We start from the raw sequence: 115960 nt of genomic DNA, 5'->3' as shown, positions 1-115960 counted from the left end.
GTGCATATGCAGTGCTGTGCAGAGCATACATACTGTACACACACACAATAGCATACAAAACAGAAAGCAGCATATACATCCAACTCACACATACATAGCATACAGGACATAAACACACACACATATAGCATGCAGGACATACTGTAAACACACATATAGCATAAAAATACACAGCATATACACACATGGCATTCATAGACTGACATAGCATACACACTGACCAGTGGCGTAGCTACAGGGGTCGCAGCGGTCGCACCTGCGACCGGGCCCCTGAGCCAGGGGGCCCCAGCCCCCGCCACTGTCCGGCGCCTGGAGCAGGGACATTGTATGCTGGGTTGCTAGGCAACCGCAGCACCAGAGGAAACCCCGATGCAGCACCTAAGGGGTTAATGATAGAGGCAGCGGAGCGCGCGAAAAAGAACCCCCGTTTCTGATAACAGAAGCGGGGGACCCAATGGGGAGAAGGCGGGGAGGCGGAGCTAGAGGTCAGAGGTGCCGGAGGAGAAGAGGCACCCAGGGGCGGATTGGCCTGCCGGGAAACCGGGCCACTTCCCGGTGGGCCGGCACATAACTCACCAAATTTGGCCGCTCTCCCCTCCAGCCGGGCCGTGGACTGCGCGACCTAACAGTATATATACAATACAGTAAGCAAAATAGCCGCGGGAGGCGCGCAGCCACAAGCAGCAGCTCCTCACGCGGTACTTTGATGTGTGAGCACTGTGAGTGTGCTCCGGGAGTCCTGTCTCCTGCAACTGTCCAAGGCAGCTGCTGACTGCGCACAGATGTCAGTGCAGAGTGCATATTGCAGAGCAGGCTGTCTCAGGACTCCGGAGGTATAGGTATAGTGCACAGGAAGTGGAGGGGAGAGGAGAAAGCTGCACGGACTGTCCTCCTGCTGCTACCAGGCATGTAAGTAGGGTTGTGCTGTGCTGTGATGTGAGGGAAGGGTTTACATGTGTGAGTGAGTGTAGGGGAGTGTACATGTATGATTAGGCTGTGATGGGAGTGAGTCCAGGGGAATGTACATGTACATGTGTAAGTAGGCTGTGATAGAAGTGCAGGGGTGGGCTGTACATGTGTGAGTAGGCTGTACATGTGTGAGTAGGCTGTGATGGGAGTGAGTGCAGGGGAATAAACATTTGTAAGTAGGTTGTGATAGGAGTGCAGGGTTGGGGTGTACATGTGTGAGTAGGCTGTACATGTGTAAGTAGGTTGTGATAGGAGTGCAGGGGTGGGGTGTACATGTGTCAGTGAGTGCAGGGAAATGTACATGTGTGAGTAGGCTGTGATAGGAGTGCTTGGGTGGGGTGTACATGTGTGAGTAGGCTGTGATAGGAGTGCTTGGGTGGGGTGTGCATGTGTGAGTAGGCTGTGATAGGAGTGCTTGGGTGGGGTGTACATGTGTGAGTAGGCTGTGATAGGAGTGCTTGGGTGGGGTGTACATGTGTGAGTAGGCTGTGATAGGAGTGCTTGGGTGGGGTGTACATGTGTGAGTAGGCTGTGATAGAAGTGCAGGGGTGGGCTGTACATGTGTGAGTAGGCTGTACATGTGTGAGTAGGCTGTACATGTGCGAGTAGGCTGTGATGGGAGTACAGGGGAATGTACATGTGTAAGTAGGTTGTGATAGGAGTGCAGGGGTGGGGTGTACATGTGTGAGTAGGCTGTGGTGGGATTGAGTGCAGGGGGTGGGGTGTACATGTACAGGGGGTGGGGTGTACATGTGTACATGTGTCAGTGAGTGCAGGGAAATGTACATGTGTGAGTAGGCTGTGATAGGAGTGCTTGGGTGGGGTGTACATGTGTGAGTAGGCTGTGATAGGAGTGCAGGGGTGGGGTTTACATGTGTGAGTAGGCTGTGATAGGAGTGCAGGGGTGGGGTGTACATGTGTGAGTGAGTGTAGGGGAGTGTACATGTATAATTAGGCTGTGATGGGGGTACAGGGGAATGTACATGTGTAAGTAGGCTGTGATAGGAGTGCAGGGAGCGGCGAGAGTCACGGAGGAGAGCCCAGCAGAGCGGGAGCGCGCGGCTGAGTGTGGCAACGCTGCAGTAGCAGCGCCCACACTAGCAGCCCTCCTGCAAGAAGAGGACCGGCGCCAGTCGACTCATATACAAGGGGACCCGATCGCGATGGGCAGGAGCCTGCACCTTGCTCCTGACGCCAGGTACCCCCGTGCTGATTACCCCCTGGCCTGTCTCCCTGTGTCCACTCCCTGCCCCCAATGTAGGGGGGCCCCAAGCTGACCTTTCGCACCAGGGCCCATGAACCCTTAGCTACGCCCCTGACACTGACACACAAATAGCATACACACACATACATACTGTAGCATATACAGTAGCATGTATACAGACACATAGACATCATGTACACACTGACACACATAGCATGAACACACCTTCCCTTCTCTATCAAACATCACTAGAACAAGTACCACACATCCAAAATAATAACTAAAACCTGAGGCATATAACGCCTACCTCCTAGGCTTTTGAACATTCCTGCCTCTGCCTGCATCACCCGGCACATGGAGCACAGCCTTGGAGGAGCTCAGCTGCACGCTGCCTCTGCAGCTAGCTCCCCCTGCTGTAAGTCAGCCAGCACAGCAGCAGCAGCCAGCTGTCGGGAGACACACACACGCAGCCTGTCGGAGGCTGCCGGCTGTGTGCATTTTACAAATAAATAAAAATCGGTCATGTGTTTCTGCACTGCAGTCTGCAGTGCACCCCCAGGCCCAGACTAGTTGCTGCTGCTTCTGGAGACTGTCTCAGGCCTGGTATCGGCAGTCTCCTCTACACAGGAGCAGCAGCTGCTTTGTACGGGGATCTCTTCCACCCCTTCTCTTCTGCAGCAGCGGAAGAACTAGCGTGGCCGGGCAGTAAGTATACTGCCTGCCGGCCGTCTGTCTCCCGGCAGCCAGGTACTGTACACAAAGACAGACCCAGGACAGTGAAATATATACCAGCCCGGGGCATGTGGCACCCTGCCCCCCCCGGCCTAGCCCGCCACTGGGTCTACAGTGTCTAGGTCAGCAGTCAATAGGTTGACTCCAAATTGACAAAAGGTCGCCACATTATCTTTGAAAAGGTCAACACAAGTTTTTCACTTTTTTTTCGGTACTTGTTTCCTAGCACGGCACCCAATTTCAGTATGTACAGTACCGTACTGAAATCGCATCGCATGTCACGTTATAGTGGCATGCGATGCAATTTCAGTACCGCTCCCATTCCCGCTCCCTGTCATTCCTGCCCCCTGTCAGATCCTCTCAGAATCATTCTGAGGTGATTTTCTGACAGGAGTGGAAGCATCCCTCAGAGCTGCTGGTGAGGTATCGCAAATATCGCAAATGGCTGTATCTATGGATATGTCCAGCTTGCCTCAGGTGGAGGAGGAGGCTATCCACTTCTTCCAGCAGCATGATCTCCTTCCACTGACGCAGAATTGCGCTAATGGGCATGATATGCGGCTCTCAGTAAAGGAGTGTATGTGCCGGTGCCATGTGAAAGCATGCCGTCTCAAGGTGAGCCTCTGATTTCCAGGGTGCCGCTTATCCTTTGTCACCTTGGTGCGCTTCATATATTCCTGAACCCAGGAGCTCACATCCATCGACTACTGTGATCGACAGCTGGAGATATCAAAGAAGACAGCGGTCCTGTATAACAGATGGATGCATGAGGCTTACACCATGGACCTCATGGCGCAGCCGCAGCGGCGTATCGGCGGTCCAGGGCAGATCGTGAGAGCTTGTTTGTCAAGCGTAAGAGTAATTTCGGCCGTATGTTACCACAGCAGTGGAAGTTTTTTGGGGGAATTTGTCGCCAAACTGGACAGTGTTTCCTCACCATGGTGCCCAGACATGATGCCACCACTTTGATAGCGGCTATAATTGAAAATATTGAGCCAGGCACCACTATTTATACGCAGGGCCGGATTAACAATGGGCCTGAAGGAGCTACAGCTCCAGGCCCACTCTCCAAATAGGCCCATTTTGTAGCTTTCCAACAAGCCCAGTCCCGCGTTGCTAGCCCCCCGGGAACTGGAGATACAGATGGCGCCGGCCTTATTATTGCTGGCGGAGCGCCAGGACCGTGTCCCTGGCGATCCGCCAGCAATCTGGCGCTCTGGCTGAATGAGACGCTCGTGCGTTTCCCACGCACGAGCGTCTCAATAGCCGGGCGGCGAGGCGGCGCGGCGGGTGCAGTCCTGCCCGTCTCCAGCTTCAGGGAGACGGGCAGGGCTGCGGGGGGCTGCGGGGGGCTGCGGGGGGGCGGTGTGGACCGGCGGGGACCCGGGGAAGCCGGCGGGGACCCGGGGAAAAGCACCGTCGGTGCACGCGCGTCCCCTTCCGACATACAGATGGCGCGGGGCGGGGGATGGCGGGTGGCGAGTCCTCCGCCATCCCCAGCAAAGACAAGCCCGGCGCCATCTGTACCGCCAGGCAAAGCGGGAACATTTTCCCCATAGGATAACATGAGACCCGCTAATTCCGACCCCCACCTGGTTCCAACAGCATCACAGAAGCTCAAGGTTGATCTCAGTCTAACCCAAATTGCTGAACCTTCAATCTGATACCAGGTTGGTCCATATGGGTTCATTGGTTCCAGAGATATTGCGGGTAAACCGATTTTTTAGTTTCTGAAATGTAATTTCATGGCTGTTCATGTTGTTTGAGGACATATTTCTCTGGTACCAAATGGCCCAGTTTCACAGGACCAAAATCATTTGAAAATCATTCGAAGCCCACATGTAAATGGATCAGTTGGTTCTGAAGATATAGCTGGTTGTTTAAGGGGTGGGGGGGTAGTTTTCTCTTGTCACACCAGAAAATGCAGGAACTAGGCTGGTGTAATAGGGGCCAGTCCGGGTAAATCCCTGCATTTTCTGGTGTGAAAGAGGTATTATTTCAAATAGCCGGGAACTGCATTGCTCTGAAAACAGCCGGGCAGCCCCCTGCTCTCTGTCCAGCTGTCAATGGCTGTCATTTCTGCCCGGCAGTAGCTGGCCTCCAGTTACCGCAAGCAAGTATTCCCCCTTGGCAATGAGCATGCAATCCTACATGGCAATGAGCATGGAACCCCTGGCAATGAGCATATAGGTAAGCAGCACGTATGTAGCATAATTTTTAATATGCATTATGGTGTTTGGCTTAATACATAATGGACATTATGCTGTGTGGCTTAACATGCAATGGGCATTATGGTGTAAATTTTGAATGCGCGCCTTTGGCGTGCAATGCTCCTGTTTATGAAGCATATTGTGCATTATTGCTCAATCTGTTTGGTATAGTGCAGGGGCGTAACCAGAACCTCATGGGCCCCATAGCAAAGTACTCTCGTGGGCCCCCCCCCAGCGATGGGGTGAGAAGGTGACAGTGATTGGGGGAGAGATTGAGGGACGGTAGATAGACTGAGTGATAGCGATGGGGAGAAAAGTGTTTTTTACAATATCACTGCTGCAGCAGCATGGATGGGACCCCAGCGCTCAGCATTAGAGGTCCCATCCACTAACAGCAGGTCAGTGAACGGCGCTTCTAACGCTGAGTGCTGGGGTCCCGTCCGCGCTGCTGCCCCAACATTTAAAATTACCGGCACTGCCACTTCCACCTTTCTCTCCTCCAGCTCCCCCGCCCCGTCCATCTTCTGAGAGCTGGCTCCCTCCAGTCCTGTTGGCGGGGCCGCTGCTACTTCGCCGCAAAGTCCTCCTCCTCCAATAACACTTCCCCCTCCAGTGCCGACTGCCGACTCTGAGCCTGCCGCCGAGATAATTAATTATTCTGTGCACTGCAGCAGGAGGGCGGGCTTGTCCCTCCATGACGGACACCTCCCCGACACGCTCCTGCGCTCTTCTCTGCATAGTGCACACTCGCTGGTGACTGGTCTGGTGTGACAGGGTCCAGGGGATGCAGCGGGCCCCTGGGACAGTCCGGGCCCCATAGCAGCTGCACCCCCTGCACCCACGGTAGTTACGCCACTGGTATAGTGTGTATTTTGGCTAAATCCATGTGGCAAAATGTGAATTTTGCCTTAATCTGTGTGGCATAATGTGAATTTTGACTCAATCTGTGTGCCATAGTGTAAATTTTGGCTCAGTCGGTGTGAATTTTTGCTCATTCCATGTGGCATAATGTGTAAGAGGCAAGTACAGTATAAAGGGGTTACTATTTTGTTGCATGATTTGTATAAGGAGTATAAGAGGTCTGGTATGATATGCCGGTGGTCGGAATCTAGGCGGTCGAAATACCGACGCTGGAATCACGACCGCCGCAATGCCGACAAGGGGGGCTGTGGATCGCTTCCCCTTGCAGGCACACTGCGCTGGCCACGCAGCAAGCCCGGTGCCTCGCTACGCTCGACACACTATTTTATTCTCCCTCTATGGGTGTCGTGGACACCCAAAGAGCGACAAAGTGCTGGCATTGCAGCGGTCGGGATTCCGGCATCGGTATTTCGGCCGTCAGGATTCCGACCGCCGACATATTGACCGCATCCCGGTAAATGGTGTGGTAAACTTAGGTGACCACATAAAAGGTGCTGAAATGTTGTCTACCAAGTTTTGGCTTTCAGTATTTTTTATGACTGAAGTGCCGCCTTACCCCACAAGTATCTTAGGATCTTAGGACATCAGCATCCTGTGGGTGCACCTTTGGAGGGCACCCGCCAATATATCTCCCTGCATTTTTCAGAACAGCTGGAAGTGGCTGGTTATCAGCATTTTCAAGTCAACCATAGGTTTAATTTCATTGACCCGGCCAAAGGGGTTCATACCCAGAATGTGGAGAGACTTTGGGGCATATGCAAATGGCGCAATACGCGCCAAAGAGGCACAGCACGCCACCAGCTCCAATCCTATTTGCAGGAGTTTATGTGGCGAAAGACATTGGGTGGTGATAACCCATTTCAACGTATACTTTTACACTCCTCCTTACATGTTGTAATGTTTTAGGTTGATTCATTGTTATTATTATTATCATTATTTATTGCAATGGGCATCACGGATGGTGTAATGGTTAGCACTACTGCCTCACAGTGCTGAGGTCATGGGTTCAATACCCTGACTGTGCAGAGTTTGTATATTCTCCCCGTGTTTGCGTGGGTTTACTCCGGGTACATTGGTTTCCTCTGACAATCCCCCCCAAAAATATACTGGTAGGTCAATTGGCTTCCAACAAAATTAACCCTAGAATGTCTGTGTGTGTTTGTATACATGTGGTAGGGAATATAGATTGTAAGCTCCACTGGGGCAGGGACTGATGTGAATGTTCAACTATACTCTGTAAAGCGCTGCAGAATATGTATGCGCTATATAGGAAACTGTTAATAAATAAACATGTGATTAATTCATTATGCTTTTTCATTCTAATTATTTAAGTAAATTACAGGTATTCGTTAATACATGTCGTCATTACTGTGTCAGCTGTATGATATTGCAGGTGTGAATGTGTTCCTAAAACACCACCATTATCCATGCTACCCCGAAGCGTGGAACGTGTCCTCTGACCTTTTCATACCCCCACTATCCACGTCGGCGTGGAGTTGATTCTATAAAGTGTGGCAAGCGCATCGAGCCACCGAGCCAAAAGCATGGGAGCTCAGGGAGCCCCGTGAGGGGACACGTAATATAAAAATTTTGTGCTTTAACAGCACTTTTTCACGAAAAAGTGCTGTTATAGCACGAAACGTGTTGAAGAGGCTGTCTCCATGGGCAATCTGCCCTGCGTGCTCCCTGCACCCGCTCTCATCCAGCACAGAAGCCGGAGCCGTGATCGCTGTTGCCGGGTGACATCACCAACACAGAGCTGGACAGCGCAGAAGACTAGCGGCTTTTCTGCAAGCTGCTTCTACAGCCTTCAGCCACGGTTAACTCTGGCAGCTTGTGTTAAGAGGTAGGGAAGGCACAGCCCCATGGACTTCTCACTTCTAGCTCAGAAGAGCTGTATACATTATATTAAGAAAAAACAGGGGGGTTGAGCAGCGCTTGAGAAAGATGGTTTGGAATGATTGTATAATTTCTATGAAAAAATGAAGGATTGGTTGATCTAGTACAAATAAATTTATTAATCTAAAAGGAAATGCATGTAGCCAGAATGCATATATGCTATTTAAAATACAACAGTGGTTAAAATTGCATATCTCACCATACCAAACTGGAGGGTGTAAAGGCCCCGAAGAGTCCCATGAGTCCTGTGTGGGTCAGTGGTAGGGAGCCCACTATGATAGTAGGGAGGGAGGACCAGATGGACTGTTCAGGAGCGGCTCAGGATGTTCCTTCTCAATTGCATAACTTTTATTTTAGAACATAATTACTTTATATTTCAAGACACTTACTACTTACAGGTGATGGGTACCGCCATGGGGACCAGATTCACGCCCAGCTATGCCAACCTTTACATGGGAGAGGTCGAAGACCACCATGTGTGGGGCGGCGGCTGTGGCGCGGGCCTGGTCCTCTATGGACGGTACATTGATGATCTTTTTATGATTTGGGATGGGGATGCACAAACAGCACTTGATTTTGTTCAATCACTTAATAATAATTCATACAATTTACAATTCACCCACACTTTTCACCCTACGGAGGTCTCCTTCCTGGATGTGGCCCTCTCCATAAAAGACAATAAAATTGTAACTAAAAACTATATAAAAGAGGTGGGGAGCCAAGCTTATCTCCACTTTCAAAGTGGACACCACCAATCTTGGAAAAAAAGCATCCACAAAGGACAACTAATCCGTATTAGGAGGAATTGTTCCTCGCTCTCAGATTTAAGAATCCAAGCAGAGAAAATGATGACCTCCTTTAGAAGCCGAGGATACCCCGCCCCTCTAGTTAAGAAAGCATTTGAAGAGGTAGTTAACATGGACCGAGATTTACTTCTCAGCCGCAGGAAAAAAACAAGGGACAAAAACCCAGATACAAATACCACCAATAAGGGTATGGCATATATAAGCACATTTACCAGTCACCATACTGAAGTAAAAAAGATTATCTGCAAAAATTATAATATATTACACCAAGATCCATTTCTGACAGGAACATTACCCAAAAAACCCGATTTCATTTTTAAGAAGAATCGCTCCCTTAAAAATATTTTAGCTCCTAGCTTCTTACCCTCTACTACCACCCCCTCACCTCTCACGTCCTGGCTCCCCTCCCAATTGGCAGGGTTTTACAGATGTGGTAGTTCAAGGTGCATTACATGCTCACACATAAAAAATACAAAGACCACACAAATAATGGTGGACAACAAAATGCACCCTATTAGGAATTTCATTAATTGTAATACCACTTACACTATTTATGTTTTGACCTGTGAATGCGGCCTCAAATATGTTGGCTGCACCACCAGAAAACTTCGTATTAGGTTTTTAGAACATCGCCGTAATATCAAGAAAGGCTTGGCATCTCATAGTGTTTCCAGGCACTTTTTTGAGAAACACAATGCCAACCCTCAGAGCCTGGAACTAATAGGGGTAGAGCATATTAAAAATACCAACAGAGGGGGGGATAGGTTCAGCAGGTTGTGCAAACAAGAGGTTTTTTGGATGCACCTGCTGAACTCCATCCACCCAGAGGGCCTCAACGAAATGGTGGAACTTAACTCAGTCATCTAAAATATATGTTTTACTAATTTTACCCCATTTCAATCAAGTGTCTTCCTACAGAATTAAGAAACCCCCTGTTCATATAATAAATCCAAATGTCATGATTACATACCCTCTGTCTCACAGGTTAATTGGACCTATGGTTACTTGCTACTCATATCATGCATTATGTATAACATGCAATTGAACATCTAGCCACTAGGGGCTAGCTCCTCTATACGTATCTGCATCTAAAATACATAGCCAAGGGTTGCGCAGCAACCATGATATAATAAAGGGGACTACAGAATATTAATGCGTACTGCCTAAATAAATTGAACATACATGTATCGACTAACCGTATTACCCACACTTGATGAAAGCCTGTTACCGCTGTACATTATGATTACTATGACAACCGGGCTGACGTGTTTACAAAGGGCGGCTCACGTCCACCAGAATGACGCCCACCTAGAAGTACACGCCCCCGACATGTTGACGTGAGTGGGTTACACTGTTACACCACGTTACCGGAAGTTCTGGTGACGCGGCGGGGAATCACCATTTCCGCCCTCACAGCTCACTCGTAAGGGTGACCAGACAACCCGGAAGCCCCGATGACGCGGCAGGGAATGACCACTTCCGCCCTCTCAGCCCACACGTAAGGGTGACCAGATAACCCGGAAACGAAACGGGCGCTCTCCCAATCAGAGCAGCAGCTAGATCGGGTCAATCTGGTCACCATGACTACCGAGTAAACATAGAAAACACCACATGCCGGTGTATTTACTCTATATACCCTACACCTGTATCTCCTTTGTGAACCTAATGTAATATTGTACTTTGCAATAGCCTACTATACTGTATATCAATACACCATTATTTGCCTCCTACTTTAGCGTGAATTTTTTTTTTTTTTTTTAAATCTGTAGATTGGTTGTTCTAACTAAATTGGTCACATGACCCATGTTACAGGAAATAAATAGCCAGCCATATTCTAAGCCTGATACCCTTTGACAAAGCTGCCTGGAGCAGCGAAACCGGTCAGGACTCAGGACTCTATCTGCACCTAAAACCAAACTGGTGAAATATCCAAGATCCAGGAACTGCGAACTTGAGTTTCCATCCAACATCCCCATCCAGTTGGGATTACCAAGTCCCGACAGCAAGGTTAAGGTTAAGGACTGCATCCCGCTCCATTACATCCAGCGGAGGGAGACGGTAATTTGTGCCAACTTGGGCCGCTCCCTAATAACATCACTGGTCCTCCCTACCTATTGCCTCACAGGGGACACCCCTCCAGTCCCATCAGGACGTGTGGGATTTTCTTGGCTACAATTACCCTGCAATTTGGTGCCACTACCATCCAAGTGCACACCCAATTTGGATTACAAAATTCCTTAGTAAGGTAGAGGTTGAGGACCCCATCCCGCTTTACACTTCCAGCGGAGGGAGTCGGTTAATCGTGTCAACCTGAGCCGCTCCTGAACAGTCCATCTGGTCCTCCCTCCCTACTATCATAGTGGGCTCCCTACCACTGACCCACACAGGACTCATGGGACTCTTCGGGGCCTTTACACCCTCCAGTTTGGTATGGTGAGATATGTAATTTTAACCACTGTTGTATTTTAAATAGCATATATGCATTCTGGCTACATGCATTTCCTTTTAGATTAATAAATTTATTTGTACTAGATCAACCAATCCTTCATTTTTTCATAGAAATTATACAATCATTCCAAACCATCTTTCTCAAGCGCTGCTCAACCCCCCTGTTTTTTCTTGTGTACCTATTACAGGACTAACTACCCTGTCACCGAGCAGCAGCTAGGGATCAACTTCTCGAGCCAGGCGCACCTTAACCCAGACCCACCCAGTGTGGTCTGGGCCACCCCCATTTTTTTCTTATACATTATATTAACCCCTTTTTTTCAGGTGCTTTTTCTTCTATCTTTGTCTTCTCTTTTCTTTTTAAATAGCGCTCATCCTCTCATCATTTGGTTGAATAATTATGTTAATGGTATTACCAGAATACCATTAAGCTCTTTTAGTATCCTTGGATGAGTAGGCGCAGATTCTGTGGATGCTCAAGGGCTTGAGCACCCATGGAAATTCATGAGCACCCACTGGCCGCCCCCCGAGTCCCGCTGGACGGCTTAGTACTACTACTGCAGCTGCTGAATCTGATCAATGAATCATCGTACCCGCCGCGGCCACTATAACAGTACTTCCACCCTGCCTGCAGACTAGTGTCACGCTCACTTTGACCTGCCGGGTGCCATCGCCAACCTCCCCCTCCCTCTCCTCTGAACGCAATCACACAGCGCATTGGGGCACGTGCTGCAGCAGGCAGCTTACCCTGTCCCCGTGAGCCATGACCCCGTCCCCAATAGAGACTAGTAGCCTGGCAGGAGCGGAACCGCCCAGCCTCTAATTACAGTTAAGTCCAGGCTTGTGGCTTTTGTCAGTTTTAAATATATGCTCACTGAGCAGTACGGTCCAAAAATGTGTTAGTAGTTATTATTCCTGACTATTCTGGCTTTATGACTAATAAGTCATAAAGCCAGATTCCATAGTACACAAATATCTTTAGCAACAACTATCTGTGCAATATTTCTCATCCTGAGCCTCAGGATGAGAAATGATGCACAGATAACTGTTGCTAAAGATATTTTTGTTCTATGGAATCTGGCTTTATGACTAATAACCATTAAGCCACTCCCCTATAGTTTTGGCTTGAGCACCCACCAGCAAAAACATAAATCAGCACATATGCTTGGATGTATCCCATCTATCCCATTAGTTTATCTACTTTAAGTTTTGAGAGTTCTACTAGGACTTTTGTAAACGTACTTGTATCTTCCTAACTGTCGAGCGTTATATTCTTTTTTAGTAGTTAATATTTAGTGAAAATAATCAGTTAGATGATCTGCTAGGACACTGTCTCCCTCAGAGCCGACCCTAACCAACTTGGTGCCCTAGGCAAGATGTTGGCCAGTGAATGTGTATTTGAATGTTTAAGGACTGAGACAACCACTTTGAGTGTCTTAAGACACTCAAATAAAACGGTGCATCTGTAGATGCAACCAACATTTGCACCATCAAAAATTGTAAAAGCCCCATACTAAGTGCAGATTTCCATCTAAGTATGGCCTCCAATGTAAGAAATTAAGCTTGCAACACTATCAGAACACACCCATTAGATCAGGGGTGGGCAATTATTTCAGCTGGGGGGCCACTTCATACTTCCAGCAGATATTCGAGGGCCGCACTCCAGAAATAGGTGTGGTCACTCAAAAGGGAGGGTGTATTTAAATGTATTGTAGCACACCATCTACCCCTTTTACACATCATGCAACACAATAGAACTGTAGGCCCCTTATACTTGCCCCTTACATACAATATTATGCCGCACAGATTGAGCCAAAAGTCACATTATGCCACACGGAATGAGTGAAATTTCACACTGAAGTAGTAAAAATTCACATTATTCCATGTCTCTCATATTTCCACAAACCATCTCCCACCTAGTTATTACACACACACCTGCCCCTCTTTATATACTCCAAACACCTGCGTGTCAGCCTTGAAAAATGGGACAGATTGCAGCCGCATGCAGTCATGGTGACTCACCCATCCTTGGTGGCAGCATTGCAACTGTAGTGACATGCGGGGGGCAGGCAGCTCGGCACTGCTGTATGTTTGTCCAATGGTGGCTGTGTGCACACATGGCATAGTTCTGCGGCCTTACATGCATGCGCCGGGCCGCACCTGGTGCTTGCTATGTGCAGGCTGAGCGTCAGCTACACAGGACTGCACTGCACTGCACGCACACACAGCCACCATCGGACACACATACAGCAGCGGCGGGCCAGTCTGGAGCTGTTTGCATTAGATGGATCTCCATGTGTGAAAATCTATATAGAAATTCTCTACAGAAAAAATGGGGACTGTAGTATCCTGTGTTTCTTATCTTTGCACCAGGCTTGGTGATAGGGGGGACAAAGGGGACACATGTGGAGCTGGAGGCTGGGAGTTCAGGTGGCTGGCAATCTGTTGCTGGCACAATAAAATTAGTTTTCTGCTGAGTCAATGAAATATGTGTTATGTCATGATGCCACACTACTGGACAGCTGAGGAGCCTACCCGCCTGGGAAGATGGAGCAGCAGATTCAGCAATGAATGCAGCAGGAGGTAACTGTGGACTGGAAAGACATGGGGCAGATAATGGAGACAAAGGATGACTGAAAGACACAGAAAGGCTGAGTCCTAGGGGAAAAGGAGACTGTAAAGGGCCCTACATACGCAGAGATGTGTGCTAGAGATACATAACGGGAGATTCAGCACAAGAGATTTCACTCTTTCAGATAATGAGCCACATTTATTTATTTATTTATTAACAGTTTCTTATATAGCGCAGCATATTCCGTTGCGCTTTACAATAGCAGACAGTGATACAACAAAACAGGGTATTTACAGACAGTCAAAATGTAGGAGGGCCCTGCTCGCAAGCTTACAATCTATAGGGAAATAGGCATTGATACATAAGGATAGATACTGTATTCTTTATACAGAGAGATTTGTGTCAGAGATTCATAATGGGAGATTCAGCAGATTTCAAATCCACACAGCCGCACATGCCATCAAACTGCACTGTGTATATATATATATTTATATATATATATTATATATACATATATATATATATATATAGTATAAGATCACACTCCATATAATAGATATGCAGCTGCTGGGGTGACGTCCAGAACTTTCTTAACAAAAAAAGTCCATGTATATAAAGAAAAGAAAGACTCACTCTCCAGACAATTTTCATGCAAATAAAAAAGCTGTGTATTTGTATTTTCACATAAGCAGCAATATAAATTTGGTACACAACGTTAGCGTTTCAGTTGTAGCTGTAGGAACCTGCTGTGTGGTCCACGCTGTGCTTCACCTTAAATGGATGCCCTTGATGCCTAACTCCTGAAGACGGTCCTGCTAGGACTGAAACGCTAACGTTGAGTACCAAATTTATATTGCTGCTTATGTGAAAATACAAATACACAGCTTTTTTATTTGCATGAAAATTGTCTGGAGAGTGAGTCTTTCTTTTCTCTCTCTCTCTCTCTCTCTCTCTCTCTATATATATATAGGTGAGACGGAGTTCGGCACTCTAGAAGACCAATTCACTGCCCCGGTGCCTTCCCAGATTTAGATATATTTCCAACCCGTGGTTGCTGCTGGGCTTCCCACGGGAGATAGAGGTGGCACTCAACGGTCTTTAGGAAAACTTTATGAAGATATTAGTGCATATATACAGGACGTTTCAAGGCCGACATTGGCCTTTTCCTCAGGTCATATACAGTGCATTTAGGTGTAATGGATGAATCTGTGAACAAGAAGCTTACCTGAAAGCAGCTTAATATAGTGTGTACCGTATAATTTAGGACCGGCGTTCAGTGGCTAGGACTTCCGGGTGTGCGAGCCTTCCGTGCACCGCCCCTTGGGAGGGCGCATTGGCTGTCAATCACCGCCGCGATGTGCCACACACTGGACACAGGAGAAACACTGTGTAAAACAAAATCGTGATAAAAAAAACTTGTAACCAAGGTGATAGGTGAAAACAATCAATATAACGGACTACATAAAACATAGGAGTAAGCTTAGGGGGCTTGCGTGAATACATTTTGATATATAACTAGAGGCCAATCAGGAGCCGACTTTCTTGGCTTCTTATTGGCCACTAGGCGGCCAAAAGAAATCATTCTGAGAAGAGGCGCAGAGTATGAAATATCTCTGCGTGTCTTCTCAGTCCGATGCGGAGAGTGCGGGGCGTGCCGGCAGCTTGAAGAATACCTGGACTACGGCGGACCAAGAGAAGACATCTTCACCACAGGACCAGGTGAGTAGGATTTCCTTCCACAGCTCCACCATGGATTACTTCGGACCCAGACACCGCCATGGACCTGGAGGACGACACGGACCGCTGACATGGACATGGAGGACGACACAGAACACCGGACACCAGGACCGAGGGCTACCTACGGGCTCAAGATAGGTAAGTATAAGTATGTGTGTAATGGATGTATTAAAGTTTTATTTTCATCGTGTCTGTGTGTATTTATTGTACTATTTTTATTACTGTGGAACTACAAGTGCCAGCAGGCCCTTTAATGCCCCGCAGGCTGGGACTTGTGGTTCTCCAAGTCCCAGCTTGTGGGGGAGGCTTGCTGGGACTCATAGTTCCACAGTTTTAAACAATAGTTTTTCATCTATATTTTTACACTGAAATCAGCCTGGTGGACACCGCACAGGGCCACCGGGGACAGCACCAGGCTTCAGCCTGGTCAGGTAAGTCCTGGAGGGGGGTGACCCCTTTATTGGGGGGGTCCCCACTCCCCCAGGGCCCCTGGCCAGGCTGACTGGTCAGTAGGGTGATGTTTTGGCCGCGGGACCTTATATAATAAGTGTCCCCCGGCTGTGGCATTACCCTGCTGGCTGGTTTGGCCTGGGGCTGGTTCTTAAAATACGGGGGACCCCTAGTCATTTTGTCCCCCCGTATTTTGGGAACCAGCCCCGGACCTGGAGCCTGGGGCTGGTTGTAAAAAATCGGGGAACCCCTATTTGTCGGGTTCCGTGATTTTTTAATACCAGCCCCGGCTCCTTCAGCCTGGTGCTGGTTATGGCTGTGGGGGGGACCCCACGCCGTTTTTTTAAAATATTTTTTTATTTTTTACACTAAAGCCTTCACGGATCTGACTGATCCCTGCAGGCTTAAAGCAAATACGACAGGGAAATCAAGGTGTATTTTCCTGCCGTATTTTCGTGGCTGTTTCACGCCAATTAGCAGCCGTATTATCAATACGGCTGCTTAGTAAATCAGAAACCACCATTCTTTTGAATGGTGATTCCTGTCGTATTCTATCGATGGTGTAGACATTCGTATTTGTAAATACAAATACGAATGTCCCATCTTTAGGAATACGAATTGCTGTATTTTTGGGATAGTAAATCCCGAAAATACAAATGTGTAAAAAATAGTTGTATTTCTGCCTCCGAATACACCTATTTTTTACGAATTCATATTAGTAAATTTCCCCCTATGTGTGCATGTGAAAGCTCTGCCGGGCCCCAATAAAATGAGGTGGTGTGGCCATGACCCTGTAAAAAATAAAATAAAGCAGGGGTGGCGGGCGGCATGCGGCAAGTTCGGGTGTGATCAGCACACCCGCTCAGGGAGATAGAGGACAGGCTGCCGCTGCCTCTCTCCCCAGCTCAGCATACAACACTGGACAACCTGTGCTGGGCTGGGGAGAGAAGCCGTGCTGCACCACTGACTGGCTCTCTTCAATGTGGGGGGGGGGGAGCGGAGCCCAGGTCCCTCCATCAGACCCCGGCATGGGCAAAAAGTACCCCTCCCCTCTCGGCGCCACTGGATATGCCATCTGCCCCTTGCTTTTCCATCTTCAGACACAACTGTCACCATTAGTATTTGGATATACAGTTATCCACACTGTGGTGGTACAGAAGATCCAAAACGGACATCCCATCTCTGTCCACATGCTACTAAACAGAACAGTTTCATATGCTTACTGCCCAGGTAATGCATACATATATATTTCGCATAAGAGTGCCCTGATCAATCTGTTGCACTGGCAATCTCTGTCTGTGTGTATGTCAGATTTGGCACAAGTGCAGTCACTAATTTGTTTGTACTGTGCATACATAGTATACTCAGATTTGCAAGAGTAGCCCACAAATCCACTTACATTCCACTCAATAACAGGCTCTAAGTGACCACCTTTGGAAAGCTGTGGACCGAACAGGCAAACATGTAATTGTATGAGCTTTGTGGGTAAATTGTTCTAAATAATATTATTACAAAAAAAATCTGAAATCTCAAAAATGAGTTTAACTGCTATGCTGTTTTCACAAAACTGCGGATTAATTTAATTACAGTTACACCCCATCTTCTCATGTTTTCTTCATTCTGAGAGCACCATCTTGTGGATAACGTTTAAACTGCTTTGAAAAAAGTTCTGCTTTTACGTTAAATTAATCTACACATGTACACATGGCATAATCATACAAAAAAGAATTTAATTTTAACCTTGAGTTAGCATCAGAGTGCAGAAAAATCAGTCTTTCTTCTTTTTAGATTCTAAAAATGTTCAGTAAAGACTGAAGGTGCATACACACTGGGAGTTTTTTTGCATACACACTGAGCGATTTCCCCCCTGCCCAGCAATTTTTGCCACTGTGAATGGCTTTCAGTAATGGTGGCTGCCAGCCACTGCTCATAGCCTACCAATACACAGTGGGCGGCTTTTGAGCTGAAAGGTGAAACTGAGCTGCTTTCAGCTCAAAATTGCCCAGTGTGAGAAAGCATGTACAAAATGCAATGTTTAAATGAACCTGTGACAAGATGGCGATTTCAGGGCATTGAAAATAGGGAGTTAACATGCTTAAAATCTCTATTCTTTCAAATTGTGTTTAAAATTACTTTTAATTTTTAGTGCTAACCATATACAGTAATATGTATGTAATTTATGCCCAATGTACAATTCTTAAACGGTAATGATATTCAGAGTAGATTATAAATAGAGATGAGTGCAGGTTTCGGTTCTAAATCACTGTTGTGTTTTGGTTTTATTTAAAAATGTATAAAAGCAGCTAAAAGCCATGTAATTTGGACCTGTTTTGTTACTACATTATTAGTAACATGAATACCATCAATTTCTAGTCAATTTTGATCACCTTATACATGTAGTTCACAATATTATTTTAGCAATATTGGGCCTGAATCAGTAACGGAGGTTGGGTGATCAAGTCCTTGTTATAAGAATTTGGTACTGCATGTTACTATAGTAATACCCTCTTATTTGTATATTGGGATGGTGCTCCCTGTCTATTGATATATATTGAAAACTTATATATATATATATATATATATATATAATATATATATATATATATATATATACATTAGGGCGGAGTGAAAAATCTGAAATTGAGAAATTCTAAATCGGCTAGTGTGGAAAAGTTGTGACTTGACTTGAATAAGAAACGTGCAAAAGCATTTTGATCTGAGTCAACATCTTCTGTTCTGGCAAGAGGCCTGAAGTTTCACTTTTTTGGTGAAAATGACGAAAACTATGAAGATGCTCCGATCTAGTTAAAATTATGTCAGGATATCTTAGAGTGGTTCATTAATATACTTTAGCTTAGTAAAAGAGAGTACGAGCTTGTCCTAGTGCAAAGTGAATGACTTTGGTGGGAGAAAAAATCCCTAATAATTGACCCATTTTCATGGTCACAATTGTGAATATTGTGTGTTTTCTCCTGAACGTGTTTATAATAGAAGAAGCACAAATACTCTAAATGGAATTTCGGTGACACTGTGTGAAATATAACACTGCATAATAGCCCTTAATCAGAGCTGATCCCAGTACAAATTTGTTGTCAAAATGGGCAAAACAAATGCTGCATTGCAGGTGGGGCAGATGTAACGTGCTGAGAGAGTTAAATTTGGGTGGGGTGTGTTGAAACTGAAATCTAAATTACAGTGTAAAAATAATGCAGCCGGTATTTACCTTGCACAGAAACAAAATAACTCACACAAATCTAAAGGTGGCCATACATCTACAGATCGATTGTCAGATTGAGCCGGTTGGAACAAACAGCTGGTAATATCTGAATGACAGTTTTTCAGCATTTCAAAGCAAATGGTCAACTGTCATTTGCTCTCATCTTTTACCAGGATTTTGTTCCAACCAGACAGATCGGACAATAAATCTGTTAATGTATGGCCACCTTAAATCTCTCTGCACATGTTACATCTGCCCCACCTGCAGTCCAGCATTTTTTTGCCCATTTTGAGAACAAATTTGTACTGCGATCAGGTCTGATTAAGGGCCATTATGCAGTGTTATATTTCACACAGTGTCACTGAAATACATGAAATTGGATTTATGCTGCTCTCTTTGCAGTGCATATACAAAGATAGACAATCCTGTGTATATAAATAAGAAATAACTGTTGCAGTCTGTTATTGAAAAACAGTAACTGTTACAATAAGTATTACAAGTAAGTGTAAACTGTCTAATGTATCATTTTACATATCACTTCTGTTTATTGACAGAAAAACAGTGTTGCATCCCCTATACTGGGAACATGATTGGGCTGCATTACAGCATATAATTATGCCAAAGATAAGCCAATATATTAACTGTTAAATACGTTGAAGTGTATTATGATGTAATAAATTGTAAGCTTGCAGCAGGGCCCTCTAACCCCCAAGTCTGTCTGTAATTACCCAGTTTGTTTTATCACTGTCTACTATTGTAAAGCGCTTCGGAATCTGCTGAGCTATATAAGAAACTGTAAATAAATAAATAAACAAATACATCTAATGTTTAGGGGGAAAAAAAAACAAGAACATTGATTCAAAAAATAACAGGTTAATCATTCTATGAGTGGTGTCCAGCAGTACATATATGCCAATCACTGTGTTCATTTCTAGGCAGCAGGGCCGTCTTAACAGCAGTGTGGGCACCTGGGCAAAGCAATGCACTGGGGCCCTTACCCATTCTCCCCTCCTAGGGGTGGGGGGTGGTATCAGCAGCAGCTTTGATGTCCCACAGGTAGGAGGGGGTGCTCTATCTTCCATTTAACATGTAGAACCTGGAGCAGTAACTTCTGCTAATTACTCCTTTACTGCACAGGTGGTGGGAGGGTGAACACTAACGTGTGGAAGGGGGCACTGAGCTGTATGAAGGGTCCCTTGTAAATTACTTCCAGGGAGGTAGGGGGTGTTTTATACACAGGGGACGGTTGGATAATTGAGTGGGCTTAATATTCGTCATTTTCCGGTGGAAGGGCAGCTTGTTTGACTGCAGATATCGCCATTATCTGGAAAGAGATTTCTTAGCCTAGTATAAAAACCTAGAGTCCCAACTTTCAGGAAGTGCTGGGAACTTGGGTATCAGAGATCAGGAGCCAGAGCAATTCATTGACAAAAATATAAAACTACACCAGACGTTTGGAGCTGGAGCAGGGACCGGCTGCTGGAAGGCTGATATCTCTGGTTCTGGGCATGATAGAGACAAGCCGCTAGTGTCAGAGAGAACCTGAGAAATATGACTGGAAATTGTAATTAACAGGTCGGATGTGGACTGCTGCTTTGAAGTTGGATATCTGCAGTTCCCCAGGGCCGATTTTCAAAATTTTGGTATCCCTGGAAAAAGAGGACCCTCAGCTATCAACATACAGCCCTTATACGCCGAGGGCCCCTGGGCAAGTGCCCATTAAGCCCATACAAAAAGACAGCCCTGCTAGGCAGGATTGATCAGCAATACTTATTACAGCATAATGCACTTTAATGTATTTAACTGTTAATATATTGGCTTATCTTTGGCATAATTATATGCTGTAATGCAGCTGCAGGTGGGGCAGATGTAACATGTGCAGAGGGAGTTAATGTGGCCATACATCTACAGATTTATTGTCCGATCTGTCTGTTTGGAACAAAATACTGGTAATGGATGAGAGCACTTTGCTTTGAAATGCTGGAAAACTGCCAAAAACTGTCATTCAGATATTACCAGGTATTTGTTCCAACCAGCCAGATCTGACAATCGATCTGTAGATGTATGGCCACCTTTAGATTTGTGTTGAGTTATTTTGTTTCTGTGCAGGGTAAATACCTGCTGCAATTTAGATTTCAGTTTAAACACACCCCACCCAAATTTAACTCTCTCAGCACGTTACATCTGCCCCACCTGCAATGCAGCATTTGTTTTGCCCATTTTGAGAACAAATTTGTACTGGGATCAGGTCTGATTAAGGGCTATAATGCAGTGTTATATTTCACACAGTGTCAATGAAATTCCATTTAGAGTATTTGTGCTTCTTCTATTATAAACACGTTCAGGAGAAAACACACAATATTCACAATTGTGACCATGAAAATGGGTCAATTATTAGGGATTTTTTCTCCCGCCAAAGTTAATCACTTTGCACTAGGACAAGCTTGTACTGTTTTTTACTTTGCTACAGTATATTAATGAACCACTCTAAGACATCCTGACATAATTACAACTAGATTGGAGCATCTTCATAGGTTTCGTCATTTTCACCTAAAAAGTGAAACTTTAGGCCTCTTGCCAGAACAGAAGATGTTGACTCAGATCAAAATGCTTTTGCACGTTTCTTATTCAGGTCAAGTTACAACTTTTCCACACTAGCCGATTTTGAATTTCTCAATTTCAGTTTTTTCACTCCGCCCTAATATACATATACATATACATATATATAGTACAGTTTTTCAAAGGCGAAGCACTCCAAGTGATGATGTGAGTATAGCCGGTGCCAGGCACATAGAAAATGAACAAAAGCACTTACCCCTTCAGGTAAAAGAAATTGGAGCCAGCAGTTGGTAAAAGAAACATAGTGTTTTAATGCATGGTGCATGGTGCCAGCTGTTATCCTGAGGATAACAGCTGTCACCATTGCAACTGTGTCTATGCATTAAAACACTATTTTTCTTTCACCAACTGCTGAGTGCTGGCTCCACTCTATATATATATATATATATATATATATATATATATATATATATATATATATATATATATATATATATATATATATATATATATATATATATATATATAAGAAAAGATTAAAAGTCTTGTTTGGTTTGATTCCCTCATAAGGCTCCACTAATTAATATTATATTGCCTTTAAAAGTTAAAATATAACTTTTAACTTCCCATTAAAAAAATGTAACTATAAAAATGATTTATTAATCAATTATTCTAATATTTTATATTGCATTTTAAATAAATAGTAACATCATGAAAGTGAGAAACAAATTAAAGATAAGTGATTAAAAACAGTTGATTCTTGTTGTAATTCTTATAATGTGGCTGATCTTGCCATTAGTACATTTGTGTCATACTTGGGAGTTACTGGTTATTTGAAATCAAAGAATCCGGACGCCGGAATCCCGACCGCCGAAATACCGACATATTCTCCCTCCGTGGGTGTCCACGACACCCCTGGAGGGAGAATAAATTAGTGTGCCGAGCGTAGCGAGGCACCGGGCCCGCTGTGTGGCGAGCGCAGCGAGCCCGCAAGGGGGGGCGATCCACGTCCCCCCCTTGTCGGCATTTCGGCTGTCGGGATTCCGGCGTCGGGATTCTGAACGCCGGGATCCCGACCGCTGGGATTCAGTACTGAATCCAACAGTATGATACTGCTTTCACATTGCAGAAATGGGTAATGACACGGTATTCTTAAATGGGACTTTAAAACGGGTCTGAGCCTTGAGAACTTTCACATTGCAGGTGAAAACCGTTTTAAAAATCATTTAATACCATTCAAAAATTCAACCCGTTTAACCCCCAAGGGACACGTTTCAAACCATTGAAATAGAGCTGTTCAAACTGCCAAAAAAACAGCTTTAAAACGTGTAGGACTATGCTTTTTAACCGTGTTGAAATACCGGTTAACTTTAACCGGTAAATCAACTTTGGCACTTTCACATTGCAGCCTTAAACGTTTTAAAATGGAAAAAAAACGGCAATATACCGTTTTAAAAGTGCGATGTGAAAGGGGTATAAGATAAATAAAGAGCTGTGTTTTGCTCATGTTTCATTTTCAGTTCTAGTGCTGTATTGTATATTCAGTATTTAAGCAATAGATAGTTTAATGTGTGTCAGTTGTTGGGGTAATTGGTAGCTTCTGTCAGCAATGCATTTATAATTAAGTCAGATTTGTGTGGGCATCCGTTTTTCTTAAGTGGTATAACAATTAATTCTATAGCTGTCCATGTGTGCATCCAGATACTGTATATTGGCTTTTATTGAAGAGATTACCTCTACCAGTCTATGGCTGCTGGACTGCTATTGTGTGACTAAATAAGATAGATGACTATTATCTGATTTTTAATCACAGAATTATTGGTAATTATCATTGTTCTGGTAACTTTGGTTCTTACAGAGTCTACACACATAGCTATACTTGGCTATTTTCTAAGTGATCTGACTTAATTGACTAGATCACTTATACCCCTTTCACATTGCAGCTGTAACACGGCATATTGCCGTTTTTTTAGTGCTTTAAAACGTTTCCAGCAGCAATGTGAAAGCTACATTGTCAATTTACCGGTTACAGAAAACCGGCATTTTGACACGTGTTAAAAGGAGGATCCTACACGGTTCGGAGCCGTTTCACCTGCAGTGTGAACAGCTCAGAAACGGTATTTGCTATAAATGATAACCACACTTGATCCCCGCCCACAAGCAGGAAAAAAAACATTTAAAATGACATTGTATGGCTTTCTATGGGTGAAACGGGTTGAATCTGAAAGGTACAAAACGGTATTTAAACTGCAATATACCTTTACATCATGCAATATGAAAGGGGTTTAACTGGCTTTTGACCAGTTTTAAGACACGTTTAGAAAAACGGGTTGAAAGCAGGTTTTTGCAATGTGAAAAGGGTATTAGAAAATAAACATAGGGCCCAATGAGATAACACTGTGTGGCCCTCCACGTTGCTGTCGCCAAGAGATGTATAACAAGCCTGCTGGGTAAATTTAGTGAGATCGCTTAGCAAGAGACTGCACATCGACTGGTGTTTTGTGTAGAAAGCATTAGCGATCAGTGATCTGCGTTAACTTGCTTTTCATAACTGTACCATGCTTAATTAAAGGGGCCTACACACGTGGCAATTTGAGGGCATTATCAAACCGATCTTCCTAGATATTATCTAAGTGATCTTACTAGATCGCTTAGAAAATGTCAATACATCGCTTTGTGAGTAGGGGGCAAGAGCGATAGCGATGCGTGGCCCCGCACATCACTATCACATGGCGATTAATATCCAGCATGCTAGGTACTGTAAATCTATAATCACCAGTGTCAGTGCCAGTGTTTTCACTAATAGCAAGACCTAATAGCAAATCATTTGTGTCTGCTAGTACAGGTAATTACTTCTGGAGTAATGTCTAGTATAAAACTAGATCTCCATTAAACCTACTCCAAAACTCAAATCACAGGCCTGAGGCCAGTACATGTGATTGGAGGTAAAAGGTAAAGTATTACTATAAGAAAAAGTAAATCTGAAACATGGAACAAATGGTTAAAAACCAAGCTTCAAAATGTGAGTTTTCAAATGCAAACTGAATATAAACAGCAAACCACAGGCCTCAGGCCAATACAGGTAATTCAAGCCCAGAATCAGCATAGTATAAAAGAAAATAATAACAAACTTCTCCAACAAGCAAATAAAAGACCTCAGGCCAATACAGGTAAATGGAGAGTAACATACTAGTATACATCAATGCAGGAAAGAGGGGAAAAGTCCACAATGAAAAGTGGTGCACAATAGAATTGTCTTTATGTTGTATATTAAAAATAAATGAAAGGATTAAAAATGAAAGCACTTCATTGATAGGTACTTTCCCTTTTGTTGCTGATGTGCATGGTTGGTTTGGGTCCATGCAAAAGTAAAAAAAAAGTGGTGACTTGTTTAAAGCAAGATACAAGTAGGCATAATGCTTAACAGTGTTATAAGAAAGCGTAAGGTCTTTGGAGCTGCATGTATCTATCATTAAAACAGTGTTGTGCATTTTTTATGAAATCACCCACAATACATAGGATAGGGACTTTTAGTGTTGACTATTTAAGATATTTAGTTAAGTATATACTGATGTGCAATGAAAAAAAATATATATAGAAAACTTCTTAAGACAGTTCTATATACACCTCAGTAAAATGTGATAGTTGAAAGAACAAACCTTGGCTAAAACATTAATTTATTAACAGTTTCTTTTATAGCACAGCAAATTCCAATCCCAGATTTTCTGAAAACAACTAGGGCAAAGCAGAAATGACTTGCAAAACAGATTATTTTGCAGAACAGTGGCAAGAATGCCATATAAAAATAATGCTATCGTGAGATAGAATAATCACAGAGCTCACTGCTATATGTCTACCACTTCACAGCTTTCTATGGCCATGTGCAGAGACAGCTCTGCAGGCATCTGGTCAGAGTGATCAGCTATGTGTGTCTGATGGACACTGGAGTTGATACGAACGAACCCAGGGACCGGTGATCGGTGTTCCAGAGATGGCTGCTGGTCATCTGGGATCTGCGCTGCTGCTGTGACCCCCAGTGCAGTGATACTGGAAAGTGACAGATCACTTTACAGCTCTAGGGGTCACAGCAGAAACACAGGATCTGATGACTGACAGCCCTCCAAGGGGACTTATCACTGATTCCTAATCATCAGTGAGGGAATACAGTGTGGTGGTAATCATAATGGTGGTGGTCGTGGACGGGTGGTGTACCAACAGTGGCAGCAGTAGCTGAACTAATGTTGGCAGTGGCAGCGCATGTACAGCACATACTTAGGGTATTGTACATGATAAAATACCCCATTAAGGCTACGGAGAGCATTCATTGGAGCTTTCTTGCAAGCTCTGCGTCTGCATGCAATAATTGACACATCCATTTCATTATTTACTGCAATGCAGATTGGGACAATTATATCACATCACATCCTCAGATGCGGATTGTAATAAATCTGCACAACCTAGGCCACAGGCAAGGTCACTATGAGCTATGGTGGGGCTTTGGTTGAATACCAAAGGCATAGTGCAATGGCCTCACTAGTCTTAGGTATAGGTGTTATAGAGCAGGGGTAACCAACCCAGTCCTTAACAGCTACTAACAGTTCATGTTTTCCAGGACACTAGCTGTTGCACAGGTGTAGACATTAGTAACTATTACATTTGCAAACATGTGGTGCCATCATTCCAAAGGCTGGGGCCACACATAGCGTTTTAGCGGGATCCACTTGGCCCGGAAGGAGACTGTGTACACACATGCGGCAGGGCCACAACCGTTTGGTCCTACCACAGCATGCTGCAGTTTGACAGGTTGACGGGAAGATCGGATATCAAGGTGAACACATTAATTTCAATTTATGTGTTCACACAGTGCGACTGTACCGCACTCTGTTCTACTTGAAATCCAATCAGCGGTGGGGAGAAGGGTAGAACTTACAGTGGTGCTCTGGGGCCCCCAGTGCAGTGGCAGCAGTGGTCCTGGTCCCCCAGTGGTGGCAGCAGCAGCAGCAGCGGTCCAGGCCTCCTATCATTGGTGGATGTGGTCTGGGTCCCCCATCATTATCGGCGGGGATGGTCCAGGTCCCTCTACATTAGCTTGCGCGAGACAAGGGCATGCAGTCTGACGGCGGAGGAGCTGAGAAGAGCACCTGATGGTGCTGAAGTCCTGGGAGGCCCCTTATGTTAAGGAGCATAAAAAAATATTTGGTACTTATTTCCTAGCACGTCGTCGGGTTGATCGCATGCCTTAAGTTTAAGGTACTTAAGGCATGCGATCGACGCGATCGACCCGATTTTATGTCAATCACCAGTGTATTTGCCGGTGAAAGACAAAATCACGTTGATCGGGTCCATCGCGGCCCATTATATGCGCGGCCCATTATATGAAGGGTACTGCACATGGGCGCCATGCTAAGAAACAAGTACCGAACTCCCAGCCTAGGCTGAATAGTATGGTTGGGTAATGCTTTGGCCATGGGACCCCGTCAAGCATGTCCCCTGGCTATGGCATTACACCCACTGCTAGTGGAGCGTGGTGCTGTCCCTAAAATATGGGGGACCCCTGCTCATTTTGTCCATCATAAAAATGAAAAATAAACAATCATGATATGCCAGATCACTAGAATGCCTGAAATTGGACGTCTCTGTCTCCTTCATTCCTCCCAACTTCTAGTTTTTTAATCACTGACCTTCCATTTCCTTGGGGAACTTTATAAATGTGGGAGTTCTATTTTACATGGGATGTTGCTATGGGCAGCCAATCAGATACTATCTATTATCTTCTAGAAGGTTCTAAATTAATAAGAAGTAGATTCTGATTGGTTGTCCATAGCTACATCCCAAGTGAAATAGAACTCCCATTTTAGTAAATTAACCTCCTTGTCTCTCATTTCTGTCCCCTCATCTCCTTCATCTCCATCTATCTAATCCCTGTCCACCTCACCTCATCTTCTCCATGTTTCTCATCTTTCCCTCTTACCCCCTGATATCTACCCTCCCCTTTTCTCATCTTTCTCCACCTCACCCCTGTCTCACTGTCTTTCATTTCTTTACGCTCAGCCCCATGCCTCTCATTTGTCTCATTTACCTCCCATTCTGTCATTTGTGCCTCTTCAAGCACCTATTCTACCATCATCTCTGTCCACATCACCCCACTCATTTCCCTGTCTCTCATCTTTTTTCCCCCTCACCTGACCATCCCCCTATTTCTACTATCTGACCCTATTGTCAGTCTCAGCCTACAAGCACAAGATAAAGAAAATGAGAATTAAATTGGGAAATAATAGACAGATATAATTTGGTGCAAGCATTTGCATTCCTGCCGATGTAACCATGTTGAAAAATAAATAATAACTTCCAGAAATGCACAAACCAGAAAAAAAAAACAGACATGGCATTACTAAATGTTATGAGTTGCTTTCCAAAAAATGTATAAAGTTCTATATTTTAATTTATTAATAATAATAATAATAATAATAATAACAACAACAACAACAACAACAACAACAACAACAACAACAACAACACATGCATGGGTAATGTTTCTATTATTTGATATGGTTTTATTTGTTACATTTAGCATTTCCAGCCTGAGCATTATGGTGGCCATACATTGGATAATATGATGATGTGCTGGCAGAGCTCTGACATGACCACTCCTTTGGCATGTGTGTGTTAGTATAAAGACAAGATCCAATTACTTGGATCTGTGGCAGAAAAGCTTTGCTACTGGTGGCTTATGCTTTGGCTTAGTAATGCTACGCACAAACCAGTAGCAGTCACCTTAAGCCAATGATATAACAAACTTACAGTGACTTCTATGAAATGTGATTAGTTTTGGGTCACAAACAAATGATTGCTATCACTTGTAATATCGTAGAGTTTGTGGTTACATTTAGTAGATATTTTAAACAGGTAATTGATTATAACGATTCTACCCATGTATAATCAACAAGGAGGAGAATACAAAGAACAAATGATCACAATAGTTCACATTTGATACCACATGCAATATTTGGTTTATTAACCTTTACTTTCTGAAGAATTTGTCAGCTGTTTCTAATTTCCTCTTGTGTAATATTATTAACACTATTTTAAGCTGTCCCATAATCCACAGAGGTCAGAGAGACTTGCAATGCTGTTTTGAATAAGATAATATATCACATAGGTTCATCAGGACCTCTACATGGCAGAAGCAGATGGGTAACTACCGCCAGCTCAGAAGTCTGCTAAGACTGTTACTGCAGCTAATCCTTAATGGAAAAATGATGTGCTGTAAAAGGGTACTGTTCTCAGCTGAGAAATCTTTGCCAAATTGATTGGGTGCCTGGAAAATCGGAACCAAGTCTTAAAAATGTGACAGATGCAAGATGGACAGGGGTAAACTTACAAGATACCTAGCACTCTGTATTGATAATAGTGAGAGTTCTCCACAAGAGTCTTTGATATAAGCCTTTCTTTTTGTCAAGCAGAATTTACCTGCATAATTGAACTTAGTATATTTGGGGCAGTACGGATGGTGTAATGGTTAGCATTACTGCCTCACTGTACTGAGGTCATGAGTTCAGTTCCCACATTGCCCTAATGTGCTTGCGTGGGTTTACTCCGGGTGCTCCAGTTTCCTCCAACAATCCACAAATATACTGGTAGGTTAATTGACTTCCAACATAAATTGTGTGTGCGTGTACATGTGGTAGGGAATATAGACTGCAAGCTCCACTGGGGCAGGGACTGATGTGAATGTTGAAATATTCTCTGTAAATTGCTGTGGAATATGTGTGTGCTGTATAAGAAACTGTTAATATTTACTAAATAAATATTTGTTGTAACTCAGAGAAAGATAATGCTTGCTCAAAGTTAGTAGGAGAAAACAGCTGACTTGGCAATGAAGTCTTTAGCAAAATTAAATATCCTAGGAAATGGTGGGAATATCCTCTAACCCAGGGGTAGCCAACTCCAGTTCACGGGAGCTACCAACAGTTAACGTTTTCCATGTCTCCTCACAGAATCATAAGTGAAGTACTGTATATAGCTCCACCTGTGGATCTTTTAAAATATGTTAGTCAGTAATGAGTGCACCTGTGTAACTGTGAGGTGAGCTGGAAAACGTGAACTGTTGGTAGCTCTCGAGGACTGGAGTTGGCTAACCCTGCTCTAACCCATTTAAATATTTTTTCAATTAGAATCATCTGGAGGATAGTCTGGTTCAGACGGCGTTGTCTGTTAATTTTGGGGAAAGGACTATATAGCAACCATAGAATTTTCTTTCAAACTGCCAGCTATGGGATCTACACAATGGGGGTTATTCTGGTTCACTCCTTCTTGCAAATTCTGGTACTTGTGTATTATCACGGCGCCCATGATATTAAGTCGTACGACTTATAATCGCATGCCATCGCATGCCATACACCTGATGCACAGCAAAGCGATGCGATTTTAAATTGTATAAGCACCCTAATGGGGGCTTACAATGTTAAATGCACCCCCACGCCACCCCCACTATCAACACCAACCCGAAACGTGGCGAGCGCTGCGAGCCCGCGAGGGGTGGCGGTATGCGTCCTCCAACCTTTTTATACTCCCACTATCCACGTCGGCGTGGAGATGATTTTATATAGTGTGGCGAGCGGAGCGAGCCACCAAGCCCGAAGCATGGCGAGCCCCGCGAGGGGACGCGTATTACTTTACATGTATACCGCATCCCCTCGCGGGGCTCGCTGCGCTCGCCACGCTTCGGGCTCGGTGGCTCGCCACACTATATAAAATCAATTCCACGCCAACGTGGATAGTGGGGGTATGAAAAGGCCGGAGGACGCGTACCGCCGCCCCTCGCGGGCTCGCTGCGCTCACCACGCTTCGGGTTGGCGTTGATAGTGGGGGTGCCGTTGGGGGTGCTTTTAACATAGTAAGCACTCATGACGTTTAATTATCTTATAGGGGGCACTTTTAACATTGAAAAACCCATTAGGGTGCTTATACAATTTTAAATCGCATACCATTGTATATGTGATACAATACCATACAATGCGATGGTATACAATTTAAAATTGTATAACATCACCTGCCATCGCGCAACATGGCATAGCATACCATCGTATGCCTTATGGTCTGTGATGCGATGGGCGCCGTGCTAGTACACAAGTACCCAAATTCCTTCTTAAATGGACAAAACAGCAGGGGGCAGATGTAAAATGTGCAGAGAGATTTAGATGAGGTGAGTTATTTTGTTTCTGTGGAGGGAAAATAGTGACTGCTTTATTTTTACACTGCAATATAGATATCACAAGTAAAACCCCACCCAAATCTAATTCTCTCTGCACAAGTAACATCTGCCCCACCTGCAGTGCACATGGTTTTGTCCATTTGAGAAGGAATTTGCCAGAAGGAGTGAACCAGAATAAACCCCCAATGTACTTATTCATACTCATTCCATTGTGAATATTTCCGACAATGGGGTAGGGGGTTATTCAATCCATTTTGATCCCTGTGTATTCAATTACGGTTGTTTTCATCCATTTTAAGACCTTTTTCGTCAATGCAGTTTCACCTTTTGTTTTTGGGTTGAAACTGCATCTGCGAAAACTGACTAAAAACTAAACACATGGGTTGGTCTAGCCAGTAATTCACTGATCCACGTGTTTTTTGACCATGCCTAGGTGACTAAAATGATGGGTTTGTTTAAGCTCCCACAAAAAAAAGAAGCAATTAATTTCTCCTTGCACAAACTGGCTCTACAAAGCTTGTTCTCACCCTCATCCTCCAATTCCTCACCCACAAAATGTAGTGTTCTGATTTAAACAGATTGACCACATTTGAATCCTGGCAAAGAGAATGAAGGGCTCCATCCACAAGTCCCACATACTAAGCAGAATCACTCTGTTTCCACTCCTCCTTAACTTTTTCCAGCTGTTTCTGAAAAAAAAAAAACATACACACCAAAAAAACAATAAAAAATTATTATCAATAATAGTAGTAATGCCACAGCTGTAGGACTGGTATACTGGATGATCCAAATAATGTACTAAGAAGATAAAAAAATGGGTAAGTTTGTGAGGGTAAGTGCACATTACCATAAGTTTTTTTTCCACTGCTAGAGGAAGAAAAAGGAAATGGCCTGTTGGTCCAGAGGATGATTTCCTCACTAGTATTGATGGCACCTCAATATTAGCCATTGGAGGGAAAGTGTAGAACTGCAATCCAACTGATCCTGGTGTAAAGCTTCCTCTCTAGGGTTGGTGCCAAATGGATAGTTAGCAGCTGGAGGTAAGGATCAAAAACAGGGTTCCATTGGATCCAATATCGAGTTCTTTTTAGTTTGTGGTGTACTTAGAAGCAATGTCCAGGAGAATAGACGGCTGTACCCAATTTCAATAGTCCTGAAGGTGAAGGCAGTAGCAACCGAATACATTTCACTGCTTGCTGTAGCTTTCTCAAAAGTGCCTTTACGGACGGTTTTTACACCAATGCAGGTTTGACCTTTTTTAAGTCAATTCTGCATCCACAGAAAATAGTTAAAAATCAGCACTAGGATTGAATAGATCGATTGTAAATATGACCGAAAATCGGTGAAAAATGCAGATTTCCCAACTGTCTTAAAATTCGGCACGGATTAAATACTCCCATAAACCGCTACTGTATTTTATTCTGAAGCTGTTTACAAATTCCCTTTTCAAATGTCTTGGTGAATTGTCTTTTCTTCAGGCCCAGTATTATGTGAGTAAAAATTGATCGCGATAAAAGAATTGGCGCACCACCCCCCCTCCCCCCCCCCCTCCTCCCTCCTTTCTTCCCGAAAGTTTGTTCTCTCCCCCCCCCCCCCCTCTATGATTGAATGGTTATATGTTTAAGTTTTTCTATTGTGAGAGACTCAATTTTACCTGAGTTGGCAATCAAACCGTGATCCCTTCTGGAGTACCCAGAAGGATGCGGAGAGTATATCTCGACCATTCTCTATGTTGCCAGTACCCCACTATGTACTGAGAATTGTACAAACCTCCGAGACAATATTGGCTAAGCCTCCAATTAGGCATGTCGCCAACCATGTATACTGTTACAATTCTGTAATGTCACTCTTTGTATTTTTTCATTGTAATAATTTGAAAACCCAATAAATATATTTTCAAAAAAAAAAAAAAAAAAAGAATAGGCGCAACCTTCTGGGCACTTTTTATTTTTAAACCTCCTTTATTTAAGGGGCCTTATATCCTCTTAATACAAATTTCTCAGAACCTCTGTAGAACACCAATCTGTACCAATGGTTAGAAAAATTGCCTTGAATATGTAGAGCAGAATATCTAGCTACAGTATGTTGCTGTTTCTGTTACTATGGGAGTTATTCAGACCTGATCGCACGGCTCCAAATTCACGATTGTCGATAGACTACGCATGCATCTGACTCATAGTAGACATGTGCGAGGTCATCCTGCGATAAAATTGAGCACAATTTTATCCCTACGCAAGTTGACAGGAAGCCAGCATTTGGGGATGGTAACTGGACGTTTTCTGGGAGTGTCACGGAAAACACAGGCATGCCAAGGCAATTTAGGGGAATGCATGTGGCATTAGCACTGACACCTATCTGACTGATTCTATCACACCCGCCGAGTAGGTCCTGGGTTATGCACAGACTGCTCACATTAGATGGTGAGCGGCTTGCGAATGGATTTCCAGCTAATCGCCGATCCAGCTACTTTTCCTGCTAAGCAATTTGCAGGCTTCAATGGGGCGGGATTTCACTCTGGCAGAGCATCGTATACCTGATCGCAGGACTCTGAAATTTACCAAAGCATCAATCAGGTCAGAATTACCCCCTATGTTTGTTTCCTGCAGCCAAATATATTGAGAAATATTTCAATGTATTTCATTGCTCATATAGTTCTCTTCACAAAGTTTTTATTGGGTGTTTTGCATGACTATAACTGTCCCAAATGCTGACATCTCTCAGCTGATCCTTATCATTGCTTATGGGCATGCTCTTCTATTAAGCAATTTTGGATGGAGGTTAGACATTTATCTACTATATTATGATCCGCTTACACCAGAATGGGTGTTTTTTTGGTCTATAACCTCCAGCTGCTCAGGCTCATAGTGATATTAAGAAACTGTTACTGGCAATCTCCTTGGCTGAGTAGATTAGCGAGATGGATTGGTACTGGTTTGGTGTAATCAATTGAAATTTGTTATATATGAATAATCGAAAAAACCAACATAATTACTGCTTGTTAGAAAAGATTTTTAGCAGTGTTAGGTTGGTGATGCTCCCAAAAGGATGTTTAGTGATTATACTGAAAAAAGGGGGGGGTCACGAGGATGACCACAAGGGAACATACGTTAGGTTTTTGGGGCACACTTGAAAAAAATAATAATAATGATAATGAGTGATTGGTGCGGTGTATAATGAGTGTAATAAAACTTAACTTTTATTATGATTGATACTAAAAAAGAAAGACACTGTACATATACAGTAGGGATGCATAAATCCAAAGGCTAATTGCCATACAAGGGTCCTGATTGGCTGCTCAGAGTCCTTGTCAACTATAGAAATTTTTAAAGAAAAATGATCCTTCATTTTTCATATGGATCGGTTAGAAGTATCTCTCTAGAAAGAGGCCTGTACCAAATTATTTATTTTGCCACATAAGAGAGTTACATAGGGCCCAATTCAGACCTGAAATCACGGATGCGAATTCACACATCGGCCGGTTATTGACTGCGCATGCGTACGGGTCACAGTATGCCTGCGCAAGGCCATCCTGTGATGAAATTCTGGAACTATTTCTACTGGCACGCCGTTCCCAAGGTGATCCCAAGTAGGCATCTGGGGGTGGAAACAGGAAGTTTTGTGGGAGTGCTAAGAAAAATGCAGGTGTGCCAGTAAACACTATGGATGTTTTCGGGAAAATGCTGGGTGTGACATGAGCTTTGGCCAGATATGCCTTTTTCCATCACGCCGCCAGGTAAGTCCAGGGCTATGCGGCGCCTGCGATGAGTTGTGCCCAGAGTAAAAATCATTAGAAGGTGAGCCTGTTACGATGGGTTCTGACATATTTGCACGGATGCGATGGCTGTGAAGCCATACACGCGCACATTGATTCACAACGCAGGATTTTGCTTAAGCGGGGTGGTGGCTTAACGGAACGCTGGCCACTGCAAATTCACAGCCGTGCATTCAGGTCTGAATCGGGCCCAAAGAGATTCTTCCTTTTTCATCCGCCTTCCTCCACAGTACTTTGTAGTATGTGTAAGGGTTTATGGTTGTTTAGCTCATCAGGTAAGCTAGAGTTTAGGAGGCACTGGGTACGATGACCTGGTCTGTACATGACACAAACATATCCTAGGCATGTGCAACCCTCCCAACATCACAGTTGTAAGCATCCAATCTTTTTTTTTGTCTATGGATATTTTCATTCCTCTGCATCTCTTCTGTCTGTTTTTATTAAGTGAAAAGGTAACAATTATCGGGTTTTAGACCTGATATTTTTAATTTCTTATTGTCATTATTCATGGCAATAAAAAACTAACGTTAATCTGAAAGCATAAAAAAATACATCCAGGGACAGCCTAGCAATCACTTCATGCCTCTACTGGGAACCTGCAGAGCTACTGTGTTAGTGTGGTCTACTGACCACATGCATGAGGCGACAACTGTGGGAGATGGTTCCTGGAGGAGCCCTCTACCAGTATCCTACAGCAGCTAATTCCATCCAAGGCTTAATTCTGAAATGCTTTGGATTCGAGAGCTTGGTAAACTGGGAGGGATCCGTATTCCAAAGGAATGCAGCTTCTGTCGGAAATGGATGGACTGCGGTAAATATAGAGATATCTGCTGCAGCCTCTCTTTCATACATTGAGTTGATACGTCATATCTGCTGATATACCACAGATATTGAACGATAAGCCTGAGGCTACTGCATCATACTTATCAACAAGTATAAATGCACTTCTAAGGGGTCATTTCCTCATGGAAGTAATTTTGTCCCCGTATGTAATAATGTCACCTTTGATTGTCTCCTTATAGTTCAATATTTTTATTGCCATGAGTGTATGTCAAATTGATTCCATGATGTCTCATTCTTATGGAACTTCAGGATTCTGAACCTGTGATGCACAGCTGGCAGACACAGTGCTGAGGTAAGCTGAACATGAGAGACTGGTTTTCCACTAAGTAACAGCAGGTAATGAGGTGGCTAGTGATCATCTTCCTGTTTTAGAAACACGACATGCCAGTCAGACATTTTGGCATGACACCTTGTGTAACTGGAAGTTAGGCCTCAGTTTATCAGAGACCTCGAAGTATTAACACAGATGAACCAGAATATGTACTAAGCATAAAAATGCTGTCTACCTGAATTCAGCAAATATGTCAATTTAATCCCTTTGATTCACCTTAACTTACTGTGGGGGACTTCCACATGTCACCTACACACAGTGAAGGAAGACATTTTGTGAGCTGAGAACCAATATTTCAGATAATGTAGCTGATCAATTCACAAGGAAACATTTACTGGGGACTTAGGGGCTGATTCTGCATCACACAGATCCCTCTCTTCAGACATGCAAATGGAAATTTTTTGCATGCAATGACACAGAAGCTTGTGTCTTTGCTATTGCGAGTTGGGCACATCTTGGACAGATCTACCTTTCTGGGAAATAGGGCATTTTTAGGGGAATAACCTAGGAAGGTGGCAAAGTGATTGCACATAACCACACTGGCTCATGGGAGTGTTGTTGTTGGAGCTCTTGCACATAACATGGGTCTGGTTTCCATTCATATACTAATAATGACGGTTGCGCACAAACCCCAGGAATAATTGACTGAATATTCGCAATAGCATAAAGCATTAAAACAGTCTTCTATGGCTGTCTGCAACCACAACACCTTTGTGTGAGAACAAGAATCGCCCACCTAGTGTTCTTACCAATAGCAGTGCAAAGGTTGACACTAGAACTAGTCTGCTGGTCATATATCAGCATGGTATACACTGTTCTTTTACATTATTGCTCGACTGATTTAATCCCTAACACTAAGGGATCAATCCAATTAGATGTGAAGTTTGCTAGTTGCTGTGGTGTTTCAATGCCGGCAATGGCATCACATCTTGCACCCCTTCAGGCCCAAGACCCCTTGCGGGTGCAAGATTGGCAATTCCGCTTCAACTGGAGCTGGTATTACTGTAAAAAAAAAACTTCTTCTTCTGAGTTTTACACTTTTTTGTGGTGTAACCCTAAAAAAAGCCTGCCTACAATACAATTTATTCTGTCTGAATGCCCCCCCCCCCCCCCCCCGATAACATGCAAGGGGATGTGTACCGAGAACACATCCCCTTGCATGCCTCCACTGCAGAAGAAATCCTTTAATGGTTGCTGACCATCAAATGAGCTCTCTTGCCTACTGCCTAATTTATTTTGTGTGCGCCTGGGTGAAGAAGGGGTAGGTGGCTGATGTCCTGTCACCCCAAAAATGATGCCCCCGGCAGGCATCGGCCTGCTCACATACCCATGGGAACGCCCTGCATTTTCATGGGGATGCCCATAAAGTGCTGTGCTCCATTGAGAATATAGAAAACATTTCCACAGTATCAATGATTTTGTATAGCTGGTCCAGTAGTTCACCTGCCAGTAACCAGTATTGTCCCTCAGTACTGTACTCAGATGCTATTAGCGACTGTGTACACTACAACTTGACCAAATGACAGCACCACCTATACCACCTTGGTGGCCATCACAACATTATAACCGGCCTTAGAAAAAGTTGTAGCAGCCCTTGGAAGTATCCAGTCCCATTATGTCCATTCCTTTCTTGTCCAGTCCTGTCCTACAGCCTAAAGCTCTCACAGGAGGAGCATCAGTGTTGTAGAAACTTAAACTTATCTTATGTCTATACTGTGGGGGTTCTGGTCACTTCATCCAGGTTTGCGAATTGTGCAAGAAAACACTTAAACACTTCATATATGTGATTCCACACTGACTAGCACAGCTGACTATAGATTGCATACAATGCTATAGCTTGCAGTAAAGTCAGGGTTGCCTACTTTTAAAGTCTCCTCCCCGGGAGAAGCCTGGAGAGAAGACTGTCAGCAGCACTTCGGGGGCAGGGCCTGATGTAGATGTCATCAAGCCCCACCCCCATGTACTGCAAATCCCGCAATTCGCAGGTCTTCGAGGAGGGGACGGGCCTAGATAATGCAATTTGCTCAATCAACCCTAGGTGAAGTAAATGTTTAAAGTTGTAGAATTACCCTGTATTTGGCTAAAAAGCCATCATCCTAGTATGGCTCCAATTAGCAAGGTAGCTTTGAATACATTTGCATACACAGGTAGTACAATATGAAAGCAGATTATGGTATTATAATTGCTGTATCACATATACAAACAGGCAGCATAGTGACAGTGGGGGCTATTTTGGTTCACTCTTTCTGACAAATTCCTTCTTAGATGGACAAAACCATGAGCACTGCAGGGGGGCAGATGTAAAATGTGCAGGGAAAATTAGATTTGGGTGTGTTATTTTGTTTCTGTGTAGGGAAAATATGGACTGCTTTATTTTTACACTGCAATATAGATCTCACTTTGAAGTAAAACCCTACCAGTGCACATGGTTTTGTCCATCTATGAAGGAATTTGACAGAAAGAGTGAACCAAAATAACCCCCAGTGTGATGGTTTTAAAATGCAAGCTATGTATATATGGCAGAGTTCCCTACCTGACCCTCTCCTTCAGGGAGAAAATGCTCTGTTCCTGGACTTCCCTGGTAATGTATGATTGCCATCACCTGTAGTAAAACACCTTTCTTATCAATGACCTAGCTCACCACAGGTGATGGCAATCATACATTACCATGGAAGGACAGGAACAGAGCATTTTCTCCCTGAAGGAGAGGGTCAGTTAGACAACCATGCTTGTAAAAAAACCCCTTCTAATATAAATCTGTGACCAACATACGGCTTGACTAGCCTAGTGAATTCACTTAAGAATGATGGATCCTGTCCATGTGAATTCAGTACCACTTACCAAGGCTGAGCAAGCCCCCCTCCCCAATTACTAGGCAGACAGTAAAAGTCCAAAATAAACAAACACGGAAATAGCAGATTGCCAACACTTGAGAGAAAAATTAAGTTTAAACTTAGTAAAGACCACTAAAATCTAGATAAAATATTAGCAGTCTCATTAATTACCCAATCAATATAGTTCAAAAACTGTGAAAGCAGGAGTTCCATATATGTAGAGATTGTGAAAAGAGATTGTAAACGTGGCACCTAGAAGCGTGGGTGTGTACTGCTACATCTGAGAGGAATCTTTTAAAATGACAAATCCAAATGTAGATGAGCCCCAAAGCAGTTAGTAAGAGCTATTATACTTGCTAAACAAAAGTTACTGATACAGGGATTCTTCATCTATTGTGTTTTACACATGGTTCCATATAAATGGACACATGACATGGGGTGCTCCAGGAATATGGGGTGCTCCAGGAACATTATGTAATAACAGTAATCTTACCTCATTACAGCTCTTAGGTACAGATGACCTTAGGGTATAGGAAGAAGATTCAAAACTGTAAATAGGTCGGACAGTGGGAAAGGTGGGGAGGCCTGTAGAGAATCTACTAAGGGGGAGGTGGGTACGAGGAAGTTAGTAAGGAATACAAATAAGTCCAGAGGAGAAATTCAACACAATGTTAGGGACGCAAAAAAAAATAAACATAAGTTCTGGCCCAACACAAACTATCCCCCACACCATCACTTCTCGCACAGATAGACAAACTTAAAGGCCAACTGAACACTCTCCTCTCAAGACGAGCAGCAATTACCCTGCAGAAACTGCGCCAACGGTTCTACGATAAATCAGATAAAATTGACTCCGTATTGGCTAACAAGCTAAGACGTAAACAAGCCCTAGCCACCATTGACAAATTACACTCCAATAAACTGAATGGACCCACATATGACTCCCAGGTAATGGTGGAAGAATTTAGAGACTTCTATAGCTCCTTATATAACCTACCGACACCCCCTGTTTCTTCCGCAGAACCAGAGGAGGCCCAATCCTATCTTTTAAATACACCTCTTCCTAGTATATCAGACAGCCAACTATCTGCCTTAAATATTGACATTACGTTAGAAGAAACCATCACTGTCATTAAATCTATGCGCCCCTCCGCTGCCCCAGGTCCTGATGGCTTCACAGCCCAATACTACAAAGTATTTGCAAAAGAACTTGCCCCCCAACTTACCTCTCTGTTCAACAACATCCTGAATGGAGCATCTTTCGCGCCAGCTTCCCTGCAAGCTAATATAATAGTGATCCCGAAACCTGGCAAGGACCCCTCGAAATGTGCAAATTACAGGCCAATTTCTCTACTTAATGTTGACCTCAAAATTTATGCTAAAATACTAGCAACACGCCTTGCCACCCACCTTCCCCACTTGATCCATCCTGATCAGGTGGGCTTCATCCCAGGCCGACAAGCATCAGACAACACCAGACGAGCTCTAGACATAATACACTCCATCCATAAGCAGAAATTGCCATCTCTAATTCTAACATTGGATGCCGAGAAGGCATTTGACCGTATCTCATGGACTTTCGCCTTCCAGGTCCTTAGAAGGATGGGTTTTGACGGGAAATTTCTTCAAGGTATTGTTAGGTGATGGGTGTGACCCCGCCGCCGGGACTGCTGGTCAGAACAGCCACGGCCAACCCTATACTGACTCTGTTGAAACCCCCCAGGCTGGGTGACCGGCTCCTGCAGATGTTCTAGGCTTCGCCTGTAGCCGCCACGTCTGAAAGGGCAAGTTAAGCCTGCCCTAGCTCCGGTGCAGCCAGGAGTTAGGTAAAGACAAAGAGCCGGGGACCCCCCCAGGGTACGGCCAAGAGGAGGGCTGGCTAAGAGTCCTGACTAAAATTAAATAACGGCGGCTTGCCGGAAACTGACTAACGCGCCTAAGCGCCAGCGACCTGGTCGCCACGACACGCGACCCCAGTCGCCAAAACTCCTTAACCACGCCAAAAGAAAACCTCTAACAGGGAAAACAGTCCTGACGTCAGACGACGTACTGGTATAAGAAGCAATACCTAGAACAAGGTATAGTCTAACTGACTAAATAACAATAACAACCAAAACTCCACAGAGAGAAAAACACAAGAGAAAAACACAAGAGAAAATGCCCCTAACCGGGGTAACTCACGGAACAGCAGACGAAGAGGACGGCGGGAAGGCCAGGGAACAGCCGGATAGGACCTAGCTGCAGCAGGTAGACAGCACGAGGAAGCTATCACCGGCAAGGAGGATAGGGCTGATGGCCTTAAATGAGAAGCCCCCACCAATCCCAGCCGAGCCCGCCTAAAAATAATTTCATAAGATGCCCTGCACCTGCTACCCGCAGGCAGGGCTAGAATCACAGAATACGCTGTCCGGCGGCGTCTCCCGTTGCCTAGCAACGGCGCCGCCGTGGACAGGAAGTTCCCCCGCCGCTTGCCGGCGTCGGGGTTGCCAGGGAGACGCTGGGAGGCGGAGCGGGCGTCCCGTCTATACGCCGCGTCCCCCTGTGTCCCCGGCTGCTAGGCAACCTGACGTCAGAAGCAGGGGGGCGGGCGGTAGGACGGAAGCGCCGCCCGGCCCCGGCTGCTGCACGGAGCGTGCAGCTAACAGTACCCCCCCCTTGAGGAGGGGTTGAAATACCCCTAAGCGCTGCTTTAAGAGGGAATTCTTTAAAGAACTTAACCTTAAGCCTGGGAGCGTGTAAATCGAGGTCCGACACCCAGGACCTTTCCTCTGGTCCATAACCCTTCCAATGGACAAGGAAATACAAAGTGCCTCGAGAACGTTTACAGTCAAGAATCTTTTCAACGATGAATTCTGACTGCCCTAGAACCAGGACCGGAGGTCTACCTTGGATAGACCTCCGAGGGAATTTTTTCGAAAAAATCGCAGGCTTAAGGAGTGATGCATGAAACGTATTGGAAATTTTTAAAGACTTGGGAATAAGTAAGCGAAAGGCCACCGGATTGATCTTCTTAATAATGGGAAAAGGGCCAATGAATCTCGGACCCAATCTAGAAGAACCTTGACGAAGTCTAATGTTGCGTGTCGACAGCCAAACTTTATCGCCCACTTTAAATCTGCATGGCCGTCTAGACCGATTGGAAAAGACGGTCTCCCGAAAAGCAGCCTTTTTAAGAGCAAGATGCACATCCTTCCAGACGGTCCTTAGCCGGGACGTGGAGGAGGACTGTACCACGGGTTCTTCAGGACCCAGTGCACTAGCCTTCGGATGAAATCCGTAATTGACAAAAAAGGGGGAAGCCTCCGTCGCGGAATGATGAGCATTATTATAAGCGAACTCTGCAATGGGAAGGAGGTCCGCCCAGTCGTTTTGAGTTTTAGATATAAAGAGCCGTAAGTATTGTTTTAGGGACTGATTGAGGCGCTCAGTCTGCCCATTCGATTGAGGATGGTAGGCGGAGGTAAGACTCAGTTTCATCTTGAGTGCCCTACAAAAAAGTCTCCAAAACCGAGCAATGAATTGTGGACCTCTATCGGAAACGATGTCCGTGGGCAACCCATGGATCTTAAACACATGGTTAACAAATAACTTGGCCAACTGATAAGCAGAGGGCAATTGCGCCAAGGGAATAAAGTGGGCCATCTTACTGAATCTGTCGATGATAACCCAGATCACCCGACACCCAGACGACTGCGGTAGGTCGACCACAAAGTCCATGGCTATATGCGACCATGGTCTAGCCGGAACTGCCAAGGGCACGAGTTGGCCTGTGGGAGACATCCTGGGAACTTTATGTCTAGCGCAGTCTGGACAAGACAGAACATATTCCTTGGTGTCAGAATCCATACCAGGCCACCAGACACTCCGCGATAGAAGTCTTAGGGTCTTCTTGATCCCTGGGTGTCCTGCCACCTTACTGTCGTGAAATTCGGCCAAGACTTGCTTTCTAAGGCCTTGCGGCACAAACAAACGACCAGTAGGGGTAAGCTCAGGAGCCCGATCTTGTGCTTGCAGGAGTAACTCCCTAAGGGTCTGCGTGACTCCAACATGAATAGTCGAAGCTGGAAGAATAGGTAATCGGGTCTCTCGTGACTCCTGCTTGGGACTAAAGCTGCGGGACAGGGCATCCGCCCTAACATTCTTCGAACCGGGTCGAAAAGAAATAATAAAATTAAACCGAGTGAAGAATAATGCCCACCGGGCTTGACGGGCATTAAGACGCTTAGCGGACTCCAAATATTGGAGATTTTTGTGATCAGTGATCACCAAAACTCGGTGACTGGCCCCCTCCAACCAGTGCCTCCACTCTTCGAAGGCCCATTTTATGGCCAATAATTCACGATTGCCAACATCGTAGTTGGCTTCTGCAGAGGAGAACTTACGAGACATGTAAGCGCAGGGGAACAAGAATGCAGACTTCGAGTCCGCTTGGGACAATACTGCTCCAGCCCCTACCTCAGAGGCATCCACCTCAACCACAAATGGTAACTGAGGGTTGGGGTGCCTAAGCACGGGTGCTGACACGAAAGCTTGTTTGAGAGCTGCAAACGCTTCCTCAGCCTGAGGAGACCACTGGGACGGATCCGCACCCTTCTTGGTTAAGGCTACAATGGGAGCGACCAGATCGGAAAATGAGCGAATGAATCGCCTGTAATAATTAGCAAACCCCAAGAATCTTTGGACCGCCTTGAGGGTTACTGGCTTGACCCAATCCAATACTGCTTGTAACTTCTTGGGTTCCATCTGAAAACCATCCGGGGAGATGACATACCCCAGAAAGGACACTTGGGTAACCTCAAAATTACACTTCTCGGGTTTGGCAAAAAGGTGATTCTCCCTGAGCCTTTGGAGCACCAACCGAACCTGGGTGCGGTGTTCCTCTAAGGACTTAGAGTAAATCAGAATGTCGTCCAGGTATACAACCGTAAAGACCCCCAAGAAATCCCGGAGTACATCATTGATGAAATCCTGGAAGACCGCAGGAGCGTTAGACAGGCCAAAAGGCATTACCAGGTATTCGTAATGACCTGTCTGGGTACTGAAAGCGGTCTTCCACTCATCTCCAGCTTTGATACGGATGAGATTGTACGCACCCCGTAAATCGATCTTCGAGAAGATCTTAGCCGTGCGAAGCTGATCGAAGAGCACCGAGATGAGTGGCAAAGGATAGGTGTTTTTAACGGTGATCCTGTTGAGAGCCCTATAATCAATACAAGGTCTCAACGACCCATCCTTCTTGGCAACAAAGAAAAATCCCGCACTTAAAGGGGACCTCGAGGGGCGGATGAAGCCCTTGGCTAAGCTCTCTTGTATGTATAAATCCATGGCTTCTGTCTCGGGACCGGATAAAGAATAGAGTCTGGCTTTAGGATACTGTGCCTCAGGATTTAACTCAATGGCGCAGTCGTAAGGACGATGGGGAGGTAATTTATCAGCCTTCCCTTTGGAAAAGACGTCAGCAAAATCCGCGTACGCGCTGGGTACCCCCTCTGGCAGAACTACGGCTGTAAGCCTCAAACTGAGACAATCTCTGGAGCAATGATCGCTCCACCGAGTTATTTCTCCGGCTTGCCAGTCAATAAGGGGGTTGTGGGTAGTGAGCCAGGGATGACCGAGAACAATAGGCACCGCGGTACAAGGAATTAAGAAAAAAGATATGGTCTCAGTATGAAAGATGCCCACCCGTAACGACACGGGAGGAGTACAATGTTTCACCACCCCATTGATTAATGGGTTACCATCAAGACCCCGCATAATAACTGAATTCCCAAGGGGTAGCTGAGCAATTCCCAAATCCTGGGCTAACTGAATGTCCAAAAAATTTCCTGCGGCACCACTGTCAACAAAAGCTGCAAAAAGCTTCTTAGTCTTCCCTACCTGAATTTCAGCAGGGACTAATAGAGCGTTTTGAGGGGAAATGAGCTGCGGACCAAAGTGAATCCCCTCGGCATTCACTTGGCTTTGGAGTTTCCCGGTTTATTTGGGCATGAGCGCAGGAAATGTCCTTTATTTCCGCAATAGACGCATAACCCGGAATTCATTCTGCGGGCTCTTTCGTCTGGAGAGATGCGGAATGCACCCACCTGCATGGGCTCATCTTCCTCTACCGGAGAAACATAACTGAGGGAAGTAGGCCGTAGACCCGACCCTCTTTCAGTCCTCCGCTCTCTGAGCCGCCGGTCGACCTTAATGGACAATTCCATAAGTTTGTCCAAAGTCTCCGGTGCAGGATATTGGATTAAACTGTCTTTAACTGCCTCCGAAAGCCCGACCCGGAACTGACTACGTAGTGCCGGGTCATTCCAGTTGCAGTCATTTGCCCACCGGCGAAACTCAGTGCAATAGGTCTCTACCGGATTTCTTCCCTGCCGGAGAGCACGGAGATTACTCTCTGCGGAGGCCTCCCTGTCTGGGTCATCGTACAAGAGCCCCAGTGACTGAAAGAAGGCTTCCACCGAGCGCAGTGCGGGATCGTCAGGTTTTAAGCCAAACGCCCAAGTTTGGGGATCCCCCTGGAGAAGGGATACTACCAGACCAATTTGCTGCTGCTCAGATCCTGAGGACCGGGGGCGGAGTCTAAAGTAAAGCTTACAACTCTCCCGAAAGTTAAAGAAATCTTTACGGTTACCGGAAAACCGATCAGGGAGGTTCATTTTGGGCTCAGGAGGTGGCAGGGGGTTTCCCCGGGCCCCATCCTCCTGTGTTCTAACCCTAAGCGATAATTCTTGTACCATCTGAGTTAAGTTCTGAAGCTGGCTGGCAAAGACCTGGGCCTGCCCCGTAGGAGTAGGATTCATGATTGACCAATAGTCCACACCCACCCGCACAGAGAAGTCTACCAAAATACACGTTACCTGGATAACTGTAATGAAAATATTCTGTTTTGTGGCCGGTGATAATGTTAGGTGATGGGTGTGACCCCGCCGCCGGGACTGCTGGTCAGAACAGCCACGGCCAACCCTATACTGACTCTGTTGAAACCCCCCAGGCTGGGTGACCGGCTCCTGCAGATGTTCTAGGCTTCGCCTGTAGCCGCCACGTCTGAAAGGGCAAGTTAAGCCTGCCCTAGCTCCGGTGCAGCCAGGAGTTAGGTAAAGACAAAGAGCCGGGGACCCCCCCAGGGTACGGCCAAGAGGAGGGCTGGCTAAGAGTCCTGACTAAAATTAAATAACGGCGGCTTGCCGGAAACTGACTAACGCGCCTAAGCGCCAGCGACCTGGTCGCCACGACACGCGACCCCAGTCGCCAAAACTCCTTAACCACGCCAAAAGAAAACCTCTAACAGGGAAAACAGTCCTGACGTCAGACGACGTACTGGTATAAGAAGCAATACCTAGAACAAGGTATAGTCTAACTGACTAAATAACAATAACAACCAAAACTCCACAGAGAGAAAAACACAAGAGAAAAACACAAGAGAAAATGCCCCTAACCGGGGTAACTCACGGAACAGCAGACGAAGAGGACGGCGGGAAGGCCAGGGAACAGCCGGATAGGACCTAGCTGCAGCAGGTAGACAGCACGAGGAAGCTATCACCGGCAAGGAGGATAGGGCTGATGGCCTTAAATGAGAAGCCCCCACCAATCCCAGCCGAGCCCGCCTAAAAATAATTTCATAAGATGCCCTGCACCTGCTACCCGCAGGCAGGGCTAGAATCACAGAATACGCTGTCCGGCGGCGTCTCCCGTTGCCTAGCAACGGCGCCGCCGTGGACAGGAAGTTCCCCCGCCGCTTGCCGGCGTCGGGGTTGCCAGGGAGACGCTGGGAGGCGGAGCGGGCGTCCCGTCTATACGCCGCGTCCCCCTGTGTCCCCGGCTGCTAGGCAACCTGACGTCAGAAGCAGGGGGGCGGGCGGTAGGACGGAAGCGCCGCCCGGCCCCGGCTGCTGCACGGAGCGTGCAGCTAACAGGTATCCAAGCCCTTTACCAATCCCCATCTGCTACTGTATCAGTCAACCGCTGCACCTCCTCACCTTTCGGCATTGCAAATGGCACCAGACAGGGTTGCCCACTTTCACCCTTAATATTTGCCCTAGTAATGGAACCCCTTGCCACAAGAATACGAAGCAACCCCGACATCCGAGGCGTACGGGTTGGGCAGACTGAACATAAGATTGCACTATATGCTGACGATGTTCTGTTGTCTCTAGGAAACCCAATTCAATCCCTACAACCCCTACTAACTGAAATAGATTTGTATTCCCAATTTTCCGGCTATAAAATCAACGCTGACAAAACCGAAGTCCTTGACTTTTACCCTCCCGGGCCAACCAAACTAACATTGGAGACCTCCTTCCCATTTAACTGGCACAAGCGGAAAATTAAATACCTTGGTATCTTTTTAACTCACCAGCTTCACCAACTATTCCAGGCAAATTTTCCCAGGGTTCTAGATCAAATTAAAACAGACCTACAAGCATGGTCCTCCCACTTCATATCTTGGATAGGTAGAATAAACTCAGTGAAGATGAATGTGCTCCCTAGTCTCCTTTACCTTTTTCAGACCCTCCCAATCTTTGTCCCACCCTATGTGTTTAAATTCCTGAGATTTCAAACTTCCCGTTTTATCTGGGCGAATAAACATCCCAGAATCCGTCTGCAAACACTACAACGCCCCTCACATAGTGGAGGACTGGGTATCCCAGACTTTAAACGGTATTATATAGCAGCACAGTTAGCTCACTGCGTTCAATGGTGTAATCCCGAGGCAAGGAAGGTCTGGACGGATATTGAGGCAGCTGAATTGGGGCTCTCGTCTGTCTCTTCCCTCCTTTGGATCCCGAGACTCAGGCGCCCCAAAGTTACTACCTCCCACACAATAGTGTCTCGGTCTCTATCTGTTTGGGATTACGCAAATAAAAAGTATAATTTAGCACCCAGCCCATCTCCTATTATCCCCATCCTACATAACCCTGCCTTTCCTCCGGGCATGCACAACACCGCATTCCTCCCATGGAGAGACAGAGGCATAATGTTTCTTAATGACATCACTAAAGATGAGACTTTTCCCCAGTTCTCTCAGATCCAAGCCAACAAAGGGTTACCTACAAGAAACTTCTTTCAGTTCCTCCAACTCAGACATCTCCACTCCACAGTGAAGTCTATTATCACCAACAGGCCCTTATCGACCCATTAAGGCACTGTGCCTTAGACGGTCCACCACTAGAGGACTAATCTCTATTATATACACGTTGCTCATTGATAAATCCACCCCTCAACAACCCGCCTCTGAAAAGGCCTGGGGGACAGATTTAAACGGTACACTAAGTGAAGAGGGCTGGTCGGAGATCTGGGACAACGCTGCCTCAAGCTCTATATGTGTCAAAATTAAAGAAAACACCTATAAACTGATTTATAGGTGGTATTACGTCCCCTCCAAACTTAGCAAAATATACCCAAATGTATCGGATAGATGCTGGAGAGGATGTGATGCTGAAGGATCATTCATGCATATATGGTGGACATGCCCTAAGATAGCGGATCTATGGAAAGAGGTAATCCAATACATAGAAAATCTATTATCTGCTCCCATCCCAAACGACCCCAAATATTTTCTACTACCACTGGATGTCCCATCTCTCTCCAAGCCACAAAACAAACTGATGCGTCACGTGGTCTCTGCGACCACCTGCCAGATCGCGATGGATTGGAAAAAGCCGGAGGCTCCCTCCATGCACTCCATAATATCCCGCTTGTGGCATGTGTACCGCATGGAGTATATGACAAGCATCCTTAACCATTCCTCCAACCAACCATTCCTCCAACCATTCCTTAACCAAACGCGTCCCCTCGCGGGCTTCACAGGTGTCCGCTTTTCGCCACGGATACCTGTGAAGCCCGCGAGGGGACGCGTATAACTGTGAAGGTATCCGCGTCCCCTCGCGGGGCTCGCTGCGCTCGCCACGCTTCGGGCTACGCTCGCCACACTATTCTATTCTCAACTCCACGCCGACGTGGATGGTAGGGCATGAAAAGGTCGGAGGACGCGTACCGCCGCCCCTCGCGGGCTCGCTGCGCTCGCCACGCTTCGGGTTGGCGTGGATCGTGGGGTGGCGTACAAAAATTGGGGGGACATTTAAGGGTTAATTCTGCCTATTTGGGCTCTGTAGCCCATTTAACATTGATTCCTATGTGAAAATCGCGGGCATTGAGGCATTGAATGCAAAATCGCGGTCAATCAGGCTTTTTAACATTGTTCCCTATGGGAAAATCGCGGTGATCGCGGGTACACGATTTTTATGTACCCGCGATTTACCCGCGATGCCCGCGATGACCGCGATTTTTTACCCCCGACGCCCGCGATTCTAATCGCGGGCGCCGTTCTAGGTAAAGAGTACCAACAGTTTTTGAGGGGATAAATGCTGAGGAAATGTGGGATACTCTAAAAAATGTACTCGAATCATTAACTATTAAATACATTCCTAAAGTAACTAAGGGTAAATTCAATAAAAAAAAAAGCCACCATGGTTAGACAAATAAGTTAGGTCAGCAATCAACAATAAAACAAGAGCATTGCAATTCTATAAAAATAACTTAAATGAGGAGGCGTTCACCAAATACAAAGAATCAAACAAAATTTGCAAAGGGGCAATCAAAGTAGCTAAAAGGGATTATGAAGAGCGCATAGCCACTGAAAGTAAAACTAACCCCAAGAAGTTTTTCAAATACATAAATAGTAAACGTATAATTAAGGACAACATAGGCCCACTAACAGATATCAATGGAAAAAGTTTTACGGAGGACAAGGGAAAGCAGAACTGTTAAATGAGTTATTCTCATCAGTGTTTACTAAGGGAGAGCAGACTGTGGAACGCACACATACCACAAATTGGATGAACAAGCCGGACCTCAATATTGAATTCTCTACCGAGGAAATAATATTGAGGCTCAGCAAAATCAAATCAAATAAATAACCTGGGCCAGATGGGATTCATCCTAGGGTACTAATGGAATTAAGGGAGGAATTAGCTTCCCCTCTACATTATATCTTTGATAATTCACTATCATCAGGAAAGGTACCAAAAGACTGGAGAATAGCAGAGGTAGTGCCATTATTCAAAAAAGGAAAAAAGGAGGATCCCGCTAATTACAGACCTGTTAGTTTAACATCAATAGTGGGTAAACTATTTAAAGGATTTTTAAGAGATGGTATCCAGGAATATTTAGACCTTCATAGTTTACTCAGTAATAACCAGCATAGGTTCGTGAAAAATCGTTCATGCCAAACTAATCTACTTGGTTTCTATGAAGAGGTTAGCAAAAACCTTGATAATGGAAACGCTGTAGATGTGATTTTCCTAGATTTTGCTAAAGCCTTCGACACAGTACCACACAAGAGGTTGATAAAAAAAAAGGAGGACATGGGATTAGGGGCAAATATCTGTAGATGGGTAGGGAACTGGCTGTGTAATAGAGAACAAAGAGTGGTTGTGAACAGTGCCGTATCAAATATGATACCAGTACTAAGTTGAGTGCCACAGGATTCGGTTCTTGGGCCCATTTTGTTTAACATTTTTATTAACAATATTGGGATGGGGTTACTCAGCAATGTATCCAAAACTGAGCAGTTATTAAATCATCAGAAGATGTCAGTCACCACGCTTCAATATGATCTTGACAATCTAGATGAGTGTGCAAAAAAGTGGAAGATGAGGTTCAATGTGAACAAATGCAAGGTCATGGACCTTGGGAGACATAACCAGTGTGCTAGTTATAACCTAAGCGGGGATGAATTGGGTAAATCAGTACTCGAAAACGATCTAGGAGTCCAAATAGACAACAAACTGGGGTGTAGTGCTCAATGTAATATAGCAACAAAAAGGCCAACAAAATTCTTGCATGTATTAAAAGGGGCATGGAAACTAGGGACTCAAAAGTAATTATGCCTCTGTACAAATCATTGGTTAGACCGCACCTCGAATATGCAGTGCAGTTCTGGGCCCCGCACTATAAAAAGGACATCTTAGAATTAGAAAAAAATCCAAAGAAGAGCAACAAAGCTTATTAGGGGAATGGAGAATTTAAGCTTTGAGGAAAGATTAAACTATTTGGGACTATTTACACTAGAGAAAAGACGTTTAAGGGGGGATATGCTCAACATGTATAAATATATTAGGGGCCAATATAAGAAACTGTCAAACACCCTTTTTTCTACCAGAAAGGAATCTAGGACGCGAGGACACGAGTTTAGATTAGAAGAAAAAAGATTTTGTTCATCTAGAAGGAAAAATTTCTTTACAGTCAGAACAGTCAAACTTTGGAACTCTCTTCCTGGAGAAGTGGTGTCGGCAGACACTATAAATACGTTTAAAATAAGGATGGATAAACATTTATTGGCTAAAAACATCCAGGGGTACGATTAGTAACATAATCTGTCTTTAAAATATCAGAACATACTATACAACAAGGGATAAGCTACTATAAACATAGGTTGAACTAGATGGACGCAAGTCTTTATTCAGCCTCACCTACTATGTAACTATGTAACTATGACATGCGTGGCCATAAGGAACAATGTGTTTTATCACCAATGCTGGGAAACGGCACTGATGATTGGGACTAAGTAAAAATCGGACCCGGACAAGACCCCAGAATGCCGGACCGGCATCAAACTCTGGAGCTTGTAGTTTACAGTCCTGGGGGTGTCTTGGCTGGGTGGATGCCTGTGATAGCTTTCACCAGGGACATGGGGAAGGGGAGATTACAGCCTCCCTGTGTGGTCTGGACCATTCCGCTTTTTGCTACATGCCTGGCCAATACAGGGAGGCTTTATTCTATCCCTCCTCCTCTCCCTGGCAATGACAGCTTCTTGGACTGGACACTACAAGCTTCTTCGGAATGCAGAGTTTGATATCCAGCCTGGGATTCTTCCCTGGATCTCCTTTTTACCCATACCCCTGATGATTCAAAGTAAAAGTTTCTATCTCTCACACTATTTTTCCCAAAAATGTGGCAGCTACATAATATGGGTAGGTGAAATTACGGAGCTTGCTAGACTAATCAGGTGTATGCTTTGCAATTTGCTAATTGTTAAAAATAAACTTTTAACAATTCTATAGATGAAAGCATTAATAACATTGCATGCAAATATTCATATTGAAAGGGCAATACTGCTGCCGCCTTGACCACATGGGTCAGGTCTCTACCCACAAGCTTATTTATGGCTTCAAATAAAGCAAGAACAAAAGGACATGGGGGACTTCTTTTGGTACTTGTTTCCTAGCACGGCGCCCAGATTTTCTACATACGGCACCGTAGGGAAATCGCATCGCATGGGCCATTAAAGCGGCATGCGATGCATTTTTTTCTTTTTTTCCTCATTTTACAAAACACAATATCGTATCGCATTGCATGTCCCGCAAAATCGCATGCGATTTTATAGGGTGTGCAATGCCATGACATTAGGTATACAATAATATGATTGTATGTCTCAAAAATAGATATAATGCACCCCTCCCACTTTCCTCGCCACCCTGAAGTGTGGCAAGCGCAACGTGTCCTCCGACTTTATCATTACCCCACTATCCACATCGGTGTGGAGTTGATCTTATATAGTGTGGCGAGCGAAGCGAGCCACTGAGCCCGAAGCACGGCAAGCGCAGCGAGTCCCGCGAGGGGACGCGGATTACTTTACATGTATTCCGCGTCCACTCGCCACGCTTTGGGCTCGGTGGCTTGCTGCGCTCACCACACTATATAAAATCAACTACATGCAGACGTGGATAGTAGGGTAATGAAAAAGTCAGACGCGTTCGGCTGCGCTTGCAACGCTTCGGGGTGGCGTGGATAGTGGAGGGGTGCATTAAACCTATTTTTTGGGACATACAATCATATTATTGTATACCTTATGACATGGCATCACACACCCTATAAAATCACATGCGATTGCATGTGATTAAAAATCGCATGCGATTTTGCGGCAGATGCGATGGCCCAGGGCTGAGAGAGCAGTGAATAAATTACATAGGAAAATCGCATTGCATCGCACATCGCATGGCCCTAAACTGGCCCATGCGATGCGATTTCACTACGCAGAATAGCCCACTAAGCAAATTGCTAGGAAACAAGTACCCTTCTTTTATTATGGGGTGCATTCTGCGCTACTCCCATACAGTTATGTACCAGGCTAAACCTTCCCAGTACCTTATCTGGAATAAAGAGATGAGAAAATCAAAATTGCACCTCAACTAGTGTAATTTTAAGATGTGGATGGAATTAGATACGTTAAACTTGCGCCACATGCAGCCACGTGGGACAGGACGCATACCTCCCAACTTTTGAAGTTGGGAGGTCGGGACGTTTGCGAGGCTTCGCCGCGCGCGCTCCTGAAAAGGGGGCGTGGCCTCGAGAAAAGGGGGCGTGGCCTCACGGGGTGACGCGAACTCCGGCCACGCCCCGTTTTCGCCGCTCGTCGGCGCTGAATAGATGCTGTGCGCATGCGCACAGCGTCTATTCTCGCAAGCTGGGGGGGCTCCCAACTGTCCCCCCCACCACGGGACAATGGCGGCCCCGGGCGGGACGCGGGAACGTCCCCGAATATCGGGACGTTCCCGCGGAAATCGTGACAGTTGGGAGGTATGAGGACGTGTGCCCAGATTTCTTTTTCCAAAGTAAATTTAACAAAAATCAAGTAACCCAACTGTAAATCCCATCACAGAGCGTAATACGGATCCAAGACATATTATCTAGCGATGGGTCGTTCATGAATTAAGCGGTTCTTTTGAACGGATCCCATAAAAGACTGAGGGAGCCGCCGATACCAAAAAGGTGATCCGTCGTTCTTTTACTTTCAGTTTCGTTTTTCATTACAATGCATTTGTCTGATCTCAGCACTGCCACCTGTGGCATCTGAGATGTACTAACTCTGGAGAGACTGAGTTCAGTGCTGCTACTGCAAGTAAAAGAAAGAATAACAAGGCTGCTGCTGCTAGGGATGGCCATTGGTGCAGACGCATACCTCCCAACTTTGCCTGAGTATTTTCAGGGGCGTGGCCTAATTTCGGGGGCTTGGCCTATACGCGGAGCTCTCCCGCGATGCCACGCCCCAATTTTGCCGCTATGGGGGCATGACCCAGAGGCTCTGTGAGCCTCTAGCCATGCCCCCAGCCCCCTGGCTGCGGGAATAGACGCTGTGCGCATGCGCACAGCGTTTATCCCTGCTGTTTAGCAGCCGACAGGGGGGACTCCCAACAGCCCCCCCTCACCGTGGGACACTGCCAGCTGCGGGAGGGACAGCGGGACAGGTCCTGATAATCGCATACCTCCCAACTTCTGTCCTGTTGAAATAGGGACACTCGCGCGGCGGGGCGTATGCAAATGAGGGCGCGGCTTATGCTAATTAGCCGCAACCTCATTTTCATACGAGAATAGACGCTGTGCGCATGCACACAGCGTCTATTCTACTAGATTGGGGGGTCTCCCAACTGCCACCCCCCGCAGCGGGACAATGCCTGCCGCGGGTGGGACAGCGGGACAGGACCCGAAAATCGGGACTGTCCCGCTGTAATCGTGACAGTTGGGAGGTATGCATAATCGGGACTGTCCCGCTAAAATCGGGGCTGTTGGGAGGTATGCAGACGCCATCGATGGTTGCCATTGATGGCGATTCTGCACCCAGCCATCGATCAGTGTTTTACTCGGTTAACTATGTTCTTATTTGTTCAGCTCACTATTTAAAAAAAATGGCAATAAATGATTTTAAAACAAATTATGCTTCGTTATTATCAATTACCCCTTCTTTCAAAGTAAACGGTTGATCCGCCTAAAAGATACAGATCTTTTCACTGACTGATCTGCTGGATCACAGCTCTCATTAGTGACCCGTTTTGCCTGGCACTAATATTATCGACGCTCGATTACGAAAGACTAGTAGAAATTAAGTAAATAACAATATGGCGGGCAGCCTTACGCTGCGTTCCACCGTATTGCCGCACGTGACACGCAAGCTGATCATGTGATGCGGTACTCACGCGCTGCAGAGGTTCGACGCTCTAGCCCGTGTTTTCTCACGTCTCTGTAGCTGTTGGTGGGTGACGTCACCCGGAGCGGGGCTGCAGCGTCACCGCTGACTGCTGTGCGCAAACGACGAGTGATACGCCGAGGCCGGTGTGTGCTCTATTCCCGGTGCCTGCTAGGACAAGACCTCCATGGTAAGAAGACCCATAGGTGGCAGGGTTGGAAACTCCACATTACCTGAGCGGCCTGTGACTGTGTGTATGTATGTTACTCCTCAGTGTTATGGTTGTCACTGATTAGCCTTGTGCGCTGGGAAGGAACCTAAACATTTCCGTGGAGATACGGTAACAAGGTCTAGTGGAGATTTTTCAATTGGGGATTTTATTGAGGGTGTAGTAGATTTTGTTGTTGTTGGGTTGTGTGTGTGGTGGGCGACACTTTAGGTTGGGCCTGTGGGTTGGATAAGACTAGGTAAGTTGGTTGAGACATTAGGTAGGTTAGGGCCCGTGGGTAGGGTGAAACTTTGGGTATTTTGGGGTCCGTGGGGAGGGCAAGACTTAGGGCAGCTTGGGCTCGTGGGGAAGGTGTGACTTTGGGTAGCTTGGGCCCCTGGGGAGGGCGTGACTTTGGGTAGTTTGGGCCCCTGGGGAGGGCGTGACTTTGGGTAGCTTGGGCCCCTGGGGAGGGCGTGACTTTGGGTAGCTTGGGCCCCTGGGGAGGGCGTGACTTTGGCTAGCTTGGGCCCCTGGGGAGGGCGTGACTTTGGCTAGCTTGGGCCCGTGGGGAGGGTGTGACTGGGTAGCTTGGGCCTGTGGGGGAGGGCGTGACTTTGGGTAGCTTGGTCCCGTGGGGGAGGGCGAGACTTTGGGTAGCTTGGTCCCGTGGGGGAGGGCGTGACTTTGGGTAGCTGGGGCCCGTGGGGGAGGGTGAGACTTTGGGTAGCTGGGGCCCGTGGGGGAGGGCGAGACTTTGGGTAGCTGGGGCCCGTGGGGGAGGGCGAGACTTTGGGTAGCTGGGGCCCGTGGGGGAGGGCGAGACTTTGGGTAGCTGGGGCCCGTGGGGGAGGGCGAGATTTTGGGTAGCTGGGGCCCGTGGGGGAGGGCGAGACTTTGGGTAGCTGGGGCCCGTGGGGGAGGGCGAGACTTTGGGTAGCTGGGGCCCGTGGGGGAGGGCGAGACTTTGGGTAGCTGGGGCCCGTGGGGGAGGGCGAGACTTTGGGTAGCTGGGGCCCGTGGGGGAGGGCGAGACTTTGGGTAGCTGGGGCCCGTGGGGGAGGGCGAGACTTTGGGTAGCTGGGGCCCGTGGGGGAGGGCGAGACTTTGGGTAGCTGGGGCCTGTGGGGGAGGGCGTAGCTTGGGCCCGTGGGGGAGGGCGAGACGTGGTGGAGGGCAAGACTTTGGGTAGCTTGGGCCCGTGGTGGAGGGCAAGACTTTGGGTAGCTTGGGCCCGTGGTGGAGGGCGAGACTTTGGGTAGCTTGGGCCCGTGGTGGAGGGCGAGACTTTGGGTAGCTTGGGCCCGTGGTGTAGGGCGAGACTTTGGGTAGCTTGGGCCCGTGGGGGAGGGCGAGACTTTGGGTAGCTTGGGCCCGTGGGGGAGGACGAGACTTTGGGTTGCTTGGGCCCGTGGGGGAGGGCGAGACTTTGGGTAGCTTGGGCCCGTGGGGGAGGGCGAGACTTTGGGTAGCTTGCGCCCGTGGTGTAGGGCGAGACGTGGTGGAGGGCGAGACTTTGGGTAGCTTGGGCCCGTGGTGTAGGGCGAGACTTTGGGTAGCTTGGGCCGTGGTGTAGGGCGAGACTTTGGGTAGCTTGGGCCCGTGGTGTAGGGCGAGACTTTGGGTAGCTTGGGCCAGTGGTGGAGGGCGAGACTTTGGGTAGCTTGGGCCCGTGGTGGAGGGCGAGACTTTGGGTAGCTTGGGCCAGTGTTGGAGGGCGAGACTTTGGGTAGCTTGGGCCCGTGGGGGAGGGCGAGACTTTGGGTAGCTTGGGCCCGTGGGGGAGGGTGAGAGTTTTGGGTAGCTTGGGCCCGTGGGGAGGGTGGTGAGCAATAATGCCTGGTAAGATGGTGCGACTGGTGTGCGTTGTCCTAATCAAAACATTATGAAGAGGAATCACATTTTATGTCTTTCTGCTTTATATCTTAGACTGTGGTGAAAAAACCCGATATGCGGTCCCTGGGTCAACCACTAATGGTTGGCACATAAAAATGGTAGACATACCCTAGGTCAACGTTGACAGAAGGTTGACACAAGTTTAAGCATAGGGGGAGAATATAACAGTGTGCTGAGTGCAGCGAGCCATGCAATGGGATGTGGTACACTTATAAGATGTCCATGTCGACATAGACACCAGCAAAAACCTAAAACTCATGTTGACCTTCTGTCAATGTCAACCTAGGGTATGTAGACCATTTTCAGGTGACCTGGTCATCGACCATTAGTGGTTGACCCAGTGACTGTCAATCCTTATTGTAACCAAAAACCCTAGACCTCTTAATGTAAAGGGGCATACACAAAGGGCGATTTATTCCTGAACACTCGGGTGCACAGGCATCCATGTGTTGGAACACACGAATGCCCGTGCACTCCTGAGCTGCCACGAACTTCCCGGAGTGGCAGGGGGGCCACATCGTCGAGGTGAGCGACGAGAGGTTGGGGTGGCTAGTGCTGGTGTTGCCAAATGGTGGTAGTGCAGCTCAGCCTGGAAAAAGTGGTTAGCATGTTTATTGTGCAATATTTTGTCAGATTCAAAAAAACAGCCTGATTTTGACCAATATTCATTAATAGCCTATCCAATTATAGCAAGGCTCATCATAACAGGGGTGCCAGGTCGCCACGGCGACCAGATTCTGCTTACTGATGACAACATTTGCCGGGCAGAGTGGCAGGTTACGATAATGGCAGCAGCCTGTCAGAGCCGTGGACAACTCACCCGGCTGTCGCTGTATCAGAGCAGGTTCGTGGCACGGCTGTTTCAAAACTCGAGGCGGTTCAGCAGCCAATCAGGAGCGAGCCGCCTCGAGTTTTCAAATATCCCCGTTATGGACCTGCTCTGATATAGTGGCAGCTGGGTGAGGTGTCCACTGCTCTGCCAGGACCCGCTGCTCTTGGCAGGGACGGGTAGAGGGAGGGTGGGGGGGGGGGATGCGTCGCAAAGCAGCCAAGCCCAGGATGATTTGGGGAGAGGGAGGAGGTCTCTTCCTGCTGCCGCACTACAAGGCCGTTTCCCAGAGCAGCGCTGCTACTACTGATCCAGCAGCGGACCCTCCAGCCCCTTACAGCAAGCATGAGATCTTCCCATGTTCTTATATTGTGAAAGGAGAGGGGGGTCCAAGGAACTCAGCCCTTATTCTGGTTCACTCGCAAAGGCAAATTCCTTATCAAATGGACAAAACCATGTGCACTGCAGGGGGGAAGATGTAACATGTGCAGATAGCGTTATATTTGGGTGGGGTTTTACTTTAAAGTGAGATCTATATTGCAGTGTAAAAATAAAGGAGCCAGCATTTACCCTGCACAGAAACAAAATAACTCACCCAAATCTTAATATCCCTGCACATGTTACATCTGCCCCACCTGCAGTGCACATGGTTTTGTCCATTTGAGAAGGAATTTGCCTTTGCAAGTGAATCAAAATAAGGGCCACAGTCATAGGTGTACTGGCGGTATACAATGCAGGTCTCTCTCCGTGGCCATTTGTCAGAGAATATGAATGATCACTCACAAACTTTTCTTTCACTCCTGGTTAGTAGTTGGGTGAAGCCATTTTTTGTCAAACAACTGTGTTTAAATCATAATGACAACAGAATATTTTGTGGTAGTTGTGGATTAGGCTCTTTATTTTCTCAGATGGTAAAGCTGCCCAATCATCTTGGCAAAAAGCCTCCAGTTGCTGTAAATTCTTGGGCTGTCTTGCATGAATTGCACATTTGAGATCTCCCGAGAGTGGCTCAATGATACTGAGGTCAGGAGACTGAGATGGCCACTCCAGAACCTTCACTTTATTCTGCTGTAGCCAATGACAGGTCAACTTGGCCTTGTGTTTTGGATCATTGTCATGTTGGAATGTCCAAGTAAGTCCCATGCGCAGCTTCCGGGCTGGTGAGTGCAAATTTTCCTCTGGTATTTTCAGTTAACATGCTTCATTCATCTTGCCATCAATTTTGACAATTTGACAATTTCCAGTGCCTTTGTAGCTCACAAATCCCCAAAACATCAGCGATCCACCTCCTGGTTTCACAGTAGGAATGGTGTACCTTTCATTATAGGCCTTGTTGACTCCTCTCAAAATGTAACCTTTATAGTTGTGGCCAAAAAGTTCAATTTTGGTCTCCTCACTCCAACTGACTTTGTTCCAGAAGTTATGATGCTTGTCTATGTGCTGTTTTGGAGTATTGTAAGATGGATGCTTTGTGGCATTTGCGTAGTAATGGCTTTCTTCCGACTCGACCATGCATTCCATTTTTCTTCGAATGCCTCGTTATTGTGCATCTTGAAACCACCACACCACTTTTTTCAGAATTTCCTGTATTTCAGTTGAACTTATTTGTGGATTTTTCTTTGCATTCCGAACAATTTTCCTGGCAGTTGTGGCTGAAATGTTTGTTGGTCTACCTGAAGGTGATTTGGTTTCCACAGAATCCCTCAATTTCCACTTCTAAATTAGAGTTTGAACACTGCTGGTTGGCATTCTCAATTGATTGGATATCTTTTTATATCCCTTTCCTGTTTTATACAGTTCAATTACTTTTTTTCTGCAGATCCTTGGACAATTCTTTTGCTTTTCCCATGACTCAGAATCCAGACACGTCAGTGCAGCACTGGATGAAAGATGCAAGGGTCTTTCAGGAGACAAGAAACTCACTAACCTTTTATATACACACACACACACACACACACACACACACACACACACACACACACACACACACACACACACACACACACACACACACTACAAGCAAACAGATCACAGGTGAGGATGGTTACCTTTAGTAGCCATTCAAACCCGTTTGTGTCAACTTGTGTGCTCAGGCCAAAATCTCCAGGGTATGTAAACTTTTGATCAGGGTAGTTTCGGTTGTCATTATGATTTAAAAAGAATAAGCACATTTGTTTGACAATAAATGGCTTCATCCAACCACTAACCATGACTGAAAGAAAAGTTTGTGCATTATCATTCATATTCTCTGACAAATGGCCAGAAAATCACATTCTGCTAGGGTATGTAAACTTATGAGCACTACTGTATGTGGTATACTGTGTAATGGGCATAACGGTGTGTGGTATATGTTATGGGCATTATGACTTGTGGTATAATATGCAATAGGTATTACGGTGTGTGGTGTAATGGGCATTATGGCATAATATGTAATGGGTGTGTGACCAGTGGTGTAGCTATTAAATATGTTCCCCCCCCCTGCTGCAAATTTTGGCAGCAAACCCCCTCACCCCTCCGCATAATCCCAATACCTGCCGCATCTGTCTGCGGTCCCGGCTCCTGCTAATGAAAAGTGACACTCAGAAAATAGATGCCCCCATACAGCAGACCGTTTTTAAGGATGCTAGAGGAGTCCTCCGCCTCCTCTAGCATGCCCAAAAACTGTCTGCAGTATGGGGGCAGCCATTTCCTGAGTGTCACATTTTTTATTGGCAGCTGGAGCAGGGAGAGCCGGGACCGCAGACTGATGCGCCGGCGGTAGGTCCTGGGCAGACGGCACTGGGTAACAATAGCCCTGCAGCCCCCCCCCCGGCACCCTCACTTTCTAAGAACCTCCCCACCACCACGGGGGCTGCGTGGCTATAGTTACGCCACTCTGTGGGACATGTGTAATAGGCATTATGGTGGAACTTTTTGAAGTGCCCTTTAAAAAATGGGCAGGGCGCAGCGCCCTGCTAAAACAGCATAGCAGGAACACTACCTACAGCACACTAGCAGTGTTCGGGACAAAGTAGGTCTACGCCAAGACGTGATAGGAAGTTCAAACTGTTGCTCAGATAAAAAGGTTCATTATCTTGACATCTAATACCATACCCAATTGAACCTTATCACGGAGGTAAAAATCAGTCTTAACAACTCCTACGAGGACATTATATTCATCTTAATTTCCCCCTCACCACCATAGGGTTTATTAATATATATCTATCGCTCTCTATCTCTATTTTGTTTTTATATATATATTTTTGTCTATATTTTATTGTGTAATTATGTTTTGTGTTTTTATGTAAATAATTTTCATGACCGGTCATTACAAAATATATTACTTCATATGTATAGAGAAACAGTCATATTACATTTTGTTATTTAATTATCACTGTTGTGATAAATCTTCCATGCCGATATATGAATAAAAAAATATTTAATTGATACTTCTTTATCTGGATAAAGCATTTTGAACTTATGAAGTCTCCAAGTGCCGCTATTACCTCCCACAACAAATACACAAAGATGTAGGTGTCCCCTCCAATGGCGCCTAATTCAAATGGGAGAAAAGAGTACAACCCTGTAATAAGGGGATCGATCTTCTCCGTATTCCAGAAACAAATGAATAGTAACAAACAGATACCGCACGTTCCTTCTGGAGAGGTGGCGTCTCTTCTCCAATTAATAGACACACAGTGTGATGTACTTCCTCCCCACTGATGATATTAGTGGGAGTTCCACGCTTGTGTCTCCGGTAGGTACCCAAAAAATAAGGTGACGGATGGTGGAGAACTGAAATTAAGCAGCTCTCAATTGCGCTCAAAAGGAGGAGGTGATACTCTCCAAATTTTTCTCTCCTTGAAAGACCGGGGTACCGGTCGAAAACACGTTTGGAGCCTCTAGTCCACTTCAAATGGGACTTTGGATGGACAGTTGCCTGTCTGCCTGATTTGGAGGATATCCTGGGTATCGCCTCCTCCTTTTGAGCACAATTGAGAGCTGCTTCATTTCAGTTCTCCACCATCCGGCACTTTATTTTTTGGGTACCTACCGGAGACACAAGCCTGGAACTCCCACTAATATCATCAGTGGGGAGGAAGTACATCACACTGTGTGTCTATTTATTGGAGAAGAGGAGACCCCACCTCTCCAGAAGGAACGTGCGGTATCTGTGTGTTACTATTCATTTGTTTCTGGAATACGGAGAAGAGGATCGATCCCATTATTACACGGTTGTACTCTTTCTCCTTTTTGAATTAGGCACCCTTAGAGGGGACACCTACATCTTTGTGTATTTGCTTTGTATCTCTTTGTGGTGTAGGGTCACCACTGTTGGGTGTACACACCGGAGGCTGCCTGGCGCTTCAATTTCGCCAATCCTCTCTCTTTGTTGTGGATCCTCTCACAGCAAGCTATGTATATATACCGTACGAGGGTTCCAGAATAGTGGACTGCTTCCGAAACTCTTCTTCCTGGCTCCTACACTATGACAGGAGCCAGGTGCTTTCTTGTAATGTTACAGGGTACATGTGAGTTATCCGGACGCCCGATTTCAAAATCGGGTCGGATCGGGCACATCGCATCGCATCGCATGCGACCATCGGATGCGATGCGATGCGATGCGATGACCCGATTTTTCCATAGGAATCAATGTTAAAATGGACTGAGTCCATTTTAACATGGAATTCAATGGGAAAAAGGGGTCCTTTTCATACCCCTACTATCCAAGTGGGCATGGAGTTGGATATAAACCTGTGGCGAGCGTAGCGAGCCACCGAGCCCGAAGCGTGGCGAGCGTAGCGAGCCCCGCGAGGGGACACGGAATACCGTCCCCTCGCGGGGCTCGCTTCGCTCGCCACGCTTCGGGCTCGGTGGCTCGCTACGCTCGCCACAGGTTTATATCCAACTCCATGCCCACTTGGATAGTAGGGGTATGAAAAGGACCCCTTTTTCCATAGGAATCATTTTAACATTGATTCCTATGGAAAAATCGGGTCATCGCATCCGATGGTCGCATGCGATGCGATGCGATATCGCATCGCATCTGATTGTATGCCTTAACTTAAGGCATACAATCAAAAAATCGGGCGTCCAGATAACTCACAAGTACCTGTTACAGTGTGGCACCCGGCTCCTGTCACTGAGCAGGAGCCGGTGTTTTGGTGTCACTCCTGATTGTAGGTACTTCAAGACCCTGATTACACAGTGCTGCTTCTGCAAATTGTTACAGTTCATTAATAAGCTGCAGAATACTGCTTACAAGTTTCATCAGTATATATAGTTTTATAGTAGAATAATACTGCCTTTAAAATATACATTTTTCATTTTTTTTCAAGTCTCTGCCATTTTTAAAAGTTCCCGGTTTTTTGGGACCCTAAACACTGTTGCTGTTTAAAATTGATTGCTACTTTGGGGAAACATAGTGGCATTCAACTACATCTTTTGTTCAGTACAATATGACTTTTCATAAGTAACAGATGTAGAGAAAAAGACTTGGAGAAATTTAGATATTAAGGTATCTTTTAAATGATTGACATAATGCAGATATCAATAAATTGGGGCCTCTCTTTCTTTCTCCCATCCCCCCTCGTCTATAGATCAAAGGGTCCTACATGGTTGGGCATCAGCACTGTAGTGCACAGTGTGGGTGCCTGCCAACACAGATGTCCCTCTAATGAATATATGTAAGGTATGTATTGTTTCAGGGAGCATGTTGTGCCTATGATGGATAATACAAGTACACCATTGATACTCCGCTATCATTGGTTCCAGCATTTTGTTGGATCATCGGTGGCACTCTGGCAGCTTACCCTTCTGCCCCTTACCCCCTAAACCTGACTTCCGCCCACAGCCTTACTGAGCCCTCCCGCAGTCTTTCATATGCCAAATTACCTCCTGACAGTTAGTAGACAGACGTTGAAATCCTGACTGTTAAAGGCCTGACAGTCGGGAGCCCAATTTACATGGGCTATTCTCCCTCATGGGTCCACAACCCCCATAGATTAGAACCTGTGGCAAGCAGGCCCGCAAGGGTCTTCTTTGCACTCGTCCGCTGTCAGAGTACCAGCAGTCAGGATTCCAACGTCTGTCTACTGACTGTTGGAATCCCGACTGTCGGAGCCCTTTACCACACCCCAGCATTTCTTCCCACTGCAGCTCCCAATCCTTCTGTAGCCTAACCAAACCCTTCCATAGCCTAACTGAGGTTTCCCGCAATCTAACAACAAGGCATCCTAACTCCGCCTGTTCCTGATCATTATTAAAGTTGTATTTATTTGACATCTTGTTGCTGCCTTACCAGTGCTCTGGATACCTTCTACTCTTCTACCTTCTACAATACCTTCTACTCTGACGACTTCTAATGTACACCTCCTTCATGAATGCCAAATGTATATTAAAAGTAACACATGTACTGTAGTGAAATGGCAGGCCAAATAAATTGTAATAACCACCACATAAATGTCTAGGCTACATGGGTTGTTTAAACTTATATAATTTAGTTTAACCCCTTCAGTGGTGTTTTTTTTTTTTTTTTTTTTTTTTTTTTTTAAGGTAGCGCTCCCTACTAGGCAAGTTTTTTAGGGGGAGCACTACCTTTAAAAAAAAACACCGTGCTGTGTCTAGGGTTCAGGCAGTGCACTGTCATAGACTGTCACACAGCCGGAGGGGGGAGGGGACGTGCCGGGCTGGGCAGCACTGAAGCCAAATTCACCATCAGCGGCGCTGCTCGGCTCTAACCAGCAGCAATCCCGAGAATTTTCCGGGCTTGTCAGTCTGGCCACTAAGGCATAGTCTAGAAAATTCTCGGGATTACCACTGAAGGGGTTATGTCATATCCCCCCCCCCCCCCCCTATATTCTAATGGAAGTAAATATGCAACAAAGTGCAGCTTACATCAACAACCTATTCACTTTGATTATCCCCTGTAGCATCACAAAATACTCCTGTACATGTAGTAGTGTCATTGCTGAAAATTATATAATTTTATACAGTTTCATCATAAAACGTAATATAGTCCAATTGCACCCAAAATTGTCTTAGACTCCGCTGCCCTGTGTCTGAGTTTTTTACTAATTTCCCTAAAGACCCATACACCATAAGCAATATAACCAACTATATTGCTCATTCTGTCCCTTCTGTGCGCTATCAATTGTAATATTGTCCTGTGTGTTCGCTCAATATTGTAATCGTCTTTACATGCAGCAAATTTTTGTCTTATTTTAACATGCAAGTATAATGCGATGACCCGATGATATGGCTGAACATTATCATGTACGATATCATTCAATATGTGTGCACTATATAATTTGCCAGGAGTTCGATTGGGAATCGTTGACTGTCTTCTTTTATTAGACCAAATGTAATAAGACTGTATGGGCAATTTACCTGCAAGAATTATTGCTAACATTATTTATCTTAATACACATATTGCACAACTCTTCAGACAGAGTTTGTTATTCGCATCAGTGACGGTCCTGTACCATTCGAACTTGCAATTTACATTCTCTATCACATGCGCACATAGGGCTGTATTGACATGTTTGGGTAGCAGGCAGCCACTATAGGGCACCCAATGGAGCTTTTCAAATACTGCTCCATTCGAGCGTGTCCCTGGGGTGGTGAGCTGACGTCCGTGTAAAGGTACCCGATTGAGCGCACAAATGGGACTTTGCATTGCGTCCATTAGATTGGTCTGGTTTAGCTGCTGTGCATGGCTAATCCGGACCTTAATGAGCACGATCAGTGAAAATTGACATTAGTTGTATATCACCTCTCGATCTCACATTGCTTTAGACAAGAGATCAAGTGCGATATAACAATTGAATACGGTACCTATGGTACATTTTATTTTCTCTATCATGCAGCAGGAGACACTGGATTTACATCGGGTTTAGAGCTGGGAATGCTGGGAGCTAGGCACTACTAATTTGTTTCAGGGCAGGCTTGCTCCTCCCCTCTAAGACCCATCAGACCTCCAGTTAGAAAATTGTGCCACGGGAGCTGGTCACAGTTTTACACTGCTCCGGAGATTTTTCTACAAAAGAAGAAAGGAACCCAGTGGTTCTCTCTAACAGAGGACTCTTGGATTCGCGGTCTCATTTCAGAGGGATACCGGATTCAATTCGATTTCCCTCCCCCCACTCGATTCTTCACCACAGCTCTTCCTATTGCGCAGGACAAGCGATCTGCTCTTCAGGGAGCAGTAGAGACCTTGCTGGCTTCCCAGGTAATCATTCCAGTTCCTTCCATCCAAAGGAACCAGGGTTACTACTCCAATCTCTTTGTAGTGCCCAAACCGGACGGGTCAGTTCGACCCATCTCAAATCGCTCAATCTGATGGTTTCTTATCAACCCTTCAAGATGGAGTCTATTCACTCCGTCATAGCATCCTTGGAACACAATGAGTTCATGCTCTCGTTAGACATCAAGGATGCTTATCTCCACATTCCAATATGGAAATCTCACCAGGCTTATCTACGCTTTGCTATAGGGAAAGACCATTTTCAGTTCAGGGCCCTGCCGTTCGGATTATCGTCGGCGCCCAGGATCTTTACAAAGACACTGTCGATCATTGTAGCGTACCTCCGGAACCAAGGGGTCACTATAATACCGTACTTAGACGATTTACTCATCAAGGCTCCTTCCCCATCCTTACTGGAGGAACATGCCCTGCTGACGGTCCAGACTCTCACCAGGTTGGGCTGGATCATCAACTTCAAGAAGTCCTCGCTCAGACCAGCACAGAGGATTCTGTTTCTGGGACTCTGGCTGGACACAAGGGAACAGAGAGTATTCTTGCCGGACGACAAGATTAGCGACATCCAGAGGATCATTCGCAAGATTCTGAGTCACCGTCGGGTCCAGTTACACTTGTGTGTACAGCTTCTAGGAAAGATGGTGGCAGCCTTCCCCGCTCTAACAAGGGGACGCTTCCACTCTCGACCTTTTCAACTGGACCTACTGAAGAAGGGAGCAGAGTCACATCTGTTTCTACACAGACTGATCCAGTTATCCACTCAAGCTCGCCATGTCTTACTTTGGTGGCTTCACACCGACCACCTAAGACAGGGGCGCTGATTTGCAATATGGGACTGGGTCCTATTAACAACGGATGCCAGTCTCCGCGGATAGGGCGCGGTGGTACTCCACCTTCGACTTCAAGGACGATGGAGTGTGAAGGAGAGTCTATTGTCTATCAACGTGTTGGAACTGAGGGCGATCTACAATGCCTTACTCGCAGCACAGGATCTCCTTCAAGGGAAATCGGTGAAGATTCAATCGGACAATGCGACAGCAGTGGCGTACGTGAACCGACAGGGAGGCACGAAAAGCAGACAAGCCATGACAGAGGTCTCCAGAATTCTGCAGTGGGCGGAAAGTTGGCAGGTAAATCTGGTAGCCATCTTCATTCCGGGAGTAGAAAATCTCGAAGCAGACTTTCTCAGTCGGGAGGACCTACACCCGGGAGAGTGGTCACTTCATCCCAAGGTATTTCTGGAACTCACAAATCGTTCGGAAACTCCCGAAGTCGACCTAATGGCGTCAAGAAGAAATCACATGCTACCAAGATATGTAGCATGGACGAGGGATCCACATGCCATAGCGACCAACGCCTTGGCAATTCCGTGAACGTTCCACTTTGTGTATCTATTCCCCCCTCTGCCATTACTGGGGCAGGTGCTAAAGAAGCTGAAGAGAGAATCTGCCCAGGCAATTCTCATCGCCCCATTTTGGCCGCGGAGAAGTTGGTTCTCGGACATTCAACAGCTTCTAGCGGACGAACCATTCCCTCTGCCGCAGAGACACGATCTACTACTACTACTACAAGGACCGTTCCATCATCAGCACCTAGCCTCTCTCCATTTGACGGCGTGGCTATTGAATCCGAAGTCCTGAGGGCAAAAGGCTGTCATCCCCACTATGTTAAGAGCGCGTAAGCCAGCCTCAGCGGCTCACTATCATCGCATTTGGAGATCCTACGCGGAGTGGTGCACAATCAAGGGGTGGCCATTTCGTGTCTTTAGATTATCCAGACTTTTATTGTTCTTTCAGAAGGGTCTAGACTGTGGCCTCCGCTTGGGGTCACTTAAAGTACAGATTTCTGCACTGTCTATACTGTTCCAGAGGAGGTTGGCCCTCATTCCTGAGATTCAAACGTTTCTACAAGGGGTTCTTAGGATTCAGCCTCCCTTTGTTCCACCGGCCCCTCCTTGGGACCTAAACTTAGTCCTGGATTTTCTCCAATCAGATACATTTGAGCCTCTGGAAGGAGTAGGCTTAACATTTCTTGTCTGGAAAACAGTACTTCTTCTCGCTTTGGCATCCGCACGGCGAGTATCCGAACTGAGTGCACTAGCCTGCAAGGCGCCGTACCTAGTCTTCCATGAGGACAGAGCAGAATTAAGGACTCATCCGTCCTTTCTACCTAAGGTCGTTTCCTCCTACCACATTAATCAACCTATCGTGGTCCCTTCTTTTCAAGGAGCTCCTTCGTCTCAGTCTTCCTTAGACGTAGTCAGAGCTTTAAAGATTTATGTAAAAAGAACCGCATCTATCAGGAAGTCAGATTGCCTGTTTGTTTTATATGATGCCTTTCGCAGGGGATGGCCGGCGTCGAAACAAACATTGGCCAGATGGATTCGTTTGACAATTCGTCAAGCGTATATTCACGCAGGAAAGACGCCTCCGTCGGTTTTGACAGCTCATTCGACCAGGTCAGTAAGCACGTCTTGGGCTGCCAGGCGGGGGGCTTCGGCTTCTCAGCTTTGCAGAGCAGCCACATGGTCATCAGTGAACACATTTGTTCGCTTTTACCAATTTGATACGTTTGCGGCACCGGCGACAAACTTCGGTCGTTTGGTGTTGCAGGATCCCCAGAGCTCTCCCTCCCGGGGAATGGTCTTTGGAACCTCCCCAATGTAACTCCAGTGTCTCCTGCTGCATGATAGAGAAAAGAGGATTTTGGTACTCACCGATAAATCCATTTCTCTGAATCAGCAGGAGACACTGGACGCCCTCCCAGCTCATGGATCCTGCTCGTTGTGTGGCCGGTTCAGGCCCGGTTCTGTTCATTCGGTTGTATATGTTTGTTGCATGCAAGTTGTTATACATATGTTTTTTTGTCACCATCTCCTCTAGTAGGACAATTTCCTAACTGGGGGTCTGATGGGTCTTAGAGGGGAGGAGCCAGCCTGCCCTGAAACAAATTAGTAGTGCCTAGCTCCCAGCATTCCCAGCTCTAAACCTGATATAACTCCAGTGTGTCCTGCTGATTCAGAGAAATTGATTTATCGGTGAGTACCAAAATCCTATTTTTTGCATGCAGCCATTTATTATTTATTTACTGTTTCTTCTATAGTGCAGCATATTCCATTGGGCTTTACAATTGGAATCGGTGATAAAAACAAACTGGGTAGCAAGCTTACAATCTATAACCTGCCAGTATGTTTTTATAGTGTGGAAGGAAATGCAAAAGTCACACTGTCATGACTGCAAACTGGACTCTGCCCCATGTGGCAGTAATGCTGCCTAGGTTGGTTTTGACTTAAGAAAATCACCACTGTAAAATTCAAGGCTATATCACATACAGTGGTACCTTTTTGACGTGCTGGTTATTCCATATAGCCCCTTGCATGACCTTCATTTTGGATACTACCCCTGGCCGTCATGTAGATTTTGGTCTATCAGAACGTTTATCCTATTAATTTAGTCTATCCTGGTTTCGCTACCATGTAATTCAGGTACTTCACCGTATTTTTGGTGATTTTGTTTTTAAAGGTTATAGAAAAGGTCCATCAAATGGGCTAGCATTATAAAGGATAGCATGTGTTTGGCTGTCAAATCCCTTTCTCTTTTGCAAATCCAGGCTGTTCACAGTGGTGTGTGGCCAAAAATCTGTATGAAGCACTCAGCTGAACTAGCAACGCGATCCGCAACAAAAGCAGCAGATGTGCACACTTATCCAGCTTTCACTGAAGTGTTAATGAGATCTCCTGACTTGTGGTCTGAACACAGCTAGCAAATACTGTAATGTTGCCAGACCTCATTAAATGGATCAACAGCAGTGTAATTGCACAGCACAAACTGGATGGCTATGTTTAACGCGTTTTTAAGATGTGAACGAAAATGGTTAGCATCTATGCGCTTTTTAACTATTCAGATTTTCCTCTGGGTTAAATGTGTTTAAGCTTCATTTGTACAGTTGTCTTCAAAATTATTCAACCCCCACTGAAATTGAATGTTTTGGCCAGTTTGACATTGATTTTGATCATTCAGTCATCTTGCTTACATTTTACATGAAAGAGGCACTTGTAGGTCAGAGAAATATAAACTTAAGTTTATAATGAAATAACCACAAATGTCTTTTCTGTGCTCACATCATTATTAGTTTTTATTCAACCCCCAAGTGACATTCAATCTTAGTACTTAGTACAACATCCTTTTACAGTTATAACAGCTTTTAAACGTGAAGCATAGCTTGACACAAGTGTCTTGCCGCGATCTACGGGTATCTTCGCCCATTCTTCATGGGCAAAAGCCTCCAGTTCAGTCAAATTCTTAGGCTTGCGCACTGCAACTGCTTTCTTTAAGTCCCACCAGAGGTTCTCAATCGGATTTAAGTCTGGTGACTGCGATGGCCACTCCAAAATGTTCCAGCCTTTCCTCTGCAACCATGCTCTAGTGGACTTGGAGGTATGCTTGGGATCATTGTCCTGTTGAAAGGTCCAACGTCTCCCAAGCCTCAGGTGTGTGACGGACTGCATCACATTTTCATCCAATATCTCCTGGTACTGAAGAGAATTCATGGTACCTTGTACACGCTGAAGCTTCCCTGTACCTGCAGAACCAAAACAGCCCCAAAGCATAATTGACCCTCCGCCATGCTTCACAGTAGGCAAGGTGTTCTTTTCGTCATATGCCTTGTTCTTCCTCCTCCAAACATAGCGTTGATCCATGGGCCCAAACAGTTCTAATTTTGTTTCATCAGTCCACAGAACACTATCCCACAACTTTTGTGGTTTGCCCACATGACTTTTGGCATACTGCAGTCGACTCTTCTTATTCTTGGGAGACAGCAAGGGGGTGCGCCTGGGGGTTCTGGCATGGAGACCTTCATTACGCAGTGTGCGCCTTATTGTCTGAGCTGAAACTTCTATACCTACATCTGACAAATCTTTTTTCAGTTCCTCAGCAGTCACACGGGGACTTTTATCCACTCTATGCTTCAGGTAGCGCACAGCAGTCGAAGTCAGGATCTTCTTTCTTCCACGACCAGGTAGCATTTCAATAGTGCCCTTTGCCTTGAATTTGCGAATGATGCTTCCTATGGTGTCTCTTGGTATGTTTAACTTCTTTGCAATCTTCTTATAGCCATTGCCCTTCCTGTGAAGACAAATCACCTCTTCTCTTGTCTTCCTGGACCATTCTCTTGACTTCACCATGTTTGTAACCACACCAGTAAATGTCTAGAAGGAGCTGAGTATCACAGTCATTTTAAAGCTGCCTAATTGGTGCTTATTATGCTTGATTGGTGCTCGGTGACATCCACAGGTGTTTTCAATACCTGATTGAAAACACCAGAATTAACCTCTCTTCTTCAGAGTGGTAGTCTTTAAGGGGTTGAATAATTGTGGCAATGAAGAAACCACAAAATACACATTTACTACTGTGTTATATAAACAATTGATGTCAGTTTAGTTGCATTTGGTTCTTTAAAACGTCCTTGTATGATTTCATTCTGAATACAATTCCAAATGTACACTATAGTCCCTAAACCCCTTTACAGCATTGGGGGTTGAATAATTTTAAACACAACTGTAGTTACAATCTAAGGTAGCATTTTTATGATTTACATTTTGAAAGTTTTTTTTTTTATTTTGTATTTATTTTTATCTTCCATAATTATTAGAAAGCTATTCTATTGTCAGTGGCGGGCTGGGCAGGGGGGCAGGGTGCCATCTGCCCCCCAGGCCAGTGCAGGTATACAGCAACAGGGCCGCCTGTTAGCTATGTGTGTGCACATAGATGACAGCCTGGATGGCTCCAGGCTGCACCTGTCTCCCGGCTGTCATGTCAGGCTGCACGCTGCTGTGCTGTCCAACATCAGTATAAGAAGATGCTGCTGGCCTGGCAGATCCGGATGGGGCCACCATAAGGGAGGTACAGAAGTTACTACAGGGACAGATTATAAGAACTCTACCTACCCTGCAGAAAGGCCCTTTCACAGACAGGTTCCCCCCCTAAGGCCCCCCCAGCACTAGGTCAGCACTCCGTCTCTCCGTGCTGTGCAGTAGCCACGCCCCCAACACTCTTTCTCCTGAAACTTCAGTTATCCTTCCTCCCTGCTGATACTGGCCCTGCACAGGAGAAGGCTGGGCCTGGCACTGACTCTGCCTGCATGCTGCGGAGCACAACACAGAGGTACCACCTGTCTGTCCCCTGCAGTATATTTCATCATATCCTTATCTTCTGCAGTCTCTCTATCTCCTAGTCCTTTGCTATCTCTCCCTTTCCCCTGCAGTCTCCCTTGCTGTCTCCATATACCCTGCACTCTCTCTTGCTAGCTGTGTCCCCTGGGGTCTCTCTTGCACTCCTTGTACCCTGCTGTCTCTTTCACCCTCTCTGCATCCCCTACAGTCTCTTTCCCTCCCTCTGAATCCACAACAGTTTCTTTCACACTCTCCATGTCCCCTGCGGTCTCTTTTGCTCTCTGCATCTCCTGCAGTCTCTTTTGCCCTCTCTGCATCCTCTATGGCCTCTTTCCCTCTCTCTGCATCCACTGCGGTCTCTTCACTCTCTCCAGGTCCCCTGTGGTCTCTTTCCCTCTTTCTCTTTTCATCCCCTGTTGTCTCTTTCCCTCTCTCCGCATACCCTGCAGTCTCTTTCACTCTCCCCGCTTCCCCTATGGTCGCACTCTCCACGTCCCTTGCGGTCTCTCTCACTCTCTCTGAGTTCCCTGATTTCTCTCTTGCTCTCTCTGCATCCCTTGCAGTCTCTCTGCATCCCTTGCAGTCTCTCTGCATCCCCTGCTGTCTCTCTGCATCCCCTGCTGTCTCTCTGCAACTCCTGCAGTCTCTCTCCCTGTCCCCTGCAGTCTCGCTCTGTGTGTCCTGTGTGGTCTCGCTCTGTCCGTGACTCTTGCTGTCTCTGTTGCTCTCTTCCTGTTCCCTGCATTCTCTCTCTCTCTCTCTCTCTCTGTCCCCTCTGCCCTCCGTAGCTGTCTCTTTGTCCCCTGTGCTCTTTCTCGCTGTCTCATGTGGTATCTCTCGTTATCTCCCTTTTTCCTGTGATCTCTCCCGCTGTCTCCCTGTCCCCCTGCGGTCTCTATCACTGTCTCCATCTCATGTGGTGTTTCTAGTTATCTCCCATTCACCTGTGGTCTCTCCCGTTATATATTCCTATCCCCTGCAGACTTCCACTATATCCTGGTTTTCCCAGAATCCTACCTGTTTCTGACCTTCCATTCCAATAACTGCCTTCTGGACACACAACTGTCCCAGTCATTGGAATTGGAGGGGCCACTGCAGGATGGTAGAGCAGAGGTTTTTAATTCTGTAAATAAAGCAAACCCCAAAAGTATGTACACATGGTGTGAAAAAAGGGATTTTTGTAAGAACTTACCGTTCGAATCCCTTTCTCTGATATGGTCCTGGTGACACAGCTTCACATTGGGATGTAGGAGGGTCCGCAGGAGCCAGGCACCTATCCTAAAGCTTTTGGAGGGTAGGCTCCTCCCCTACTGCATCCCAGATTCCTCAGTTCAATCTTTCAAAGCCACTGGAATACATTAACTCAGTACAACGCCTGCACATATCATATGCACAATTTTAAATTTAACTTTTCAACCAATTATAACATGAAACATCATGAACACTGGCATACTTACTGAGCGTAAGGGAGGGATCGCTGTGTCACCAGGACCATATCAGAGAAAGGGATTCGAACAGTAAGTTCTTACAAAAATCCCTTTTTCTCTTTCAATGGTCCTGGTGACACAGCTTCACATTGGGACGTTCCAGAGCCGGTCCTTTTGGGTGGGTACGCTCAGGTCTGCAGTTCTCATCACTGCTCGCCCGAATGATGCGTCCACCGACGCGAACTCATGGAACCTATTGAATTTGGCAAAAGTATGAACAGATGACCAAATGGCAGCCCTGCAAACCTGCTCAGCTGTTGCCCCAAGTCGAACCGCCCAAGAGGTGGTAACCGACCTGGTGGTATGCGCATTAATCCTGGCCGGTACAGGCCTACCAACTTTAGCATATGCAAACGCAATAACAGAGCGCAACCACCTAGCAATGGTCTGCTTAGAAGCAGCCCAACCAATTTTGTGTATGTCATACAAAACCAGTAAAGTATCAGTCTTTCTGACACTCTTAACTCTGTCCACCTAAACGCGCAAGACGCGCACAACATCCAAATTCCTCAATTTGTCCCTTTTCCTAGAACCCTCTGGGGGTTGAAACACAGGCAGAACCATCTCCTGATTTAGATGAAAAGCAGAGACTACTTTTGGTAAAAATCTTGGGGTACTGTCCGAAAGACAGCCCTATCATCATGACATATAAGGGAGGGAGACTTGTAGAACAAAGCTCCCAACTCCAATACTCTTTTTGCTGACGCCACCGCCAACAAAATACCAGCTTCCCTGTAAGGAAACTAAGGTCAGCCAACCTTAACGGCTCAAAAGGCGCCTTTTTAAGGTACTCCAGAACCAGAGATAATTCCCCTGGCGTTACTGGTTGCTTGTAGGGAGGGTTCAATAGAGAAAACCCCCTGCAGGAAGGTCTGACTTCCAGTATTAATGCAACCCTTCTTCGGAAAGAAATTGACAAGACCGAGATATGTACTTTGAGTTACTGAAGGCTTAACCCAGAGGAAAGTCCATTCTGTAAAAAACTCCAACAATTTTAGCCACTTTAAATCGGGATGTGTGTGATTTCTATCTTTCACACCATCGAATATAGGTCTTCCAGACCCTATAATAATTTTTAGAAGACTCTCTGGCTTTAATCATCGTGTTAACCACCACCTCTGAGAATCCTATATTCCTCAAAATGGCGGTTTCAACTGCCAGGCCATCAAAATTAATCAAGCTGAATCCAGATAGTTAAACGGTCCTTGTCTTAGACGGTCTGACCTCAGAGGTAGACGCCATGAGTCCACAGAGAATTTCTGAAGCCTCGAGTACTAGGACCTCCTTGGCCAATCTGGGGCCACTAAAATTACTGGAATTGTCAGGGCCTGTATCTTTTTCAACACTCTTGCCAGCATTGGAACTGGTGGAAAAACATAAAGAAAATTCCCCTCCCAGGGGATAGACATGGCATCCACCGCTTCTGCCAGTGGATCTCTCATCCTGGCATAAAACCTGGATACCTGATGGATGAATCTGGATGCCATCAGGTCCCCCTCCAAGGTTCCCCACCTCCATGTAATCTGGTGGAATACTTGTGGGTTCAGGCTCCATTTCCCTTCCATCAGCTCCTTCCTGCTCAGGAAGTCGGCCTCTATATTCTCCATTCCTGGTATAAATATTGCTGATAATGCTGGAACATTCTGTTCCGCCCACAAGAAGATTCGGGACACCTCCCACATAGCCAGCTTGCTGCGTGTGCCTCCCTGGTGGTTCAGATAAGCCACAGCTGTGGCGTTGTCGGTCTGAATCCTTAAAGGGAGCCTCTGCAACCTGTCTCCCGCTAGAGAAAACACTTTCCACACAGCTCTCAGTTTCAAGATACTGATCGGTAAGGCAGATTCCTATGGAGTCCACAAACTCTGCAGAGGCAGGTCCAAGACTACTGCCCCCCCAGCCCCTGAGACTGGCGTCGGTAGTGACTACCAGCCAGCTCCAGGACTGCAGTGACCAACCCCACTGAAGGGAGTCCACGTCTGTCCACCATTTCAGGGAGGCTCGAGTTTCCGAAGACAGCACTATCTGTTCAGATTTCATGGTCTGTGTGATTCCTGACCAAGCCTTCAAAATATTCCACTGGAACACCCGAGAGTGGAACCTGGCAAACTGCCGCGTCTCGAAAGACGCCACCATCTTCCCCAGCAGCTTGAGGCACCTCCATACTGATGTGCTCCGAGAGCTGAGAATCTCCTGGACTAAGGCAACCAGATCCCTGGCCTTTGCCTCCAGTAAAAATACCCGATGTAGATGGGTAACCCGAATGACCCCCAAGAATTGGAGTCTCTGTGACGGCACCAACTGAGACTTTTGTAAGTTTAAAAACAAGCCGTGAGCCTGCCAAAAACCCAATGGCTTTTGCCAAGTGACTCTTCAACATGTCTGCTGACTCCGCTCTGAACAGCAGGTCGTCCAAATATGGGATCACGGTGTTTCCCCTCAGTCGAAGCACAGCCGCCATTACAGACATTATCTCGGTGAATACCCTTGGCGCTGAGGCCAGGCCGAAGTGCAACGCCTGGAATTGCAAGTGTATGGTCTCCTATCTCAATAGGGCCTGATGTCCTGGGTGAACAGGAACATGAAGGTACGCGTCCTGGACATCCATGAACGCCAAAAATTCTCCCTGGTCCAGGCTTCACAGCACTGACCATAGAGACTCCATTTTGAAATGGTCTACCCACAAATGGATAATTAACGACTTTAAATTGAGAATCGGTCTGAAAGACCCGTCTGGTTTGGACACCCGACACAGTGGAATAAAAGCCTTTTTTCCATTCCGCTCTGGGGACCGGGATCACCACACCCTTCTCTAAAAAAGAATGAGCCGCTCCCAAGGGAGCTGTACGGAGCCGAGCCCCTTTTGGTATTGGCGTGGGAATGAATCTTCTTGGAAGAAGACCCTTGAAGGGAATTCTGTAACCCTGGGTTATAATTTCTAACACCCAAGAATCCCGGTCTAACAATGCCCATGCGTCTTTGAACATTGTCAGATGTTCCCCCATCTAGACCACCGCCGGGCAAAACCCTTGGCAGTCATGCAGATGGTTTGTCCTCTCCTTTGTGTTTGGTTTCTTATTTTTGAAAGGAACCAAATTTAGACTTTAGGACCTTTCCCCTGAAGGGCTGCCCTCAGAAAGACGCACCTCCTCTAAGGGAGGGCCGCAAGGCTGGCCTGAAAGCAGAAACCTTGATGTCTGCTTGGCTGCAGGGACTGGCAGGAAACTACTTTTGCCACCTGTGGCCTGCTTAATAATCTCTTCCAGTTCAGAAGCAAATAACAGCTTTCCTTTAAAAGCTATTGTCTCTAAGGCTTTCTTAGACACATTATCTGCCTCCCAAGCCTTAAGCCAGAGCACTCTCCTGGCATTTACAGACACTGTGGAAACTCTGGCAGCCATTTTGAGAGCTTCCTCTCAGACTCCAATACATGCTCTGCAGCCGTTTTTAAGCTTCTCTGCAAGCAATAACACACAAGGGTCAGCGTGTAAAATAGTGCACAAATTTCTGGCCCACACGATCATGGCCTTAGAGACCCAGGCTGAAATCATCAGAGGGCGTAGGGTGTATCCCACCCCTTAAAATAATGCTTTGAGGTTACCCTCCAGCTTTTAGTCTGCGGGGTCCTTAAACGCTGCTACCCCTTGTACTGGTAGCACAGTGGCTCCACCTGAGGTCTTGATACACGTGCCACAGAAGCATCTACCACTGGGACTTTTTTCCAGAGGTCAGCATGCGCCTCAGGCATGGGGTACAGGCTTAGAAATCTTTTAAGTATCTGAAGCCTTTTATCAGGGGTTTTTTAGGCCCCTTTGCAGGGAGATATCAGAATCTTTACGCTGTCTCATAAAAAACAACCTTTGCAGGAGTTTATCCTTCACAGACAAATTTAATGCCTGTTTAACAGCAGTAATAAAATCCTCTACCCCTGAGGCTGAGGACTCTTCAGAAATATCACCCTGGTTTAGTTCTGTGTAGTCTCCTACCTCATCAGCAGCTAATAATGGCCCTGAATAAGACCTTTTAGGTGTCCCCACAGAATAACCATAAAACTTGTGCAACAAGTAATTTAAACCTGCTGATTCCCATAGCAGTATCCTGCATGACCAGTAATAAATCAGGATCTGTCTGGGTCCGAGGCACAGAGCTAGGGGACTGCTGAGAGAATGGCAATGGTCTAGGGAAGTTACCAGCCATCACTCTGCCTGTCCAGTAATGCACCAAAGCATTTTCAGACCTGCCTAGGGCTTGGCCCATGCAAGTTCCGATGTACTACCCTCTGGAGTTCACTCCCCATGGGTTTCACAGCAGCGCATATAAATACATAAGCCCCCCTCAGGGACAATTCTCAGTGTACAACCACTGCAAGCGCTCAATGCATTTGAGGCTCCCTCCCCCAAGACCACAGGTTGTTGCTCAGACCTGATGTTCTCAATTAACACAGTCCCAGCATTAAATGTACAAACATTATATACAGAACCAATATACTCAGTTCACTTAGCTTTCTGTAGTCTTCAGAATGGGGAAAGCGATGCCCAGGAAATACAATCACTCTGTCAGGATCTGTAAGCCAGCTCAGCTCCGCTGCAAGCGTTCTGAATGGCGCCAAAACAGAGTGAGGGAAGGGACCAAGTCCCTGCTGCTGCGGGGACTGTGACTTTTGGCGCCAACTACCCCCAGACAGCCGCTCCCATTGTAGGATCTCCTTGTTCCAGTATCTCCCCCTCAGCTGGGGACCACTCGGAACATGCCTGTAACAACACTGCTGTCCTCTCATATCAGGAGCTCAGTGTGTAAGCTCCGCATAAAATGGCCGCCGCCATCACGGAGCGCCTGTCCCCCATGATCCCCACCTAGCGTGAAGCCGGTTTCAGAGCGCTCCGGAGCCCAGGCAGCTTCTTAAAAGAAGCTGTAAGCGCTGCACAGGGAGGCCAGACAGCGTCTCCCTCGTGCACAGTGAGCTGACAGGACGCGCTTCTGTCAGCTCCTGCTGCGCTAGCAGTGTGAGGATTCACTAATGAGAATCCTCACACTGTGCCTACCTAGCTAGTGTAAAAGTTAATAAAATAATAAAAACCCTAACTAGCTCTACTCCTTCGGCTGCTCCGGCAGCCCTTTAGAATAGCACCCACTCCAGTGGGCACCTAACACGAACTGAGGAATCTGGGATGCAGTAGGGGAGGAGCCTACCCTCCAAAAGCTTTAGGATAGGTGCCTGGCTCCTGCGGACCCTCCTACATCCCAATGTGAAGCTGTGTCACCAGGACCATTGAAAGAGAAATCACACTGTTCGGCCACATTCAATCCAGATGGCAGCAACGCAGCATTGGAATTGAAAGTAGAAATAGACTGTGCAGCACAATCTATTTCTACTAGATCGAAAGGAGGGCGACCGCTTCCCGGACGCTGTCCCTCTTCCCCCTGCCAGCCAATGCCAGCACCCCGGCGTCAGCCAGTATCGAGTTAATATTGGCGGCCTCCAAATCACACCGTGTGTACATACTGTACTTCAACCCCAGGGCCACTTGCTTGTGGATGCCCCCTAGGCCAAAAGTTGCCAGCCAGCCCCTGTCTATTGTGTCTGAGGATACTGGCAAATCTGCTTGTAGAGTTCGCTATTCTGTAGATGGGCCATTTCAGGGTATATAACACAATGCAGAAATAAGGAACGCTCAAATTTTAGCAGTATAAAATGCATAACTTTGTCACCACCCAGTGTAAAACATGAGCAGTTCTAAAAGGATGTTCAGTTGGGTCCGAATTTTCACCAAGGTGAAAAGTAGGTACTTTTCGCCGTATTTTAAGGCAAATGGGAATTCACCCAATTCAGTTGAAGGGACGATTTTTGGGGGAATAATTCTGAAGTTGTGAAAATACCTGGATCGGCAAATTACTTGCTTATCCACATGTTTTTGCCACTCCGCTCTGCTTGAGAAATTACATCTGTTTTCGTGACTTTTTGCGGCATTTTTCATTGGTGGAGAATGCCCTTAATACCGGTGAAAATGGATGCGATTGATTAGTCTGGGATCAAATCAGTTCCGCAATTTTCACGTATGCATAAAAATTAAAACTAAATTAAAAACTAAATTAGTTGAATACTCTAACACCCTCGTAGTGTAAAATTCCAGTTACTCAAAACAAAATCCTTAACACACAGGTCAGAACTTATCCCGGACCCTATGTATTTATCTGAAACAAATGGGGTATAATTGATTTTAGACTGAAAATAATTGTATAACCCCCACCAGCAGGACCAGCACATCTCATGTCTTATTGCATGTTGTATTCTCTCATAAGCAATCGTACATTACTGTCAGTCAACTTCAGTCATCTCTCAGACCGTTCAGAGTTCTTGCCACCGCTAGATGCAGGATCATAGTTTTGTATCTATACGTGTGTGTTTGGTTGCCTGTGGCTTGGACTGCAAGATATTACTGTATAATACATTATCCAGCAATTGGAGTAGAACCTTACTATCATGTCTTGTCACCATTACGTAAGGGCAACTTGACTGACTTAATGAAAGTGGTATGTGTTCTTATAGCAGTGAGTCACTGTGACTGAGCTTTCTGTTGTGCTTGATGTTAGTTTAGCAATGTGAATTCAAGAATGCATGTGCCATTTTTATGCATAGTCATATGTTGTCAGTATTTGACGTGATCCTGTCACTTGGCCCAAAGGCAACCATACAGTCTCACAGGACTGTCGGCCAGCTTAATTGATCTTTAGCAGGGTGCAGACAGAGATGTTATGCCTCTTTCGTATGGATCTTTTGCAATCAGCATGCGGCTGGCAGACTCTTGATTGCTATAATGTAGTAAGTAGACATCCACCGCTGATGCATCAGATCCAGCCTATATGCGTGCTGCTCAACATCAGAGCGTTTCAGCAGCACATCCTGCTAAATTCAATTGACCCCTGGATTATAATAAAAAAAAAAAAATGTTTTATAAACTTTTCTTTTATGGAAGCGTAAAAAGAAACCTTACAAAATACAAATATTTTGTGCATAGAATACAATATATAAACACATAGGGGGTATTCAATGTGCCGCCGCTATTTCCGACGGGGGGAATAGCGGGGGCTCCCTATTCAATGCTGTGTTTAGCATTGAAGCGGGATCACAGCAAAACGGGCCCGACTTTAGAAGCTGTCGGGCCTGTTCTGCCGTTTTCGCGGCCACGACCCCTTTGCGCCAATCGGCAGGCGCGACATTGAATCCCGCCTGTCGTTCAGCTGTCGGGCTGACCGCAAACGGGCCAGGATCACGGCTGTCGGCAGGGATCGACAGCCGTGATACTAGATTAAATACCCCCCATAATCTGTCAAAACACCAAGGTATATTCTACCAATGCAGTGATAGGGCAAAGAGTCTTTGAACAAAAAGACATAGTATATAAAGGGAGAAGAGACAAATACCTATATCATAGCGTCATGTATCTGATACCTTGAGCATGGGGTTGAGTATCAATTAAAATTTCCCACATGTTAAGTTTTGAGTGAATATATCTTTCTGCAAAGATGCCTCTAACCACTCCATTTTGAAAATATGATGTAATTTATTGAGAAAAAAGAGAGAATGGAGGGGCTGTGGGAGGCAGCCAAAACTGTAAAATATATTTCTTAGCAACTGTGGACACAATAATCAACAATTTGCGGACCCCCTGTGTCACACGAGTACCTTCAGGTATAATTCCAAATATTGCCCACTCTGAGGTCAGTAACAAAAGATACCAAATGCTGTGTGATGTATCTCCACACCTGAGTCCAGAAGCCCCGTATCTCAGGACATTTTTATATAAACCATGAAATAACTCAGCCCCCTAGGAACCACATCGAAGACATAAGTGGTCAGTAAGCAAGCCCATCAAATACCGACAATGCGGTGACAAATACGTCCTGTGTAACACATTAAGGAACAATTCTACATAGACAGCAGGAACCAAATTAATGGAATATTCCAGAGTTTTCAAAAATATTTTTTGTAGTTCGCGAAGGAAGGCAATCTCTCCATTATGCCTGGTACATCGGCTATCCTGTTGAAGAGTGGTGTGAAGGAATGAATAATGGACAGAGATTGCCTTAAAGGGGCATTTTTCCCATCTCAGGAGAGTATCCAATGGATTAGTATAGTCCTTTGGGGAGAGCACCCCTGGAGAGACCAACCACATGTTGGGCTTGGAGAAACGCCAATGGGAAAGACTGGAAAATTGGGAGATTGGTCAACAGCTTGTGCAAATGTTAATGGTTTATTAGACTCTTCATTGACAAAGTGTCCCAAGTTAGCAATCCCATGACGTTGCCACAAAGTATATGGATGTTGTGCATTACCATCCTGAATCTGTGGATTAGATACCAAGGGAAGATGAAGAGAAATAGGTTTCCTCTGTATTATTTAAGTTACAGCTCTGACAGATTTGTAACTTCTTTTCACCTTGTTCTGTATCTGTAGATTACCTAAACAAGTAGTATTCAGATTCAATTCATTAATATCATTTTTGTTCAGCTTCCACAATCTACATATCCAAACACAATAGTACTTACAGATGGGGCAGGCTACATCCTCCTGGCTGGCGGATCGCCAGAACGTCCCCACTGGCGATCCGCCAGCAGCCTCGCCATCCATCAGACTGAGACGCGCGGGGCGCCGGAAACACTGTCCGTCTCCGCCTCAGGGAGACGGACAGGGTTAGGGGGGGGGGGTGCGGGCAGGCGGCGGGGACCCCGGGTTACCGCCGACAAGCCGGCGGGGGAGCGGATGGAAGCGCCATCGGAAGGGGACGCGTGCGTCCCCTTCTCGCCATCTATATGGCGCTGGCGGCTGGCGTCGCCAGCACCATCCCCTGTCAGGATGGGACCTGCTCCATCTGTACATGCACAAAATCAACAAAATGAAAATGTCCAGCAAATCTAACATAAAGTGAAATGGGTGTTTCCGGAAGCAATGATGGAACAATGTCATGGGTGCGTAGCCTGACTGTGAAGCTTGGTCAAGGTTTCCGAATGCAAATGCAATGCCTGTTTCTGATAATATGAATTCTCCTTGGAAAAAGCAATGGTTTGTAAATCTTGTACACATGCATGGATACTCACATACTTAATGCAATATCCCATGACCTTCAATTGGCGATACGACAGAGCGAGCCTAATACTCGCTATCTAATTAGCCCAGCACAAGTGCGGCTTATCTATGATTTTTTTTCGGCTGCCTCAGGTGGGTAAAGCCTAATTCCCTCCCTCCTCAAAAAAAAGTGAAACTTGGGCATTCAAAGACACCGGTTTTACCAAACCTACCTATTTTATTGTGAAGCGGGTCTTTTTATGAAAATTAAAAGGTGAAACCTCAGGAAAAAAAGTAAAACTTCTGTTTTTCTTTCCCAATGTTTTAGTTGGGTGTATTAAGATACCCCCCCCCCCCCCCCGTAAGCTCATAAGTTTAATATAAACAAGTAAATGTTACAAATAGAAAACCATGACTGAGGAGGCCTAATTCAATCTTGAATAAAAGTAAACCAATAGGCCCCTTATTCAGATCCGATCGCAGTACAAATTTGTTCTCAACATGTGCAACACCTTGTCCACTGCAGGTGGGGTAGATGTAACATGTGCAAAGAGAGTTGGATTTGAGTGAGGTATTTTGTTTCTGTGCAGGGTAAATACTGGCTGCTTTATTTTTACACTGCAACTTAGATTTAAGTTTCAACACACCCCACCCAAATCTAACTCTCTCTGCACATGTTACATCTGCCCCACCTGCAGTGCACATGGTTTTACCCATTTTGAGAACAAATTTGTACTGCAATCAGATCTGAATAAGGGCCATAGTCCACTGTGTAAGAGGGGCAGCCTGACTTTTACATCCAGTTGTAGGAGAACAATATTTCCTACCAATGTGCTATTTGGCCCCTCGGAAGTAAACAGTCTATAAGATACGCTGGTAAATAATATTCTGCTATGGGTTATTGATAGAACATGGATATATTGAGCTTTTTGCTATTTAACAAATACCTCCTTGCGCAATATTTTTATCTGTATTTATACAATATAATATTGGAAGTGACCCTAGTATTTATTTGTTTAAAATAGATATCCCAGATGAATAGCTTTATGTACATGTCACTTAGAAAAATAAGAATATCACCATTTAGGCATCTTTATTGCTTGCAAATGTTTTTTATTTGAGCACTTGCTGGGGGCATTGCCGGTGAATGGTAGCAGGCTGTGTGGGGTAATTGATGGTAATTCAGAACAAAGGACTGTTGGACTATACAGCCTCACATTCCAATTAGCAACTTCCAGCTTCCACAAATTCCAATTTATGCTATATGGGAAGACTTTACAGTTATTGTAATATGGCCGGCCAGGTCAAACTGTGGCTCTCCAGCTGTTATGAAACTACACATCCCAGCATGCTTTGCCACTGTGTACAGGTATGAACCCAGTAATGTTTGTCGTGTGTGTGTGTTTTTTTTGTTTGTTTTTCCCCTTGTAACTATGGTTAAAAGCTCTTGCAGAAATTTGTGCAAGGAACATATAGGAGGGTGCTGGTGAGAAGAAATGGGCAAATGTCTTGCTTGGGCTCCCAAATGGCCCTTTTCAGGTAATGCTCAGCAAAACCTGGTGCTTCTGGGTGCAATCAGTCTCTTTAAAAAAAAAAAAAAAAAACCACAAAACCATTAAATTGCATCCCCGATCTTCTGTCACTCTAGGCCAGAGATTGCACAAGCATAAAGAATTAAAAATCCCCAATAATCTGATTACCTAAGTGTGGGACAAGCTAGTCCACTAGACTTTGCATTTGGCAAGGAAGATTGACAAGTGTCTATTTAGTTATTACACATTTAGTTATTCTCTGCTGTAAATGGTGCATTTCAATTTAAACCAATGGTGGACAACCCCTTTTAAAATATTTCAAGCTAATGGCATGTTTCAAAGCAAACTGGGCAGTCGTTTGTGAAAAGGCAATTGTCTGCTACTGGCGTAATTCACCTTACAAGACCTCTATTGTTACACATCGTAGACGAGGACACCGATCTCTTCATTAAATTGGGGTATTGTTTCTGGTCTTCTGTGGTCCAAGGATGAAAGCTATTAAGACGCTTTATTTTTAGTACTTGACAGTCTACATAAAAATAGAGATGCCTTTGTTTTCTAACAATTATCCTGGTGTTTTATTCTAGATTTCAACTACAGTTCTTGCTTTCACATCTGCCTGCACAAGTCAGTGATGGAGTCAGAAGTTAAAGACGGGGATGAAGAAAATCTTCAGAGTGCATTTAAAAAGCTGCGTGTAGATGCTGAAGGGTAAGCTGCCTAGAGTTCCGGTCTGGTATTGTACTTCATATGATTAAAGGCTTTTCCAGCCTGCTCATTATTATTAGTATTATTATTATTACATAATTATCTATTCGCTGCTGTAGCGATTACTAAAGCCCAATAGAAAGGCAAGACTATGCTATGTATTACAATACTAAAGATGGGTAATAATCACATTGTCCTATTGATTCAAACAGACTTCCAGCTGCGGCTTTTACTTGCTGCTTCTGGGTAATTCTGCTTTCCAGCAGTAAGGTTTTTATGGCTACTCCGTACGTAACGAGTGATCAAATAAGTTATTTAAAGGTGCGTTAACATTGTTTTAAATGCTTCCCTGAGAAGTCACTGGCCATTCTTTTATAAAATGATTTAATATTTTTATTGACATGGATGTAAAGATAAAATATTGCCTGCAAAGTGTTTGATGGTAAAACACCCTTTTCTCTTGATATATCCCTCAAATGCATATTTTACTTTTAAGGGGCCTACACACAGGGAGATGTGCTGAGCATTATGAGTGATACTAGCTCGCTCAGCTTACAGTGAAGTGTCAGCACTGTGTGCTGAGCAATCTATCAGGGCCAGTGTTTTCTGGTTAGAGCACTTGCCCAACCGATTAAGGTCTAGCATGCTGGATCTTAATCGCCGGGCGATAGCAGCACGCGGGGCCAGAGGTGTACCTAGATATTTGTGGGCCCCATAGCAAAAGTTTGTAAGGGCCCCTATTTAGCAACTGATGGTGATAAATGTATGTAAAACATATTACTTAGACAGTAAAGATGGGCCCCCTGCAGCTCTGGGCCCCATAGCAGCTGCACCCCTTGCACCTATGGCAGTTATGCCCTTGCACGGGGCCACGCATTGCTATCACTATGGCCTCTACACGTGTATCGATGTAGCGGCATTTTCTAAGTAACCTAGTGAGATCGGTTATAAAATGCCCCTACATCGCTATCATTTCTCTCCCTCCAGTATATTTACTAAATATTGTTTTTCATCTATTTCAAATCAATTTAAGTTGATAATGTACTTCCAGGGCTTAGTCATACATTTTCTAACATTTAAATTTGAAGATTAAAAATCATCTGATAGTAAATGTGTTCAGGCCCTGAAGGTCCTTCTCAATTAACATATATTTGCATTGATATAAATCAATGGAAAGGGACCTAGTAAATGTAGACTGGTATTCAATTGAGTTGTTACTGCAACTAGATATTTCTCTGCAGCGCATTCCATTATTCCCGATTATGTAGCACTTACCAGGGATTGTTACAGGTACCGCAGCACATAAAGTATAATCTCCGATAGGCAGCCTCCAGAGCCACGATAAGTGCGGCTTATCAGGGGACCAATGTTTTTTCTGAGAACAGGAGCTGATTGGCTGGTGGTTTATCACTTTTCAAGACTTATTACATCCTGCCTCCTGTGTTTGTACCACACATTATAAATATACCCCCTAAGTCTCCTTTTTTTTTCTCGTATTACTTCTGTACATCCAAAGTTCTCCAGTATGCAAATTCAATTTTTTTTTTTTTTTTAAGTTAATGGAGACCTTTTATATTGTTATTAAACAGTACCTATTGCTTCTGATGTAAACTTTTTTATATGCTAAGTATCTCCAGTATCCATTCTTCCATTGGCAAGGATAGTACATGGAATATTTGTACACGCAGACAGACTGATGCTCTTTCTATTCAGCTTCCTTCTATGTTGGGAGCTGGTATGAGTCAGGTATTCTATATTGTATTTCGCCCACAGATAGATTTCATGCTCTCTTCCTAGGCAGAATGAGCAGTGAAGGATTTATTTTTTTATGTTCTGCCTAGTGTGCAGCCATTTTGTGCAGTGGGCTTTATCTCAAAGGTGCATTTAATCAGTAACTCTAATCAGTCAAGACGTGGGACATAGTATCATTTGTAGACAGTGTTTATAGTCTAAGTCGTACCTAGCCTCCTTCCTCTTTAATTGTTAGATACACTCTTTATAGAGTCCTCTGACAGGCAGTCATAATGTTGGCAAGAACATTACAAACTATGTTCTTGTGGGCATCACAACTGTAAACCTTCTGCGTTACCAGCCTTTTTTACAGTTATACTCGTCCCCTTATGTTATCAAGAACATTCCAAACATTGGTTCTTCACAACTGCTAATGGGTTTGCCGGGGGCTGGCCTATTAGTCTTGATACCAACTGTTATCAGGTATAATGCTTTGCATGCCTAAAACCGTGAAGCATAATCCAAGCAGCTGCCAGGACATTCTATGACGCATTTCATCGGTGATCATGGGTCCTTTTTTGGTTATTGGATAAAATGATTATAACCATTTGTCATTTATCGCGATATCCTTATTTGTCTACGGCACTCCTAGGATACATCCGATAATGTACATTTCCCTTTTGTGTTTTTGGATTGGTGTGTGTGTGCATGCATGCAGAACCTACCTCATCCTCCAAAGATAAGCATCTTCTTTATGTGTTTTTTATCAGAAGCAATTTTATTGTTTTTATGTGCTTTTTCTATGGGCAGTATTCAATGACCAAGTTCTCCGTGCATGGAGAGCGTTTTATTTCGCTCTCCATGCACTCTCCGTGTTCCGGAGGGCTCGCTGCCACTCCTGCTCCCTCTATTCAATGTGGTTAAGACTCGCGGCGAGTCTTAACCCCTGCAGCGGACGAGCGTCCGCGGCAGGGAGCTTTCAGGGAGCCGGGGGACGGAAGCAGCCAGAGAGATTAGTCTCCCTGGCTGCTCCAGAGGAATGTGGAGATGAGGGGGGCTCTCCGAGACCCAGGCAGCACAGGCTGCCCCCCCCCTATAGCCAGCGGGGGACCCAGTATTCACTGCACCCGATCGTGCATATTAACGATCGGGTGCAGTGAATATATGAATATGTAATGAGCGGCTCGAGCGCTCCGGCCCCCTGCTGGCTGCACTGTGTAAAAAAAAAAAAAAAAATTTAAAAATATTTATTTTTTCAAATTAAATATATATTCATGTGCTATAAGCACATGAATAAAAATAACATGCCCCTTCACAGAAAAAAAAAACTGATTTTTTGACACCAAAATTAAAAAAAAAAACCTTTTAGTTTAAAAGTTCACATTCCAGCTCCCCATCAAAAGATGGAGAATTGCTACACGGAGAGACATGGAGAAAATCACTTAGAAAGACGGAGAATATTTCACATTGAATAGGGTTGCTCGCTTTTGGAGAGCAAAATGCTCCGTCCAAGGTGAACAAAGCACAAATTCTCCACAAAACACGGAGAACTTTTCTCATTGAATACTGCCCTTTGATTTATTTTTTAGTACAAAACCCTGCTTTTAATGAAGAATTTGTCTAAATTCTTATTTTTATATAATGTCTATATGCAAACACGCATAACATACAGTATCTGGGCGGTCAAGCAGCCTAACCATAACCCCTGTGCCACACTTCCTAAATCTAACCACCCCAGAGCTAAATACCCCCCCCCCCCCCCCCAAACCTTAAACATTCTCGCCTGCTTGTCTGCACTTTCCACAATATGTAACTGTTGACCCTAAACCAGTGGGAATTTTATCTATTTTCATCCATGAACGCACGTCTTTCTGATCTTGCTGACCCTTTCCTGCCAAATAGCTTGAGCTCTGATCTATAGAGCAACTTTGTGTAGTATCAGTGATAAAACACATAATATTGATATTATACGTGGATAAGAAGTTGAAGACCTAAAGATACTTTCAAGAATACATAAAAATGAATGAACCTTGGCTACCTGGGGATTCTCTAGTATAAACCTGTGGCTTGTGTTCTAGGTGTACAGCGGCCTTGTGTGCAGTTGATGGCTGCAATACGAGAACATGTGGAAGAGCTACTTTAGAAGACACAAAGGCTAAAGTTTTGGGCCCCCATAAGGATAGCTGGCATGGGTAAGGATTTCAGTGATTTTGTTTAACTTCCTCATAGTACAGTGGTTAGCACTGTTACTTGTCACGGGATACGGTAGTATTGTCGACCCAACTTAGGTAGACATGGTTGAAGGTCGATATGGGACAAGGTCAACATGGTTTTAGGTCAACGTGTTTTTTTTTTTTTTAAATCTATAACTGCCCTGCTATAATTAGAACTGAGGTATAGATTTATTAAGCTCAGTAAAGTGATAAACTGTCTGTCTTTTTATCACCGTCCAATCAGCTCTTAACTGTGAAGTTACAGGCTTGGTTTGAAAAATGACAGGTAGCAGCTGATAATAAAAACCAGACATTTTATCACTTTACCAAGCTTAATATATCTACACCTGAAGGTGCCCATACACGTTACAATTATTGTATACAATATCGCATCTCATCGCAGCTCGGTTTGGCGATGAGATGCGATCTAGTACAAAAAGTATGTGCTGCACATACTTCTTGAATTAGATCTCATCGCAAAACCGAGATGAGATGCGATATTGTATACAATATTGTAACGTGTATGGGCACCTTGAGTTCTGAAAATCATTTTTGCAATATGCCATCTCTTATACCTGGCCATCCTGTGTTTTTTTTTGCTTCAGTAATGGCAGATGACTCATGATAGATCTGGGACTATTGCGCCATCACAATAGTTGTCCATAAACCACTTTTAATGGAAGTTAGAGAAGTGCTGCTCGGTTGGCATCCCCTGTAAACCACATTAGAATATATGTGATGACTTGCTCAGTAATCCATTAACATTTATTTATGAAGCCTCAGCATACTCCATAACACTTCTGTCATTACTTGCTTATTTGTTCCCTCCTTTTTTTTTTGTAGATCAACAAGAAAAACTACAAGAGGAGCTGGAAGAACACCACGAAGAAGACGCTCTAAATCCCCAGTACTGCATCCACCAAAGTTTACACACTGCAGCACAAAGACCACTTGTAGCTCCCAACTAAAGCACAAGAGCCTTTGCGATGCTGTAGATGGAAGTGTCTCTATCAGCCGATCAGCTGCAAGTGATCCACCTAGCACTTCTTCTCTTGGTGTCAATGGCTACATGAGATTTGGCCTGAAGCCCTCGGAGGAACCTGCATCAGAGACCTCTTCCCAATTGGGGAAGATAAATTCTTCAGTTTCCTTGGAGCCCAGAGCAAGCTTACAGGCTAGCCTTCCCTCGGATTTTCACTCTGTATCTGAGCTTAGCACAGATGCAAAATGTACTTGCAAAGGCAGTGACTGCCAGTGCGATAACTGGCAAAACATGGAAGTGTACTCCTTTTCAGGCTTGCGGGACATGCTAACAGAATGTGAGAAGAGTGTGAAGGAGGAATCCTCTCCACCTTTACAAAACAGAACTCAAACAGTGGGCAGTGGTGCTTCTGGGTCTCCACGCTCCTGCTCAGAACAAGCCAGAGCATCAGTTGACGATGTAACCATAGAAGATCTTGCTGGATACATGGAATACTATCTGTATATTCCAAAGAAAATGTCACACATGGCAGAAATGATGTACACCTGACTTGCTGTTTCACACAAACTCAGAGAGGCATGGGTGGAAATAAACCGCATGTTGGTCATTGACAAGCTCTCTGGTCTTTGAATTTCCAGTTGTCACCACAATGTTACTAAATCACAACGGTGAAAAAGCTTCACTCCCCAAATTAACTACCAGCAATCATGCAACTTAAATAAATGTTGTGTTGTATGAGTTTTCAGGGCTAATCTCTACACCCATTAAGATGCTATGAAAAAAAGGCTCTAAATCGGATTTATTCAGTAATGTTAACTGTGCTTTAACTATTAATCATACTCCTAAATAAGTGGCCGCATTCTGTGTCCGTACAAGACTCTTCTACCTGTATGTCGCTAGCCAGTCATGAAGTTGCATGCAAGCAGCTGCTACCCATTAATCACGCTGGCGTGGATTGTAGTGGAGTGTAGTAATGAATGATCCTCTGCTATAGCCCGCTCTGTTTTGCGGGCTATTTCCAGGTCTGAAATATGCAACAGTCTCCAAAATGCTCTAAATAGAACCACAGTGGGGGAAGAAATGGAACCATTTCCATGCAATGTTGTCCAGATGCTATTTTGAGATGGCTTCATGGGAAAATCATTATGTTCTTGCAGTGTTACATGAATGTTGGTCATGGTAGATTAACTTTTTGTGTTTAAAAACATAGAGACATTAGATTCTGCATTGTAAAGTGAGAATAATTTATAAAATTAGACTGTTTCCCCAGTTGCAGTGATCTTTTCAGCCAGTGTATTGAAATGTTCTGGAGCTTGAAGCTAAAACACAGTAGATTCATGTTAGCCGAATAAACATTCAGTAAAATAACAAAGTTTAAATGTCTCGTGATGGTGATTTTCTTATTTGTTTAATTTATTCTAAGTTTTTCTCCTGTTTTTATTTTTTTTATTTTGCTCTTTAATCCAACTTTATTAGCTCTGTTACAATTTCATATTTCAGTTTGATAGTGAAGATTGAATGATGTGAGGTTTTATCGTGTATTAGTGGACCGCAAAATTACAACCATTCAAAGGGACAGGGTGATGCTGAATCTGAGATTAAGTTCTCATTCAATATCTAAAATATTTCTATGATCACTTATCAGGTAAGCAGTTATGGGCCTGATTCAGAGTTGATTGCTTATTTGCAATCTGTTGGATTATGGAGCGACTGCGCATGCAGGAGACAAAATAAATGAAAATATCATCGCATTTCCCTCCCGATTTGATGGACAGGAAGTCTCATTTGGGGGTGGAAACCTGACCTTTTCTGGCAGTGTCAGGGGAAACGCAGGTGTCCCAGACATTTTAAGGGAGGGTGTGTGACGTCATCACTGGCCTTGATCAGCCTGTCTCTGTTGCGGAGCTGTGGAAGGGTCAGACTTACACTTGCACAGACTGGAAAAATCATTCAATGGTTCGGGTATTGTGTATGGATGTGTGACACAATACTGGATAGTGATAATTTTGCAATTCACTTGCAGATTTGCACTGGGTGTGTTTTACTTTTTTTTTCTGGACAGCGGCTAACTTCTCTCAGTCAAATACTGTGCGATTTGGCGCTGCCTGCCTGAAGGGTAATGCTAGCAAATCAAATAGATGTATATAAGATAAAGAAAGGTGCATAAAAGGATTTAATAGTAAAAATAGTGCATGCAAAACAAACTTGATTATTGGGCAAATATATGTATATGTTATGTCTGAATTGACAATTCTTAGTCCATATATTGCAGATGTTATAAGGGGGGTACTGTGGTGAGAGGGGCTGGCGTCCCGTCCCCTCTCAGTGCACAGGTCCCTCTCAACACTCACAGTTCTTGGGGTAAAGTCTTTTCCGTATGTCCCACGTAGCTACTCGGTCCCACGATGCCACTCTTCTGGTGGAGTGGGATGTCTCTAGATGTACGCTTGTGTTCAGCGGGGTTTGTGGAAAGTACACTGGGGTTTGTGCACGGAATGGGTTTCACCTGGAAGGCTGCTAGCTACCACGGCGGAAGACTCGCAAGGCTCCTGGCGGGGAGTTCCTACGTTCGCCGCTCGTTATAACCCAGACCTTTCTTTCTGGTGTCCCCAGATCCGGCCTCCCAGGCGGCTGTGTCCCGGCGTTCTCCGGCCTTCTCACTCCGTCTGCGGGGCGCCAATGGATGACGTCACCGTCAGATGGGGAGCTGGACGTCGGGATGCCGCGGTTTCAGCCTCAACTGTGCTCGTACACGCTGCGGCCCCTGGTTACAGGCTGGTGCCGGCTTGTCGATGATGGCTTTAGGGTGCGATGTATTATAATGGGTGAGTGGATACCAACGCGTTTCGGCTCTCTTCGGAGCCTTTTTCAAGGATGTCAGTGCCGGTGTCAGGACTGTCTTTAAATTCAGTGACCCTCCTCCTGATTGGTTGCGGGTTCTGGATGCTTATTGGTTCATCAGTGTTGACTCTGGCACGAGGGAGGGGCCAGGTATGGAGGTCAGTTCCTGAGGGTACTATTTCATTGGTCAGAGGTTTGAAATGGTGATTGGCTTCAGATCCCTGGCCCCGGTAAGTAGGCGGGGTCAGGTACACAGTTCATATCAGTGAGTATTGGACTACGTATTTTTGATGCTGATACTAATGTCCAGTTCTGTGTTATAGATAAATGGGCAGACAATGTATACCTTATGCAGCAATAGCCTGATGGCATATGCACTTAAATACATGTATAAGGATGATGGTAATCGTGATATGAGGTAGAGGCAATACTACTATTCTATGGAGTCCTAGATTGCTCCATTATTCGTTGATGATAGACAAGGGATATTGTGATATTTATAATGCTGCTACATTGAAATCTATATTTAACCCCTTAGGCTCCAATGTTTTCAGGGTGAATATCCACTTAAGCTCTTCTTTGTCTAATATCCACTTAAGCTCTTCTTTGTCTTTGTGTAAGGACAGGATATTAGGAGACATTCTACCGGAGAGACCGAAGGTAGTCTACAGGAAGGCCCCTGACATCAAGAACACACTGGTTAGGAACCATATCCCACCCGGCAGGTTAACACAGACCACACTGATAAAGGGCACCCCTGGCTTTTCCAGGTGTGGCGATTGCATGGGGTGCAAAACATGTGCTAGAATGGAGAAGAAAACCGACACCTTTAAGTCCAATATCACAGGACAATCATTCCATATCAAACAAGAGTTGACCTGTCACCACAAAGGAGTCATCTACCTGTTGGCCTGTACGTGCGGTCTACAGTATGTGGGTCGCACGATCAGGCCCTTCAAGATTAGATTAGCAGAGCATATTCGGAATATCAAGAAGGGTTATGAACAGCATAGCCTATCTAACCATTTCGGACTCACACATGGACAGAATCCCAAGGACCTAACTTTCCTCATTATTACCCAATTAGACCAAAACTGGAGGGGGGGCAATTTCAGCAAGAAATTAGACAAAGAAGAGCTTAAGTGGATATTCACCCTGAAAACATTGGAGCCTAAGGGGTTAAATATAGATTTCAATGTAGCAGCATTATAAATATCACAATATCCCTTGTCTATCATCAACGAATAATGGAGCAATCTAGGACTCCATAGAATAGTAGTATTGCCTCTACCTCATATCACGATTACCATCATCCTTATACATGTATTTAAGTGCATATGCCATCAGGCTATTGCTGCATAAGGTATACATTGTCTGCCCATTTATCTATAACACAGAACTGGACATTAGTATCAGCATCAAAAATACGTAGTCCAATACTCACTGATATGAACTGTGTACCTGACCCCGCCTACTTACCGGGGCCAGGGATCTGAAGCCAATCACCATTTCAAACCTCTGACCAATGAAATAGTACCCTCAGGAACTGACCTCCATACCTGGCCCCTCCCTCGTGCCAGAGTCAACACTGATGAACCAATAAGCATCCAGAACCCGCAACCAATCAGGAGGAGGGTCACTGAATTTAAAGACAGTCCTGACACCGGCACTGACATCCTTGAAAAAGGCTCCGAAGAGAGCCGAAACGCGTTGGTATCCACTCACCCATTATAATACATCGCACCCTAAAGCCATCATCGACAAGCCGGCACCAGCCTGTAACCAGGGGCCGCAGCGTGTACGAGCACAGTTGAGGCTGAAACCGCGGCATCCCGACGTCCAGCTCCCCATCTGACGGTGACGTCATCCATTGGCGCCCCGCAGACGGAGTGAGAAGGCCGGAGAACGCCGGGACACAGCCGCCTGGGAGGCCGGATCTGGGGACACCAGAAAGAAAGGTCTGGGTTATAACGAGCGGCGAACGTAGGAACTCCCCGCCAGGAGCCTTGCGAGTCTTCCGCCGTGGTAGCTAGCAGCCTTCCAGGTGAAACCCATTCCGTGCACAAACCCCAGTGTACTTTCCACAAACCCCGCTGAACACAAGCGTACATCTAGAGACATCCTACTCCACCAGAAGAGTGGCATCGTGGGACCGAGTAGCTACGTGGGACATACGGAAAAGACTTTACCCCAAGAACTGTGAGTGTTGAGAGGGACCTGTGCACTGAGAGGGGACGGGACGCCAGCCCCTCTCACCACAGTACCCCCCTTATAACATCTGCAATATATGGACTAAGAATTGTCAATTCAGACATAACATATACATATATTTGCCCAATAATCAAGTTTGTTTTGCATGCACTATTTTTACTATTAAATCCTTTTATGCACCTTTCTTTATCTTATATACATCTATTTGATTTGCTAGCATTACCCTTCAGGCAGGCAGCGCCAAATCGCACAGTATTTGAGTATATCCCAGGGGGCTGGGGAATCCCCCTTCTTTTGGCAGCGCCTCAAACCATAGGTTGAGCGCAATAACCATCCTTTAACCTACATAACTTCTCTCAGTCATCTGCAACTTTGCACATGAGCAATCAGGTCTTATATAATTTTTAACCATTTCAGGTAAGGAATGTTGGAACACTTCTTTAACTAATAGTTGGAGACCAGCAAGGTGCAAGTGTCCTCATCAGAGTCCAAGTTGCAAGTGATCTGGACTCTGATAAGCATACTTGCACCTACCTACCAGAAGTGGTCAATTTTTTTGCCCTGCTCTAAAGCCACCTAAAGAACAAGATAACTTTTTGCACATTGCAGGATCGATCGAGTTCCATCTCCTATTTTGTTTTAATCTTTTTTGGACCCCATGTGTGTGTAACATTGTTGGCTAAATAGGGTCACCATAACCAAATTGGGAAGAGTACAAATTAGATACCAGTATTGAGAAAAACAAAGGAAACACACCATTAATTTTGAATACAAGTTCCTACCACCTATTGGTTTCATCCAATAGGTGGTAGATCCATTATTGATTGAGCTACCCATCAAGCCTTTAAGCAAATTAAGGAAGTCTAAACATTACCAGAAGAACCCTTTAAAACATCCATTAAAGATTTGTATAAACATTTACACCCCTGATAGTCTCGTATTGGGATGAAACGCGTCGGGGACATATGACATCTATAACAAGAAATTGACATGAAAGACTTGTTTTAAATTTGTATTTTAATGTTTTTATGTATAAAAATTTCTGTCTGGATTTATGAAGTAAGGAGAGACCGAAATTACCCATTACTACTTTAGGGCGCCCTATAACACTATTGTGGGTAAATTTGGATTGTGGAGGCCCCACTAGTAGGGGGCAGAGTGTTATTGGCTAGAAAATTATTTGAGTGTGCTAGAACCTTAAATAAGAAGTACCGCCCAGCAATACTATTACAATAAAATATTTTAAGGCCAATCATCACAGGATCAATGACTTCATATATCCATTATCAGCGTATATTCAAGTAAGTTGCAGGATCCATTGTGTATTATATCCATTTCTTTACAAAAGTAACAAACGCGTTTCATATAACAACTTAATTAGGGGTATAGCAAAACACGGATCTTTTAACCAAGATTAGAATATCAAAACATTTTTTTTTTTTATCATACAATCAAATTGAGTATGTAGAGTAAGAACACCACCCAGACAAGATCTATAATGATCACTGTAAAGGTGGGTATACATGGATAGATGTGTCCAACGATTCGATCTCGCTAACGATTCGGTCTGAACTCCTGAACCAACGATTTCATGACAAAGTGAAACGATTCACCTAACGATTTGGGACAAACGACCGATCGTTAGCGAGTCGATATCGTTGGTCGTTTCTCTTAAAACACAGACGATTGATCTAGTGTCCTTTGAATTATAAATAATGGGCGGAATAATGGGTGTGACTTAACAGGGTAGACAAGCATCCTCCATTCTACCTCACAGCAGTATTGTTGTTGGAGAGACTGGATTTATCCAGCTACTGCAGTGCTTTTGCTAGCAAAGTGTGATTTTGGCCTGTTTTGCTCACATTATGGATTCCTATCAATACCAGCTTGCGTTGTGCTACGCATATCTCATGCTGAAACGTAGGGATCCAGCCCGAAGGAGGAGGCAGGCGAGATCCTGTTGGACCAAGGAATGGCTACTGAGGAGGGACACTCAGTCCCACATGTCTCTCCTGGTGGAGATCCGAGGTACCCACCCCTGTGACTACCGGAATTTTCTGCGAATGGATGAGGACACGTTTCAGGAATTGCTACGTCTGGTCACTCCGATCATCCAGAAAGAGAGCACTAATATGAGGGCGGCAATTTCTGCGGAGGAGAGACTGGTCGTCACCCTGAGGTACCTTGCCACAGGAAGATCCCTGGCTGATCTGAAGTTTGGCTCCCTGATCTCACCTCAGGCATTGGGGAGGATTATCCCTGAAACTTGCCAGGCTATTGTGGAAATCCTGAAGTCTCAGTACTTTAAGGTAAGCGTAAATAACACATACAATATACTCAGGTGCCAAACTTTTTTTTTATTTTAATTTGTACACCGGTGCACATTACGCAAAACATATTGCTGCTTTTGGATTATCAAGAATAAAATAAAACATGTCACATGATTTTTAAGTGGCAAAATAAATTAAAAGAGAGCCATGTATGTGAAAAATGTTAAGGACCTCCATTTTCATTCACACACTATCGAAGAAGGTATGGAGTTGATGTTAAATAGTGTGGTGCGTAGCAAGCAACCGAGACAAATGTGTCCCAAACACGAGAGACAAAACAATAGACCACCAGTGCAACAAGCACTGCATCACACATCATTAACTATGAAAGGGAAGCTGAATGTTTAATCAAAGATGGATGGTGGTATTCAAGTATCACATGGGTCAACAAACTGCAGCCCTACAGATGTTGTGAAACTACAAATCCCAGCATGCCTTGCCACAGTTTTGCTTTAAGGGAGTGTTAAAACTGTGACAAGGCATGCTGGGATTTGAAGTTTCACAACATCAGGAGGGCCGCAGTTTGAGGACCCATGAAGTATCATATTGAAGCCATTAGTGGAAACCACAAAAATGTTACAGTTGAACCACATTTTTGCCGTCATCATTGCAGTCCTGCAATGCACTATAGATGACGTCAAATGAGGTCGAGGGAAATGAGTTTGCAGGTTGATTCTGCTCTGGCCTGGCCATCACTGTGCGGGGATAGGTGGGGGGTGGGCTAGTCATGTGGAATGGAGCAGTGACCATTCCTGCATTGGACTGGTATGTTTTACCTGGGTCATGCAGGTCTGGGCCGGTGGGCGTCACTGTACGGGGATAGGTGGGGGGTGGGCTAGTCATGTGGAATGGGGCATTGACCATTCCTGCATTGGACTGGTATGTTCTACCTGGTTCATGCAGGTCTGGGCCGGTGGGCGTCACTGTACGGGGATAGGTGGGGGGTGGGCTACTTATGTGTAATCTGGAGGCGACCATTCCAGCACTGGCTTGGTATGTTATACTGGGGTCATGGTGAACAGGCGTGGCGTTCAGCACCGCACATGGAGGTTCACCAATGTTTGGAGGGGTTAGGTATGACCTTGGGTGGCCTACACTAGGGGGAGGCATAGTGTAATCGCAAACACCTGTTTCTGGTTTGAGGCGTTTGTTCCTGCCACGGTACAGCAAATCATATACAATTCGTTCGAATTCAACCTGTTGGTCAGGATCCATCTTGCGTAATGCACCACCAACATGAGTTGCAAAATTCGCAAAATAATCGGGTTCCTTGTTTAAAACTTGCTCGACTTTCTGTAGTAGAACTGCATTTTGATCAGTAGTCGATTTGGCCGTTGCATCCTGACGTCTGTACCTTCTTCTGGTAGTTGAGCTATCACTTCCAGCATTGGAGGCGACGCCTGTGGATGTTTCGGTAGGGCTGGAGAGAACAGGGGATGCGAGTTGTTCCAGATCCGGTGTGGAAGCCTGTTGAAAGTACAAAAATTATATTAATCTCTTTTTCATTTTTTGATGTGTTCACAGTTTCCATCCAGCACAGAGGACTGGACTTTAATTGCCAACGAGTTTGATCGGCGTTGGAACTTTCCAAACTGCGGGGGAGCAATAGATGGGAAGCACATTCGCATCACACCGCCTGCACACTCAGGATCTTATTATTTCAATTATAAAGGATACTTCAGTATTGTACTGATGGCGGTGGTAAATGCAAACTATGAATTTATTTTTGTGGATGTTGGGAAAAATGGACGCGCTTCGGATGGGGGATCCTTTAAAAGAACTGAGTTTTATGAGCGCATGATGTCTAATAGGCTAAGGTTGCCAACTGTGCCTGATACCAAACATGGCTTAAATTATGTTTTTGTGGCTGATGAAGCATTTGCTCTACACGAACATCTGTTGAAGCCATATGCTCAAAGGGGGCTGACACCTCAACAGCGAATCTTTAATTATAGACTGTCGAGGGCTAGGCGTGTTGTTGAGAACACTTTTGGGATTCTGAGCAACCGCTTCCGTGTGCTACACACGGCAATTAACTTGCGGATTGATAAAATCGACTGGGTTGTGCTGGCATGTTGTGTGTTGCACAACTACTTGCGACGCAAAGCAATGCAACAACAAACTGCCATCAACATGGTCGATGATCCCAATCAACCAGAGGAAGTGTCGAATATTGCCTCTGTTGGAGCACCTGCCCTCCATGAGACAGGGAGTGCACGGGCTAAAGCTGTCCGCGAGCAGTACTTGGCATATTTTAATGGTGTTGGTGCAGTGCCATGGCAGGAGGAGTGCCTACACTAATAGAGTTGTGAATTGTGGGCTTTTGTTGCAGTCAACTTACCAAATCACTGGCTGAATTATCCCCATTATCTTCTGTATCATCTGTTGGCACCTCCTCGACCAAAAGCATTCTTGATGGGCGCTCTGGATCCTGTTCTAGGACGAATTTTAATTGGTCGTAGTACCACAGATTGGTTAGGTACACGTCCTGGGCACCAGCACCTGAAGACCGCGATGCAGCAATTTTCTTGTGCTCCTTTAGAAAGACTGTGCGCACATTCTGGATTTTACGGCGCACCCATTTTGGGCAGGCTTCCTCGTGGAATTGGAGGCTGTAGGTCACGAGGTGCTTTATAGCGAGGTCTTTCTTATTTTTGTTTGCATAGTCGCGGGATTTGACCTTCCATAGGCATTCGTGTTCCTGATAGATCGCAAAAAAGCCTGTAAGGAACTCCCGCTCCCGTTCACTGGTCATGTCTCTGTAATTAAAAAGTTATGTTTTCTGGTTAGTTTTCACAAAAATATGTAGTTGTACACCATATCATGCTTTTGCTTACTAAATAAATGTTATATTGCTGTTACTTCAGTTCAGTTTTAGTATTTTGGATGTTCGCAATAAATGAGGTGTTTGGTGGGCAGCAGCAGCTACATACACAAGGGGTGCAGTGTGTACAACATTGGTGGGCAGCGGCAGCTACATACACAAGGGGTGCAGTGTGTACAACATTGGTGGGCAGCAGCAGCTACATACACAAGGGGTGCAGTGTGTACAACATTGGTGGGCAGCGGCAGCTACATACACAAGGGGTGCAGTGTGTACAACATTGGTGGGCAGCGGCAGCTACATACACAAGGGGTGCAGTGTGTACAACATTGGTGGGCAGCAGCAGCTACATACACAAGGGGTGCAGTGTGTACAACATTGGTGGGCAGCAGCAGCTACATACACAAGGGGTGCAGTGTGTACAACATTGGTGGGCAGCAGCAGCTACATACACAAGGGGTGCAGTGTGTACAACATTGGTGGGCAGCAGCAGCTACATACACAAGGGGTGCAGTGTGTACAACATTGGTGGGCAGCGGCAGCTACATACACAAGGGGTGCAGTGTGTACAACATTGGTGGGCAGCGGCAGCTACATACACAAGGGGTGCAGTGTGTACAACATTGGTGGGCAGCAGCAGCTACATACACAAGGGGTGCAGTGTGTACAACATTGGTGGGCAGCGGCAGCTACATACACAAGGGGTGCAGTGTGTACAACATTGGTGGGCAGCGGCAGCTACATACACAAGGGGTGCAGTGTGTACAACATTGGTGGGCAGCAGCTACATACACAAGGGGTGCAGTGTGTACAACATTGGTGGGCAGCAGCAGCTACATACACAAGGGGTGCATTGTGTGTACAACATTGGTGGGCAGCGGCAGCTACATACACAAGGGGTGCATTGTGTGTACAACATTGGTGGGCAGAAAGCTACTTACATCGCGGTGGCAAACAGTTTTTTACGCGCTGCTCCCTCCTTCACCATGCGGTGCTCCTCTCCACGCAGCCAGGGTGGGACAGGTTGACGTAATGGAGGAGGGGAGTGGTTTCCTAGTCGTCAGCCAAACCCAAATTGGACAGTGAAGAAACGATTACCAAAACGATTGTGCACATCGTTAGCGATTGGTCGCTGATCTTTCTGCATGCAGGGAAGATCAGCGACCTCTACTAACGACTGGCGGGTGCGCGCATCGCTGGCAATATCGTTCCAAAACACGGAACGATTTGAACGATTGGTCTTTACGATCGATCGGGAACGCCCACATCTTTTGCAAAATCTATCCGTGTATACCCACCTTTAGATTCCCCTTCTTTTAAATGGGCGCCAATTACAATGAGAGAACCACAGTTGGAGATGCCTTCTCCACTCCAAACTAAGAATATCCAGGTGCGGACAAATGAAAATCCGCATAGAGAGCACACTCCAAATGGAAAGTTCTTTAAACCTTCCTGATTATTGCTATGTAACCTTTCCTGTCACAAAGGGGTTAAAAAAAATGTAAGCAAGGGATGAGTGTTTCACAAGAAGTAGCTGGTTTCTTTGTACAATCTGTTATTAGAGACTTACTAGTGATTTACCCATTGATGTCAGACACGTAATGGTGATGCATTAGCACAGCTTATATTTACATAAATGAAGGTTTTTAATAATGTATTAACACCTGCTGGTATTCTGTGAGTAAAACGGCTGCACAGAAAGACCATTCTAAAAACAAATTGTGATCTACTCCTACGAATAAACAAATGACTAATGATGTGGGAGATCTCTGCTATCCCAAAAGATTAGCATTTTTGGGTGGTATGAATAATTGTGCTTCTGTAATTAATTATTGCTTTAGAAGTGTTACTCCTAAAATGTCAAATTAGTCTAGTCTCCCCAGTGCTTACAAAAAGCAAACCTGTAAATACAGCTTTAAATGAACCGTGACCTAAAATATATTTGCTTAATTGTGTCTATCCAGTGAATTTATAAGCTCGGCATGGTTTATGAATCTGTGTCTGTCCTCCTTTCTTTTTTTTTTTCTTTTTTTTTTTTATGCATCTATGTACACCCCAATAGCATAAATTGTGGAATTTTGATTACACTTTATTTAGATAAGAGCCTTCATGTTTTCTGACCGCATACTGCTGGGTAGCTATGTTGCAAGGCATTGATTCACTAAATGTTCTGAATGCTTTTCAGATTCTGAAAGCAAGTAGTGATTTACGTGAGCTCCTAGAGCAGTGATGAAGAACCTTGGCTCTCCAGCTGTTGTTGAGCTACGCATACTCTGCAATAGTTTTAGCATGGCCAAATTGCAACAACAGCTGGAGTGCCAAGGTTCTCAATCACTACCCTAGACCATTCTTTTATACATTCTTAAGTATGTCTGGCAGTATGTATCTAGTCCCTATAACCAATCCTTGTTAATCCCCTTTATTTGTCCATGCGGGTCAAACTGGGCCTTAAACATATGTCTGTGGAACATACACACACCTGTACATGAATCTTAGTTCTCTAGAGTGAGAGATTACTTTTTGGGTCTCTTGACCAATGTTCTGGAGCCTTCTCATGGAGGCTTAAAGTGTCTCTTCTGCCTTACGTTCAATGCTAAGATATTTAGCGAAATCTTAAGAAAACTGTTCTAAAGCATCCACAACTGAAGCGCCTTAAGTAGTACAACACTATTCAACTATTGCTTATTAAAACAACCTGCTGCTTCTGAATTAATTGGAACCAGTTATGAAAGCACTAATGAGCACAATTCTGATTTGTCCCTGTGTTACTTATCACTGCACTACTGTGTTCATGTCGCAGACCACATAAACATTGTACCCCTTGGCTGTCCTGTGAAGAACCAATCTTTCTTGAATCTGGTCCCTGGAAGCTGTTTTTGTATTGAAGATAATTTAAGAACACAGACCAAGTCCTTTGGGTATAGGTGAGGCGGTACAGTCACACTTTTTATTCTTCTGATTCCATGGTCCCACAGGGTGACATTGGGGTTGTTGGTGGTTCAGAGGACCGTGGCACCAATTGGGGAAGCTTTCAGGTTTCCCAGGATGCACATAACCCCGCCTCCATGCCTAACGCATCAGTTTTTTGTTGGTGCCAGCAGAAAGCTGGAGCACCTTTTTTATTTTCAGCAGGGATTGCCTCAGGCAATCCCAAAGAAGTTTTTTTATTTTTTGGTTTTACACTGCAGCGTTACTGCTGCTAGGCTGCCTGCACAGTCGGCAGCGCAGCAGCTCCATCCCCCTGCTGGCGCCAAAAATCCCCCATGACCCTGGTCAAGAGCGGTATGCAGCAACCTCTGACAGCATGGCTGGAGCACAGGGACAGGTAAGGCTCTCTGTGAGAGCACTAAATCACTGTGTGCCGGGTAGATGGGCCGCAACAGCTAGCGTGGATGCTGCTGCTTGCGGCAGGTACTCCATTAGAACAGTGGTTCCCAATCCTGGTCCTTAAGTACCCCCAACAGTACACATTTTCCAGGTCACCTAGCAGGTGCATAGATTATTCAGGCACATTTTAAAAAATCCACAGGTGGAGCTAATTATTTCACTTGTGATTCTGTGTAGAGACCTGGACTGTTGGGGATACTTGAGGACCAGGGTTGGGAAACACTGCACTAGACCACCAGGGCATTGAGCACAGGCTGGGTGTAATCAATTTTGCACAGGGCTCATTGGAACCAGGTGGGGGAAGACCAGCAAACAAGGGAGGCTGTTACAGCCTGTAGCTCCCTCCACCAGCTTTGGGCGTCTATTCACTACAGGTGTCTAGTCCTCAAGCTGATTGAAAACCCTACTCCTTTCTCAGAGACTCTTGAGATTCAGCATGCAGCAGCAGCAGCAAGTCTTAAGGAGTGTTTGGTTAGTCTCCCCTGTAAAACCTTCCAGCTGTGAATGCTTTTACAGACCCATATCCCACTGGTTCTTTGGGGCTTAGTTGTTGTTTGGGGTGCAGTGGCATGGATTTGCCCCAGCTATTATACTGTGTATGTGACTTGTACTAGTCTGTTTTTTTTCTCTGTGTACATGCTTATTACGGTCTCTTGTTGTTTCATATCTTCTGAGTCAGAAGAAATAGAGGTTTATCCTCTTTAGTCACATACTGCTGTGTTATCACTCTAGGTCTGGGGTAGCCAACCCTAGTCCTCGAGAGCTACCAACAGTGCATGTTTTGCAAGTCTCCTCACAGAATCACAAGTGAGCTAATTAGCTCCATCTGTGGATCTTTTAAAATGTGTCGGTGAGTAATGAGTGCAGCTGTGCAGCAGCTAGGTTGTCTGGAAAATGTGAACTGTTGGTAGCTCTCGAGGGCTAGGGTTGGCTACCACTGCTCTAGGTAAATGAGGGTGTACTTAAACAGTGTCTCCCTTGCTTTTATCATGTAAGGCTTGTGCTGCAGGCCTGTCTGACTAGGATGTTATCCAGGAGGGGTTATGTGTCAATTGCTTTATTGCCCCTGACCAATCCTCTGCCTCCGTGACTGTACAGGAGCCTCCTTGGGCAGCCTTTCAGCCTCAAAGTGGGAGGCAGACTTCTACAATTCACAAAACAGTGGCTCACCACATCGGCGGATGTTTGGGTGAGAGAAGTCGTGTCAAGGGGATACTCTATCCCCCCACAAAAGTTATTTTGTACAGGCGTCCCTCACAATCTGCAAAAAGCGTAACAGTTATTGCAAATATTGGCCTGCCTATTGTGGTCTTAGGTCATTATACCTGCCCCTCATCACCAGCGAGGGATAGATTTTTACTCCACCGTTTCTAGTCCCAAAACAAAATGGGACCTGCAGGCCCATAATATATTTGGAGGCACTCAACAAATTTGTCAGGGTGCCAAAATTCTGCATGGAAACTCTGAGGACAATAGTTCTAGCATTAGAACCGGAGATTACGTGGTCTCCCTGGATGTACTGGATGCATATGTACATGTACCCATACTTCCTTCACACCAGTGATTTCTCCGGTTTGCGATTTGTCCCACCATTTTCAATTCCAGGCCCTTCCATTCGGCTTGGCTACTGCCCCTCGGGTGTTTACCAAGGTGATGGCAGAAATGGCGGCATATGTGCATCTCCCGGGGATCAGAGTATTTCCCTACCAGGACGATTTGCTCCTCGTAGAAAAGTCACTGGTAGTGGTATTAACATGTTTACAAACAACGACTGCTGTTCTCCAACAGCACGGTTGGCTCCTCAATTGGGGGAAGTCCTCCCTCACTCAATCACGTCAGATGTGGTACCTGGGTGCTTGTCTAGACTCCCAGACAGATTGTTCCTACCAGGGGACAAGTGTCAATCTCTACAATGAAGGATACGCCTCTTCTTACAGAGCCCCAGAGTATCCGTCCATCTGGCAATGCAAATTCTGGGTCTAATGGTGTCAACATTCGACATGGTCGAGTGGGCGCAATTTCACTCCCGCCCCCGCATAATGTCTGATCCTTCAGAAATGGGACGGACAACATCAGCGCATAAGGATCAACGTTCATGACACTGACTCCAGAGGTTTGGATATCTCTCCAGTGGTTGCTACAATTGCCTTACCTGAACCGGGGACATCCTTTCTGGTTCACAAATTGGATTTTCCTCACTACTGATGCAAGCCTAAGAGGCTGGAGAGCGGTAGTAGAATCCTGGTCCTTGCAAGGCATATGGGCCAAGCTGGAAACATGCCTGTCCGTCAATGTCATGGAGCTTCGAGCAGTGTACAACACTGTTGTTCACTCACAGTATCTTCTTCAAGGCAAACCGGTACAAGTCAGGTCAGACCATGCCACAACTGTGGCATACATAAACCATCAGGGGGGCACCCGCAGCGCAGGAGCCATACAAGAGGTGTCCAGAATCCTAACTTGGTTGGAACAACACCTCCTGGCACTGTCAGCGGTTTTCATACCGGGAATTCTAAACTGGGAAGCAGACTTTCTAAGTCAGCAAGATGTCCATCCGGGGGAGTCGTCAATCCACCCAGAAGTCTACCTCCTGGTGAGCCGTTGGGGCCTTCCAGACGTGGATCGCATGGTGTCCCATCACAACAACAAGCCAGCTTCGGGGATGCTCTGTCAGTTCAATGGAACTTTTCATCTTCTGTAAGTTTTTCCTCCGGTGTCTGATACCCAGAGTAATTTGGAAATTCAAACAAGAAGGCAGGGATCTCATTCTGAAAACCCCCGCCTGGCCTCGATGTCATCGGTAGGTAGACCTACAACAGATGTCAATACAGCAACCGTTCAGGTTGCCACTACGACCGGACCTGCTCAGTCAGAGTCCTTGTCTACACCCAGACCTTCAGCGCCAGTATTTGACAGTGTGGCGCTTGAAACTGCCAAACTAAATTAGAGTGTTTTCTGTGAAGGTCATCCAAACAATGATCAAAGCACGTCAACCCACATCGGCAAGGATTTGCTACAGGATCTGGCACACTTATTTCTCCTGGTGTGCATCACGCAAGTACAGTAGGAGCAAGTTTCATCTTTGCTCCTTTGGCCATGGCTAGCCATGGCCAGCCATGGCTATTCTATTGTTCTCAGCTGCAATACGTATTGTATTGCAGCTGAGAACAATAGAATAGCCATGGCTAGCCATGGCTAGCGACGCCCAAAGGAGCAAAGATGAAACTTGCTCCTACTGTATGACCTGAAAGTGTTGAAAACTGCTAGAGTCCTTGCTTTCCTACAGAGAGTTTTAGATATAGGTTTAAGGTTAGTCTCACTTAAGACTGAGACTGTGTGCCTTTTGGCAATTGCATCTGCCAGACGCTATCAGATTTGTCTGCTCTTTCGTGCAGACCTCCATTTCTGATTTTCCATCCGCATAGAGCGAAGAACCAAAGCTTCCCACCTGACCAAAGTAGTCTCCACGCTTCACATCAACGAGGAGATTTAATTTGTATGTTCTCTCTCTGGCTGAACGCTCCTTGGATGTAGTTAGGGCTCTAATTACATATCTGGACTGCACTGCTTCCATCAGGAAATCAGACACCCTCTTTGTACTATATGGTTTTCACAAAAAGGGATGGCTAGCGAGCAAACAAACTGTTGCTCGCTGGATTCGTATGGTCATTCAGCAAGCTTACCAGCAAGCTAATCTCCCTTTTACCATTGTCCATAAATGCATATTCTACCAGATCGGTAGGTCCATCATGGGCGGCACGCCGCGGGACGTCCGCTGAACAACTGCAAGGCTGCAACATGGTCATCTGTTCATACCTTTACAAAGTTCTATGCATTTGACACGTTCGCCTCCCAGAATGCTTCCTTTGGTCATCGGGTCCTTCTGACAACTCCCTTGAGTACTGCTTTTGGACATCCCCAATGTCACCCTGTTGGACCATGGATCCTGAAGAAGAAAATGAGTGTTATTGTAGACCTACCTTAGGTTAACTCTCTTTCTTCGAGGTTCCCACAGGGTGACATTGGGGTTGTAGGCATTTCAGAGGACCGTGGCACCAATCAGCAAAGCTTTCAGGTTTCCCAGGATGCAAAGCTCCTCTCCAATATAACCCCACCTCAATACCTAGCTCATCAGTTTATTAGCCAGCCAATAGCAGGAAGCAGAGAAGGAAGACGATAGACAAGAGCATGCTAGTGCACTTACTCACACATACATAGAGTGAAGGAGGACCTGACTAAGGTCATGGAAGTCACAATTTGTGCATCACAAAGGAATATGGTTTTTAAATCTAAGTTCCAAACTGACAACACACCCAAGCCCGGACTCTGCTAAGTGAAGGTAATTCTGAACTAGGGGTGAGATTTAATAGGATGAGATATTCAGAAAGTGAGAGATTTGGGAAGAAATCTCCAGGTTTTTTAAGGCGGCAATCATTTACACTGCAAAACCGGTTTGATTGCCGCTTTAAAAAAACTGGAGATTTCTTCCCAAATCCTCAATTTCTGAATCTCTCATCCTAATTAATCTCACCCTAGGACTCAATTCAACTTACCCCTAAGTTTGGATGTGCTTGTCTTTCAGGAATACAGAGCTGCACATCTCCGATGTCATTATTATCACTTGAAGCAATGATTAACATAAATGAAGATTATCATCTTCCTTTAATGCAAATCCTAATTTCAAGGTTTTCCTCTTTAATCAATTGCCTGGTGTCAACGCTGTTCAGACAATTGGACCCCTAGTATGAATTCAAAAAAATGTGTTGCCCCTTCCTGTAAATGAAGGGTGTGTCCTTTCTGTGATGGATGTGGCCTTTCAGGAAAAGACTACCTTACACCAACACAATAGTGCCCCTTACATCCTATTATGCCCCACATAGTAATGCCCCTGACATAAAGTTATGCAGCATGACTTGTGTAATAAAGCCCCTTACCACTGTCACCACCTGCTTGTTGTCAGGGGTTGTTTCATCTCACTGCTGCCGCTGCCCTGGTACTGCTGTTAGCTCCTACCTTTCCTTCCTGCTCCGACTAGTAAATGTCTGTCCCATAATGTCTATCTCCTCCTCTACCATCCTTCTGAGGCAGTGGCTATATTGGATGGGACGTTTTAACAGTATTTCATGTGGTTGTCCAGACCCCATGAAATACTGTCTGAAATAAACCATGGCCGCAGTGCCTCATGCAATCGCACAGCTTGCCAGATCCTAGTAACAGCCCTGTCTGGTGTGGTCGCATGGTTGCATCTGATGCAGCTTGACGTGGCATAGATTCCCTAAGGGAATGGAAGACCTTTGGAGACATTTTGACCCATGCCACTCCCTAATATTTGTAGGTGCAGGATCTTGGGTGTGAAATAATCATTTTACCATGTCCCATAAATGGGATTGTATTAAATACCCTGACAGATATTTTTAAAAGGTGCTAGCTATGGTGGTTTATCTCTCCAATTAGCAGCAGTTTAAATTACAGGGTTAGTCAGACCCTTAGAGGCAAAGCAAGAAAAATTCTGTGAGGGAATAAACTGTGCTTTTGAGGAAGTTCAACACAATTATAACACAGCATGTAAAAAAATATAATAACATTGATTTATATGCAATAAAGAAAAATGACTAGCGCTCTGGCTATAAATTGGTAATCAGTGGTTTACTGATAGGGTGTGGATGTCAACAAGTGCCCAATGTGTAATAGGTGTGATCAATGTCTTGGAAGATATGACAATGAGGTAAAATAAAATATATTTATTTATCAGGAAGCATGGATGTATTATCAGCATACAAACATGTGAGGTGGGAAAGGGGGGTGGGAGGGAAGGCCCTTGTGGAGGGATCCGGGGAAAGCAAGTGTGTGGCTGCAATAGCCTGATTGTCCAAGTTCACAGAGGGATGTGTGGTCCCAAAGCAGACACCGCTTTACCTCCTGCGGTGAACGCGGTCTGTGTGCTTTGGATGGGGGTGGGCAGTGGAGGGGAAAACAGTCACAAGTCCCAGCTGCGGTTTTGCTCGGTGGCTGAAATGATCCAAAGGGTCATGGAAAGTGTCCAAGTGGCGCCCAGTCCAGAGCGTCCTCCTGCTGGTCTTGGTGGTGCACCCAACACTTACCTGATACCCGGTGGTGTCCTCTCTACGACCGTCCCACGTCGCGCTGAGTCTGGCTGTGTCCTGCTGGTGTCTGCACAGCCGTGCAGCAGCACCAGTGAAGATTCTGCGCCGCTTCCACAGTAACCTCAGTACTTCCGGGTCCCGCAGCTGTGCGTGCGCCGGGTACCTAGGGTCACTGGAGTAACACGGGCTCAACTCCCGGTGGGGAGGAGACTGCTGTGATGATGGCTGAGTAATGGAGCTGTTGATTTATATGCATTATAAAGCTGTTAAAAATCAATTGAAGAAAAAACAATAATAATAATAATAAAGTGTCACATTAAACCATTTGTGTCAGTTGCGGGAAAGTCACCGCCCTTTTTTTAAAATTTCTTTCACTTGGAATCCTGTTCCTAGAGTGGACGTTTTAGATGTTTAGGTGCAGAGGTGAGTTCAAAACGGGACAGTCTTAGTGTAACCACTCATGATTAGTGGGAGTCCTGCATTAACAGTGCTGGGGTATTTACCCTATGGAGTGGTGCCAGCTGGATGGATGTCCTCCGAAAGTGCTCCTCTGATGGTGCCATGTGCAGTCTTGGTTCAGGTATCCACTGAAGGAATAAGTAGGTGGTGGTAAAACAGTGGCCCAGAAGTTGGCGTAATACAGCCTGATGCACTTCACTGGAATATCTCCAGCTTTTTCAAAGGTAAATAACCCAGCACTGTTGATGCAGGACTAATCGTGAGTTCCCGTCTTGAACTCACCTCCGTGCCTAAACATCTAAAGGTCCACTCTAGGAACAGGATCCCAAATGAAAGAAATAAAAAAAAAAGGTGACTATTTCCCACAACTGACACAAATGGTTCCATGTGACACTTTTTATAATTATTATTTTTATAATGTGTATAAATAAATGTTGTTATTACTTTGTTGCAGGCTGTGTTATAATTGTGTTGAACTTCCTCAAAAGCCCAGTTTATTCACTCACAGGATTTTTCGGTACTTATGTATTATCTGGGCTCCCATGTTAAATGCACCCCATTTTTTCATACCCCTACTATCCAAATACGCATGGAGTTGATTTTATATAGTGTGGCGAGCGCAGCGAGCCACCGTGCCCGAAGCGTGGCGAGCGCAGCGAGCCCCGCGAGGGGATGCGGTCTCATAAGAAAAATGGGAGCCCAGATATTACATAAGTACCGATTTTTCTTGCATGTCCCATAAATGCTCAATTTGGTTCATGAGATGGTGGACACACCATTCCTCATAACTCTTCAGACTGCTCCTCTAACCAATTTGAACCTGTATTGTAGTGTTAACTGGGGTTCTCTGGTGGGTCTTCTACTTGCAAATCCCATGGAAGGTAAAGAATGCTGCACTGACCTGCTGATCAAGTCTGGTACAGTTTTCCTTGGACAATTCTGTCTGAATACCACTTGTCACAATCATTAAGAAATTGTGGTTGCGCTGTCCATAGTGTGTGGTAATGCCTTCCATGAGATATTCCTGATACACACGTGACACCTTTGATCGGGAATTGATAAATGTCCTCACAACTTCTGAAATGGAATGTCCCATCCATCGGCCACCCACTGTTGTGTCATACGCCATTTGAACTCTGATAATTCACTTTGCCTTCCGAAGTGCGGCAGGTTATGTTTAGCCACTCTGTAAACATCGAAGGAACGTGGCTTAGCAAGCGACTGTGTATCACCCCATGTATGTGCAAATGTAAGATAGAGAATTTCACTTGTGTCAAACTCTGTCACACCCAAAATGCATCTGGTGACCCTTTTGTTTTTCACACAGTCTGTTGATGTGAAAGCAGTTCAAGAAGATGCCATAGAATTGAGAGCCACAGTTGTTTTATCACCTCCCATCCCAGTAGTGCTGTAATCGTGTTCCAAAACCAGAACATCGTAAAAAGTTTATTTTGTAAAACACAATCTGTAATAAAATAAATAGAACAACTAGTTCACCGAATCACTCGTGTTCTATTTCAAGAATCTCATTTCATAAATAAAAAAGAACGGTGCTAAAAATAAGTTGGAATAAATAGAGGAGGTTGCTATGTGAACGGTCTACTAAAGGATTAAGCTGAAATTGTCACCCATTCCTGAGTATAAAATACTGAGACCTGATCTACTTGGCACTATATGTTAATAAAATACTGAAGACACAGCAATTCATTGCTCAAAGAGCTGATCTGAAGTCTGCTCTGTGGGGCTATCAATATTAAAACAAAATAAACTATATTCAAGAGTAGGGTCTCTCTAAAGCACTCGCAATCGCAAAACTCAACTCGCGAACCATCAAATATTTCTAGTCTGTGCAAATGTGAGTAGAGCTGACCCTACCGCTCATCTGCGCCAAAGACAGGCTGATCTTGGCCAATGCTTGGGCACTCCTGCGCTTTTTTTCTACACTGACCGAAAACGTCAGGTGTCCTCTCTCAAATGCCGGCTTCCTTTCAGTCGACCTCAGGCCACTTAGCGTTTATGATACATACGCATTTTCTGTTGCTATTTTACCTCAAACATGCAAACTGCGTACAGTATGCATTCGATACTCACTCGATCTGCAAATTCGCTGGTCAGAAGTCAACTGTGAACCAGGTCATTAATCCAGTATAAGGATCACTTCTGGTGTCTACTGTGTGTGTGTAGGCATGGTTAGGCTACTTCTCAAGGCCTATTATGGGAAGTGGAGGAGGTGAGGCCAGTGTAGAACTCCAATGTCTCCCTAAACAGAACTTGCATTTTTGTGTGGAAAATGGAAGTGTAATTTTAATACTTATGGCTTAAAGCCAACTTTGTGACCAGCTGGTGTCTGTCTGGTGATAACCATGCTGTCATGATGATGGACCTATTTTTTATGTGGAGCCTGGAGCTGCTGCTGTATCTGCCCCATTGATAGCTTTGGTTAGGATGCTACTGTATACCTTCATTTCACAATGTATTTATATCATTCATTTAATTAAATATATTTAATTCAGGTGGCTGCTGTCCTTCGGTTGGTACTTTTGTTGAAGAGATCTGTGAAGGATGAAGAACAACAAGGGTACAGTAAGCGTACAGTAAATTTGCATCCAGATATAGATATCTTTAATAATACATATATTAACCCTTTGAGTGCTAACATCTCTGTGAGAGATGTTCAAAGTATCTGCTATAAATTCCAGTGTCGCTCGCATTTGAAATAACAAATGTTGGGTAAAAAAAGATTATATTTCCTATACAAGGGAAACATTACAGGTCATTATGATGAATACAGATGTTTACTTGGCAATTTTCACACCTATTTTGACAAATTCACTTCGCACTCAAAGGGGAAAAGTGAAAAAAAGGTGTTAGAGCTTATCTGTATCTTGTCACAGTCCTAGTTACTCTCTATATATTGTTTTGGGTTAAGAGCTTACTATTCCCATTATTCTGTCATAGTGGAGGAGCAAAGGGGTACAATAGTACCTGCCTACCTTTCACTTTAATGGGATCCGGAAGGTAATGATCGCAGCATGCCTGACTACATTTGCATTGGGGTCTTGCTACAATAAGCTGCTATACGCAGCAACAATGTAGCAGGACACATCTGTAACTAGATTTCCCATGCCAGGGACACCCCCTTACCCAGGAGAAAATATTTTTCTTGAAGTGGGGCTCATGCACTATGCTGCTTCCTGAATTTTATAGAGGAGTAGAAGTTTTACTCCTGGGCCACCTTCCCCTGTATCTCTATTTCTGTTGCTGCTGCTGCTCCTATATCTGGGCGAACCCTGTCCTAAAGAGAGCCTAATGCATAAGCAGCACTTAGGGAAAATGCACTCTGATTTGTAAATATGTTTGAGCACATCTTCCAGGTAGCTCCCACGGCCCTGTTATTACTGACTGGAAGGAGCTATGCCGTGTCTGTGGATATGAGGAGGCAGCTGCAGCACCTTCCACCCTGTGTCTAGATCCACTTCTGTTTTGTGACCAGAATGTGACATTAGGTGAGGGCGGAAGTTGTTAGTTGCCCTCACAGCGGTTTTTATTGTATCTGTAATTTACCCAGGTGTAGGTTATCTTTTTTTATTTTAGCTGGATTGTATCCTTGAGACTCACTTCACTTGCCTCATTTTGGGCACAGTGGCTAGCTTCGCAAGCCATGGATTTATATTCCCCCTACATGTTTACATGGTATATACATATGTATGATGGGAAAAGTAAAAAAAAAACAGAAGTGGTTCTAGCCGTAACCCTGCTTGGATGGCTGGTGCAATGCGTTGCATAAGCAGCTCTGTGACTGCGGGTGGACTCGCAGCGCTGTGTGACATTATGACCTGGTATGCACCCCTGGGATGGTAATTGCTTATGACTGATATAATGGAAAAACAAAAGTAGAAATATACCGTAAGTATATAAAGATAGTGAACAATTTTAAACCACACATTATTTGTTTACTTATTTCTAAAATATTTGAAATTACTTTGCTGAGCAACTGCAGTTTTGAGTATAACAGCTTTTTAAAATGACTTTATTAAATAAGTTTTAAATAATTGAGGATATCTATATACAGGTTCAGTCTCCTGTATCCGCAGATCTCTCATCCAAATTTTCCAAAAAACTTGTTTTTTTAGAATATTTCTGAATTTTTTTCGGTTTTGTTTTTGGTACTTGTGTAATATCTGGGCGCCCGATTTCAAGATTGTATGCCTTCACTTAAGCCATACAATCAGATGCGATGCAACGCGATTTGCGGCAAAATCGCGTCGAATTGCCCCTAATGGGAAATCAGGTCTCAGGGACCATTTGGGAACATTTAACATTGATTCCTATGGAAAAATCGGGTCGATCGCATCACATCGCGGCCAATTTGGTCGCATGCGATGCGATTTGACGCGATTTTTCTGACCCGATGAAAAAATCGGGCGTCCAGATAAAACACAAGTACCTTGTTTTTTTCCCCTGCCCCTTTTTTCATACTCACCAAGTCCCCCGATGTCCACGGGGCCTTCAGGTACTTCTTCAGCAGGCCCAGGAGTGCATTGCGCGAGTGCGAAGAAGTTCCTGAAGGAAGCCCTGAGGAACGCCAAGGGACATACCAGGTAAGTATGTTAAAAAAATATATAATCCAAAAAACGGAAAAAACCCCTTATCTGAAATGCTTGTGGTCCCGAGCATTTCAGATAAGGGATACTCAACCTGTCTCAATAAAAAATATATATTAGGAGTAAAATCACCTAGTAACTCATAGATTGCACTGCAAGCATCAGCATAATTTGGGATGATGATGTCCACAGCAAATAAAAAACATGATGTTCCTTTCCTGTCATTGGGTACGAGCACTTAAGCCCCATACATACCAGGGATGTGCAGTCATGGGAGGCAGTGCCTCCCCTGTCATTAGTGATAAACATAATAAAATAAATACAAAGAATATACTTATGACACATATTATGTGTCATAAGTATATGCTTTAAATTAATCTATTCATTTTTACACCATCATTTGTTGCTTTACTGTTTCAGAGGCACCTAGAGCAGTGCCACTGACTGTTAATGTTAAGGTTCAAGAAAGAGGTGTGGCCAGGGGGCAGGGCCAAGTACTAGGCTGTAAATTCTCATCTAAACAACTTCTATAAGCGGCACCTATAGCGGTGCCTCAGTGAAAGGGACATGCTGTGAAAGCAAGCCCCTGTCAGTGAGGCAGCTACGATTGGTCAGCGCAGCTTCACCAGGCAGAGTCCTTCACAACTCCCCACCCCCCCACCCAGCGGGTACACGGACCTCCGCACCCCCTCCCTTACCCGGCGGCTGCATGCACACCCACATCTCCCCTCTCCCCTGGTGGGCGCATAATGGATCCCCTGTAACCTTCCCTTCCCCACCCGACGGAACTCCGCACACCAGCCGCCCTCCCCGCTTGCCCGCGATAGGCAGCTCCCAAAACCGTGGGTACCTCTGCTGTGTGCACCAAGCACGGGGGCTACAGGGGACATCCAGCCGGAGAACCTAGGAGCAAAGCTGGACAAAGTTGGAGACAGTATTGCAGCAGTCGAGGGGAATGCAAGTACCGGGTGCGTTATGTCTGGAAGATGGATCCACTCTGCCGGTGAGTAAGGGGCGGGGAGTGGACAGGGGGAGGGGTGTCCTATGTGGACAGGGGGGATGAAGGACAAATGCTCGCTGGTTGGGCAGATTACAGCAGGGTGAAGGTGTCAGCCTCGCCAGAGCTGTCACTGACCCCACTGTTCGTTGTGCTGTTCAGGGAAGGGAGAAAAGCTGTGAGGGCCGGGGGATATGTGTAAGGGGCATTCTGTGTAAAACAGCATTTAATAATGTGGGGCATATGTAAGAGGCACTATGTGGGGCATTATGTGTAAAAGGTCATTTAACAATGTGGGGCATATATAAAGGGAATTATGTGTATATGTGAATTTAATTATGTGGGGCATATGTGTATGGGGCATATGTGCATGGGGCATTATGTGTCATGTGTATAAGGGCATTAATAATGTGGGGCATACAGTATGTGTAATGAGCATTATGTGTATAAGGGCATATATAGTGTGGGT

The 115960-nt window shown here is 45.3% G+C and overlaps 2 protein-coding genes across 3 annotated transcripts; one reads left to right on the top strand and one right to left on the bottom strand.

Annotated features, from left to right (window-relative positions):
* Positions 1 to 54632: 54632 nt before the first annotated feature.
* On the top strand, positions 54633 to 91113 carry OSER1 (oxidative stress responsive serine rich 1). 2 transcript variants are annotated; one of them, XM_083147005.1, is made up of 5 exons: positions 54633 to 54866; positions 63189 to 63280; positions 84688 to 84811; positions 88618 to 88731; positions 89596 to 91113. In XM_083147005.1, exons 3-5 carry the CDS (start codon positions 84735 to 84737, stop codon positions 90281 to 90283), a joined length of 879 nt encoding a protein of 292 aa, XP_083003131.1. In that variant the 5' UTR covers positions 54633 to 54866; positions 63189 to 63280; positions 84688 to 84734; the 3' UTR covers positions 90284 to 91113. The 2 variants fall into 2 exon arrangements, with proteins under 2 accessions (XP_083003131.1, XP_083003130.1); XM_083147004.1 differs by lacking the exon at positions 63189 to 63280 and having other exon boundaries at positions 54635 to 54866.
* A 6466-nt stretch (positions 91114 to 97579) lies between these two features.
* On the bottom strand, positions 97580 to 100066 carry LOC146008080 (uncharacterized). The gene is made up of 2 exons (XM_083147003.1): positions 99458 to 100066; positions 97580 to 98583 (listed from the first exon to the last, which is right to left on the bottom strand). The coding sequence occupies exons 1-2, from the start codon at positions 99869 to 99871 to the stop codon at positions 97693 to 97695; spliced, it is 1305 nt and encodes a 434-aa protein (XP_083003129.1). The 5' UTR covers positions 99872 to 100066; the 3' UTR covers positions 97580 to 97692.
* Positions 100067 to 115960: the final 15894 nt, after the last annotated feature.

This window comes from Crinia signifera, chromosome 6 (assembly GCF_055691185.1).
Source record: "Crinia signifera chromosome 6, ASM5569118v1, whole genome shotgun sequence".
Taxonomy (NCBI): Eukaryota; Metazoa; Chordata; class Amphibia; order Anura; family Myobatrachidae; genus Crinia; species Crinia signifera.
The sequence above is the reverse complement of the archived record's forward strand: the minus strand, read 5'-3'. Positions and strand labels throughout refer to the sequence as shown.

Bases quoted from the DNA above. Each gene is read 5' to 3' on its own strand.
- OSER1 (XM_083147005.1), top strand. From the start codon at position 84,735: ATGGAGTCAGAAGTTAAAGACGGGGATGAAGAAAATCTTCAGAGTGCA. The intron at 84,812-88,617 runs GTAAGCTGCCTA...CTTGTGTTCTAG, and splicing joins CTGCGTGTAGATGCTGAAGG to GTGTACAGCGGCCTTGTGTG. The intron at 88,732-89,595 runs GTAAGGATTTCA...TTTTTTTTGTAG, and splicing joins CATAAGGATAGCTGGCATGG to ATCAACAAGAAAAACTACAA.
- LOC146008080 (XM_083147003.1), bottom strand. From the start codon at position 99,871: ATGACCAGTGAACGGGAGCGGGAGTTCCTTACAGGCTTTTTTGCGATC. The intron at 98,584-99,457 runs GTAAGTTGACTG...TACTTTCAACAG, and splicing joins ATAATTCAGCCAGTGATTTG to GCTTCCACACCGGATCTGGA.